The 144,179-nt window shown below is 46.0% G+C and overlaps 4 protein-coding genes, 1 non-coding gene and 1 pseudogene across 21 annotated transcripts; 2 read left to right on the top strand and 4 right to left on the bottom strand.

Moving 5' to 3' along the window:
• Window positions 1–27,608: 27,608 nt before the first annotated feature.
• Window positions 27,609–97,570, bottom strand: LOC135913822 (cleavage and polyadenylation specificity factor subunit 6-like). 17 transcript variants are annotated; one of them, XM_070535837.1, is made up of 21 exons: window positions 97,411–97,570; window positions 96,744–96,827; window positions 94,724–94,804; window positions 82,834–82,937; window positions 79,270–79,335; window positions 72,864–72,952; window positions 68,933–69,019; window positions 68,747–68,776; window positions 68,055–68,255; window positions 65,926–66,125; window positions 63,691–63,799; window positions 62,198–62,305; window positions 59,832–60,000; window positions 54,985–55,008; window positions 52,385–52,420; window positions 47,908–47,925; window positions 46,880–46,939; window positions 44,677–44,804; window positions 44,152–44,299; window positions 36,775–36,987; window positions 27,609–27,790 (listed from the first exon to the last, which is right to left on the bottom strand). In XM_070535837.1, exons 1-20 carry the CDS (start codon window positions 97,468–97,470, stop codon window positions 36,798–36,800), a joined length of 1,992 nt encoding a protein of 663 aa, XP_070391938.1. In that variant the 5' UTR covers window positions 97,471–97,570; the 3' UTR covers window positions 27,609–27,790; window positions 36,775–36,797. The 17 variants fall into 17 exon arrangements, with proteins under 17 accessions (XP_070391938.1, XP_070391937.1, XP_070391939.1 ...); XM_070535836.1 differs by having other exon boundaries at window positions 59,832–60,010; window positions 62,199–62,305; XM_070535838.1 differs by having other exon boundaries at window positions 44,677–44,789; window positions 59,832–60,010; window positions 62,199–62,305.
• On the bottom strand, window positions 32,060–35,213 carry LOC139057493 (uncharacterized). The gene has a single exon (XM_070535835.1). It carries the CDS (start codon window positions 34,655–34,657, stop codon window positions 32,603–32,605), a length of 2,055 nt encoding a protein of 684 aa, XP_070391936.1. The 5' UTR covers window positions 34,658–35,213; the 3' UTR covers window positions 32,060–32,602.
• On the top strand, window positions 37,865–38,446 carry LOC135915057 (uncharacterized). Its single transcript, XM_065448044.1, has one exon. The coding sequence runs from the start codon at window positions 37,865–37,867 to the stop codon at window positions 38,444–38,446; it is 582 nt and encodes a 193-aa protein (XP_065304116.1).
• On the bottom strand, window positions 74,820–74,891 carry TRNAR-ACG (transfer RNA arginine (anticodon ACG)). The gene has a single exon. It is a non-coding gene; the product is annotated as a tRNA-Arg (tRNA).
• Window positions 97,571–98,478: 908 nt separating the features above from the next.
• Window positions 98,479–122,446, top strand: LOC135913922 (zinc finger protein 84-like). Its single transcript, XM_065446617.2, has 3 exons — window positions 98,479–98,646; window positions 105,907–109,573; window positions 122,296–122,446. Exon 2 carries the CDS (start codon window positions 106,208–106,210, stop codon window positions 107,576–107,578), a length of 1,371 nt encoding a protein of 456 aa, XP_065302689.1. The 5' UTR covers window positions 98,479–98,646; window positions 105,907–106,207; the 3' UTR covers window positions 107,579–109,573; window positions 122,296–122,446.
• Window positions 122,447–131,172: 8,726 nt separating this feature from the next.
• On the bottom strand, window positions 131,173–131,354 carry LOC135915066 (U2 spliceosomal RNA; annotated as a pseudogene).
• Between the last annotated feature and the right edge of the window lie 12,825 nt (window positions 131,355–144,179).

Raw genomic sequence — 144,179 nt, 5'->3', positions numbered from 1 at the left:
TGTCAGGTCAACTACCCCTCCTCTCATATGGGAAGTGACTGCAGTTCTATGAGCGTCCCCTCAGGCCTCGCACGCTAGTAGAAAGGGAAGCGCAGCAGTTTCTAGAATGATTCTGAGGGGGGTCACGGATAATGGCAGCTGTCAAGCGGCTAAAGTGGTGATGGCCAGGGAGCTCCAGAAGGCATTGTGCACATTTGGCGAGGTGGAACGAAAACAACTTTCTCCCGTCGCTTTTCCTCTCTTATTACTCGCGCCTATCATCTATATACACACTCTGAACCACCCCCCGGGGCGGTGTACGGACAACAGCAGCCACCACAGAGACAGCAGTGGGAAAATCAAAGAAAGGGGAAGAGAAAGCTTCGCTTTAAAAAGCGTGCAATTTCCTGAGTCCCCTGATTGCAATTATTTCGTACCACCCTGCAGTGTCTCATCCCATCTGAAGAAAATGAGTCGCTAGTGATAAAAAGTATTTTTCGCAAATTTGACGGCCCATAGAAGCGCCTTTCAGCAGCCCACAAATCAATTTGGTTATATACTGGAAATTGTTACGTGCCCTCTAAGGGGTGTTTGACTACAATAATTTTTCACAGTAGTTCATTCACAGCAGACACAGAATTATTTGAAATGTAGCGAACCCATAATCTCAATACGCGAGCATCACAGGCAACAAAGACACTGTCCACTTCAGCCCTCTACCCTCCGCAAGCGAAGTTCTTTCCCTGCGATCTACCATACCGCAGCCAGAGAATAGTGTGATGAATACGTCACGGGTCCCCACTTCCTTTTTTTTCCCCATATCTCGCGTTTTTTTTTTTTGAGTGGCGCACTTCCATTGAAGGTCACACGCGCGAGCCATTTCGTTTGTCTCGTTTCGCTCAGCGGACTATTTTTGCGCGCTCTGCAAGAGAACACGTGGTTAGCGGTATAAGTCGGGTTTGATCAGTCATAAAAATAGGCGGGTACAGTTGTAGCGCAGCAGCTTCGAGATTTATTTTATGCGGTATAAGTCAGTGCCATCGTCACGAGCACTGAGGCAGACGCGAGAGGATGAAAAAGGACGGCGCTGGAACACGGTAGAAAATGACAAGGAAACAAGCTAACAAAACAGAAGTACATCTCTCTTGCTGCGGAACAAAGCAAAACAAAAACACGCACACGTTCAGCTTGTATGTTTTATTATTTATGTAAAGTTTATTCGTCTCTAGAGCAACAGATTAAACAAATAAATGATGTTGCCTTAATTAAATGCCGAAGACACGTGTGACTGTGAGTGACGTCACAGCACTGCATTGTATGTAGGCGCGCGGCCCCCGCGAGAAGAAGGGCAAACGGAGTTTTGCTTGAAATTTAAGCTCTTTACGCGGCGCGAAGGGATCAGACACGGTAATTAGCGCGCATTGTATGTACTGAGCTTGTCAGCTCAAAATGGCCAGACCTGGTGAGAGGCCCTTCAACGAGGCCTTGAATATCACTTTTCTTGCTCTAAACGAGATGTGCGGCAAACAAAACAAATTCCTTGTCACGCTGCAAATCAGCTCCGAACTCTACTTGTCTGTGTGACGAATAGTCCGGTGGGACAAGAATATAGATAAGCCGTCCCAATCGATCTACACCAAAGCCTGCTGCACGTCAAAGGAAGTTGAAATCCTTGAATATTTTCGTAAACGCAAGCAATGAAACAAACATTCACCTTCCTGACAAGGTGCAGAAAAAGAAGAAGCCCGTGCACCCGCAAATTTGATAGCTGGGACGTTCTTGCCTGGAGTTGCAAGCATGAAAGGCATTTTTCAAAACGGCAACGAGTGAGAGCCGCACGGGCCCCGGGCATTGTGCGCTACGAAAGTGGTTTCTACTTTTATGCGTGCGTCACACATGTGCTAATTGTCGTGCATATTCCTTGAGTCTTGTGTATATCATTTCAGTTATCATCACTATCACGGGGAGTATATGGCATGCTGTGGGCCCTCCGTCAGCTATTAACTTCTCCAATTTAATTCAAGAGCGCTCTCTATCTCTCTTCGCTAATCTCGACAGCCAAAGATCACGAGATTCTGGAAAGTGGTGGACATCTGCAACATCTTGGGCGTTATTGTTGGCTGAGACGTTGCCAGAGCTTGGCCTGCGGACGTTTTCGAAAGAAACGTATAAGACCAGCGTGTGTCCCGTGTTCGTCTTTTTCATGCATGTCACCGCTTCGCTTTAGCCAGAACAGTCATATCAGGGAAACTTCCATGCACACAGAGGTGCGTTTTACGCACACCAACCGCTTTCTTTCGTAGCTGCTAAATACTTATTGACTTATAGCAAATCACGCGCATTCGTCGAGCCTGCCTCTGTCGATCTGTGCTGCGCAAAGCATCTGAACTAACATGATAGAGAGAATGAGAAAACTGGGCACTTAAACATTGCGAGCAGTAAATTACTTTTTCGCCGTCGTGGTGGCTTTGCAGCACGAGGTGGAGGGATCGAATCGTGGCAACACCCTCTAGAGAACTTAAGGCCTTCTGGCTGACCCTCTCCCCTTGAGCGACGTCACGCACAAGAGGCCAACATAGAAGTTCCGTGCAGCGTGCTACGAAGCTACGAGCGGCGCACCAGTTTTGAAAATGAAGCGCGGAAGATACACAATGGTTAAACCCGGTTATTCGGAGAAGACCGAGGGGACGAAAGCGGCGACAACAATTCAATTAGTTCCAGGAGCCCTGCCGTTCCTTGAATAGCTTCGGGTTCGGCATGCTCGGCAATGCTCTTGCATGCTTCCGAACGCACATTTTTTCTAGACGTGACCAGTGCATGTAGTCTCAACACTTGTACTGTGCTTGCGATTGTGTGTACCGCGAGTCTTCATTGCCCCGGAATGTGGAGTGCCATGCCAAGATATGCCTATTAAGTGCTGCGTGCCCAATTGCCGGAGCAATTACATGTACAAATAAAGGCAGAAAAATAATGTCTTCAAGTTTCCGCAAGATGAAGAAGCCCAGAGTGCCTGGATTAGGGCGCTACCACGTGCAGACTTCATTGTATTAGCGCACTCCCGGGTAAGATGTTCAGAACTTCTTTAAATAATTACTTTTGAAAAATACGGAAAGTTAATTGCTCAATTACAGCAAGTGCATTTACAGAAAGTGATGATTCCTCAGAGTTCGACGCCTGCGAGGATAGACATAAATCTGAATTTGTGTTATGGCACCTTTTGTGGTGTAGCAGGAATATTTTATTGAAAAACTACGGCTGCAAGATGAATGACAAAATATTGGATGCCAATGCTAAGGCAAGGAAGAGAAAAGCTGAAACTCTGCGCAATAAGGGAAGAAGAAGAAGGCGCCGACTAGTGCGGACGTGGAAAGATCGGCTCCCGCTTTCGTAAATATTTTCGGTCTGCTTTTTGTGTCACCTACCACGGAAATGCACGCCATTCGACACGGTTTCTTCTGAGGACTTCCTTTGGTGAGTGGCCTTTGCGCGGAAGCCGTGGAACTTTTTGTGTAGACCACGCCGCGGCGACGCTAGGCGCGGGTAGGCTTAGGCCTAACGCGACGAAGAGGGGCATTATGCCCGAAGTAGAAATGGTGTTAGGAGAGGCAATCTCCCCCGAAGAAGCCAGGCTGTCGTCCCAGGCTGGACGACAGCGTTGGGCAAGCGCAAGAAAGCCCTGCAAGAAACACCAGTTTCAACGAGCAAGAGAGCTCGCATGGGCTCGAAGGGTGGCTGCCGCACGGCTGCCCCGCAAGGCGTGTTGCAACGTCTCGCAGCCTCGTCGAGGCTCCCCAGACTACCTAGGGAGCACATACGAATTATTGTCCGCCCAAGGGGCGGGCTTGACGTCAAGAAGATAAGCCAAATCAAGCTGGCTCAAGCCTTGGCCATGGCGGCTGCACTAGCCCCCACAGAAACTGAGGGCGACGTAATCTGCCCTAATTTCACTCAAAACGTTCTCGTCGTATCCACCCCGGAGAAGAAGAACGCCGCCGCTTATGCAGGAATCCAGCAAATCCGCATAAGCGAAGGACTCTACAAAGTAGCCGCATACATAGCGGCCCCAGACAACACCTGCAAAGGGGTCATCCTGCAAAGGGGTCATACGAGGGGTCGACGCAGACATCAGCGAGGCCCAACTCCAGCGCATGATTGTCAACCATCGTAACCCGAAGGCTCTGGAAGTCAAACGAATTAAGAACACCACCACAGTGGTTGTCCTCTTCGACGGCATGAAAGTGCCTAACTATGTCATGTGCGGCGTCAGCCTTCTGCGCTGCACGCTCTACAAACGCCAAACCGAGGTGTGCTACGCGTGTGGCGGCTTGGGACATCGCGCGGACGTCTGCCCCAACCCCACCAATGAGGATTGCCGGGGCTGTGGACTAAGCTCACCACCCGATGACCACCTGTGTTCGCCGAAGTGCGCCCTTTGCGGAGGCCCGCATCTTACGGCGGACAAAACGTGTAAGCAGCGCTTTCAAGTCCCATACGTCGTACGCAGACGCCGACGGCGCCGTAAGCGCGCCAACAACAAGCACCAGCAGCAACAGCTGGCCAAGGAGAACAGGCCACGTGGCTCCAGCGCGGCGGGAGCCCCCAGGAGGGAGCGCTCCGTCACGCCCTCTGGTCGACAACGCAGCCTCTCCAGAGGGCGCTCTCGTTCCCGAGGGCGCTCTAACTCCCGGGTTCGGATCCAGGAAACGCCAACCTGGGCCGATCGTGTCAAGTCGAAGCAGACGACGCCGGCTTCAAAGGTAACGCAGGTAGCATTGCCGGAGCATAAGGTTGATCCCAGAGTCGCTCAACTCATGCAAGAGAACGCTCGACTCAAAGCAGAAATGCAGCAGATGAGGGCCGACTTTGAGTCTTTCCGTAAGCCGTACCCCTCGCAAGTCGAGAAGCAACCGGTGCCCCCCTCAGGGGAGCCACAGGCGCGCTCGGGTAAACGTAGGGCCGCGCCCCCAGAGGGGGACGCTGACTCTATGAAGACCGAGTCCAATAACAAGGACTTAGAAAGCATGCAGCGGGCTATTCAGCAGCTCGCTGAAAGCGTGACTGTCCTCCTTAAAAGGATGGCGTCCCTGGAAAGTGCACAGGCCGCGTTAGCTACGGCTAGACAGCCTTCGAGGGAGCCCCGTCGGGCACCTTTACCCGCAAGCGCCGTCCCCGTCAACAAGACGGTGGAATGGCCAATCCAAGGCAATCACCATGGCGGTCAATCCCAATAAGTTGGTTGTGTGGCAGTGGAACTGTGCCAGTTTCTAACGGCGCAAAGCTCCGCTGCAGCAATTCGTTTCGGCACAGGCGGTCAAACCGCACGTAATTCTTTTACAAGAAACTCTCGATGACGCGCCCACCTTCCCGGGATACCGGGTTGTATCGATACGGGAGGAAGGAAAGCGGGGTTTAGCAACCTTGGTCGCACGGAAGTGCTCCTTTCAAGTACACAAATTACAAATTGGCAGAACTAGGGCGGAAATCATTATGGTCGAAATTATCCCTAACAATTGGCTTAAGAGCAGTGTCTTTCTTTTAAACATATACAGCTCGCCGTCGGATCAACGGCAGTCATTCGCCACGATCATGACAAAGGCGGTGGCCCTGAGCAAGGGAGCCCCCATAGTGATAGCGGGTGACTTCAATGCCCCCCACAATGCCTGGGGATACCCCCGCCAATCCACCAAGGGCAATCTCCTTGTCCAGGCAGTTGCTGACTGCTCACTGGAATTGATTACGGATGCTCAATACCCGACGCGAACCGGCACGTCGGTAGTCCGAGACACCACTCCGGACCTGGCGTTCGTCAAGAACGCCCCCGGAGCAGGATGGCAAAATTTGCAAGAGAACCTGGGCAGTGACCACTTCATTGTGGAGATTACCCTAACGATTAGCACAGCCCCTACCAGGGAATTTAAAGTGACGGATTGGGATGCCTTCCGGAAAATACGGAAGGCGGACCAGACCGACTACGATAATCTCGATAGTCTCTTCACAAGACTACAGAAGGACGTACAAGCTGCGACCAAGGTGGTTAAGACCGACTTAAAGGTAGATCGTATGGACGCGCGCCTTGCACACCTCCTAGAAGCCAAAAACTCCATCCTGCACCGCTGGAGAACGCACAGACTCCACCGCCGGCTTCGTAAGAAAATTGCGGAGCTCAATCGTACAATTGAAACTCATTCCATCGAACTGTCCAAACAACAATGGAATGAAGTGTGCTCCTCGGTTGATGGGCAGATAAGAACGGGGGGCAAATGGAACCTGCTCAAACACCTACTCGACGACTCGCAAACCAAAAGCAATCAGAGACTAGCCATCGATCGCATAGTTCATAATCAAAAGGCGGCGGGCGTATTTGAACACGTCCTCTTGCAAGAGTTGGCCGAAAAGTATCTTCCGCTGGGCCACTCCGGTGACGGGGATTATCCTTGTTATCGGGGGGGGAGCGGTGGGGGAGCTCGACGCCCCCTTCACGGAATCCGAAATCTGGGAGGTGCTGCAAACGCTCAACGGTCGCTCTGCGCCGGGCCCGGATGGCATCTCCAATAAGCTCCTCCGAAACTTGGACGAACAATCAGTTGCGCTGCTCACCGGGGAGGTCAATAAAATTTGGGAAACGGGCCTAGTCCCCGACTCCTGGAAGACAGCCTCAGTGGTGCTCATCCCGAAACCAGGCAAACCTCTTGGGCCAGAGAACATGCGGCCCATCTCACTCACGTCCTGCGTGGGTAAGGTGGCCGAACATGTCATTCACAACCGTATATCTAGGCATATAGAAAATAATGAGTTATTCCCTCACAACATGGTCGGCTTTCGGCCGGCACTCTCCACACAGGACGTCATGTTACTTATAAAGAGGCAAATCATTGATGTCGACACTAGAGACACTCGGGGCATCCTTGCTCTAGACTTGTCCAAGGCTTTTGATAACATCTCGCACCGGTTCGTACTAGACGCCATCTCAGATCTGGGCCTGGGGCCACGATTCCATGCGTACGTTAGCTCCTTCCTCAGGGATCGCAAGGCCACTGTCAAAATAGGGCAAATCAAATCGAAGGAATTTACATTGGGAGCGAGAGGCACCCCGCAAGGGGCGGTCATCTCTCCCCTACTGTTTAACATCGCCATGAAGGGCCTCTCGGACAGACTGGCCACAGTAAGAGCAACGGGTCACGCCCTCTACGCGGATGATATTACCGTGTGGTGCTTGGGAGGGTCTGACGCTGCAGTTGAGAGTGCGCTCCAAGAGGCGCTCGACATCACAGAACACTTCCTACTAGACACGGGCCTGAGTCTGTCACCAACCAAGTCCGAACTTCTATTGTATAGGCCCACCCGACGGGGGGTTAAGTGCTCCACACCCTTAGATCAAATTCCCATAGCCCTCTATACGAAGGACGGACAACAAATTCACAGAGTGGATACCATCAGGGTCCTCGGACTCTTGCTGGAATCTCGCGGGGGCAACTCACAGACTATAGCCCGCATTACTTCGAAGACGGAGAATATATGCTTCGGCTTATCCTCAGGGTCTCGAACCGCAGAGGGGGTTTAAGCGAGAGCAATCTACTCAGACTCTACCACGCGTTTCTGATGAGCCACGTTAACTATGTAGCCTCCGCGTTGCGCTGGTCTAAAGGGGATGAGGCCAAAATCGACGCCCTCATGCGCAAAAGCATCAAGCGCGTGCTGGGTTTACCACTCACTACCAGCACCGCGCGTCTCATGCAACTAGGCATGCACAACACCCTATCAGAGGTCATCGAGGCCCAACGAGTGGCTCGAATAATTCGACTATCATCATCGCGAGCGGGGAGACGCATCCTCGAATCCGTTGGATGCGGTCACCAGGAAATCACGGAGCGCAACGTGACCCTATCACCCATGGTCCGAGATACGTTCAAGGTAGATCCCATGCCACGTAACGTCCACCCTCAATACAATGTAGGGCGCCGGGTAGCCAGGGCTCGTTCCCTGTTAAAAGCGGCTGCTGCCACTCTGAATCTGGCATGTTTCGTTGATGCCGCCCAGTACGAGTGCTCTGATCACTATGCCGTAGTTTCGGTTGACTGTAATGGCACTCTCATTAATTCAGCATCCGTGCGGAAGGTTTCTTCAACAGTAGCCGAGCAAGTTGCTATAGCTATAGCACTGAAGGACCCTCTACGTTCCAATATCTTTACAGACTCCAGATCGGCAGCCCGAGCTTTCGCCTCCGGCTCGATCTCAAAGGAGGCGGCGGCCATCCTCGGCAGCGAGGGGGCTGCTGGTTTTCATAGCATCAAATGGTTCCCGGCCCATATGGGAATCAATGTACACTCTGAGCTTGTTAACGCCAATGAGTTGGCCCATGACTGTGCGCGAGGTCTTACACACCGCGGCGGTTCAGGTGGACTCACGGGCGGCGACTTAGGGCTCTATAGGGATTCGCTTCTCACCTTCCACGAAGTCTTGACACATTATCAACTTGCTCGGCGGGCCTTTCCGCTACCACACCCTAAACTTAATAGACCACAATCGTCGGCGTTTCGCATGCTTCAGACGGGGTCATTTCCCTCCAGGGGCAGATTCAGTCACTTCGCGCCTAACGTAGAACCCCACTGTCCAGACTGTGGGGAGGCGTACTGCTCCTTGTCCCATATGCTCTGGCAATGCCCTGCGTTACGCAGCTCATCGCTAACCACTCTAACCGACTGGGAGGCAGCCCTTAAGAGCGGCGACCTCTCAGAGCAACTACGGGCTGTCCAGAGGGCCTGCGACAGGGCGGAGGACCACGATCTTCCGACCCCGACGTGGGTGCGGCCCGCGACGGCTACGGGGACTCCCTGAAAAGGGGGTACCCTAACGCCGGTTCCTCAGGACCATTAATAAAGTTCTCTGTCTGTCTGTCTGTCTGTCTGTCTGTCTGTCTGTCTGTCTGTCTGTCTGTCTGTCTGTCTGTCTGTCTGTCTGTCTGTCTGTCTGTCTGTCTGTCTGTCTGTCTGTCTGTCTGTCTGTCTGTCTGTCTGTCTGTCTGTCTGTCTGTCTGTCTGTCTGTCTGTCTGTCTGTCTGTCTGTCTGTCTGTCTGTCTGTCTGTCTGTCTGTCTGTCTGTCTGTCTGTCTGTCTGTCTGTCTGTCTGTCTGTCTGTCTGTCTGTCTGTCTGTCTGTCTGTCTGTCTGTCTGTCTGTCTGTCTGTCTGTCTGTCTGTCTGTCTGTCTGTCTGTCTGTCTGTCTGTCTGTCTGTCTGTCTGTCTGTCTGTCTGTCTGTCTGTCTGTCTGTCTGTCTGTCTGTCTGTCTGTCTGTCTGTCTGTCTGTCTGTCTGTCTGTCTGTCTGTCTGTCTGTCTGTCTGTCTGTCTGTCTGTCTGTCTGTCTGTCTGTCTGTCTGTCTGTCTGTCTGTCTGTCTGTCTGTCTGTCTGTCTGTCTGTCTGTCTGTCTGTCTGTCTGTCTGTCTGTCTGTCTGTCTGTCTGTCTGTCTGTCTGTCTGTCTGTCTGTCTGTCTGTCTGTCTGTCTGTCTGTCTGTCTGTCTGTCTGTCTGTCTGTCTGTCTGTCTGTCTGTCTGTCTGTCTGTCTGTCTGTCTGTCTGTCTGTCTGTCTGTCTGTCTGTCTGTCTGTCTGTCTGTCTGTCTGTCTGTCTGTCTGTCTGTCTGTCTGTCTGTCTGTCTGTCTGTCTGTCTGTCTGTCTGTCTGTCTGTCTGTCTGTCTGTCTGTCTGTCTGTCTGTCTGTCTGTCTGTCTGTCTGTCTGTCTGTCTGTCTGTCTGTCTGTCTGTCTGTCTGTCTGTCTGTCTGTCTGTCTGTCTGTCTGTCTGTCTGTCTGTCTGTCTGTCTGTCTGTCTGTCTGTCTGTCTGTCTGTCTGTCTGTCTGTCTGTCTGTCTGTCTGTCTGTCTGTCTGTCTGTCTGTCTGTCTGTCTGTCTGTCTGTCTGTCTGTCTGTCTGTCTGTCTGTCTGTCTGTCTGTCTGTCTGTCTGTCTGTCTGTCTGTCTGTCTGTCTGTCTGTCTGTCTGTCTGTCTGTCTGTCTGTCTGTCTGTCTGTCTGTCTGTCTGTCTGTCTGTCTGTCTGTCTGTCTGTCTGTCTGTCTGTCTGTCTGTCTGTCTGTCTGTCTGTCTGTCTGTCTGTCTGTCTGTCTGTCTGTCTGTCTGTCTGTCTGTCTGTCTGTCTGTCTGTCTGTCTGTCTGTCTGTCTGTCTGTCTGTCTGTCTGTCTGTCTGTCTGTCTGTCTGTCTGTCTGTCTGTCTGTCTGTCTGTCTGTCTGTCTGTCTGTCTGTCTGTCTGTCTGTCTGTCTGTCTGTCTGTCTGTCTGTCTGTCTGTCTGTCTGTCTGTCTGTCTGTCTGTCTGTCTGTCTGTCTGTCTGTCTGTCTGTCTGTCTGTCTGTCTGTCTGTCTGTCTGTCTGTCTGTCTGTCTGTCTGTCTGTCTGTCTGTCTGTCTGTCTGTCTGTCTGTCTGTCTGTCTGTCTGTCTGTCTGTCTGTCTGTCTGTCTGTCTGTCTGTCTGTCTGTCTGTCTGTCTGTCTGTCTGTCTGTCTGTCTGTCTGTCTGTCTGTCTGTCTGTCTGTCTGTCTGTCTGTCTGTCTGTCTGTCTGTCTGTCTGTCTGTCTGTCTGTCTGTCTGTCTGTCTGTCTGTCTGTCTGTCTGTCTGTCTGTCTGTCTGTCTGTCTGTCTGTCTGTCTGTCTGTCTGTCTGTCTGTCTGTCTGTCTGTCTGTCTGTCTGTCTGTCTGTCTGTCTGTCTGTCTGTCTGTCTGTCTGTCTGTCTGTCTGTCTGTGCAATAAGGCGGCTATTTTCGTGTAAATAGCTGCACAAATGTTTTATATCCCATTTCTAAACTCATTTGAGTTGTTGTAAATTAGTGGACTGTGGTAATTAGTGCGTCGAAAGTGAAATTATTCGTTTGACCATAATCTAGATTGTAATAAATACATGTGTCCCCAATAAGATTGTTCATACGCAATTGTGAAGCTAATCGAGTGCATTACATTCGTCATTGCCGTGCCGTAAAAATCACAAGTACAAAATACGGAAGGAGTGGTTTTTATGGATTCAATTTACTTGAAGTAATAGGTATGAAATATGGGGTATAATAAATAATAATTCGCAAAAAACGTACATTACAAAGAAGACAAAGCGCGATGCTACAAAAGCTTCTGGCATCAATACATGCACAAGCTTTACAAAGCTGTTTTGTATCTGTGCCTCTAAATAGATGCTTTGCAAGGTGCCTGCTGCTCATTCCGCAGTTTCGACTGAAGAAAACGTGTGGAGTGGTCAATAAAAGCATACGGCTGCTAGGTGAACCAAGCCGCGATCCCTTCACTGAACCCGTATGCCCGAGCGTACCGATGGCCTCTAGCCCGTGACGTCACTCGCCGAGCACTCCGGCCTTCTAGTCTAGGAGGTGTTGATCGTGGCTGCTGCGGCTTCATTTTGATGAGGGCGAAATGGAAGAACTCTCAGGTATACCCGTGCATTGAGTAGACGTAGAAGAACTAGAGATGCTCAAAATTAATACGGAGTAGCCCCCTCCACCCTCTCCCTATTGTGATGCGCCTAAAAAAAGCCCAGAATATCATTTAGATATTGCTTTTGAAGGAGTTGGCGAAATATTCCGACATCATCCCTTGTTGGCTGGCAGTTTATGGATGCCATGGCTGGGGGGCGATATAGTTTCTTTCGCTGTGTGTTTCTTTTCAATATGGCTTCCCGTCGTCCGTATTATACCGCGTTATCTAGATATGCTATCGAATAGTGTATACGAATTAACGAGCGATGCCAAGCAAATGTTAACGTGCCAGTCTGTGTGGAAGTTAATGGCGAAGAACGAGATCAGGAAATTCTTATTTCCTGAAGACAAGGACACTCGGAACCAGTAAATCTCCGCCACAATGCTCGGGAATAAATGTGTGCGGACGTCGTGGACGAAAGTACAATTACTCTAGCAGGCGCGTCACGTCCAGCCCCCCCCCCCTCCTTTTTTTTTTTTTTTACTGGCCGTGTTCTGAAGAAAGCACTTGATGAGGCAAGCGCTGCATGGGTGAAGGAACGTGACTGGCACGTGACCAAGGTTTTTGTATTTAATCGCACCGTTTGTGATACTATGTATTACGGTTGCAAAACTCCGTGCCGTCGTTCATCGAGAAGAAGCAGTGTAAGTGGCCTGTGGGACACATGATGAATAAATCACTTCAATTGAATTTATTTGCCATAAATTTTCCCGGAAGGAGTTCTGGATAAAAACCGGAGTCAAGCGCCCGAAATCGGACCACTGCCCCAATGAACCGGTCTTACATTCTGTGGGTGTGTCTGTCCCTATATCCGCACACCTCTAAGAACTTTTTCTCTCTTAGTCTTTAAGGCCTTGAACGCAGCCACAGCAGGTGGTCAGCATCCGCCACAGACGGCCGCCGAAAGCTCACGTGCACACGTTGGTTGTGCATCCATGTTCGCGTCATCCATTGTCAGACGAAAAAGATGTCGTCGACCGACACGAGGGCAGGGAGCGCTCCGGACATCTTGACAGTGCATGCGTTAAGTCGCCATATCTCGGCCGTTATCGCAGTTTCTTAAGCAATTTGATTATATTCGAATTATATGATAATTCTTATCATAGGAATGATTGTATTCCAATTATATTGCTTATTTCGATCCGCCTGCCTTATCACCGCGATCGGCCAGTCTTCGGTGGTGTAGATGACAAGAAAGTCACAGAATTGAGTAAAAGGAATCCCTGCACATTACCGGCTCATGTCACTTCAAGACACATTAAAACGGAGTTCAGTTATTAAAAGAGTTGATGCCGCGATGTAGTACAATTGATGCTTAACCATCACTTGCACAGTCGAGAGTCGCGCTGGTCTGAAATTTCTTCTGTCTCGATTCGAAGTCACCATGATGAAAGCGCGGACTTTCCCGAACTTGGGAGAACGGCTCCAAAGAGTTTGAGTGAGAGGTCTTTGCATACGCCTAGGAGTTCCGCGCGCGACTTGTAGCTGCCTTTCTATTACAGAGGCTCGCCAATCACTGCTTCCAGTTCGGAGAACTTCAGAAACAGCATTCTCTTTTTTTTTTCCCGGCCGAGCATGAAAAGTCACCCATTGGCTTAAAACATATTGAAAAGGGACAAAATTCGTATCCATAAAGGAATACAAACTATCTCTGTATCCTTCCGAAAAATGAGTTTTGCACATCGGACGTATACCCTTTTTTGATGCTTACGCTCCCAGAAGTAGTGTTGGCAACAGATGGTATACTTTCAAAACGAGACACGTTCACTAAAGCTACTCAACAAGGAACACTATACCATATATACGGGATGATCATATTTAGGTTTCCCGGATTTTTTTAAAGGCCTGTCGCAGTTGACATCATTGTAGTCCTTGAGCTGTAGTATTCAGAGGCAGATATAGTCGCTGCCAGGGTGTCTACCAACTGGGAAAACCGGGAAAACCGGGAATTTTCAGGGATTTTTAGTAGTCTGGAAAAACTCAGGGAAAACTCAGGGAATTTGTGCCTTTATGAGGGAAAATTAGCTGTAATTTTATTGAAAGGGTCGAAAGTCGCGGTAATGCTGGCTCGAGTAACAGACAGGATTCGTAACGAATTGTCTTTGACACCCTGTCGTCGGCTGCAGGAGTTGCCAATGTAGAGTCAACGAACGACTTTCCGGATTCCCGATAATTTGGACGGCTTCGCGGCACCACCACGTACCCCATAGAGTCAATGTATCAGAACGTCTGAAATTTCGGACGCAAGAACTCTTTGCCGTCCGATTTTCCGGACGTTCTGCAGGACTCCAGGTCTGAAACGGCATTAATCAAAGCCACCACCGCTGCCATTTTGATCACCTCGCCGCCTCGAACCGGCGCTATCGCACGCAGATCCGCTGGCAGCCGTAGCCAACACTGCGGCAACGCTAGAGCTAGCTGCTTCGACGTTCGCTATTAAGCTTCTTGCCGTTCGATGCCGTGTTTCTTCATTTCTCCGCTGTCAGCAATAATTTTGCCTTCGAAGCTCGGAAAGCACGACGCGTTCCATAATGCTGGTTCCTGAAAGTTAGTTTCGCGTCAGTACAGTTGTGTGACGCGGTGAAGCCATAAAGAAAGTATTGCAGTGAAGCTTAACGAGCGTAGGAAAGGGCAATTGTCACGGGACACAGTATGTATTGCCTAATGTATTGCACCGCTATGCCTAATAAGTGTACTGACAGGCATTCAGAGCTTTTCCAGACGTGTCTGTGTCGGTTTGAGCCCTTAAGAGCAGTAAAAGACATGCATTTATTTTGTCGGACTGCCTGATTTTTGGAAGTTTTCGCGGCCCCTATGGGGGGTCCGAAAAATTGGACGTTGACAATAAACTGACTATGAGTATGCTTCAAATGGTCCGTAGTGCGAACGCGCGACAAAAGGAGAACGAGAACAGAAAGGACCGACGCATTGAGGAATTAACGGGTAATGAAGTATGCGAGTGCTTCATTGAAGGAGCCTGATCTGAAAAAAAAAAAAACACTCTTGGCTGACGCCGAGATATAGATGTCCCTCATACAAACCAAAATAGACTATTTAAAGCAGTGAAACACAACACTGAGGCATCAAGCGCGGGCTGAGAGTATGTTAGGACAGTTGAGGTTGAATTACGAGCTGTTGAGAGAGACCCTGAATTGTGACAAAATTCGGGCCTCATACCACTTAGCTTGTCTATGCATCTCCTTTTTATTTGTATTTGAGAATGTCTGACTTGATTTGCAATTTCTTTCGAAGTCATTTTATTTGCTGTCCATTTTACTAACCCCTACCTTCTATTCCTTTTTTGAATAACATAAACACTACTTAGTATTCAAATTGGATTAAGTCGGTTCTTTTAAAAAAAAATTTCATATGCTTATTAAAGAATGACAGCAACGGGTGATTTGGTTCCCTTCAGTTTTGACTTAAAACAGTTCTGCATCACTCAGGGAATTTCCCAAAGGCACTCAGGGAAAACCTGGAAAACTCAGGGAATTTGGAAATGTCAACTCGGTAGACACCCTGGGTGCAGAAAGCGAAAGACATATCCAGCTAAATTGAAAAATCAGAAGTTAGCGTCCTAATTAATAACATAACGGCATATAGTTGCAATTTGCGGATTGTAGCAAGGTTTATCCATTTGGAATAAATTTCCGGAATGACAGCACTTTTGAGATATGCGCCATCAAGCTCGCAGTGAGAATTCACTGTTGTCCGACTTTTTAACAAAACACACTTTTACGCTTTGAATAATAGAGCTACTCGGACGCGCATGTATTTTGCCCCTCACTAGGGGAAATTATATATCGTGACTGATGTCATCCTGGAGATTAATTTCAAGTGGATATGCCTTGTAAATTCACCGGCTACAATTCGTAAATCGCACTATATATGTATACGTGCCGTACATATTTATGAAGTTTATTAGGGAATTTGTGTTAATTATTTGAATATGTGTTTTGATGTCTCCTTCCAGTAATGTCCGCCTCTTCGAATAATCCAGCTCAAGGACGAGAATTACGCTATCTGCAACTAGCATAATTTTAAAACATTCCGAAAACTTAGATAGGTTTTATTTTATTTATAGTACACCCTGCAGCGCCGAAGCATTATAGCAGGGGAGTGGGTACAACATGAAGTGACTAGCACGAGAATATAATCACAAAAGGGAGGGATGACAACGGAGCAACGCATCAAGTTCAATATAAGTACAAGAAAAACAGTACAAGAAAAACAGTACAAGAAAAACAGTGCATTCATCCTGCAGTCATTAGTTTGGAAGACGTTTGCAATTACAAATCATTGATTAGTCTTAAAAATACATCCCGAGGAGCACTCACAACTTCAACTGGCAACTTATTCCATTCCGAAATACTGCGCGGAAAAAAAGAAAACTTCATATAGTTAGTTTTGCAGGAAATTTCACGTATTTTGAAACTGTGGTCTCTTCTGTTTGATATGTAGTGGGGTGCTTTAAGGTATTTTAGCTTGTCAATGCCTGTCGCGTCAGTGTATATTGCGTGCAGAAGTTTCAGTCGGTGCTTCTGACGTCTTATCTGTAAGGGCTCTAGTCCGACGTGTTTCTTTATTGCTGTTATGCTTGCGTGTCTGGAGTACTGCTTTGATATAAACCTGGCAGCGCGGTTTTGTACGCCTTCTAACTTATCAATCAGGTACCGCTGGTGGAGATCCCACAAGGCGGTGGCATATTCTAATTGCGGCCTTACCAGCGACTTATATGCTATGGTTTTAAGAATCTGAGGGGCAGTTCTAAGGGTTCGTATAAGTAGGCTGAGCATTTTCCCGGCTTTTCTGACGGTCATATCAATATGGCTGGAAAAGGACAGATCAGCAGTTAGATGAACACCTAAGTATTTAATTTCGTTAACCTTCCTGAGCATGGAATCTCCCAGCTTGTAAGTAGGTTCATTAGTGATTTTAGATTTAGTGAATGTTACCTGGTAACATTTATCAGTATTCAGGCTAAGTTCCCAGTTTTGACACCAGGAGGCTATGCTGTTGAGGTCCTGCTGGAGTACGTCTATATCATATTGATTGCGAATGGATCTGTAAACAACGCAGTCATCTGCGAAAAGTCTAATTTGTGAGGAAATGTATGAAGCGATGTCATTGATGTAAATTAAGAACAGCAGTGGCCCCAGCACCGGGCCTTGCGGCACTCCAGAAGTGACTTGGGCAAAACTAGAATTCTTGCCTCCTATAACTACGCATTGAATTCTTTCGTTCAGGTAATCTTCAATAACCTTCATGACTTTCGCATCCAAATTAAGAGTGCTCATTTTATGTATTAACAGATCATGTGATACGGAGTCAAAGGCTTTGCGGAAATCGAGAAAGACTGCATCTGTACGTATTCTTCTTTCAGCGCTATCTGCAAGCTCATGAAATAGTTCTATCAGCTGAGTGGTACAGCTCACGCCTTTGCGAAAACCGTGCTGATTTGGAAAGAAAAAATTGTTTCCTTCTAAGTGCCTTATTATATTGCTGTAAAGAATGTGCTCAAAGATTTTGCAACATATGGAACAAAGTGAAATTGGCCTGTAGTTAGATACGGATGACTTGGAACCGCTTTTAAACACTGGAACTATATGGGCTTTTTTCCAATCTTTAGGGAGCACGCCACTTTCGAGGGTTATGCAGAATATTATTTTTAAGTATTGGGATATAATGAATGAACAGGCTTTGAGTATCCTCGGAGAGATTCCGTCTGGTCCAATTGCTTTGGCTTCATTAATAGAGTTGAGACAGTTCCTGATACCCTCCAATGTGATAGTAATTGGAGGCATTACGTTTGGCATACTGTATGTAGTGTTGGGAAAAGTATTTCGATGTTTCGTTTTTAGAAATACTGATTTAAAGTAGTTGTTAAAACAGTCTGCTTTAGCGTTGCTTTCAGATATCTGAATTCCATTGTGAAGAATAATTGGAATACCTGTACTCTCCTTCCGCTTCTTTCTTAGATAGCTCCAAAATGCTTTTGGATTTGTCCTGATAGAATCAGCTAGTCCGGAGAAGTACATATCCTTGGCGGTATCGATAGCCTCGATATATTCTATGTGTAACTCTTGTAGACGGCGCTCATGTTCCCTTGATGGGTTCTTCTTATATTTCTGATAAGCACGAGTCCTTTGTTTTATCTTCCTGTTAACCTCATAAGTCATCCAGGGTTTGTCTACTTTTACTTTGTCTGAGACGTACTTGAAAGGTACATGTTTTTCAATCAATGATGACAGCACGCTTTTAAAAGAATTCCACAGAACGTTCACACCTTCGGATGAGTCTTGTGAAAAAGTCTGAAATGCTGCTTCCAAACCAAGACTGATTTCATTGAAGTTTGCCCTACAGTAGTCATACACTTTGCGAGTTTTGTGGGTAGCAGGAATTATTTGTGGCAGAGTAAGCATTGCAGTTACAATTTTGTGATCGCTAATACCAGGTGAAACACACACATCATGAACAACGCTCGGATCATTGCAGAATAGTAGGTCAAGGATGTTATTTCCACGTGTACCGTTCATCACGTATTGATCAAACCCATATTTGCAAACCATATCAAAGAATGCTGAACAGGTTTCGTCTGTACGCATGCTCATATCCCAGTTTAAGTTTGGAAAATTGAAGTCACCTGCTAGCACAATTCGATTATCGGGAAGCGAGGCCAGTGTATCATCCAGTGATGTGATAACTTGTGGTCGTGCGCTGGGTGGACGATAAACTACGCCCAACGCTATCGTTCCTTTATCAGGAGTGCGGAGCCTGCACCAAACTGATTCATGATCGCTGGTTTCCACGTCTATTGCGGTACACTGCAAGAATTCCTTAGCTAAGATAAATACTCCGCCACCCCTAGAGTTCCTGTCTTTTCTAAAGACTTGATATGTTGAAGGAAACACTTCACTGTCTCTTATTGAGTCATCTAGCCATGATTCGGTAGCAAAAACGATATCTGAATTCGTCATCTGGAGTAGGGCATAAAACTCATCAACTTTGTTTTTAATGCTTTGGCAGTTTATTAAGAGAACAGAGCATTCCGAATTTTTGGCCTTCCTATTGCTTAGGACTGGTCATTCCTTATTTAGTTTTTTTACTGATTGGGTGCCTTCATCCCACACGAACGCCTCTCCATTTATAATTAGTTTATCGTATGCCAAGGACACTTTGTCTTTACCATTAAGTTTTCATGGTTTACCAACAGCCCAGAGCTTCTGACGAATTTCTCTGACACGCCTAGAGTAGTCCCGTGAGATTACATAATCAGTCCCTTTTAGTTTGTTGCCGTTGCTTAGGATCAGTTCGATATCCTTGTATGATGCAAAGTTTGCGATAATCGGCCGTTTACGCCCAAGAGTATGTTTGCCTATCCTATGGGCCCTCTGAATCATCCCTACGGTTACTTTTAACGTGTCCTGGCAAAGATTCCTGACGAGGTTTTCCGAAGTTTGCCAGCTTTCACGTGGTTCATTGTCTTCGAAGCCATAGACAATTAGGTTCATCCTTCTGCTGTTGTTTTCTAAGTGATCTATTTTTTTTTTTTTTTTGCTGTCATATCTGCGTTTCCAAATCGCTGTGCCATACCGCTATTCGTACTAACAGTCTCGCGTTCTATGCCCTCGAGGATAGCTATCCTTGACTCTAGGGAATCTAACCTTACTCTGAAGTCACCCATTATATTTTCCAGCTTATTTTGTCTTTCTAGAATGTCACTTAGTCTACTAAGAATTGTTGTTTGACCCTCTTGCAAACTTTGAAGGATAGCAGCCGTACCCGATGCAGGACCGGGGTTTTCTTCAATGTCACCCGACAGCAACAACAATTTGGTGAAAAGCGCCTTCACCGACGTAACTAAATCGCACATCTTTTGTGGGAAAGGCAGCAGCAGCAAAAAGCGATCATCACTTCTATAGCAAGGAAACGGAAGTCTTACCTGAAGTATGCAAAAATGCCTGGTTAGGAGCATGTTCACGCTATTGCCGCTGCCTTTCCCACTGAAGTCGAAATGGTACAGATGGGGCCTTTTATACTGTATGTAATCTTGAAGGTCATGTGATGTTCCCGTTGACGAGTGATATGAGTAATCACGCCATGATTCTTGCACGTTCAAGCGAAGATCAGGCAGGCTGCGAATCCCATGGCCGCTATCTTGAAGGGGGTGCGTCCTTGTCTCCAAGAACATGCTGTTGTCGCAGTCACCGATGGCAGAGAGCAGCAACTGAAGTATGCAAAAATGCCTGGTTAGGAGCATGTTCACGCTATTGCCGCTGCCTTTCCCACTGAAGTCGAAATGGTACAGATGGGGCCTTTTATACTGTATGTAATCTTGAAGGTCATGTGATGTTCCCGTTGACGAGTGATATGAGTAATCACGCCATGATTCTTGCACGTTCAAGCGAAGATCAGGCAGGCTGCGAATCCCATGGCCGCTATCTTGAAGGGGGTGCGTCCTTGTCTCCAAGAACATGCTGTTGTCGCAGTCACCGATGGCAGAGAGCAGCAACTGAAGTATGCAAAAATGCCTGGTTAGGAGCATGTTCACGCTATTGCCGCTGCCCGTATATGCGGCATCCAGGATACACACCATGTCTATACAGATGGCTCTATAATTTAACACACTTTTCAACTTTAGCAACAGTTATACCATACTTCAATAACGAAGAATCATCTCGTGCAACATTGTCAACAATTAACGGCTGAACTATTCGTCATCTTATGCGCGGTAATATTTATAACTGCATTAAGACAGACGCGAAAGAGAATATAGAATAGAATGGACATGCTTTTCGGGGCTCCGTGGCGGCGACGAAATCAAATTATTGTCCATGCTTTTAGCTTGCTTCTGTTTTCGATTTGCTGACTTTTTTCCCTTTAAATAGTAATTGGGTGGTTTTCTTTTTTTTTCGTATCTCGTATTTCGTGTACATTTGGCTTTGCAGGATTGTTAGAGCGTCCTTTCGCGCCGCGTGCTTCAACACGTGCAGCCAGGTGGGACGTTAAGTGTTTGTAGCCTTTCAATGGTAGCTTGGAGGCGGCAAGACTAATAGCTATTAGTGGCTTTACTGCGTGTGTTTTGGTAGGAAAATGAGAGCGTGGCCGCGTGGTTGAGCCGTGCGAGAGTGTCATACCTAGGGTCTCCGCAGCATCGATTGCTTTTGAAACATTGGTGAGAGTTGCTTTGCGACATATTGAGGATTTTGGATTCTCTGCGTATCAGTTTTTGCTAAAAAGCACGTGCTCGACATTGTCATAGTATTATAGTATTTGCATTAGAAATAGCCGAAAGAAGAAGAAAGCCGGTAAAACGGGCAGTGCTCACGGGGTCCCTTAAGGCAGATGAGGGGGACGGATGAGAATGGAGAGGGAATCGTGTCAACCGGCACACACTGTGATGTCGATACTAGGCTGCAGAAAATGGAGGATTTCCAGGAAGACCAGGTCAAACCTGTGGATGAACTCAAAAATGAGCTAAATAGGGAGCATGATGCACGGAAGGTAGTTGAAGAAACACTTGAAACAGCCAAGGATAAGCTGACCAGGGCAGCCATTGCGAACGAGAATGTGAATCACAATGGAACGCAGTCCCCCAGCGTGACAGGAGAGAGAGTGCTAGCAAAGTACGTGGAATGCGTGAAAGTGGCGAAGGGTTAGCTGGAAAGAGCGGCACCTACCTTGAGGCCGCCACGTGGAAAAAGCAGGAGCACAGGAGACAATGCCCCTTGTCGAGTCCGAATCATGCGGAAAAGGACAAAGGGATAGCAGAGAGAGGTGATTGATTTTCGCCGGCGATCCAAACCTAGCTACGTGCGGAGAATTGTGGAGAGGGTAAAAGGCGATAAAAGAGTGGCGGTAGGGACATTTCGAGGGCGGGCACTGGATTCTGTCATGGTGCGAGCAAAAGAAAAGCTCGCGCAATATGCCCACATGCGCAACCTTGTCATAGTAGCAGGTGGGCTAAATGACGTCCTAAAGTGGAAAGGGAAAGGACTAGCCCAGTGTTTGGCGAAGCGGGTGGACGACTTGTGCGAGCTATCACCGCAAGTGCAGATCGTGGTGTGCACTGTGCCGAAGGTGCCTGTACGTGACAGTCACTTACAAAGAGCCGTGTGGCTGCTAAGTCCTTTTAGAAGGGACTGTGTTGGATTACTGGTGCTGCCGGCTCTCCACTGCTTGTTCCAGTGTTGTGTCGACCTATCTCATGTTGTTTTCGTGTTGTTAAAGCTCTGTGGTGACGTTGAAGAGAACCCAGGGCCCGATCCAGACAACCTGGATGCGATTTTAAGCGCTGTTAGCGAAATTAAGACATCACAACATCAGTTAGAGTCAGGTCTACTGAGTGTCAGGCTTACGGAAACGGAACTAGAGAAAAATCTTGCTTCTCTCCAACTTTATAATGAAAAGGTTCTAAAATGCGAGAAAGCTATTAACACTATGAATCGGGAGATGGCTTGGTTAAGCAATAAATTAGAAGACGAGGAAAACAGAAGTCGTCGGAACAATCTAATCATATACGGTCTTAAAGAGGGAGACAAAATCTGACAATTTGTAGAGACGAGCGCAGTAGTTGTGAAATGCTTCTGAATCTTATGTTTAGTTTTTCTTTAGCCCAGCTTGTTAGGGAGCCAGCGCGTATTGGCGGCGAGGAGTTACGGAGTCGCCATCTATCGGACGCGCCTCGCTGGCGTAGTATGAGGGATCACGTGGCGCGCTCCTCATAGGTTTTGCTGTCAGCGCTCACTGAAAACACCACGCGCGAGCTCTCCCGGACATTTCTGTAAGTACTTTCGAAACGAGAGAAGTTTCTCATTGCCTAAATAATAATCTTGGGTCTGTAAACACAATCGTTTACAGACGCTATCTCTTTACCGAATACGTACAGCGAACGCCACTGCGCGCGGTCGCCGCGATGGAGTCTCCCGAACCGGCTTCTTGCGTGAAGGGTAGGTAAACGCTGGGAGCAAACTATGTGAAATATGTTCTTATCGTGTTTGTGTAACTAAATGGAGTGTAATAGAACGAAGCCTCAATCCAGCGATCGCGCAGATTCGCAGCGACCGACTGCGCGCGCGTCTGCATGCTTGTCCGCGCACTGTGTCGCTTTCTCCGCGCGCGCGTTTTCGCACCGTGCCATGAGCTTTAGGCCGCAGAATATGAGTATTTGACAGCATACAAGCAACCATTGTTGCGTGGGCGCTATCAGGGCTGTTCAAAAATAATTTCATTGTAGAGACTTCGACGCCTACGGGGACTGTGATGTGCCGTCGCGACGATTCAATCTTTTTTTTCTTCTGAATTCATCGACCTTTCAATACTATTTCTCGAGTTGCGTCGCACTGTATGTTTATCCGTGTTCTCAGCGTGCAATTTCCCGCTGCTCCTTTTTTGTAATCCAGTGCATTAATTCATAACACAAACATGAACATATGCCATGCTTTCTTTAAATGTGCTTCTTACCGATGCCTTTCCACTCCACTGAACTTGCCAGTATCTATAGCATCGACAAGTTCATAGACCAAACCGTCATGGCATTAGCCGGGCAGCGGACTCGGACGAGCGTCTCAGTGCGCGTTTTCAGAACCTCGCAGACCGGGCGCCGTAGCAGAAACCTTCCTCGCGTCTGTGCTTGCTGCATACCCGAGTTGTAGCCGATGACTGTTTGCCGGTTTTATGTTTCGCGAGCCAAGCTTCACGCAGCTTCTTGTCCTGCGGCTACGTGTGAATAAGCCTGACACCGGCCTCCGTTACGTGCGTCCGGCCCTGCGGCACCGAGCAGTAGCCTACCATGTTGCGCGCCTTCAAAGGCAGCCACTACCTATAGTGCTTTCAAGCGTTGTAAAGGAGACACTCGAAGCAGGAAAATTTCGCCACTAAATGAGGACCGCAGCGTACGAGGGAATTTAAACTTGTTTTCAGCTCGCTTCCGCGCCCCTGAAGCAGCCGACGCGGCCGCTATGTCCACGTGATCCCTCCTAGCACGTCACGCCGACAGTGGCGCCAGCTTTTCCAGTGGTGGAGCTCGAGGCCAATACACGGGCAAGCAAGCTCCCTTCTTCATCTCGCTTTCGTTTCCAAGACACTTAACCCTGATGTCAGTAACGAAAATGGAATTTCAGACCATAAAATGCTTTTACTTACTTTTGATAATTTCAGTTTCCGTCCCAACCAAATCACCAGTAAATCTCGTATGTCTGTCAAAGATTACAGCAGGGAAGATGATTTCAGTGTTATTGATTACATTGAAATAACGCTAGAAAGTCTTTTACAGGCGGGATTTGAAAACATGAATGACCTATGGTTGAAGCTGAAGCGAATATTAGCGTACTGTGAACAAAAATTTATCCCATCAATAAAAAAACGAGTAAACAGGAAGACACCTTGGATTACACGAAGCAATATCCACCTCAAAAGAATACAAAGAATGCGTAAAAAGAACACCAACGTCGATGCTACAAATGAACTTTCGCAAATGCTCAGAGCAGAAATTTCTTCAGCAAGAAGCAATTTCTTCACATATACGCCGAACAATTTTATGACACACGAGCCAAGGAAGTTCTGGCGTTACCTGGCGAAACCTGGGGCTTCGATCGACCAAATGGAAATAGACGGAGCCGTTAAGATGACGCAGCCTGCCTCGATAGTCATATTTCCTTCACTGTCTTTTCTAACATAAATGCACGACGTATAAATTTTTGACATCAGTGACAAAATTCTTATCACAGAAGGATAGTAAGCTGTAAAGACTTGGGAAGACAGATCGCTGTTGATTACGAATTCACGTATTTCCGTGAAGTCCCTACGGAGGCGACCGTAGACTTCCGCGGGACGTTCAAGCAGCATTCAGATAGTGCACGCCGGGAAAGAAACCGGCATTGCTTTTAGTCTTGGCAACCTTCGTCACTAAATTGGAACGCTAATAGCGCTCTCATAATTATTACAAACTGGTATGTCATCAGTAGTTGCCAGCCATCGATTCCTTGTTTTCGTTGTCAACGGTCAGCTTAGCGGAACAGAGCGCGGGGCTCGCCGACGGTTCCGCGACATACTTCGGCTAACCACATACACATTCTTCTTGTATTTTGCAGCGTCGATATATACATTCACGACTGATACTTGCAGGACTTGAACGCCTGTTGACTATATCATTTAAAAGGCGGTCCGACAGAAATATTTAGCGCATTGTGAAATTCTAGAATGTCGAGCCGCTTACATTTTTGTTTTCGTAAATGGAAGCCTCAAAATTACGTAGTATTCCGGTTCTTTTTGTTCACTTTCTATTTGTATCTTGCCCTCTCCCTTATGAGCCACCTATCGGTGGAGTCGGGATATAAGAGCGCAATGGCGCATGGCCTCCGAGATTGGAATATTTCGGAGGCTATGGCAGACAGCCTGTACTGGTTGTACCGTTCGCCGTAGATCACCCGACATGGAAAGCACGATTACAACATCCTCCTGGCTTCCACTTTCCGTACGCACACACAGCTAGATTGACTTTGGTGCACTTTGTATGCAAGATTCAAAGCGGAATGGCATAGCGTCCTACGCGTAAGCTATACGCTATACCAGAACTCGCTTTCTGCAAAGTTCGTTCGCGGAACAGTAACGCCATTTCCTTTAACCCTGCAATTGTGATAAAGTTAAATTAAAGCTGTCTTATTAATGCTTGCGCGTTCGCAACTCAAAATTGCTTCGGTGTCCGCGCATTTTTGTTTTATGGCGAAGCTTTCTTCGCCTTTCCCACTGCTGCTGTCGCGCACACCGCGTCAGGGGACGGTTCGGAGCGTGTACGAGGTGCGAGCAAGAGGAAAGGCGACGGGAGAAACTCGTTTTCACCCCTCCAGGTCAATGCGCACAGTGCCTTCTGGAGCTACCTGGCTGTCGCCACATTAGCCTCTTGACAACTGTAATTACCCACAAGCTCCCTCAGAAGCATACCAGAAACTGCAGCGCTTCCCTTTCTACTAGCGTGCAAGGCCATAGGGGACGAAGATAGAACTGTGAGAAGGCAGTTCCCATGTAAGAGAGGGGCGGGGTGAGCGGTTGCAGAGAAACAGGATAAGCCTAAGTTCAAGGAGCGATACAGTACGTTGCTATTTCTGAAAAATCAACGCCATGCAAATATGTAAAGCGGGCAACTTATGCAGGGCATGCAGAAGCAGAGCCGCTTTAATTAAAGCACACCACATGGTCCAGGAGACGCTACGGAAGTGGTCAACTGCCAAAGCAACACTTCTGCGCCCGCCGCGTTAGCTTGCCGGCTATGAAATTGCTAGAGGTCGTGGATTTGATCCCAATCTAGGCAGCCGCATTTCGACTAAATAGAAAACGCAAGTTCACCAAGATTTTGGGACGCGTTAAAGAGCATCACGGTGTCAAAATTAGCCCGGAGTCTGCCACTACAGCCTGCGTCACTGTCCGAGTGTGGTTTTGGAACGTACAGCCCCATAACCCAATTCAAGTTTAATACTTCTGCCAAAAGGTGATGTGCCATGCCAGGAAACGACAACGGTCAACCCTGTCAGAGGTTATAAAATATGGCACACAATGCCTTAAGCAAACACCTCTCCCTGTGTTCTGTGCACTACGCAGACGAACAGCAATGGTACTTGCACGGTAACATTGAACTCACCACTCTCGTGTTAGCCTAAATATTGAAGAAATTAAGCTTTGGCTATGAATATCACTAATTATTATCAATCAAATCATCCAGCACAGAAAGCTTCGCTTACGATTCCCACAGTGCGTGGCATCTGCATAATTTTTTTTCAGCATTTCAGCCATTGCGGTTCAGCAAAAGTCCTTGAAACTTCCAAAGTTGACTCCTTTAGGATAGAGCGTAGCCATTTTTCATATAAAGGTACATTTAGGTTCGAGAAGATATTGCGAGCTGGTACAGGAGCTTTGCTTCAAGGCAACGTCACCACCAGTCTTTTGTTTGTTCGTCTGTACTGGCTTACTATGCTGGCGTGCTCATGGCAAGCATGGCTTCTTTTAATTTTTGCTATAAGGCAAGGGTAATTTGATAACATACCACAAACAATGTTCCTCTTCATCGTAGCCTAATGTCTTCTATAGAACAGGCGTACATCATGAGGCGTAAATGAAATCTTTCAGCTAAAATACAGACGTACTGCTACCGCATTGGTTACCACTATAGTGCATGAAATACGCTTCGGCTATCTCCCTAGAGGACCAGTCTCGTTGCCCGTAAAGTGTGTTGCTCCATTAAATTTCAACTGAAGTTCCCGCACCAGCTTAACATCAAGGCATGGGATACAACGGTGTCCTGGTCAGGTCTATTTATTTATTTTTATCGGTAAACTGGGCCTACATTGTATTGTACAGCAGTGTGAAGCATGTAGCAAAATGCCATCTCTGTGACATTTTGCTTTGCAACCTGCCACAGAGATGGCAACATGCAATGTGGGGAGCGACGTTACTAGCCTTTCGCATTTAAAAAAACTAGCCCAACAAATGATTTCAATGTTGTTGCAGCACAGCTATGAGGGGCAGCGTGCTGTCACAATTACCGTTGTTCTAAAGCAATAAAGCATTGCATAACCCCCCAGTAGTTGCCGTGGTGGTTTTCAACAGCTTCACTGGACATACACTTTTGCAAGGCTGTGATGGTGAGTCCACTTGTTTGTAAATGTGTGTCATATGTATAACCAAAAATGAGCATGCAACCTGTTCCCTAGACCAAGGCCTTCCCTTCCCCACTCCAAACTGAAAGCTCAACACCAGAAACTGCCCTCTTTTGTCTTGCAGGTCAGTCTGAGGTGTTACCGCACTTACCGTATCCAAGTGAATGTTGGGATTGTGGACGATAACGGACACATCGTCAGCGCGTCGGTCGTTTGGCAATCTGTTGGTGCCGACTTCATTGCCGTCACCAGTAGCATTTACTAGGTGGGTGTTGTGCTTTGCATGCTGGCTGTTTCTTTTGCAAACCTCTGTATTTCACTGTCCTCTTCTTTCTCTCTCTCTTTTCTTTCTACAGCTGATGAAACCACGATCAGAGCTTTATTTTCATAATTATTTTTCTTTTTTGCTTCTAGACTCAAACGTCCAGTGAAGCAGGGGTACAAGACTAAGGCATGCTAAGTTACATTTCGCACTGTTCTCAAGGCTGTATATGTAATAACAGTAATAAAGAAATATTTATTTGTGAGTACAAACAGGCCATTTTCTCTCTTTTCCTTGTTTAATGACATTTTACAGTACAACCAAGACAAACAATGCAATGGTGGTGTGGCTACTGAAGAATAGAAAAATAGACCTGCTGCACAAATGCCGACGCTGCAGGTCAGTTGTCGCCCTGAAAAGAAAGAAAACAAAGTGAAAGCGCTCTCTGTAGATAAATAACAACACCTTAGTACCTTGCATACCTCAGAAAAAGTCCATTATGCACAGAATGCAGGCACGTCCCCGTGGGGGCCTGCACCCCCACTTGAATCTAGGCGGCATATCCCCCACCCCTTTCACCGCCTTGCCAATGCCACTACTCCTCACACGCATTCCCAAAGCTCCGCCAAATCAGACTTGACAGCTATTAGGGGGTCAACATTTTGCTGCCTTTTTCACTTCTTTTGGATGGCGGCATAGTTACCGGCATCTCATGGGGTGCGAAGGCCAGCTTTCTTATCAATTCAGTGCCTGCGCGATTAACTCGAGAAGCGTTCAGTTGTCACCATCTATTGAACGGCCACGCGCATCGCTGTTGCTTTGTTACTTCAACCTTTGTTTTAACTGATCCAGAGACTAGGAAAGGAATTCGGTTCGTGGTCAGTTGGTCTGTATGCTCGTGAAACAAATTGCATCGGGAGAAAACACCAGCTGCGCTTAACTTTTCCTTTCGCTTCATTATTTCCTCGAGCGACTGCTCGCCGCGACGCTTGCAGACCCTCAGAACCATATACCCGCGATATGGGTTAGATTAAGTGGGAAATACTATAATGCGAGGCAGTGTCCATCATAAAACGATGCAATAACCCTTCAACCTATAAGCAATATGAATGTCAGCCGTTACCTAGTCTGGTTTTCCCTAATTGTACAGCACTTTTCGTGCAAAGGCAACTGGAAACATGAGTCGCAAGGAGTTGAGAAATTAAGTGATATACTAAGGCAGAGACAAGGCAACGGCCAAACAGGAAGGAAAAGCGAAAAGTAGCAAATTTAGCAATTGTTTATTAAAATATTTATTGATCAACATCTATTTATTTAAAAAGGAACTAGAGAAAACAGAGCCGGAAGTGAGAATAATTCAGTGTGCATTGAATTGCACTTCTACAGGCATCAGTCGAGCTGCCTGACATAGCCACTTCTGCGCTGTGCTTATGTGGGTGTTTTTTCTAACCTTCCGTGGTAGGTGAAGTGCGTTTAAAACTGCCGCGTCCTGTGCTGTACGGGAATGGCGGCCATGCAACTTTAGGCAACTTCCCAAATAACAATATAAGTGGATTTGGGCGCTTAACTTGGTAGACCAGTAAACAAGGGATACAAAAGAAGTGCGATTGCTCTGCAAATAAATTTTTCTGCATAATTCTTCCGGAGCTGATCCAAAAGACGCGACTATAGTCGGATGAAACTTAAGTCTGCAGTGAAGCCCCGTCGACGTCCTTATAACTGCCAGCCACTGTTCCATCACAAGGCTGCAAATAATTCATACTTGAATGTTTTCCTGTTACCCAAATAAGGCGGTAACTACAAAAATACTTATTAGCACGTAATTTTATGTTTCCCTAGTCTATTACAGTGCAATGACGTAAGCCTAATTCTTCATTGAACTGAAATAAAATGCTTGCTTCGCTGTAACTATTTATTGTCAAGTTTCACTTCAATTGGAAGTGGAGTTTCATGAGTAAAATGGGTTCAGCAGTGAAATGAACGGTACCGCAGACTTTTGAAGAGTGAAATGCTCAGGCTCTATACATTTTGTCTATGTCTGTTGCACACTTCATTGCTTATGCCGATGAAAAGGCTCTACAAAAAAAAAAAAAGCAGACTCTTCGGAGATATCAAGTACGACGTAATTTTGAAAAGGCCACACGACGACGATTTTATTTGCTTCTGTGAGTGGCTGGCAGAGTAACTTGGTGCCTTGGTTGCCAACTGCTGTTTTTTAAATGTGTGTTCTACTATAGCAATAGTTATTCCACGCTCATTTTCTGCGTGAGTTCGTTTGACAAGGTGCCTTGTTCGCCAAGTAAAGGAGAGGTGTATCTTACATGTGTACCTGCAAGATATACCTTATTTCATTCATCTTTTGTGGGGTAAACGGGTCTTTATGGCGAACGGCGGGCGTTATTCACATTTCTATTACTAAAGGTACAACCCCCCCCCCCCCCATTTGCATGGAAAAGTTTTCTTGGGTTGCCCCCCCTGAAAAAATGATCTTGGGTACGTGCCCGACAGAATGTGCCAAGAAAATGTAGTTGCCACAAGAACGAAGTTAAACATTCCCAACATGCACATCACGATGGCCATTCAACAAGTACACACTAAGACCCCTGAATAGAATAAAGGTAGCACCATCCTTTGAAGATTGCCGCCCTTCTCCTCCCCTGCGGCTTCCTTCCACGCTCGGCGCTCCCATTGGCCGAATGCTGTCACGCGCTTTTTTTCTTGCTCATATTTTTTTGTCCATCGGCATAGCGGTGCAAAACATTGCGAGCGGTGTACGTAGACGCAATAAGGGGTTTTATGCAGGCACCACGTTTCACATCTCCTCTGCACTTTAGTAGCGTAGTTCCGTGTTTGTGATGCAGTGTTGCTCGGCTGTCGGATGCACAACATGTAGAACTGACGGCAAGCGACTCTTCCAGATTTCATCTGTAAAGCGAAACGCGGCACATCAAAAGGCCTTTAAAGAATCAACCAAGTTGATTTCAACCCAATGCAATGGTCCCCACTGTGTGAGCGATTCTCCGCTCATCACTAATCTCATATGCTGCCATTTGTATGCGGATTCGTTAGTTTTTCGCTAACTTAAGTGCCGCATGTTCGAACTGCCTTTGTTTGCAACTTTTGTGCCAGACTTAAATCAGGTCGCTTTGAAACACACATGCTTTTTGTCGATTTAGTCATCGCGTTGTTTGGCTTCAGTGTATGTGAACAGCACCTTTTCAGTTAATCGCCGTACTTAACGAAATAGTGACAGCGCGGCGACCATAAGTTGAAAGCGATCAGCGATGCCCAAAAAGAATGCCGACCGCTGATAGCGGTTCGAGCTTTCTGTTCTCATTAGCTTTATGCTTAAACGCACGGGCGCGTGTCTTGAAAACCGATCTATGAAAGCGGCTGAGTGCTTCGTTGCTGGGACGCAGCTGAAACGCTGTGTTCGCGCTGCTTTGTTTGCTCTGAAACGAGAGAGGCAGGACGAATAAGTAAAAGAAACCAAGAGCAGCGATATTAAGACGGACTTTCTTGATGTTTCAGCAGCCATTCACGATATACCGCAAAATAGTTCCCATCAAAATACCACCTCAAAAGCACAAACGACACGTAGTGACAGCGTTTGATTTGGAGAGCATCTCCTAGTTAGGCTCCCCGTATGTGGAGCCAACGTCGGCGCAGGAGGAGCAGAGAAGAGTGGTGCTACCTGTATTTTATTTAGGGGCATTAGTACACACTAGTACACACACAGTGACAGCACCCTCTAGAAATGCATAGTGAGCACGTGATGGAATTATTAGAGGGAATTGTGGCATTGTAGTGTCTGCAATAAGGAATCTGCAAGCAGTTCAGTTCAGCCAGCACGGGAACGATGGGGAAATACATGAATTTGCCTAAACTTCGTCTTTGTGACTATGTACAGTGATCATTTTAAGAAGGTACTGCATTATAAATTATTAAATAGACATGAAAATTGCCTGACAGCAGGATTCAAAACCAGGACTTCTAACACAGATGCCCAATATTAATATCATTGTCATCGAAGCATAGACAAGCAGAACCCCTGCATCTAGGAGCGATTATGCATGCTTGCAGAGTCTTACTAATTACCCCCTGCATTAAGAAAGTATGAATTGCACTGAAATTTTGGCACAGATAAAGCCTAACAAATGAAGACACAAGCACAAACATCAGACAAATACTTGTACTGTAAATATGTGGCTTGTATGTGTAAACAAGTTATGGCAGCGGAGTGGATGAAGTGTCGCAGGCTTTGGTCCCTACTACCGAAGTGAAGATATTAACGCAGCATGAAGCCATATCTTCGGTCTCCAAGTCTCAAATTCCACAAAATGAAATTATTTTGTTGTTGAAATTCTAGTTTCTTTAATTGCCCAGTAAACGGGAAAACTGAATGGCTCTTTCTGCTTAAGAAAATCCGTTGGCTTTATTGTTGGTTTTATTTGTATAAAAGGTTGAATTTCAATATAACGAAATGTTGATATAACGAAGCGCTAATTTTAGCTACTTGATTATATCGACGGTTAACTGCGTTTAAACTCGTTTCACTTAATTCGGCACTCATTAGTATGTAAAATCTGATAATTCAGGCTCGTCCTGGCAGGCATTATTTGACTACGTTATCTAATGCAATCAAACTTATTACTTGAGGCCACATGTCGGTTAAGGGGGGATATGGGGATGAAAACTAACTTTTTTATTTATAAGCCAATTCTGATGAAATTTTGCACAGGTGTTAGTATTATCACATAAACAAAACTGTGAAAATATGGCTGCATTATCTCAAGTACTTTTTTGTTTACAAAAATTTCTGTTTACAAAAGCTGTTCATTTTTGCAAAATGCCTGCACACCTGTATATTGATGCTAGGAGTTCAAGCAAACATTGATAGCACTCCTACATGTATTCTCCACACAGTGACATTCCTGTAATTTTTTTAACCTAACAGAATGTTTTTATATTCTTATTCTTTGGCAGCTACTCCAGCTGCATGAAAATCTCGACTGTGAAAACAAAAGATAACAAATTATTGAAGCAACTATTTTGAAAACAAGACATGTCACTGTGTGCAGTGATGCACAATGAGCGTAACAAAACAAACGGTGTAAAAATATTCATAATGGTGGCTGAGATATTGGCTTTGCAAGTTGACCTTGGTGGTAAAAAAAAAGTTTTGAGAAAAAGGTGTTTGAAGTTTTAGGCCATGTTTATTCGACTAGAAACCACCGGCCTTGTAGTTGCAGGTGTCAGGTTCATCTCTCGGCTTCTTGAATCTTGTATGCTTTCCTTCATGGGCTTTCTGTGCCCTCTTCCTGTGCAAGGCATCTTTCTCGGCCGCTCGACGGAGTCCATGTCCAGCAGGTTTCACGCCAAGTGAGGTGCAAAACTCCGTATAAGCTCGAAGGGTGCCACTGTTGAAGCGACACACTGCCTCACTTACGGCCGTCTCTACAGCAATCAGGGAAGCATTTTTATCCTTTGGCATGATTGACCAAATCACGGAGTGCAGGCTTTCTGCTGCATTTTGAGTTTTTTTTCCTTTGCAACGTTCCAGCAACTGAGGCTCAGAGAGACGCTGGAAAACTGGCAACATGGCCTCAGCTACATGCGGTTTCAACCTGTACTTGTGAGCAGGCTGCGGTTCCTCTTTTGCTTCTGCTGCTCGATGCCTACACCAACTTGTCGGGCCCGCAGGACAGAGCTCGTGGTGCGGTTCTTCATCTGTAGAGGTGACGTGATGAAACATTGCCATGACTGCTCTCTCCATGTCCTTCACATCCTCGCTCCCTCTCAAGGCCATTCCGTAATAGCTTGTCAGCCTCTTTATGAGGTCTTGTGTCAGGCCCCCTCGGCCACCAAGTGGTTGGTCTCTACTGCTCTTAGTGACCAAAGTGCGCAAACTTGTCCCCATCCTTTTTTCAACGTGATTTACACAGTCCTCTTTAGAGAACTGGATAAACCCGTAGGTTTGGTCCTCACAAAGCGCCAAGTACGTCCGGCTGTCCCCATCGCACACAATATTGGTGTAACGCAGATCATTCTTTGTCAAGGAGCGACGAAAGAGCTCAAGTGCCGCCTCCACCTCCATCCTGCCGGATTTCACGTCCGTGTTCTTCTGGCATTGATGCGCCTGCCTCCACACATCATAGTCACTGTCACCTGGCTTTGGCCCCAACATGCACCCATGGCAGTAGTTCGAGAGGACTACAAAGTCCAGCACTAAGCCACTGTAAAATTCAATCACAGCCCCTACACCAATGTGGCTACTATGACCCCGGGTCATCCACGTGCCATCATAAATGACTGTAATGTTCTTATGGAATGTTGGGTCCATTTCGTTGTAGACTCTCTTGACAGCTGTTACAGCATCAGCGCACACGTTTGTTGCAGTTTTGCTTGCAGCAGACCTGAATTTAGCTTTCAGGTGCCCCTGAAATGTCTTTTGATGAAGCCCCCTGTACGAAACGTTCATCACAGACCAAAAGTCTGTAACGGCAGTGGCACCTTTCCCTATGCTCTTGATTGCTTGCATGGACCTCAGGTTCACCTCAAAGGCCCGGCTTCCTTCTTCTCTTGGTGACGACCACTGTGTTTCCGAAGCACCGCAAGCTGAGCAACGTAAAACCATCTTCACGGCAAGGCCAAGCCTGGTTTCCGGCACTACCGCTATCCCCGGCTCGAAGCACTGATGGCACAGTGTTTTGCTGAGAAGCGCATTCACAGCGGCAACTTGCACAAGTAAAAACTCGCTCGAGTCCGTCGCCACCGAGCATGCTCCTCCAGCCGTCAACCCCATCTTCCGTTCGGTTGCCGGCACAGAACCAAGTGACGCGCGGACAGTGGCAGCGGTCATATTCAACTCCTCCGACAAGATGAATTGTGGCTCAAGATGTGACTGTATGGTGCGGCCGTTGCTGATGCACGGTTCGTCTTCACGGCCGGCAGACGCACGCGCTTGGGCCGCACTTTCGTCGTCCATCTCGGTGACAGCGGCGGCACAATCGGGGTACGTCGCGGAGCATTCACAGGACGTCGAAGGCACGAAAGCATCGGGAAAGGTCGTTATCAGTTCGGTATTGCCACCACTGGAACACAAGGCTGTAACAGCCCGCGAACTGCGCGGCAATGCGTCGACAGTCTCTGTTGCAAGCTCATGCGCGGACACATCACCGCTAGGCCTTCTTATCGTTCGGCTGTTCGGTGGCTTGCGCTTGCGGCTGCCGAAGCGGTGCCTGGTAGCGAATTTCGTCGTCCACGTCCGCCCAGTCATGGTCAAAGCCAGAAAATGAAATAAAAACTCAAATCCGAATAAAGCGATGAAGCGGCGGCGTGCCCCGAGTATCCAACGCGTATACAAAGAGGCAGCGGCCAGCGCGCGAAGAAACGGGAGAAGCAGACGCCGCAGCAGCTCCCTTCCAGATTCGGCCAATGGGGCGCCTCATAGAACGCACGTGACGAAGCAAGCCAATCGGTGGCCGTGACAGGCTGCTACGCGACCTTCAGACTTTTTGTTTTTTTATGCTTGCTCTTCTCTCTATCAGGAAATGAAAGGGAGGAGTCAAAAGGCGAAGCAGCACGCTCTTCAACGGTACCAGCATGGCCGCGCCGCGTACTGCCGTTCCGGAGCTAGGGACGCTCGAAAACCGCGACTTTTCCACCGATTTTCACGAAATTTTCGCTGTATTGCCTTACGTATATATTTATTTATGGTACTTAGCAGTCGTTTTCAGCGGAAATACTTGAAAATATTATAGAAAAGGGGTCAAAGATTCGAAATCTGCAACTTTCTAAAAAGTGGTTTTTTGGTCGTTTTTCCCGAGTTGATCCCCGCGTCCCCCCTTAAATCGGACAACCCTCAGAGACCGGCGAGCCCAGTGAATCTGCAACGCAACAGAGCTAAAACGGTGCTGGCGTCCAACCGAAAGGAAGTGTGCAGTTAACATCCACATAGTCATCTGCAGAAATTGTATGCAAATTACAGCAAAGCCAGAACATATTGTGCCTTAAAGACTTTATTCTTGCATTTACTGCCGCACATGCCACCCCGTTGGCCGCGTGCACGCCTTGATATCAATGTAGTCGCGATCCACGATCGTGTGAGTAGCTACTACTGTTTTTTCCACGTCGATTATGGGGAGCAATACCGTTTTGACCATGTGCGCATGTCAACTGTGTGCCTTTTAAGCTGAATAGTAGCCATCCCCAATCATTCCGATCCAATTGCGCCATTCTGCCCGCAGTTGCAGCAAACGAATGTTTCGTTGTTACTTGGTGCCTGCGGAACCGCAAGGTCACTGTCCAGGATTGCGTTGATAGTGGTTGCAGTCGTTGCAGCAGCAGTTGTGGCAAACAGTTGTTTTCATTTTGACTTGATTCAAGGCTGTCGAGGATGAAGACTATATCGCAATGGATAGATGGTCTGTTGGCGACCGGCTCACTAGCGAAAACATAATCGGGATGTGGGCGCAGCAGTGAAAAAACGTATTTCAAATGAAGGCGTAGCCGTGATCGCGCTGCGAGAGCCAATCAGTCAAGAGGAGACGTGATTGACAGTGACCCTTCCACGCCGATATTGTGCAAAATAGAAACAGGATTTGCTCAGTCTGAATAAATGCGTATTGACGTAGCAAGCTTTTCGTCTATTGTTTTCATGATACCCTCGATAATTCAGCAATCAGCTAATTCGGACATTTTTTTTCTGTACCGTGAAATCTGAATTAGAGATTTTACGGCATAGGCATCCCAAGTTTTTTCTCAACTTAGTTTGAATGTGTTATCAAGCAAATTTAAAGAAAAAAATCTTGTCATTTACTTTTTCTTTTAAGAATAAACGGTGGACTGGTCCTTTATGCTTGGCAGCAAAGCCTCCTTCTGACGCTGTCAGCTCAGTGCCTGGTATTTTACCCAAGCTCTAGCTAACACAAGATGCTTCTTTTGCTGAAAACTAAGGTTTGCTTTAGAAAAGTGGTTTTCAAACTAAACGTACTTATTCAAATTTAACTTGCAGAAATTTGGTATGACCATAACCAGAAATTGCAATGTCCTGGACAGTTCCCTTACCAGGTTATCATGGTACATTTAAGAAAGAAATGATTTGTTTTCACATGAAAAAAATCAAATTTATTGCATCCGATTGACATTGCACCAAGCCTCATTTTGTCATGACACGCATCTGGTGCTTGCAGGAGCACCTGCAGTGTGGCGAGGCACAGCTTCCGAAGTTGGAAAGAAGGTTTCAAGATATGGGGGAGGGATTTGGTCACAACCTGTGGGCCGTTTTGGTTTTTATTCTAATGCCCATGTCGTGCTTTAGCGAGTTAGACCCATGTAAATAGTCACGTAATGAACTGAATTTCAAGTATGAAAAGAAACACGGCAAACGCTTACCATGCGGTGGTGAAGAGGCCCACTTAGTGACGACTGCGGTGCTCCCTCTCCTTGTCTCGGTAGCGGTCCTCATGGTAGCGGTCCCTTTCGCGGCTCCGGTCTCTGTAGTCCCGCTCACGGCTGCGCGACCGGTCACGCCTACTCGACTTCTCTCGGCGTGACGATCGCTCTCGTGACCGGTCCCTCTCCCTGGAGCGCGGACGGTCCTTACTCCTGCACAATTGCAAAACACGCAACCGGTGCACATGAGAAATTCGTTTGCAAAATCACATGAAATAATTTTCATTTAGTTAAGAATAAATAAAAGTGGTGCAACTACACATGATGCTGATTAGGTGGTATGTGCCATGCACTCTCGGCAGCAAAAGCTTACCGAAAGAAGTTTACTACAGTCAAACCTCGATATATTGAACACGGATATATCGAATTATTGCGTATATCGAACACTTTCTATATCACAAGAAAAATCAAATGCATTTTTAATTTTTTATTTTGAACGGGGCCAGATGTAAAATGGATATATCGAACTTCGCCGCCCCAGACCAAGTGCGCTCTGTTGACAGGAGGCGAGCTTTCCCGCAACACTCTCGAAGATAGCGGCGGCGTGATGGGCGTTTCAGACTGCTGCGTACGACAGCTGCCCACATCTGTTGCGCCGAGGGCGCCATTTGAACGCAGCGGCGTACGCGCGCAGCGGCTTGGCGTGGCCGTGGCTTGGCCATAGAGTTTCCTGGCTTGGCCAGGTTGGCTAGTTTGACAACATCAACAACACGTGCGTCTCGGTGCTGCTGTTTGTGCTACGCCGGTCGTTGTGTGTGTGGCGTAGGCCTGTCGTGGTTGGTGTGATGGCTGCAAACGCGAAGAAGCGTACGACCCTGACATTTGCTGCGAAATTGGAAGTGATACAGCGCGTTGAAAATCAAGAAAAGAAATAGAGCGTCGCCGAAGCTTTCAACATCCCAAGGAGTACTTTGAGCACTCTGCTGAAAAATAAGAGTGACATAAAGGCCAAGGAGGAACAGAAACAGCACTCAGGCACACGGCGGGTGCGCAAAGCTGCCTTTGAAGACGTCGAGAAGGCGCTGTACAAATGGTTTATCGACGTAAGGGGCCGGAACGTTCCTTTATCGGGACCAATGCTACAGCAGAAGGCCAAGAGCTTTGCGTTAATTCTCGACGCCGAGAAGTTCACTGCTTTCGGCATGCGGGTTTCGTGATCCGCATTGAAGAAGCTTCCGAGGAAGCAACCGAAGATTTGACGTTGGATGGCACAGAGGAAGAATGCCAGCTTGAAGAAACCTGGAGCCAGTTCGAGAGCTTTGTCGGCGCTGAGCCACACAGCATGTGCATTGAGGACTTCGTTGGCGAAGACGACAGCACTGGAACAGTGGCGGAGTTAACAGACGTGGAGATCGCTGCAGAAGTGATTGCTGAGCGGCCAAACGAAGACGCTGCCGAGGCTGATCCAGCAAGCGCTGATGTTGCCCCACTCCCGACTGCAACTGAGGCTGTAGCTGCTTTGGCCATTGTACGCCGCTACTGCGGCGCAATAGAAGGCACTGGACTGTCTCTTGTGGACCGTTTGGACTATGTTGAGGATGCCGTGGTCAAACACGCGGTTGCCAATATGAAGCAGGCTACGCTGCTTCAGTACTTTCAGCAAACTAAATAAATACTTTGTTTGAAGCTTCATGTGAGTATCTATTGCACCACGATTGGTTCATTGATTGATTTGTGCTAATTTTTGACGCGTTTTCTACGAGATTTTATATATCGAATTCTGGCTATATCGAACTATTTTGCGATCGCCGCGCTGTTCGATATATCGAGGTTCGACTGTAGTAAAATCGTGCAACATGTCCACATATACAGTTAACTTCTGTTGATGCGACCTTTACGGAAGTGAAGAAATCAGGTTATCCAGCAAGTTTAATTTAACAAGATGTAGAAAAAAAAAGAAAAGACCGAAAACTGCTGATTTACCTATCAGTAATTGGCCAATTCTAACTCGCACCCACTTTCTGTGTTCAAAGTAGAAATCTAATGTTCACCCAATTTTATTTAGCGAGAAAAGCGTAGCATGCCTCCTATTTTGACAATATAAAAAGACGAAATCACCAAAGTTTACCTTTAGAGAATAGAAATTTACACTTAATGTCCTTCATTAACTGTTACTCAATCTTAATCGATCCATTACGTTTTTCTCAAAGTTTTTACTCAATCTTAATCGATCCATTACGTTTTTCTCAAAGTTTCTCTTGTAGAGGACATTTCCTCGCAGACCGAACGAGCATAGCCCTCTAAAGAAAATACGCAGGAGTTCAAACGTCAAGTCCCTCCAGGCGCTGTATAAGTGGAAGCAATTCTGGGTCACCTCGTTGTTGAGTGATTTGGGACGCATCAACAATGCGAAGGAATGGGAAATCCTTTTCTTCTGACACAGTTGTCTTGACTGGTGGGCGTGACGAGCAGTCGGCATCGCTGTGTTTCCTCCTGGATCGGCATGTGACAGTAATATCATACTCTTGAAGGCTAAGGCTCCATCTTACTAGTCGTCCGGATGGATCCTTGAGATTCGCCAGCCAAAAAAGCGAATGGTGATCACTGACTGCTCTGAATGGTCTACCATAAAGGTAGGGCCGAAATTTACATATTGCCCAAATGACTGCAAGATGCTCGTTCTCGGTTGCCGAGTAGTTTGCCTCCGCTTTCGAGAGCTTACGGCTGGCATAAGCTATTACTTTTTCCTGGCCGTTCTTCCAATGTACTAGTATTGCACCGAGGCCGACGTTACTCGCATCGGTAAAAACTTCAGTGTCGGCTGTCTCACCAAAATGGGCAAGGACTTGAGAAGCTTACAGGCGTTTCCTTAACTCGTCAAAGGCGTCTTGTAGTTGGTCTTCCCACATGAAATGTTGATCTCCTCTTGTTAGTATTGTAAGGGGCTCAGCAATCTTTGAAAAGTTTTCCACAAATTTTCAGTAGTATGCGCATAAACCCAAAAAAAGTCGCACTCACTTTTTGTCTGTGGGTGTCGGGAACCTCGCAACAGCTGCTGTCTTTCCGGGATCTGGCTGAACGCCATCAGCACTGATGACGTGTCCGAAAAACCGAAGTTCATTGAAGCCGAATTGACAATATGCACTCACTTCATATGTAATTACGGTTTAAACGTAGTCGCAAAGATTCCCCCACCCAGACCCATTGAACCCCATGTATTGTCTGACCGCTTAAGCAGTAGTTGATCAGTGCCCACCAAATGGTTAGTGCATACTATTTTCTTTCCTTTTCTACACACACAGACACAAAATCGGCAAAATCTAATGTGCGCAGACGTTCGATTCTCGAGTTGCTACACCCGGACAACAGCCGCCAGCGATAGTGACGTTAAAACATGGGCACTATGATGCATTTCCTGCTTATACAGCTGTTTCCCATTGCAGCACACAAATGCACGGCCTTCGAGATTGGCTTCCTGTAGCACGAACAAGCTGCCGAACCCAATATAATTAAATTAGTAACTATGCAGAAGCACATTTTTGTTTTAAATGCGTAGGCATTCTATGCTTGCCCAATGAGAAAAATGTCCCTCCATCCGTCCTTGACGACCGCTTTCAAGATAAAGCCCACAGTGGCGAGCGATTGTACCTTCAAGTTGCCTGTCGCTTCAACGCTAAGAAGGTGGCGAGCACACAGCGCTCGCGAAGCTCTCGGCACAAGCCACAACCTGCCCCTTTCGCAAACGCTTTCAAGATGTGGGCCCGCACGTCTGTTTTTAGCGCGCAGCGGCGGAAATGCAGTGCGGACCAGTATTAGTAGTCAGCACTCTCTGTCCACATCGCAGATCATTTTCAACATACGGTCTGCACGGTCATGTCATAAACGCAGGCACCACCGGCGTGCGTTTGATCACGGTTCATACTGGTTCGATGCGGATGGATAAGGCGCTAGAGCGGTAACAGCTTATAATGATCAGAACATCATCAGCACACCGGGCGCCGCCACATGCAGTACTTTGCTTGTGTCATCAATGCACCTTGCACTGCCGTCCGCACCAGTTCGTGTCGCTGAAGCGCTGTTGTTTGTACTGGCCTGATCAAGTTTCATAACATTGATAATGACACTGGGCTGTGTGAAGATGAGCAAGTGGCACAATGATTACGCATACGTAGAGAACTCCCTGAGAACTTCCTGCATGAATTCTTTTTGTCATTCCGCCAGTATGTTTGCGGTTGTAGCGTTGTCGTGGTGTCAAACCGTCTCTGCTACAGCGTGTCAATGTTACCGTATTTACTCGAATCTCGGCCGACGCCGATTCTAAGCCAACCCCCTAAAGTCTGAAGCCAACAATAAAAGCGAGGACAGCGTTCACAAAATGCAAACAGCATTCATTGAATCTGAACGTGAAGAGCTCATTTAACGTCATCGTTGCTGCTAGACTCGTCGCTGTGTTCCTTGTCACTGTTACCTTCAAACAGTGCACTATCTTCGGTACCGTCAAGCGCATTAGATGTGCTGCACTTTTTAAAGGCATGCATGATCAAAGCACCTGGGATGTCGTCCCACGCTGCAGCTACCCAAGCGATGCACGTTTGATGCAGCCCGCTGCCGTTAGCATGTGGTCTTCGTCAGCCAACCAGTCCGTGTAATATTTCCGCAGACGATCCTTGAAAGGTTTGTTGATGCCGACATCAGAGAGTTCTAGTGTAGGGGACGCCAGCGGCTTGCGTACGCAAGAACTAGGGGCGACGGTACTGCGCAAGTGCAGACCGCTACGTCCACTTGTGTCCTTGGGTTGTTGGGGCACCCGAAAACATTGCTGCCCCTCGGATAAACGCAGTTGGGGCGGGGAGTAAACGGGAGTGGTCTGCATGGTGCATCCACCTGGTGGCGCAAAACTCAAACGGACGAAAGCAGCTAATATTGCTGTAACCAAGTATATTCTACTTAGCTGCTGGTGTAAATTTTCGGCACTGGCGTAATCGTGTTGCTGCCAAACATTTACTCCCACAGCAGAGTAAAATACACATGGTTACTGCAATATTAGCTGTTTTCGTCTGTTTGGGCTTTGTGCCACCAGGTGGCTGCACCATGCAGGCCGCTCCCGTTTATGGCTCCGCCCCAATGCCCCTACCTGCTCCGCCTGTGTTAACCCGAATACCGGACACGCTAAACCTCCCCATTAACTGCTTTTAATAAGAATAATTTTATGTGCTTCACTTCATATGCTTGATTTCATGTCTTAAAAAATGATAATGCAGCAAAGATCAGACACTGATGGCGCTGCGAGCGCATGCGACCTCAGTGCGGCTTGAGTTTGGGGCCGCTAACCTATAGCGTGTTTCTGCTTGCGTACGCAAATGCACCCAAGCGCTAGGGGCCCCAACGCCTTGCGTCCCTAAACTAAATCTATCAAGTGGCCGCAACTGGCCCGTCATGCCACCCAGTTTGACAGCGAGGTCCATGTTTGCTTGGGCGAGCGCAGCCTTCACGTTGTCGGTCAAGTGCCCACGGTGAGAGTCAACGACAAGGAGCGAGTTCTTTGTCAAAAGGGCTCCTGGACGCTGTCGCCACACAATCTTAACCCACTCTTCCACCATTGCACCCGGCATCCACCCTTTCTTATTTGCCCACACAATGACATTTCTTGGAAAAGTTTCTCGAGAAGTCAGTGTCTTCCCTATAAATATCATATAAGGAGGGAGCTTATGTCCATCACCTGTGCAGCACAGCATCACAGTTGCGCGCTGCTTCTCGTAGCCCCCAGAGCGCACCTTCACCTCCTTGGAACCCTTTTCATTCCCGGTGTACGCCACTGGCTTATCAGAATACACAGCCATCTGGTTGGCATTGCCGATTTGCCCAAAGTTATAATCTGCCATTTCTCTCTTTCGCAGCACGTAGCGATGCACAGCTATCACCTTTCTTTCGAAATCGCTTGGCAAATTTCTGGGTGATTGAAGTGCAAGATTGGAGGCTGAAGCTGAAGCGCTTCATGAATTTCTGAAGCCAGTTCCGGATGGCTTTGAAATCTTTTGGCATTAGGCCTCGCTCCCTCGAAAGTTTCCTAGCTTTCGCTTGGAGCTCTTCTGTTGTTACTGGAAGGGCAGCTGCTTTCTGCGTCCAAACAAAGTCGGCCAAAACTGTCTCCACTTCGTGGTGACAGCCTTTCTTTGGTCTGCTAAATGTCATCCTTGTTGCGGCACAAGCAAAAAACTGCTGTTGTTGTCCCCTCCAACGACTGACGTTTTTCTCGTCGATGCTGAAGACCTGCCCGGCTTGAAGGTTCGACGATGCCTCTGCGGCTATCAACTTTTCGCTTGAAAGAGGCACTGCAGTGGCATCTCCTGCTTGGTGCCATCGCGATAACACCACGCAGCACACCGATACAGCCGACACGACACAAGTCAAAATGACGACCTCGCTTGTGTATGGTTGGCTACTGGCACGGCTAGTAGCGGCTGCAATACTGACTTTTCTAGATGGCGCTAGCTATGCACCATATTTAGCAGTTTCAATGAAAAACTGGCGCGTTTTTTTTTTTTAATCCTCGAACCTAAGCCGACCCTAGAGTTTCGAATATAATTATTTGAAAAAGACTATCGGCCTAGATTAGAATAACTACAGTATCAAGACGTCCACATTGTTATACTTACGGAATTCTTGGATAGCAGCACTGTTGCCACCATTGCACCTTGCCAATCTTCAGCAAAAGTGATGACAACAATGAGGATGTGAAAGTGGATGATGGCCCTTCATTATCTGATGCGGCGCACACTTTGAGCGTCATGTGACCTTTCGCAGAGAAGGGGTCCTCGTGGACAAACTCGCTTGTGGTCTTACCGAATTCGAAGGTATCGTGGCAAGGTCCCCACAGCAGCAAGTGAAGATTGTAGATTTTTCACTGCCTAACCACGAATAAAGCCTGCCGGAGTGTGTGCGTTTGAGAGCATCGTGACATAGTTCTTTTCCGGCCGGTAAGTTGCTTCTAAACTCGTATTGGCGATTAATCTGTACATCGTTTAGTGCATACCTAAACGTCTATCCCAGCCGATTACGTATTAATGAGGTTTGACTGTATCTTGATTTGCTAGTTATCTAAGTTACTGATAGCTTCTGAAATTATTGTTATGCAATGCTAGGAGCCTCCTGGGAATTTCTTGCCCAGAATTTGTAAGCATTAAATTTTATGAGAAGTTTTCTGATATTCAATTCACTATTAGTCTTTTCTTTAATGGATTTGAAATTCTATTCTATTCGGTATTCGCACATGCCTAGTAAAAAAGATAATTTTTGCTACAAGTAGCAAAAACCTGGAAAAATGCACACTGACACTGACAGCCCTAGCCTGCTAAGTTGAGTGCAGCCCTTCCTCACCTGGTGCTGTAGGATTTTGATTCGATCCCATGCAAGGTGTCCTGCAGAGAGCTTATCAGAATCTTGCAGCGGTCATCATTGGCCACCTTTGACTGCTTGATGAGCGAAATGGCGGTCACCAGAGTCTCAATGGCACTGGCAAATTCACCTGCAACAAGGCATGACCAGCATTGTAAACTATTTGGTTTCTGATGAGTATTGCACAAATGATTATAACCTGTATGTTAATTTGACAACTTGTGGCCAATGCATTTTGCTGCAACATAACAGGGAACAAAATCTGTGCAACCTAATGGATATCAAAGGCTTGGAGCAGCAATGATTTCGGCAACCAAGGTACATATACAGCTGTCCAAGCATCAGAAAAGTTTCAAATAATGGGACCTCTCAGATATGAGGAAAGAGAGGCTTTAACAAAGAGCCATCGCAACAATACTTGACAATTTGCTAGTGTGTTCCCGACTTCCCCACTCAAAACAGACATTCGGCACTTCAAGGATGGCCAAAAGGCGGAAAAGCACTTGCCTGTGCTGGCGTCTGCCACAGCACGGGCAATGGCACTGCTTGACACTGTCCTGTTCCTGGACATGATCTCTTCAAACTCGGACTCATTGATGGGAGGATTCAGCGGGTCTTGCCTACACATGTTGGACCAAAAAAAAAAGAAAGCACAGCAAATGACAGGCTGCCCCGTGAGTGCACAGTTAGTATGCGGCTTGGCCTGACAGGTAAACACATAAAGAACTGATGGCTTCAATGCAGCTGCTACTGACGATGCAGCACTTCGATTGAGCCATGCTTTCCTAACATTTGACACACAATACAGCCTCAGAAGCCAGCAGCAACGAAATTTTGGACGCTACAAAATGCTTAGTTTCAGGTAGAAATTTTATATCTGAAACATGAGTGGATGGATCACAATATGCTCACAAAAATAGACATTTCTGATACTGAAACAGCAAAAGACTCTACCATTAACACTTGCCGGATGTTACACATGCAATGACGTCTCAGCATGAGCTCCGATATTAAGCAGCACCTGCAGCTGCCCATGGCATGCTGGAAAAGCTCGGAGGCTATGTGCTGGGACTTGGGTGACAGCAGCTAACCATCAGTTGCATGTGCTAAAAAAGACTGCATTGCAGACAACTGAATTTGCTGGACTGCAGTGATGTTGACAAAAAAATTACACAATTACCAGACCTGCAGCTTTGCGAAGACTGAAGCTGCTTCAGTAGTATAGAGGCTACTGATCTGTTACCAATTTAGCTAAAGAGAAATTTCGTTGCAGTTCACCTTTGATGTGACCCCACACACATCAGGCAAGCATGCAGGTACACACAAAGAAAACATCCCTTAAAGGACCTAACTTTGGCGTAAGACTCCACTTTAGCAGTGCTTGCAGAATGCAAACAGCAATTTAACACAGCTTTGCCATGAAGACATATGAGGACCAATTTCTCAGAACTGCATTGTTCCTAGGCATGGCAAAGGCCACGTTTTCTAATGATCCACTTTATATGTATAGAATGCATACTTGCCCTTGAGATTGGCCTGGACGCTGTCCTGCTATTACAGTTGAGATCACTCTCTTGGCATTATAGATAAGAGCAATGATAAACAAAATATATCTTTAGAACAGTCCCTTAACACTTTACTTTGCTTAGTTCATTCAGATTCAAGCCACAAACTACACTTTACTCTTCTTGTGTTACCTCATCTATAGGGTCAAGTAGAAACCACTCAATGCGAAGCACATTATTACGACATATGAATCTGATTAATTGAAACTTGCATTTCATTTTCTGTTAAAGACTAAACCGAAAACGCTCATCAAGAACCAAGATTAAAATTAATGAATTTAAAGCCACAGCCTTTCTTAAATGATATGCAACAGTGTTGGCCATATGCATGCCACACAAATTAATCTGCTGAACTCCACCTGTCAATTTAATTTAACACAATTACCAGGTTCATTAAATGATATATAAGCTGCTGCTGCATGTTCTGTCTTTCTTTGCCATGCAGCTGCATAACTGCCAACCTGTGAACATTAAAATTTGCTAACATCCTGAAAACACAGCACTGGAAGGGTGAGTAGCATGGATTTTTAAGAATACTGCCCAGAGCACACACCTTTGGCTGGATAATCAACTTCATCAACGATTTACCTTTAAACACAGCACACAAAAAGTAGCAAACTTCAAAAAGTGCCAACTAACAACACTGTTTTAATATCATAGTGACTTTTACAGCGGCTCTGTTGCAGCCACCTTAGCCTGCTTCTGGAATTTGAGAAGACTTGTTTGAAGCAAGCAATCTGAACAGAATTTAATTTCTGTAAAACTTAATGCAACGTTCGTACAAACATAGAATGAACTTCAATTCATAAACTTTACAAGAAATTTGGGACACTTGGCAGCTATGCAGCCGAGACAAGACACTAAAAACGTCTTTTATTCTGATGCATGGGACTTCCTGCTGTGAGACACCAGTAGTAAGTCAGTGCTTCTGTTCGCAGACTCAGCAGCCAAAAGTTCACCCTGTGCTTCAATGCATGCATCAAACCATGACCAGTATAGAACAATTAATTCCTTCATCTTCTGGCTAGTTAGCGAGGGTGCAAGCCCGTACATATGCTGCAAGCATGCTGTTAGTAGTGACAAGGCCAGCCAACCAAAAGCCAGGTTAGTAAGCACACAGGAAAAAGCAGTTGTAGCATATATACTTGTTGGCCGAAAAGACTTGCTTCTTCATGTCACGCCTGTCATGCTGCTCTCTAGTGTGCCTGAAAGAGCGTGACCCAGGGACGTCACAACCCCCCCAACCCCACTTTTGTGAACACAATGGGAAACAAACTTCAGAAACTTCCCGGGATATCAGAAAACGTTAAATATCGCACTTTTTATTTGATTTTCTAAAAGCTTCAATGCCAAATGAGCGTTATCTTGCCTTCCCTTCCAGAAATATTAAAGCCTGAGATGGGGCCAATAAATTTTCTAACTGAATCGACCAAAGTATTTTTCTTTCACCTTTTGGGTACATCTAGCTATGGATGCGGAGTGCAATATTTAAGCCTAGTAAAAAGTATTTTTTCTTTGCTGCAGCATATCTGTCACGTAGGCCTGCATTGTTGCCTGTGAGGCGTAGCATTTACGTTGCGATTTCCAAATTCTCACAGCTGTCTTGGAGACAGTTTCAAGTATTCTGTTGTTGATATTACATAATCTTAAGAAAAGTAGACTGGAATGGGGTAGGCGAATACTTCAATAAACCTATAATAAGCTAAGACAAAAAAAGCGACACCCTCATGAGCACTTAGTGGCACTATTTATCTTGCTAACACTGTTGATATCACCCAACAAAGTTAGCAGGCCACTTACCGTATTACAATTTATTTCCTTAAATTTTTAGAGCTTAAATGGGTACAGTCGATCTCCTTATTTGACCAAGGCTTCATTCAGTGCAATATGCCTATGTTAGGAACATTGCTTTCTTGCTCATAACATGCAAGTTGTTGCACATAGACACTTCGAACCGCATAGTTCGTACTACCAAGAAACTGTCCAGTCATTGGAGCATGTTTAAAAAACAGCTTGCAACTTGAACTGGTATAAAGGAAAATGCATCAACATACTATCATAATTTTTATTGCCATTCCTTGTTTAACGCACCCTGCCTCGACCGACTTTCCTGCTGCTCATATTAAGGCCTACAATCTCGGAGCCTGTATTGTATATCAGGCTCCGGACTTACCCATTCCAGCTGTAGCTTCTAAAGAAAAACAAAAACAGAAAGCTTAACTTTACTTTCGGGCACCATGTGCGATTGTACTGAAATTCACGCCCTGCTCTTGAAGCTCCGCAACCGCGAGCACCGCAATGCCAGATATGACAAAGATGCGTTTGGCAAAAAAGCAATGGCTGTTTTACATGCAAGTGTATCACATGCAAGTGGCAAGCAGCATTGTATGCACCTCTCTTTCAGCAACGTGGGCACACCTTGGATGAAGCTGGTACCAGCTTATTGGCACAACCAATTTAACTGGCACTAACTTGAAAGGCACTAGTAAAGCATACTGGGGCAAGCTTGATAGGTACTGCAGTCGACCCTATTTATAAGCATCTATCGGTTACGACGACCACATTTGACTGCATGTGCAAGGGCACTCCCCATAAGGAGGTCTCCAATTTTTTGGGGACGTAGATAAACTGTTGATATGGTGGTTGGCCACACTGTTGTGGGTGGCGTTTCTTCCACTCCCCAAAAAACATGCGCGTGCTTCGCTCGGATGCTCAGTCTTGGCTTGGCAGCCATTGAAAATGGAGCTCTCGTTGAATGCAAGCACCAAGTGCAAACAAAGTTCGTGCAGTTATTTGATTTTTGAATGCAAAAGGCATTCAACTGTGGTAGAAAGTTATCACCAATTGACACAAGTGCATGGACAGTCATGAATGGATGCCAAGAATGTCAAGAAAGAGGTGTAGGGTGTCCAGCTGGTCATACTGAAATTCACAACAAAGAAAAGAGCGGTAGGCTGTCAATTCCCGATGAGACAGTCACGAAGGTTGAGAAAATCATGTGAACATCGGAGGATCACTCTGGATGCTCTCTGCATTTTGGTTTCTGAGGTCTCCTGAAGCACCATCTACAGGACTTAAGCAGAAAAGCTGCAACATCGGAAGATGTGTGCACAATGAGTACCGTGTATGCTCACAGAAGACTACAAAGGACAATGAGTTCATTCTTCCAGTGAATTTCACCACCGATATTCAGGCGAAAAGGACAACTTCTTGGACTCGATTGTCACGGGGGACGAAACCTGGACATTACACTTTACACCTGAGACAAAGCAACAGTCGTGTGAGTGACAGAATCCTTCTTCGCCCAAGCTGCGAAAATTCAAACACAGTTTGCCGGTAAAGTCATGGCAACTGTGTTTTGAAACTGGAAGGGGTTACTGTGGGTTGGCTTTCTGCCAGCTGGGGCAACAATAAAGGCCGACAGGTACTGTGAAACACCGAAAAAACTCAGCAGGGCAATTCAGAATTGGAGAAGAGGATGTAATGCTGAGCAAGGGTGTAAGCATTCTCCATGACAATGCCCGCCCACATACCGTCCGTCAAACTGTCGATCTCCTGCAAAACTTTGGTTGAAACGTTATCACCCACCCTTGGCACGGAGCAACTACCACCTGTCCAAGTTGAAGGAACATTTGTCTGGACGGCGCTTGTGGTCTGACGACAAAGTGAAAGATGAAGTTCAACACTTCTTGAAGGACATGGCAGCGAGCTGGTATGACATGGGCATTGTAAAACTGCCGCAGCATCTACAAAAATATCTAGACTGAAATGGCGATCATGTAGAAAAATAAAGCACTCTTCAACCTTTAAAATAATGTAACTATTTTCTAAATAAAAAGTTGCTTGTGTATCTAAAAATATTAGAGACCTTACTTTTGGGATTGCCCTTGTATATATGATTTTCAGATCCTGCTTACTGAAACTGTGCGCACATATAATGAACCTTTTTAACAGTGCCATACTGTTACAACGGATACTTCAAAATTGGGTGCAGTAAAAGGAAGGCACATGCAAAGTTCTGAAGCACAAAAATGCGACTGAAATGGGCGCACGACAGTGTGCTCCCTCCTCCAGCGAAACAGCAACGAAGGTACGACCGCCGAGATGAGTGAGCGCTACGTGTGAATTTCAGAAGCCGTGAGGAACGTTACTTGTTTTCAACTCATTCAACCATACTTTCAAAGCACCGCGGCCTCCGGGATAGCATGCAGCAGTGTTATCACAGAGGCCACGAAGACAGCACTTTAGTTCCCGCCAAGTTCTCTGTGCGGCACCGCGTGCAATCTTGTGAAGTCACAATAGCGGCACTACTATTTATAGCCGGTGGACCTTACTACTCGGTCATCAAGAGTTCACAGTTCCGACGTTTTGTTTATGTTGTTACCCATAAATGTAGCGATAGAGTTCTACCTTTTGAACTCCGCACTTTTTCGACCGAAATTATACAACACGTAACTTTGTGCCTCTCGGTGCAAAAGTGGCTGATGCTGCAGCCGTAACGACAAGACCTTTGCAAAATGTCGGCATGCCACAGCAGTTTCCACTTCCAGCCAAATGGAACGCTTCCATATCGTATTAAGAATCCCCTCCTGTCCCGCTGACAGTGAAATATATAACAAGCTCTACAAGAAAAAAATGGTGGTGGCTGCCCTTGTAGTTTTGAAATGGCAGGTGGTCAGAAGTGGCCAGGCGCCATTTTGAAACTGCTACGCTGCTGCATTTCATTCTATATATGACGTTTTTAATGGAAATTTTCAGCTAGATGCGTTAGTGTTGGCAACAAAAGACGAGATACTAAAAATAAAATTTTTGGACCCAAGTGGCATCGAATCGTAACTGCTGCTACCAACTTCAGCATCGTTAATTTTTATGTGTTTTGAAGGACAAGTCCACATATAACAAACTACCGATACAACAATCACTTTTCAGGGAACTACAGAGTGCATTATAAATGGGTTCGCCTCTATATCACGCTTTTAGAGTGCTGATTATGCCAGCCTTGTTGACATAGGAACCTTAAGGCACTAAATTTTTTTTTTTTTACAGTGCCTGCTAAGGCCTACTTATGTGTTTGTAGATTAAGGAGGGTCATTCTGCATGCGATACCAAGAAATTAGTTCACCTCAAGACTTTCGGGAACTACAGAACAAATGTGCCAATGTTAAAATACTGTAAACTCCGTGGTCACATTATTGCAATTGACAGGGCGGCTCAACCAATAAATTTAAAAATGCACCAGAGAAAGCAGTGCTGGTCGATACAAAGGCAACAAAGAACATTCAATTAAAGCTCTCACAGTGCCGTGACAGCAGAGAGAGCTACAAGGTTTCATTTGTGCAGCAAGGCCACAGCACTCTGCTGAACATCAGAACTGAAAGATTACTGCAGCAGCCCGGAGGCATGACACAAATGAACAAATCACAACCAACACGGCTGCTCTTTAAAGGGTAATATGAAAAGCACACTTGCAGCAGCATGCTTCGAGGAGAAACACTTTTCAAATAAATTTGAACGTCGAGAAATAAACGTAATTTTACCAGTGATACCACCTGCCTGCGTAGCACTGCCAGAACACAGTGAATACAATTAAACCTCGATATAACAAAGCATTCAACTTTTCACAGCCTTTTGTCCATAGAATGAGAACAGAAGCGTATTTGTATGCAATTCCAATATAACGAAATTTCCCTTCCACAGCAAAGGAATGCCGGGACAATAAATGGAAACTGCCGCAGACGCAGACGGTCAAATGATCAAATTACAGGCGGCTCCTTACGAGTGCCCCTCTCAAATTGCCCACGGCGTGACAAGAGAGCCGCATCTTGGCTGTGGCTGCATGTGGCTGTAAGCGCTGCTGAGCGCATATGCAGCTGCGCACCCTGCTGTAGAGGTAATCTACCGCACGTGCAAAGAGTGGGCGTGCCGAGACCGCATGGCATCATGTAAGCTGTCTTCCCGTGTGTTTAGTATCGAAGGTTGCGCAATCTCACCCAGTGGAGCGAGAGGCAGACGAAGCATTCGCTTCCCGCTGCTGGCGAAGCTATCAGCTACGGGGGAGGATTGCACGCGAAAGTGTGTCCATACCGCCTATGTGAAGATATCGTTGACGTGGCATGGAACCATATCCCTCATAGTTGACTCCCAGATCCATCAAAATGAATTGTTTTCTCACTGAAACTTGCTTTCTTCGATTGCCCGATTCCGAAAATTCTGCGGCCCCTTTCCATGCAAGAAAAATCGATTGGCAACAGCACTTATTTGCATAAAATGTCGAATTTCAATCCAACGAAATTTCGATATAACGAAGCAAATTGCCGATTTTACCTACTTTGTTATATTGAGGTTTAACTGTGCTAAGATAGAGGCCTAAAACAACACAGCTATAGTAGATTACTTCAGCACCACAGCATGGCTTGTGGGCTGGTGGTTAACAATAAGCAGGCCCTCTACAGCATTTCTTCTGGAGTTGGCACATTACCTAAAGTACCAGACTGCAGGGCCTGGAGCCACTTCATGCATCACAGAAACACAGGCATCCAGATTTTTTTTTGGGGGGGGGCACTACAGTAACACCCAAGATGTGCAGAACAAGTCAATTTAATTGCCGCAACCCCACTCCAGAATGTTTATGAGTCCATAAATTTGAGTACCTTGAGGGCATAGATGATGATGCAGGCAACATACTCCTGTTATGGAAGAATCGAAATAAAAAGAATTGAGGACGTAAACAATCACAGAAAGAAAGGGTTCACATATAATACACCGAAATAGTACTACAGAGCCAGACATGCACTCAACAGCGTCATACCATGCAAGACAAATGTGTTGAAACAAAACCACAACAGCAAACTACCTGCCCTAGTCTTTCTTTTTTTGCAGTAATCAGAATTTATTCTGCAACACAATGCACTTGTACATAACATTAGGAGTATGGGCTGAACTAAGCTAGGCGATGATTTCAAAGTACAAAAAAGCTTTTCCCCTGTTTCTATATGCACTAGTGCATAACTTGCAAATGCCCTTTTCATTCACAAATGTCACTATCAACACCATCAGTACTGTAACCATTTTATACAGAGGTACCTTGTTATAAATTAGCAGACCTAACTGAAGCAGTAGAAATGGTCTTGCAATCAACGAAAGACTAGTACAGTCATACCTCGATATATCAAACACGGATATATTGAATTATTGCGCACATAGAACCTTTTCTATATCACTGGAAAAATCGCATGCATTTTTTATTTTTTATTTCAAATGCGGTTGGACGTAAAATGGATATATCGAACTCTGCCACCCCGGACCATGCGCACTCTATTGACCGGCAGTGAGCTTTCCCACAACATCCTTGAAGATAGCGGTGGCGCAATGGGCGTTCCCAACTGCTGCACACTATAGCTGCACACATCGATCACACCGAGGGCGCCACTTGAACGTAGCGGCGTACATACGCGGTGACTTAGCTAGTTCAACAATGTTCGACAACATCAATGACGCAATATATTTGCCGCACTGACACCTCCTCGGTACTGCGCTCTGCACCTGCCGCGTCTTGCGAGGACTGGCGGTTTGCATCTACAAAGACGCGCGACAATGCACGCTCACTGGGCTCATCCATAGACACCACTTAATACTTTGCTATTAACAATGTTTCAATATGCTTCGACTGACGGACGTGGAGATCACAGCAGAAGCTGCGGCCAAACGAAGACACTGCCGAGGTTGATCCTGCATGACTTTTTTTAGGCTTGTAGCACAGCTCAGAACGAGCAAAAAAGGAAAGTGGAAGGGGCAATGAATAGGAAAGAACAAAGTACCCCTTCCACCTTCCTTCCTTTGCTCATTCTCAGCTGCGCTACAAGCCTAAAAAAAGTCACGACACACCAACTTGCCTAAACTGCCACGCTGTTGGTCCTGCAAGTGCTGATGTTGCCCCGCTCACAACGTCAACCAGGGCTTTAGCTGCTTTGGCCCATCTACACCACTACTGTGACGCTATAGGGGCACTGGCCTATCACTTGTGGATTGTTTAGACTGTGTTGAGGAATCCATGTTTAAGCACACGGCTGCCAATAAGAAGCGGGCTATACTGGTGCAGTACTTTCAGCCAAATAACTAATTTGTGTGAAGCGTCAAGTGAGTATTTACTGCGCCACAATTGGGGTGCGACTGGAGATCGTTGTCCGGAGCGTGTTTTTGGTTGTGCCGCGCGCAGACTTCGCACAGCGGATGAAGTCGGCGCGACATAGGCCAATTGCATGCGAGGCAACCAAACACGTGCTCCGAACAACGATCCCCGATCGCACCTTTGGTTAATTGATTGATTTGCAGTACTTTTTCACTCGTTTTTTACGTGATTTCATATATCGAATTCTGGCTGTATCGAACTATTTAGTGATCACTGCGCTGTTCGATATATCAAGGTTCGACTGTAGCATGCATCAAATGCACTTCCACCACCTTACAGAAATTAAACGCAGCAATATGCTTGATTTACAGAAACCTATCAGCACACAAAGATCAAAAGCTACATAACAGTGCTCTAATGTGCTTGCCTACAGCACAAAGGGGCAAGTACTAAGATACTGCACAGTGCCTGCCAAACTTGGGACGCAACTGCAGGCCCCAAAGAGACACCGAAGCCAAATATTGCCAAAAGACAACCTGAAGTGGCAGATAAGTGCTCCAAATCTCCAAAATATCCCCATTACCAAAAGCGAACTTTTTGTTAAAGTAAGAACTCAATTTTTGGCTTCTAGTTGCCAGTGTAGCACATGAGACGACCCCCATTTGTTGTAACCGACAGGAACTGTGCTCCTTCAGTCGCTACGTTCTTTGCGACTAAGCAATCTCTTGACATGAAAGCACTTGCAAGGTTCGAGAAAGGCTCATCTAACAGTCAAGTTTACTTTGATGTTTGCTTTTGATGCCTCTTTTATCCGGCAGCACCCCATCAAGATTGCAGCTCTGATGGAACAACAATGGCTTCACACATTTGGTGAATACACGTGCCCATTGCTCCGGGCCAAGCAAGCGTACCCTCTGTTCCAAAATAGTGCAGCTCACTGCAGCTACTCGAAAGCAGTACTGCAGCTCCGCTAAGCAGTAAGCATCGCGAGAAGTGCATAGTGACAAGGTCAATTCTCGAGCTAGGGTAACTAGTCTGCAGTTTCTTGCACAGCATGTTCAAAAAACAAGAAGCAAAGAAAAAAAAAAGAAGTATGAACCCCAAGCAGAATTTGTTACTTGCCTCGGATCTACTGAATAAGGGTGGCTAGAGGACAGAGGAAACGGAAGGAAAAAAAGAAGAAAAAAATAGCAATAAGAAGTACAACAAATCAAAGCTGATGCAAAATGAAACAAAACAAAACAAAGACAGGCAACAAGCAAGCAAAACAGAAAATGAATGGCCAAAGCCCAAGACATGGCAGTTATCGTATCAAAGCAATGATTAAAATAATACTATCCCGACCACAAGGCACACTTTCGATTGTGATCAAGCCCTATCAAGATCAAATTGCTCGATTGCGATTGGCTCCATTCAGCAGCTTGAGCAACAGAGCCATTTGCAATAGAGAAATACAATTCTGATGGGGCTTCGAAATTGTCCAATGTGAGTTGAGTATAATGAATGTGTCTGATTTTACAATATCATGGTGGTCTACAAAAGCTTCAGGTTTGTGTTCAGAAGGTTTTAGAGTACAACAGCACACAAACTATTATGCTTCATACAAAAGTGCTTTTGTGAATACAACAGTGCAAGGTGTGTTAAAACATTAGCTTTACTGTAAGAAACTGATAGCATTAACTTGGCGCCTTCAGATAAAGAATCACATCATCAAGTTCAATGTGTTCTACTAGCTTTCAGCTTTCCCATCTATAGCAAAAGCTTTGAACTCAGCTACGATAAACTTGGACCTTGTTTTGGTAAAAACAATAGCAAGCAATGAGTTAGACGAGACAAGCGTACAGGGCCCTGACAAAGAAACTGCTCTCTTGCAACGGTTCAGAGCTGCTCCTGGGCTGTAAAAACAGACTAGCAGAGGGGCCCGTGAACGACAATTTAATGCCAGCTTCTCTTCTGTATGCCCTAGCCAAATGTTAGGTTGGGAACAAGTGCTGGTTCGAACCAGTTAATGAATTCCCTGTCTTTTTTTTAGGATATCAACTAACCAAGCGCTATTTCTGTGACTGAAGATCAGGTCACCTCCAAGGGTCACTTATCCCATATTAGAACGAAGCCATGAAAAACTAGCCAGCCATCTTTTTACACACACTATTTGCTGTTCTGTGTGCACACTCAAAACGTGCGAAGGCATTTTTTGGGGGGAGAGGGGGGGAGAAGAGCTTTGAGAAGATGCCAACATACATAACCTTGTAAACTGTGCATGTCATTGATGTGATTACCGTATTCACTCGCATAATGAATGCACTTGTGCAATGAATGCAGCCCCCACTTTTTCAATCAAGAAGTGTGTTTTTTCTTTTTCTCGTATAATGATCGCACCCTGAATTTGCTGCCGTGAAGCAGGACAGACAGTACAATTTGGCATTTGATATGGCGTCTGGCGGACACGATTGTATCTGACTGGGTCCAATGCCAAATCATACCGTGTCTGCTACTTTTATTGCGATAGCAGCTACAGTCGCCGACAGATTTTTCAGACTCCAAAAATTTGGTCATGCTCGATTATTCAATCTACTTCGAGGCACTGCCATTATCCCCATAGACCATAATGTATAACAACTGCCGAAAGTTCAGACACCTTGCAACCTCTCGTCTGATTTTTCGGACACTTCTTGAGCCAACTCGATCGAGAGCACCATGCACAGACTGACCGGTGCATGGTTCGACTTGCTGAACGCCATTTTTGTTTTCAACGGAGCCTCCTTGCTGCCCCACAAAGTGGCGCTACTGCAAATCCCCACTCATCATCGTTTCTGCCTGGTTTGTGGCCACAGCAGTTCCAGTCTCAGCTTAGTAAACCAAGTCAAGACAATCAGCTGATTCAGCAGCTGATTTGTTTCTTTCTTCGTGCACGATGCTGCGAGTAGCCACATTTTTCGTTTGTAAGACTGGTATCAACGTGACGGCGTGGTGGTGTTTGCTTTGTGTGATGTGTCGAGGTTGTGGTGATCCAACGCGGCATACGGAAACATCGCGTCAAGTCTCTAATGGCGGCGACAGCACCCGCGCAGACTACGCTGGGAAATGCCGGCAAGCGGGTGCCGGGAGGCCTAAGATTTGTCGCATTCCGATGTGCTCCCTACTGACGACGAAAATGTTCTGCCGAGACCTGCGCAGTGACTGCTTTGCAATTCCAGACACCGTTTCATTTCACAGTTTCACAGGTGCCGATACTGCTGTACTGAGATGCGGAGAACTCGACGACAGCGAGATCATTCGTCAGGTTTCTGCTGTGCCGCAGGACAACGACTTCGAGTAGGAAGATGATGCACCATGTGCTACGCTGCCGTCGCATGCGGAGCGTGTACAAGCAGTGACTGTGCTTTCAGCTGCTTGTAGTGACCGTACGACCCTCTCCGAGTTTCAGGCTTATTTGATTGCGCGTAAACGGAACAGCATGCAACGGTGCATTCATGATTTCTTCAAGCCTACTCCCGAGCCCGAATAAGCGAGTGGAAATAAAGAATTTCTTTTTCTTAATCTGCTTTTTCGGACACCTGTTTATTCTGACATTTCCACAGTCCCCGTGAGGTTCGAATAAACGGTCGGCAACTGTACATGGATGCTCCAGGTGCATTTTTTCCACCATCAACATTTTCACCACATGCGAAGTGCTGTAGGTGCAAGTGAAAGCACGCAAGGGAAGCCGACGATCGTGGCTTAATCTCCTGTGCACAAGGGCGCCAAGCGGAAAGGAAACACACAGTTTCCTGTCGCCCATATGGCGCCAGGGCTAGGGGATGGGGCACGGCATGCCCCATCTTGAAAGCGATCTGCGTCAGGGGCCGAGTCTATGGCGGCTCATACCCTTGTGCGTGCTGTGTTCTCGCCACTCAGTTTGCGTTGAAGTGAATGTTTGCAAGTTCATACGGCCAACAAAACTACCGTCCTTACTTCGTGTAGCTGTCTACACACCTGTTGGTGCAATCGAGGTGGCCATGAAAAAGAAAATTGCTCAAAATTTTACCCCGCAACCCAACTTCACGCATATCTTTAGGGAAAAGAAGTGTGTTCATTATGCAAGTAAATAAAGTAACTTGATTGGCAGTTGCCCGAACAGCTCCAGGATTTCAGTTTTCCAAGCTGCTGGACTAGAGACCCTGAAAGTGCGTCTGGCTCTGCCACTGAGCCCATCGGAGAAGCGAGCCATACATAGACCCTTCATAACATTGAGTGAGCTTCTCGATGTGGCTTGAGAGCAAAGTGGTGCAAGCACAGTACAATGGTAGCAACAAGGCATAGTTGGCAAGAGCTACATGCAAACAATGTAAAGAATGACTGTGCAGCTAAGACCTTTAACAAGTACATTTGCCGACTAGCTTTTTTTCGACACGCACTTTCCTAGACCTGATCAATTACACAGTAGACTTCCACTAATTCAGTTAATTCAATCCCGAATGAAGGTCCCGGTTAGCATCCATGCATTTCTATGGGCTTAAACGTTCATTATTTCGATGCTAATAAAATTGGCCTTCACTGCATAGTTCCAACTTGAACAGTCAGCAAGCATGCTCATGACCCCAATAGCAACCACTTTAGTAGCAGCATATTTTGGCAGAGCTTAAGGGATACTGAAAATGTTGAACAGAAGTAAAAAAAGATAAAATCCTGTCGAAAATGCCTATTTTCGGCCTGCTCTGGGCAGACTTTAACAAGCAACAACAGCTGACAATGCCAGACAATGGTATTTACCCGATTTTAATGCTTGCTTTTCTTCCTCCAAGATAACTGGGCCAAAAGTTGCCTGCCTGGCACTGATCAAATATGAAACCAAACTGTGTTCGCGTGCTTTATTGAATAAGAGTGCTGTACACGGCGAAGCTGACTCAATGAATTGTGCTACACATATTAGAACTTTGACCCTTCTTGCAAAAAGACTGTGTGTGCGTTACATTTCTAGTTAGTTAAGGAGCTTTAATGTCATTTCTACATTAGAATCTGACAGATACTGCTAAATGGATCAGCAGCGTATTTTGGCATTTTTCTGCATCTTGTTTAATTCAACTTGTCAGACAGTGAATCAATTTTATCGGTTCCGTCAAGGCTGAATTAATGAAAGTCAGCTGTACAAACTTTCCTGTGGCACTGTAAGATACCATCATAAAACCTCAGCAAGGTTCTGCACCCTGTGTAGTTCACAGACACTGTGACATCACGTTTACTGGCAAGCTGGCAGGAGTTTTGTTACAAGCAAGCATATCAGCAGTCACTGTGTTATACACCTGATGGTAGCATGGTAGCAATCCATAGCAATCCATGATGCCATGGTAGCAATCAGTAACAATCAAGCTGGAGAGAATTATGCGAGAAGGCAAGGAAGTTTCAACTTATGGTCACCAAAAGTGGTACGAGAGTCTAAAGACGATCAGCTGGCAAACATGCACAGCTTGCCCTACATAAACGGAAACTTTGCAAGCTTGCAGGGAAACCTTAACTTATGGCAATGCAGGGTCAAAGCTAAGCGTGATGTCTGCACAAGATAGCGTAGTGCCTAAGTCACATGATCAGGCACCGTTACAGACAAATGTGAAACTTGTGGAGTGAAGCACAAGGAAAGGTCTCCTAACAAGCTTCCCATGACTGAAAAGTTACTTAGACATCTTTACAGTTTCCTCAGAGCCTGAAGAACCTGGCTGGTGAAAGTACATCTACAGTACCGACCACTACTCAAGGGGACACCCAGATTAAGCTTGGTGGTTTACTGCAGCCAAAATTTTACATGGAGGCATCTGGGCTATACCCGCATGCATAGATGCCCTCCTGGCCCTTCACCTTCACCTGAGACCCTCTCTTCCAGTAATGTTTGCCAATTATTAGTGTTTAGGCACTTAATTTAATGACACCCTACTGTACCCATAATCCCTATATACCAAAAAGACAATGTATGGTTGAATCCCACCCCAACCCACCTGTCATTGGTGGGTCCACGGTAGTCATGTGTGTACTGCGTAGGGGGTGGCCTGCCGTACGGGTCTGAGGGCTGAGACGAGGTTGGCGGTGGCGGCAGTCCCGCATGTTGAGGGAAAAATGCTGGGTTCACATGGGGCGCTGGCGGCGGCACGTTTGGAGCCGGCACCACTGGGGGCACCGCAGGGCGAGAAAGAAAAAAGAAACAGGAAAGAGAAACCAAGCTCGCTGCTTTGTCCAGTGGCCAGTCACTTGGTGACTCAACAGGGAAGTAATGCTGCACATTTCAGCATGCCAACAGGGTGCATTGTGGATCTAGTGGTGTGTTTACAATAAGAAAATATTTTTGAAGGCAAATGAAGCTGCTTGCTTAGTTTGGAGAGCTTTAGTGAATTGTTTTCTATTTCACGCCTCATTTGCTAAGTCGCTGCTGCCTGTCTTTTGTTCTACTTATGAGCTCTGCTGCGTTACAATGCATACTCTCACTATGGCTACCATTACTACGTGCAGGCACATGCAGTGTTGGTGTGGTATCAAGCTGGCGTTCCTCGCAACACTGTCATTCTTTCAAATTATATTATCTGCAGCCCAATGCTGTAGGCTTTGAAATACAAAAAGCTTAAGCAGTAACTGCAGCTTTTCATAGGAATGCGCTCGAACCATCAACAGCAGTCGAAAGAGGCACGGCTTGTCCCTGATCTATCTTGATCTGCTGACAACTTCTCTAACAAAAGACTCACCAGAACATCATAACTTCCTATCATGAGCTGCGGGATGTAAAAAGGTTCTTGATCGTTCGAAGCAAGAGAGCTCTTAAATGGGCATGGCATTTATTACGACAGCAATCTCAACACCCAATGCAATCCATGCGGTGTCTTCTAAGCCCTAGCTGGCTCATCAAATGCATATCATGGCATAAAGGGGATGCATTACAGTCAACGACTGAATTTTCGGACATGCCTGATATTTCGGACGTCTTCATGGCACCGCCACAAGCCCCATAGAATCAATGTATAAGGACATCTGAAGTTTCGGACGCTCGAACCCCCTGCCGTCCAATTTTCCGGACTTTTTGACGCGACGGGAGGTCTTTTGGCTCCTCGCGCAGCGCCCTTGCAAAGGAAATCGACTTGTAGCAACACCACCTAGATTAGCAGCCGAAGCATATCACCGCTTTGAACCACAATTAGCCAAATCTAGCCATCACACACCGATTTGGTCTGGCCACGCTGGCTATGTTCATCGCCGCAAATGGCCGCACTTCCGCTTCCGGCGGAGTTTCCGGAGAGGTGCTATTTCGTTTCTCTGCGCAAGCCACGTTTTGGCTAGTGTGGTGTGTGGTTGTGCTGTTGCGTCAAGTGTGCTCTGTAACGCTAGGCCTAGGTGCTTCGACGCTCGTCAGCGAACTCCACTGTTCGCAACTTGAGGATTTCGCTTGCCTTCGATGGCCCCCACTCCGTCTTTGTCGTCCTCGCCGATGGCATCGAAGCGCGGAAAGCAGTACCGTACCCACGGAAATAACTTTTGAACAGTTTGTTGACGCTGACAACGAGCTCAACTTCTGCGCAGAACTGACTGACGAGGGAATAGTCCGTCAGGTTGTGGGGGATTCAGAAGACTCCGATGTTGAAAATGAGGAGCCAATGCCTGCGCCGCCTACAAGCGACGAGTTGACGCAAGCACTTTGACTTTTTCATCGGTGTACAGTGCTGACATGACCCTTGCTCAGATCGAGGTGAATATGATCGCATGCAACCGGAACGCCGTCCAAACAACAATCAACAAGTTCTTCAAGCCACTGCAGCAATAACACTGGCTACCCAACGATGCACATGTACATAATAATCCGGCAGTCGGCTGCACACAGAGTTTTTGAACGCCTCTTTTTATAGCACCTTCATTGATGCTTTGGCAGTGTTTCGGAAGATTGGTATTTCGCCCTTTACCTCTAGATCCGAGAAAAAAAAAAGAAAAAAAAAGGTGCGGTTTTTGCATGCATTCATTTTTTCGGACGTTTTTACGTTCCCTAGAGGGTCCGAAAAATCGGTCGTTGACTGTATTGGGGTCCGGCTATTAGAGCAGAGTACCATTATAATGATGACAATCAGCGCCCTCATCAAAATTTACACACATCATAAAGCTCTCATTAATATTACAACCATATGCATTGAGGTGCCAGGTAGCTTTGGACACCTACTACTTCTGCTAAGTTTTTCCGGCCCACATTGACGGGATCAAGTCAACACGAAAGTGATGCATAATTTCTCCACCTGGTAAGATGCTTTCCTTTGGCCTGAGCCAGCTGTGGCCTATCATATCCCCCAGTAATCAGAGTGCCAACAAGCAAGACCTATGGTCAGCAGCTCACCAGGCGGTGGCAGCCGATTGGGAGGCATACCCGGTGGGGCAGGGCCAGGGGGCACTCCACCAGGGTGGGGTGGAGGCTGCGACACTGGGGGCAGGGAATGCATTCCACCTGAGAGAGGAGGAAAAGGCAGGGAGGCTCAGGCTAGTGGCTTAACACCAGCAGACGGTGGCCCACAAAAGTTGCAGGTTTCACCCAGAGGGGAAAACTCTTAGCTTTAAGGGCCGTACAAGTTAAAGTAAACATCTGCTTACAAGCGCGACATCAGGTGCATAAAAGGCAAGCATGAATAGACTTCACCCATTGATTGTGAGCAGCTGGGTGTGCACGTCTTACAGCGAATGTTCATACTGCCACTCTCTGTACCATGTCAAGGAGCTCATGTGATCATGGAAGCACATTATCTGCTGCAGATCACAGGTGTATAGGCCGTGCATTTGCTCAGCGACGGCCCGAGTGCACCTCAGCATATTTTATGTGCATCGCAAAAGTAAGGCTTCTCCCACCAGTCTCAAATTACCCGTCTTATGCCTGATAATTTCCCAATTTCATCGCGTGTCAAGCACCCATACAACTGCCATTGCAATAAAAAGTAAAAAGTGGCACAGCATGTGGCAATAATGGGTTAAGGCAAAAATAGCACATTATTTCACTTGAGCCAGTGTGCATGGCCTTGACCACAGCATCAAGGCCCGATGGGGCTAGGGAAATGCAAGTACGCAGTTAGCACCTACAGGAGAGCTTCCTGCAACAGAAGTAGAAATTTGTTGCGTTAAATAGAGAAGCACCTACTGGTTCTCCTGTTGGGAAAACAGAACTGGGATGACGAGACACAAAATGAAATATGCCGGAGCGGTCGAGCTTGTCCTGGACTAGCGGGCACGCAACTACTAACTAGTTTAACAATCCTGCCTTACAACCTTCACCCTGCTTTATGGTACAGCTGTCACCTACCACCCGCCTTCTACAAACAGTTTTGACAAGCCACTCCCCCCCCCCCCCCTTCAGGTTCAATGGAACTCAAAAACAGTCCCGTCATAGAGCTCTGCTGTATTTGTTGAACGTAACTCTTTTGGGGAAAAGCAGCACATTGGCAGCCATAGCTGGCCACCCACTCCAGAGGTTCCTCAACTTTCTGGCCTTGGGGACCTCGCCAGCTATCCTTTTCAACACAAATGGCTGGCACTACTGGATCACGTGCAGGCAGAAGCAAAAGGTGAGGCAAGCACATTCACAGCCACAGTCTGGAAGTGGCATTTTATCTGTTTTAAAGTCAGAAAAAGAAAAGGAAAGGGTGCATAAAATGCTAGGAAATCCTCTCTCTACTGAATCCATGCATTTTTACATTACTTTTATAACCATTACTTTGTTGTAACCTCTTCCATCAAAATGAGGTTCAGCTCCTATCACAAGGGCATTTCAAACAAAATGCCTGTCGCTATGGGTCCCAACTCTGTGCTGAAAACACACCAGTGATGTGAAGAATTCAATCTCACTTTGTTGCCTCTCCCAGTCGTTGGTCACAGGTGGTGGGCCCCTGTGATCTGGTATCAACGGTGGACCCCTGGGTGCTCCTAGCGGCGGCGGAGGCCCTCTTGGAGGAGGCTGTATGGGCAGCACAAGAGTAGCAAGGCTACATTGGATTCTGCCATACCAGAATTCCTATAGGAACTTCTGGCGCTGCAATCATTCAGCTACCATGGGTATGATGGGTGGCGTTTGTTTGAATATGTTGAACATTGTTATTACTATGATTTTTGCATGGATTTTGCATGTAATCCTTTTGCTTGTAGCTGCCCTTGCTCTCGTGGCGTTACATATTACAACCCACATTTCTAAATTTATGAGCAATAGTATTTTCTCTCTTTACGCACAAGGGCAATAAGTTTGTGGCCATATGCATAATCATTGCTAATTGTACTTCTAACGAAACATTTTGTTAAAAAATCAATTTGTGCAGCCACCAAAACCATCCCTTCAAACAACTATCACTTCCAGCTGGCTGAACTGCCACAGTTGCAGTGCCCATAGGCACTAGCAACACAGTTCCTCCCTAATCATTTCTTGTAGGAATTGTTGGCACTATGTTGTACGTCCGTGAGAAAAATGAGCAAATGACAAACTGGACAACTCCGATGAGCCCATAAATTTCTCACTATAGAGTGAGAAACTTTATAGACTGACCACCGCTTCTTTCTATGACGGTGATTATAGTGTGCTGTTGGTTTCGATTTCAGTTTTGCAAGCCGTGAAGCATCGACGGAAGGAGGGTTTAATGTGGCGAAGTGGGGGGTGTTGGTACATGTTTGAAAAGGCGGCAGCACAAAAAGAGACGGATGGAAACGAGACAAGGATGAGCACAAGGACAAGGATAAGCGCTCGCCCTTGTCGTCTTGTCTCCATGCATGTCTTTTTGGGCTGCTGCCTTTTCAAGGAGGGTTTTGCTTTTACGCATGCTTTGCTGCAGTCTTGGTGCAATTTTCTGCTAAAATGACGTTTTGGCGCAAAATGGCCACAACTGGCGCGGCTGTTGTGGCCATTGTGGCCATGCGATACAGTGACACAGATTTAGGGTCTTATTCAATACTAATGTGCACACGATTTTTGCACCAGTTTCATTGGAAAAAAAAAAGAGGAAAAATGCGCGTTAGATTGTAAGTACAGTAAGTGGCCACACCATGTTCTGTAAGCAAAGGGCAGCCTGAGCTCTATAAAGGCTCAGCTATTTTCTAGCACAGCACTTCTGCCCAGATATAGCTTTCTTTCCAAGATGTGGTTCCTATCCAGAGCAACACATAAGGAATGTGTTTTACAATGCAACGAACAAGGATAGTTTGAAGCTGCCAAGTGCCTTTTTTTTTCTTGCTTGCGGTTTGCCAGTTCTTGCGAATTATGCAACACATTGTGCACTTAGAATAAAACAGTCAGCCCTTCGAGTAAATATGTTTTGTTTGTGCAGCGTCCAAGTAGTGTTATGTGGCCAAAGGAAATGAAGGTACAAGCCTTTGCTTTACTTGCAAGGTTACTCAAGGAAACCTGCATAGACTGTCACTGAAGTTTCCTACATTAGTAATTGACACAGCATGCTGTACCATTACTCAGACCAAAATTCAAAATTTTTTCATGCGCTGCAGTGGTAGAAAAGGCACTACGGGCGCACAGAATACGCAGACTGTTGCAGAGAAAAGCAACAGTGTTTGGCACATGCAGGACTTGAAAACATCTACCACGAAGACCCATCAGAGAGTAGCATGACTCAGTTTAGCACTTACAGTTTTCTCGGCTCAGGCCAGTGTATCCTTACAATTTGTCCACAGCCATGCAGCAAGAACGCTAGTGCACGCGTGTACAAGGCTCGCACCAGTAGTTGAAGAAGGAACGACTGCTACAAAGCCAATTGAGTGGAGTGCGACAGTGCACTCACTAGTCATTTTGCAGCCACACTGACTGTGCATTGCTTCCATCTCTATCATGCAAAATCAAAGCAGTTGTCCGCAGTACCTGAGTGCAGAAGTGTGAGCGGGGCCAACCATAAGCGACACTTAGCTTAAAATGTCTGGTCAAACCGGACAAAAGATTACGGGAACGGTTGACATCGGGCACTTCCTTGATCTTTTGGAGCTCCCATTATTTTACTTGTGCGGTTTTTGCACTATCTTTCATGTTAGGTCGTCATACCAACAAGCTTGCCTAACAACGATTTTGTCGTCTAGCAACTGACAGCCCCTCACCATGCGTAGGAGGCTTGGTGGCGGCGGTCCTGTTCGTGGGGGCACTGCCCCAGTGGGTGGCGGGGGGCCCTGCAGGTTGGCTGGCAATGGTGGTGGGGGACCACTCTGCGGGGGCGGTGGCCGCAGGGGAGGTGGTGGCCCCGGGGGGTGCACTTGCGGTGGCGGAGGTCCTCCCAGCCTCATTGGTGGAGGTGGGTAGTCTGAGAATAGAGGCACACGCACAAGGCTCGGTGCTACAACTGCTAGATTCACTGCACTTCCTACAACAAGCAAAATGGCAGCATAATAGTAAAACCACATCGCTTCCTTTGTCTCACACACACACAAGGGAGAGGCTCCAGAGCTAGGCTTAAATGACAGTTAAGTTTGCTCTGGAAAAAAAGAAAGAAGAAAGAAAGAAAAAGAAGAAAAAGAAAGTAACAACTGAGCGATGAACAAAAGACCACAGATTTTGATCAGGTAGATGGGGCACGAACGTCTTCTTACTCCAGCAATGCCAATAGAGACGACTTCCATTAATTATTATCAAATTATCTGGAGGGTTGAATAGTACAAGACAGAGAAAAAGCGTTATGACACACTACTAATTTATTGCCAGTATTTGCCTGATTCTAACATGCCCCAAATCAAATGCAAGCCTGCTTTCTGTGTGTCCAAAGCAGAGAATTAACTTAGAAATGACAAAATAATTTGTACACAAAAGTAAAAATCTAAGGAACACTGCATTTTTTTAGCAAGAAAAATATGTTCTGCAAAATGTCAGCCGGTTTTCGAAAGTCAGCTTCTCTGCACGTTTTTATGCCAGCTTTGTCCGTATACAGCCGTGTTACGCAGTAAAGCATACAAACACCTCAAAGGCAGTTTTGGTTTCATATACTATTGCACAGCGCAGGCTATTCTTTGGAGAGAGAGAGAGAGAGAAGAAAAAAATAAATAATTGCACGTTAAAATAGCGTCAATATTGTAAGCAGACATTTGAACCACGGTTATTGCTTGAAAACATTCCTAGGGCAGGTCGAAAACAGGCGTTTTCGACAGTTTTTTTTATGTGTTCAATGCATCCACTGTTCCCCGAGCTCCATCGAAACAGACATTGCCTCTAAAGGGTTCACTACTGGGGTCCTCATAGGGGCCAGGCACATGTGCGCTGACTGATCAAGTTCAAATTATCCGACAAAAGCCAATTTTAGGACTGAAATAACGAAAGCTTTTGCCCATAGAAATGCCAGGACCTTCAGTTGTGGCAGAATTAACGGAAGTCTACTGTATACATATGCAAGCCAAATGAGTCTGCAAGTTTTACGATTTGGTTGCCTGCAACATGACAGTAGTTAGAAAGCTCCCATGTTATGACAGTGACGACGGTGACATTCGAGGTCCTTTGTTAGGGTTACCTTATGTGAACTGTGGGGATGCGCGACCCTCGCGCCTCCCCTGATGTTTTTCCCGCATAGCGCGTCCCCTGTAGTGCGGCTTCGCCGCGCATGCGGCGTCGGAGTGGTACAAGCGTGGTGCGAGAGATGGCGCGAGCGTCGCGCCGCTGCGCGGTTACTTGGGTTCGGGAAAGACAAGGCGCTGTCTCTTTGGGTTCGGGAAGCCAGCGGGTCAGACGTGCCGCACGTGCAGCAACTCTCTTCCCCGGCGGGTCGCCGAACAGCGCGGATATTCCGCGCGCGCGGCGACCGATGCATCTGCGAGACCGCCTCGTGTGGCCGCCTTCGAATGCGCCACGATTCGCGTGACTATACACGCGAACGACCAGGCGTTGGGATCCAGCATGGAGCGAACATACTCGCTCGCGAGGACGCGATGAGTCGGACTTCTAGATTTGTCGCGCGCCCATCGGCATGTTTTGTGGATAGCAACTCGGCTAGCAGGCATCGATGTATGAAAGGTGCAATAAATGCCCTTGTGATTGTTTGCACTACTGTGTTGTCGTTCCTTTGTCCCAAGACTACGGTGTGATAATCCCCACTTCAGACCCCACAGAACTTAAATACTAACCTTACAAGAGTTCTCCTTGACAAAAAGTGTGCGCTCTCCAACCCACCAGCATATTCACACACACACGCACACACACACACACACACAAACAAAAGAGTATCACACTTGGGAGGTGCAGAACGTACTGTGTGAGGGCCCACCTGGAGTGTACTGAGGAGGCGGTGGGGCCTGCCCAATCAATGGTGGTCCCACAGGGGGCATGCGTCCCTGGTTTGGAAAGGGGCGGCTCCTCTCTGAGCGGCCCTGGGGTGAAGGACCCCGGGGCCCCAGCCGAGCCGAAGGGGGACCCCTGTCGTTACCGCCACCACCCAAGTGGTATGGATCACCTGGCAAAGGAGAAAACTCCCAACTGTCACTTCAGTGCAGCCAACAAAGGCCAATGGATCAAACAGGCAGCCAGTGAGATGTTCAGACAGACAGTCATGGGTGCCTGCATACTTTTACAAGCACCTACAAGGCTAATATTGTTGTGACCATTGGATGAAAAGACAGAAAATGTCCAGATTTGAAGTAGGCAAGCTCAGCTGTGGAACATTTGCCGTATAAATTGCCATTCTGCTGGCCGCCAATTTACCAATATGCCAATGCAAAAAACAAACATTGTTCAAACAGAGCTGCCAGCCGAGTTCAGGCCAACTGCAGCAAACCTAACACAAGTCACTAGACAGCCCCGTCTGATTTCAATTGCGATGCTGCTTGTCATAGCCGTGTCCTTACAATGCTAGCTTAGGAAAATGCAACTACAGATCTGGCTTATCTGTAAAAAGGCAAATTCTTGCTACCCACGTCGTTACGTTAAAGTATTAAGACAACTTACGTTCACCTCGTCCTTTGCCATCAAAGCCAACTGGACACAAGAGGAGAGGGAACGGGAGAGAGAGAGAAAAAAAAAAAGGTTTTATGAGATGGGGTTTGTCAAGTGAATTGCATTAGACCAGCGATCGAATCATAAAAGAAGCGGAAAGTAGAGAGACGAAGAAAACAGATAAAATGGTAAGCGCACCTGAATTCCGATCGTACTTCCCCACGAAGCGATCCATGCGGCGCTCGCCACGGTAAAACTCATCATACTCCCGTGACTGTGACGAAGCTAAGGAAAAAGCCAAGATTATGATCAATAAGGGTTATGAAGTTTTTTTTTTATATCACACAGAATGAAATGAAAGACATCAAGCAACTCTGCTATTGTTGAAAATAAAGTTTTGTAGGCAGAGTCATACCTATGTGACATCCGTTACACTTCTATGAAGATTTATGCAACTATCGTGATGCAATGACACCATAGCAGAATGCCTTGCATGAAAGTAAACCTGCTCACTAAACATCTAGCTGGACACTGCCCACCAACATAGGTCAGTTTTGCAGCATACATAAACCTTGACATAATTACATTGCAGCAACCTAAAGAGACACTAAAAAGAAAATATCGGTGTAGACAGATAGATAAGGCATCATTTATAACGCTAATTTTGTTAAGTTTCCCAGCAAGAGGTTGATTATGAAAAGAGAACATGAACTTAAAAGTTCAATTGCTAAAATTTCATGCTGAAACGCTAACGCCGGCACATCAGTGTGATGTCACGAATTTAGAACCATTTTCTCATATTTTGAGTCATTGTGGCTCAGTAAAATGTTCTTGAAACTTGCTGAAGTCATTTCATTGCGAACAAGCAACGAATAGGCAAGTTTAGTGAAGTAACATTTATTACCTTACTTATTCAATAAGGTGCCAATGCAAGGGTTGTGCAATATGTAGAAGAATGACCAATAACAGCGTATATAGCAACCTAGGTCTTGTGTGGTCCTTTTTCTACAAGAACAAGCAAAAAAAAAGGGGGGGGGGAGGGGGAAGTACCTGCGAGATTTCCAAAAATTCACGTGGCAATGCGTCGCTGCACTAGTAATAAAAGCGGTCTCAGAGATAAACGTCATCATCTAGTACATCGTGCATATTATGAACATGCAAGTCTGGGCCGCAGTCTTAGAATGGTTCTGAAAGCAAGACTTTACAAGATCGCACTACCTCGCGTTTGATAAGGACTTAATAAGGACCAACGATAGGCGCCAAAAATTGCTGACGCATCAAGCAAAAAGGGCGGACGCTCGTACCCAGTCTATCTGTCGCCTGTAAACCAAAAAATCCTCCAGCACAACCCCAGGCGCATGCACGAAAAATAGGTGCGCGATTGGCTGCGCTAGCAGTGACATCATTGCTCTCCGTCGCAGCCGAGCGTGCGCAGCAGTTTCTCTCCGGCTCCCAAATGGGTAAGCCATGTCATAAGTACTCCTGAGTAGCAGGCAGCTTTTGATCAGCAACGTTGCGAGCAGAACCGGGAACGAGCTTGTCTATGCCGTGCTGATGCTGCTGCCCAGGCACAAGAACAGGCTCGTGCAGCTGAGCGCAAGCAGCAACTGCGTACCAACCGACCGTCCGGCAGCCAACCAAACCGTTGGGATTAACCCAGTGATAAACACCGGGGCCGTACGTTTCAGCTTCGATGGTTAACCATCTGTACAAAATGCTTGGGTGGTGTTTTTTACTTCACAGGCTTTCTTTTTCTTTCAAACAAAGCGGTCTTCATGAACCCTAGTTTCTTTAAATTATACTATCAGTCATTTTCAACATCATCCACAACTTTTTCATTGACATCTCATTGACTAGGTTAATGTATAAACTTAGCTAATTAACACATTTGTGCACAATAAATGAGAAATATTCACAGTGGCCATGATGAATAACACCCACCACGGTAAATTGAACACCGTTCGCATAGTACCCTCTGTACCCTCTGGTAATTTTTCGTTCTTGGAGATGTTCAGTTAAGATAGCAAAATACTGCAGTATAAATGTGAAGTGACATACTGGTCATTGCATGTTAGCCAGTATTTCACATAACTTGCCAAGAGAAATAGAATACTCCAGGATAATTTGGAAAACAATAAAGGGATAAAAGTATTCACTGGCTTTCCAAGCTGCTTCATCGACCAATATTTTGTAAGCTCAATTATCGGGCTCATTTGCAGTTCCACCAGAGGCACCATAAAGGTGATGTAAAACAGCAGCCAATATTTTGTGTGCCCAACGATGCTTTATCAAAGTTTTCTGACTCAGTCTGTGCAAGTCGGTGAACCTTCCACACTGTGTTTGCGTTGCCACAGACACAATATCAGAGGTTCACGTTTCCACCGAACTTTTAACTATGACCCCCATTTGGCCGATAATGTTCACTAATTACAAAACTTTACATCCTTGGCTAGGTTTCTGCAGTGGCAAAAGCCCGACTTTGTGTGGTGTGGCCATGCAGACAGTGGTGTAGCCCGAGTGCAAATTCGAATGATGATTGCAGTTGCCACTGGATATTTGTGACCAAGACGTTTCATGAAAGACGTTTACAGACGTTTCATGAAAGCAAGCAGGTCGTTTGCCGTCATGCCACACTATTGTCCCATTGACCGGAGACGTGGCGCACGTGCAAAATACACATAGAATGTCACACGCACGGCGTCCGCCCATTAATTGCCGCAGATGTACTTACCGATAGAGCACGTAAAGTGGGTGCTAAAATATAAAATGAAACTGATGAGCTACACACTGAGTAGACTATATGACCTTATTCATTCGACGCGGTTTTCCTTCCCGACCGCTCCATGAAATTAGTGCCAGCTCAATCGTCTTTAGATGGTCCGTGTATGCACAAACACATAACACTTATATAATACATTGTGTAATGCACTGTATGGCACAAGCTGTTTTCATTTTCTTGCGGCCTGGGTACAATTATGCCAACACACCCACACTCCAAGGACACTGACACTGAAATGTATTATTTAGGCTTGGATTGCAGGGCTAAGCACTAACCTACAGATTAGTGGTTGCCACTGAACATGCATAACCTGCTAAATCTGGCATCTTCATTCTAAATTATAGTGTTTTGGCACAAATGGAACAGCACTTCCACTCTTTCAGTAGACACAGTCCCGATGAAATCTGAAGAGCAAGCACGGAGGCAGCGACATGACGTCTGAAATGATGCACGCACTAGGCACACCTCATTTTATACTCATGATTTGGCATTGCAAATGCATCAGGGCAGACATAGCACTGATGAAATCCAAAGAGCAAGTAACCAGTGGCAGGCAGTGATGTGACGTGTGCAATGACGTATGCACTAGGCACAACTTTAGTCAACCATAACTTTGGAGCCACCGTGGTGTCGGGGAAGCGTGCTCGCATCGCACCCTTGAAACCCGGGTTTGATTCGCACCCAGATCGAAATTTACCAAATTTTCTTTTCAGTTTCATTAATTGGCTTTGTTTACACAAACCTGTCCGGCAAATTTGACAACAATCCGAGCATTTTTGATGTGTTTTTACTTGTCACGCTGTCAGCCATTTTTGGTACCATCTTTCAGTCACGCTGCCGACGACAATGCCCGATTTTCGCATAGTGGGGCTTATAATGCTTTTGCATTAAAAATACCCCTGGAAACTATTGTCTAGATGTTGGAAGGCACTTGCACACATCAGCACTGCCTACAGCGGGATGTGTGCACGGACAGCAGCCGCTGCAAGCATGTATTTTCATCACACTGTCTCATGACCTGATCCTTAACGACTTTTTAAATCACTTACCAAATGAGCAGGTGCATTTTATACACTGGTGCTACTTTTATACGTCCTTTTTTTTTAAGGACTACCGTTTGGAAGTGCGACTTACACAAAGGTGTGACTTGCAGATTGGAAAATACAGTACTTTTGCAACAAAAAGTAGTCCAATGCGCCCAGTAGATGTGGAGTTAGTGGCATGCAAAGATTGCCCTTCATCACCTCTGCATTGCTCCCGCCCCTTCAACGGCCTGCACTGCACCCCCAAACCCCTAGCCTTGTGCAGGAAGCTGTTCACTACAAGTCTTGCAATCAAAAGTAAACATACCCTGGCTGGGCTTGCGACTTTGCATCTCAAAGTGGTTCAGATGCTGACGACTGCATGTCGTTACCACCGGGTTCTGACCATGAAGTTCCCTGTCACAGTCACATAATGAACAAACCAGTCAAGCACAGTGTCTCATCTAATGTAAGCACAACCACACTTGCTATAGACAAACCACCACTTATATCTGTCCTATGCCTTGCATGACTTCGGCCTCCTTCGTTTAATCAATCTCAGCTAGAACAGTGGCCACCTGCATTTGCTTTCTGATCAAGTGGCAACCATGCATGCACAAAAGTGACTATTATATCTGGACGAAAAGTTTCTGGGACTGTTTCCAGTTGGGATCCTCCCTCTCACTCCATTCAATATGGCTCATGGGGACAATGACCCATCCTACCTGCTAGCGGGCATGCACTCACCTGCCCTACACTGGCTAAGCTGCATTAACATTTGCTTGTGTAAATACTGTAAATATACCTAATAGTCCCTCTTTGTTTCACCTCTGCTCCCTGCAGACTTTTCCCTAAAAGGTCTTTTTCTATATAGTTACCCCTCCCTTGCAGTTCTGGTGGGGCCAGCAGAATTCTTTTAACAATCACAAATAATAGTCACTTTCTCTACAATCAGACAGCTACCCTGCATAATTTCATCAGTAATTTGACAATTCATCACTTCTTGCATTGCATAATCCATTATTTTAATGTCCCTTGTCTTCCAAGTTCTGGCCCCACATTTTGGCACCAACAGAGTGCCATAGCAGGGCTCTACTACAGCGACCACGCTTACTAGAGTAGCTGAACTGTCGAAAGAATGTGGGCTGCCTAGCCATGTGCGCTTGTGCTCCTGCCAGTGTTCTGCTCACCCTAGCATCTTGGCCACGCCGGCATGGAAAGACTACTTCTTAGACCTTGCACTACCTTTTTTATCCCGCTTCAATCACTGATTATTTCTTAAACTTAAACTGTTACTTAAACTGTTTTTCTAACTGCTATTTTGACAGACTATACAAACCTCGCACATCTGGTGATAAAACCTCGGTTGAAAGTAGCGCCTGTCTTTGTCTACATCTTTGTCCACCCTTAGTACTGTTACCTCAATAATTCAATTTTTATTCTTCTAATGTTTCCCTGTTTGACTATTCCCAATGCTGTGCTTACAAACACTAACTAATTGTGAGGTTACCCCTAAGATGTATGCCCAGTTGTAGTTTTTGGCTACATGAAGCGGTGCTGGAAGCATTGCAAGCACTAGCACAGCTGGCATTGCTTGGGGCAGCCAGTCAGATGCCTGGGCACTGGCCTGGCTTTGAAGCATGCCGGCACACAGAGAGCAAGGTTTGCTTTCTTCAATTTATACGATGAAGATAGGGTACACTAGTTCCCTCTACGCACCTGCCTAGAGTTTCCCCTGGCTCTGTTTGGGCTCCTTAATGATTTTCACTGCGGGAGCTGTATTCATAGGTCAATTACCTTTGGACATGCACATGCTTTTGCCTGCCTTAACCAGAAGAAGAGGTTGCATTAAAGCAATAGGCACCTTTCATGTTTGCTTACCTTTCCCACCAAAACCTAGCTTTAGTCCAGCTTTTCTTTTTCTTTATTATGCACACTATGAATAAACCCCCACACCCCAAACTACTTAAACAGCACAAAAACACATTTCATGCTGACATGACAGTCATGCAGTATCCCTCACTCACCAAGGGTAACACTGCTTTTAAAACATTCCCCTAAATCTAACCCTGTCTTAGGAAAAACCTGTCCTGCCAGATGCTACATTTGGCTCAATAAACGAGAAGAGAAGGGGTTAACCGAGGGTCCCGATTTTTATTAGTCATATCATGAGAAGCCAACAAACACCGACACCAAGGACAACATAGGGGAAATTACTTGTGCTTAATAAATGAGATAGAGAAACAATAGATTAATGGAAATTAAAGTGGATGAAAAAACTACTTGCCGCAGGTGGGAAGCGAACCCACAACCTTCGCATTCGTGTGCGATGCTCTACCAATTGAGCTACCGCGGCGCTGTTTCCCCATCTACTTTCTTGGGTATTTATGTGACCTTGTAGAACCCTGGGAGTGTTAAGCAGTGCCACCACTCGCTTCACGAAATGCGAAGGTTGTGCATTCGGTTCCCACCTGCGGCAAGTTGTTTTTTCGTCTACTTTAATTTCCATTAATTTATCGTTTCTTTATCTCATTTATTAAGCACAAGTAATTGCACAAGTAAATTGCACAAACAGGCCTGGAGTGCGGCCTGATCCCGGCGACCAGAACCGGTAACGCACTCTCTCACCAGAGCAGGATTGGCCACCCTGGTGCAGTACTTGGCCACAACCTCCCATATGAATACAACAATCAAACCCCGGCCCTCAGTCCCCAGCAGCTGCGAAGCAACTGACCACGGCGGCGGTCAGATCTGTGACGCTGCAGAGGGTGCTAAGAATACCTGGCTCCGGACAGGTCGCCATTGGAATCTGAACCTGGCAACGTTTAACGTTAGAACGTTATCTAGTGAGGCGAGTCTAGCAGTGTTATTGGAGGAATTAGAGGTTAGTAAATGGGATATAATAGGGCTCAGTGAGGTTAGGAGGACAAAAGAAGCATATACAGTGCTAAAAAGCGGGCACGTACTGCGCTACCGGGGCTTAGCGGAGAGATGAGAACTAGGAGTCGGATTCCTGATTAATAAGGAAATAGCTGGTAACATACAGGAATTCTATAGCATTAACGAGAGGGTGGCAGGTCTTGTTGTGAAACTTAATAAGAGGTACAAATTGAAGGTGGTACAAGTCTATGCCCCTACATGCAGTCATGATGACCAGGAAGTCGAAAGCTTTTATGAAGACGTGGAATCGGCGATGGGTAAAGTCAAAACAAAATACACTATACTGATGGGCGACTTCAATGCCAGGGTAGGCAAGAAGCAGGCTGGAGACAAGTCAGTGGAGGAATATGGCATAGGCTCTAGGAATAGCAGAGGAGAGTTATTAGCAGAGTTTGCAGAACAGAATAATATGCGGATAATGAATACGTTTTTCCGCAAGCGGGTTAGTCGAAAGTGGATGTGGAGGAGCCCGAATGGTGAGACTAGAAATGAAATCGACTTCATACTCTGCGCGAACCCTGGCATCATACAAGATGTAGACGTGCTCGGCAAGGTACGCTGCAGTGACCATAGGATGGTAAGAACTCGAATTAGCCTAGACTTGAGGAGGGAACGGAAGAAACTGGCACACAAGAAGCCAATCAATGAGTTAGCGGTAAGAGGGAAACTAGAGGAATTCCGGATCAAGCTACAGAACAGGTATTCGGCTTTAACTCAGGAAGAGGACCTTAGTGTTGAAGCAATGAACAACAATCTCATGGGCATCATTAAGGAGTGCGCAATAGAAGTCGGTGGTAACGCCGTTATACAGGAAACCAGTAAGCTATCGCAGGAGACAAAAGATCTGATCAAGAAACGCCAATATATGAAAGCCTCTAACCCTACATCTAGAATAGAACTGGCAGAACTTTCTAAGTTAATCAACAAGCGTAAGACAGCGGACATCAGGAACTATAATATGGATAGAATTGAACAGGCTCTCAGGAACGGAGGAAGCCTAAAAACAGTGAAGAAGAAACTAGGAATAGGCAAGAATCAGATGTGTGCGTTGAGAGACAAAGCCGGCAATATCGTTACTAATATGGATGAGAGAGTTCAAGTGGCTGAGGAGTTCTACAGAGATTTGTATAGTGCCAGTGGCACCCACGACGAACGTGGAAGAGAGAATAGCCTAGAGGAATTCGAAATCCCGCAGGTAACGCCAGAAGTAAAAAAAGCCTTAGGAGCTATGCAAAGGGGCAAGGCAGCTGGGGAGGATCAGGTAACAGCAGATTTGTTGAAGGATGGTGGTCAGATTGTTCTAGAGAAACTGGCCACCCTGTATACGCAATGCCTCATAACCTCGAGCGTACCGGAATCTTGGAAGAACGCTAACATAATCCTAATCCATAAGAAAGGGGACGCCAAAGACTTGAAAAATTATAGACCGATCAGCTTACTGTCCGTTGCCCACAAAGTATTTACTAAGGTAATCGCAAATAGAATCAGGAACACCTTAGACTTCTGTCAACCAAAGGACCAGGCAGGATTCCGTAAAGGCTACTCAACAATAGACCATATTCACACTATCAATCAGGTGATAGAAAAATGTGCAGAATATAACCAACCCTTATATATAGCTTTCATTGATTACGAGAAAGCGTTTGATTCAGTCGAAACCTCAGCAGTCATGGAGGCATTACGGAATCAGGGTGTAGATGAGCCATATGTAAAAATACTGGAAGATATATAAAGCGGCTCTACAGCCACCGTAGTCCTCCACAAAGAAAGCAACAAAATCCCAATAAAGAAAGGCGTCAGACAGGGAGATACGATCTCTCCAATGCTATTCACCGCATGTTTACAGGAGGTATTCAGAGACCTGGAGTGGGAAGAATGGGGGATAAAAGTTGATGGAGAATACCTTAGCAACTTGCGATTCGCTGATATTGCCTTGCTTAGTAACTCAGGAGACCAATTGCAATGCATGCTCACTGACCTGGAGAGGCAAAGCAGAAGGGTGGGTCTGAAAATTAATCTGCAGAAAACTAAAGTAATGTTTAACAGTCTCGGAAGAGAACAGCAGTTTACGATAGGTAGCGAGGCACTGGAAGTGGTAAGGGAATACATCTACTTAGGGCAGGCAGTGACCACGGATCCAGATCATGAGACTGAAATAACCAGAAGGATAAGAATGGGCTGGGGTGCGTTTGGCAGGCATTCTCAAATCATGAACAGCAGGTTGCCACTATCCCTCAAAAGGAAAGTGTATAACAGCTGTGTGTTACCAGTACTCACATATGGGGCAGAAACCTGGAGGCTTGCGAAAAGGGTTCTGCTGAAATTGAGGACGGCGCAACAAGCTATGGAAAGAAGAATGATCGGTGTAACATTAAGGGATAAGAAAAGAGCAGATTGGGTGAGGCAACAAACGCGGGTAAATGACATCTTAGTTGAAATCAAGAAAAAGAAATGGGCATGGGCCGGACATGTAATGAGGAGGGAAGATAACCGATGGTCATTAAGGGTTACGGACTGGATTCCAAGGGAAGGGAAGCGTAGCAGGGGGCGGCAGAAAGTTAGGTGGGCGGATGACATTAAGACGTTTGCAGGGACAACATGGCCACAATTAGTACATGACCGGGGTAGTTGGAGAAGTATGGGAGAGGCCTTTGCCCTGCAGTGGGCGTAACTAGGCTGATGATGATGATGAATTTCCCCTATGTTGTCCTTGGTGTCAGTGTTTGTTGGCTTCTCATATGTCTAATGAAAATCGGGACCCTGGGTTAACCCCTTCTCTTCACTTTTATTACATAACGAGGGTCTCGAATCCGGCAACATTGATGCCTTCAGGTAGCATGTGTGGGTTTATTGACCAGTTGTCTTCACCCAAAAAGGTCACGTTCTCGTGATGCCTGCGGCAAAAAGGGCGTTCCACGTTCACCGCCAAGGTATGTGAGTGGTGACGCTGGTTAACACTCCCAGGGTTCTACTAGGTCACATAAATACCCAAGAAAGTGGATGGGGAGACAGCGCCGCGGTAGCTCAATTGGTCGAGCATCGCACGCGAAATGCGAAGATTGTGGGTTCGGTTCCCACCTGGGGGAAGTTTTTTTCATCCACTTTAATTTCCATTAATTTATCGTTTCTTTATCTCATTTATTAAGCACAAGTAATTTCCCCTATGTTGTCCTTGGTGCCAGTGTTTGTTGGCTTCCCATGATTTGGCTCAATAAGGAACATAGGAGCAAGCATTTTGCTGTGCAAGAATAGTAAGTTTACTGATCACAGCCCAACAAACATTCTAGTCAAATAGCGTAACTGCTGAGCTCATTCATGAGCTTTAGCAAACCATCATCTACAACTGCAATGCATACACATCATGCATTGCCCTGAGCCAAAGCATGCGATATTTTACTCATCACATGCAAATAGTATCAAGGCAATGTGCACAAAGAACTCATCAGGTAACAGGACCATGTTTCAATGGGCGAGAACAACTGCCCAATTGAAGTATTGCATGCACAAGAGGTTATGTTAAAAAAATGCAAGGCAAAAAGCTTTTCTAATTCATACAAACTAATTGAGAGATCTTTCTAGATCGAAGCAAAACAAGGCCATGAAAGACGACCTGAACCTGAGTGTAGCAACAAACACAATTGTTGGCACATAACATCGGATTTTCGCTGCCTAATTACCATGACATTTTCACAATTTCATTGAGCTAAATGTATGTAGCATTATGCCAGCCACAAATCTCACAGAAAAGCTCTATACATGTACACCCAACCACAGGATGAATATTGTGCACTTACTTCTTGGGCAACTTTTCCATGACTGCACGGACTGCACTATCCGATCCCAAAGTCACAATGCAGAATCTGGTCAAACCAAGTGTATTCTTTTACTAGACACGCACAACAATGTAGCAACGAGGCCATGACCACAACTTCCAAACATGTTGTAAATGATGGTGTATTGTCTTTCCAACATATAACCAATAGACAGAGCAAGAAAAAACAGCGAACACGCAATATATATTGCTCAGCTGGTGCGTAACACAACTACAGCCTGTTTCGCAGCACCATCGATTCCCAAGCAAATGTAGTTACAATGGTTCAAGTTATAACATTTCCGTGTTCTGATCTTGTGAGTTGCCCTCTGTGAACATGCTACAATAACCAGAACAGGCTTGTGGTACAGTTGTCTGAGAGTTATAACAAATGGCACGTGCGTTATAAATATAGCGGTATGTCAACATGTTTCTCCGATACGAGCAAGAGTTCTGAACACAGAAAAACACAAAAAGAGGGGAAAAAAAAGAAACACACATTGGCTTACACGCAGTTTAGTGTTAGCTACAAGAAAGTACGTGATTTCAGTTTAATACAAACAAAAAATGGCATTAAATTCACGTTAGTCGTCATAAGTAACACAATTCATTTATATGTCATCTTTAATTTACGCAATCTACACACATACACACATAGATCAGATGATCTGGACTCCACAGCTTAAGAGTGACATGAAGAAACAGAAGGTCAACATGCAACCTCAGCTTTACAATAATGTACAGTAGAGCACTGACGAAAGAGACGCTGCTGCTAAAAGTGGCAACCATGTTTAGCATGGCGGTACCGCTCGGGAAGATACCAAATGAGTGAGTTCCTACCCCACAAATGTAGGTGGCACTCAATAGAACCGGCAATTGTAACGACACAGTGATAACACCGTGTTAAGCACATCCCGCCACATCATTACAACTGGTTCTTCCGCAGAACATCACGATTCACTCATAACTTTCGCCAATATAAATATATCAAGCCTGGCAAAATGACAGCTACGCACTAGATTGATGCACCATAAAGTGCAATGAAAACAACTAGCCAATCGCCTTGGCACACTGATGAAGATTAAAGGTGGCTCTAACATGAATTTGCTTAGTTGAAAGAAAGAAGACTTGCACAGCACAACGTGTAGTTAGTGAAAAAAAGAAACCAATACTGTGCCATAAGGGTATCTGCACAAACTGCAGCATGCCTTACACAAACACAGACACACACATAGACAAGATGTGAAAATGTGCCACGGTTGTCTAAGCCTGCTTGCTCCCTCGAACGTTAGGAAACGCTTCAACACTCTCACGCTTTTCTTATGCACAAATGAATCTATCTACGATCCCAGACGTTGCAAGGATGCCTGACTCACGAACCTTGATGTTCATCTTTCCCACACAACTCTCGAGACTTCTAACATCATCTTCAGCGCATAATGCGCATGAGAAATATGATGGCGGGAGCTCGATTTATAGAGCATTACAAGAGGTGGCACTAGTGTTCCGACGTGAGTGCCACCTGACGGCACATGTGGACTGATTGAGCAATGAAACTGTTCTTTGTGGGGAACATTTTGGCAAAGGAATATGGGGCATGAAGTACTGTGCAAGAGGACAACACTGCCGTGAATAAAGCGAAATTTTCCATTACAATTGTGAGCCTGTTTAAAGCCTTGTCTACTTGTATCTACGCATTAGCATATTTTTTTTTTAAATTATTAAAAATTTTCCACAAGTTGACCACTTCTAGCCTGCAGAAATTCTGTTCAGCATTTCGAGATGTCAGCTACTTTTTTTGAGGGGGCGCCATGTTACGTGTGGAGATTTCACAGATACCAAGCATTAAAACGAAGATGGACACTGTAAATGAAGTGAGAATGAACTGACGTATCTGGCGAAACCACATTTCCCCTGCATGCAAAGGGAAAGGAGACTTGGGGACTGTGGACAACTGCAATGTCCAATGACTCAACAGCAAGGCCAGTCAACCATATTTCAGCTTTTCTGGGTGCCATTCGATCCAACATTACAGCACTACTTTGTAAGTGCCAGCGGTGCGAACACAGTGAAGTAGACATTGCAGCCAATGTTTATGTGGGCTAGACAAACAGGCTCAAATAGTGCTGTTGAGCGATGCCCCCTGCAGCCACTGAATTTCAGTCAGTATTCGGTTTTATTCATTGTCATTGTGTTAATTGAAGGCACCAATGAACTGCTTTCGGATTACCTGGAGAAGGCTCAGAGCAACCCATTGAACATTACAACACAGAAGAAAATGCAACTGCACAATGCGATACTAGTACAGAGCAGTGGCTAAATCGACCTTTGATGTTACAAGTGGCACTTTCAGCAAACCGTGAAAGTGTGAGAACAAAAGTGCAAAATTGGAAAGACTGTGCATAAGGAAGGTAGGGGGAGGGTCACACGTGTGTTTAGTTATAGGTGCTGTGATATGAAGCCCATTTTTCAGCCTTCTAATAGGGAAGTCAAATGTGCAACCTGGCAGGCTTCTTTCTCTATGTTACAATCACTGAAAATACGCTGAGACGAGCAGACGTTTCTGCTATGCCTTACTCTAACACATTTTTTTTTTACATAAAATATGACATCCTTAAATATTTTAATTTCCTTATAATTTGGTATATCTGGGTTCGACTGCAACATATGATAAAAAGCAATGCCTTTCTATGTATGGGTTGAACAGGAGTAGCGAGTCATGTCGAAATCACAAAAAAGTGCAAGCGTTACAACACGTCAAATTCACAGAAAAACGCAGCAGACATTCCACACTATAAAAGCTGTTCTATGGAACAACGATGAACCTGATGCACACAGCAAAAGTGCAAAATATAAAAAGTGCAATATCAGGGGAAAAAAAGAAAATGAACTTGCCGTGTTAAAGGCTCAACACTTTTTTGCAAAAGAAAAGCAGCCAAAGCGCTACGTTACACTGTGCCATATTACAACGGTGGCAGCGCAAAAAATCACACAGTCCAATTTGTCAGTCCTTCACTACCATGTCTTGAAGAAAAGTCCTTTGGCACCAAAAGAAGCATGCACAAAGTAAAACAAAAATGTATGCAAGAGCTGGAGTAACTCAACAAAAAGGTATCTTCCATAGCGTTTTATAAAACACGGCATGCTACATGTAGGTAAACTGCTGACAAAGAGCCCCTGTGCCACATCAGGGGTCAAGGAACGACGTTACAGGTAGTTCGCATGTGACACGATGAGCAATCAATCTTACATCTGCTGTTACGCAACGCTCGGAGCAACTCTACGGAGATTTGCCCGTTGCTTTACGAAGTGGCACTCGCGAGACAGAGAGAGTGTGAACAGCAATCCACACAGGAGGCTATCGAAGCAGGCGCTGCCAAAACAGAACACGGGCTAAAATTCTGCACAAGAAGAATGTAGAGTCGGCAGGATGCACAGTCCACGAGAAAGAAGAAATCGCAGCACAATGCACACTACTGCAAAGAGTTCCAGAAAAGACGCAAAACTTTTTTTTTTTTTTTTCTGGGCACATTGTAAAGGATCTTACCCCTTCGACTGGCCATTGGCTCTGTTCTCAAAAAACTTGATGTCTAACACATCGTTGACCCCAACAGCACTTATGGCATCGGTGACGTCTTGGTCCGTAGTCCACTAGAAATGGTGGTCAAGCAGTAAGGGAGTGTGGTCAGAGGCACTGCAGGAAGAAGGGGAGGGGCTGCGCCGGTCGGTGCACGCACCAGTGGCCACCCAAGCGCCGTGACAAGACCTTCTCAAAAGCAGAGAGAGGGCGTGAAAGCTTCACCGAGGCATCACGCATGACAAAATGCACACAGTTCTGGCCCCACAAAGCAGCACTGGGCATTCCCCAAACAAGTGCAGGACACAGCAAAACATCGAAACATACTCGAGGGCCGTGCCAGAGCTTGGCACCAGGGAGAGTATCTGAACACCACCTTGAGGGCATGCCTGATCACAAAACCATCTATGTACCACACAGCATTTCATTACACTCACAACTGTATGCATTTATTTGCAAGCACCCAAGATGTGCCCACATGCTGCTGCAGGAATGTGGGCAGTAGAAATGCTACAACAATATAAAAACTTGAGGTTTATTCCATGTGGTTTTGTGGAAACTTGCCAACCAGTGTGTCAAGGCTCTTCCATTTGTTATGTTGAGATAAAACTGCAACTGGCAAAGCTCTGAAGCATTCGGCAAAGCAAAAAAGGCGTGCCACACACAGTGTAGTAAGCACATAAGAAAAACTAAAAGCTGTGCAAGTGATAAGCCGCCACATGGCACCCAAAAATCCTTCTAAGTGTTCACCTGCCAGCATAATGTAGCAAAACACTTCCCTCATTGCTGAAAAAGGCTTATGCTGCTATGACAAACGCTACTTGCAGCAAACACACAACAAACTCTAGAAAGCAAACGGCATAGAAATAGAAGTTTCATGCGAAAACTGCAGATTCAGTTGGCCTGTTGTGCCAGGAAGACATAAAAAAAAACCATTTACTCATTAAATCATTACGTAAAAATTAAAAGTACTGCCTCTTTCATGAATGGCTGCAGTATGCGATAAAGACACAGCAGATCAACACTGGACTCAATTGCAGCTAACTATACTGATTGAAGAAAGCTTTAAACCTTGACTGAGTGCAGTTGTATAACAGACACTTCCAAAAGAAACTTTCACCTTCACTAGAGGATGCCTTCTGGGAAGATCACTTTCGGCAATACTACTGCCTTGGCCATCATCGCACACTGATTGGCTGTTTTAGCAAGGTCAGAAAATGAACAGCCCCTTCTAGTAGTTCCAGTCTACGTCAATTTTATGTCGCAGTGCTGTTGGGTGCTCCCGACATATACTGAATAAACAAACACTGTCTTTTCACGGTTGGGTGGTCTGCACAAAGTATTGCGCAGCAATATTCGTGGACTGCTGATCGGCTAGTGCTCTGTGTTGCCTTGTGTAAGTGACAATTTTCAGTGACATTGTCTTGACACAGCTGACAGCGGCACGGTGAACGATGTTTCTCGCGTGGTTCCTCGCATGCCAGCGGGCAGAGGAGAGCAGACAATTTAACGACGTCCAGCGTGTCTTGTTTGAGGGCTCTGCTGTAGTTTTGCCATTGTAGGGTTTTATTTTGAGAAGAAAACACAGACAGTAAACTCGCACAAGCACTGTGGCACTTGCTTTCGTCTGTGCTTAGGCTCAACCCATTTCAAATTCAAAAGGGAGAAGCCATGTTTACATGCTGCCCCTCTGGTGGCGCATGACGGCTGACACACAGATGCAGAAAGAAAGCGTATCAGTTTATATCATCTGAATTGTACTTCACAACCACATGAGTTGTAGCATAATTTATTAATTAAAATAACCCATTTCACACTCCTCTTTTCAATTTATTTTACTTAAAATGGCCTCAGCCAACCGTAGTCAGCGAGCAGAACTCGTACTACAGAGATTACATTCAAAAACAACACACCCAAGCCGCTCTGCAATCCGCATGGTGCGCTCTCTCGTGTGTTGCGAAGCATTCGAGAGCATATGTTACTAGTGCATGCTGATGTCACGAGTAGGCAGCCAGCCGGTTGATACAAAGAATGTGACTATGGTCGAAAGTGATCGTCGCAGAATACATCCCTAGGTCACACTGAACCTAAGGAAGCAAGTGCATGTAACAGAAACTCTTTTTTGCCCATAGCAATCCAACAAAGCTTACTTTACTATTTATTCTCAGCTAATAGGAATGATGTTAAAACCAGGTCTTCTTGTCGCTAAAGGCTTATTACTACGAAGGTAAAAGAGGGCAGCTTCAAACAAGAATGAAAAAGTGAACAAGTGAAACCAACGCACTTTTTATACAGCATACGCCAGCTTGGAAATGAGAAATGCCTTAAGACTTGGCAGAGAATATTTTTTTAATACCTTAAAGGGCCCCTGAAACGGTTCGGACAAATTTTGTAGGCGCGTAGGGTACAGCTTAAGTAGAACATTCGCACCACAATTTAAGTGAAGCGTTACGTATTATTGGAGCTGCAAGCGATTAGAAGTTACCCTCCTCCCTAGCTATGCTTTTCCTCCTCAACTCGCTCGCTGAGCGAGCGGCGCTAAGCTCCGCCTTCACTGGTTCAGCGTCACGATGCGACGTCACATCGCTCACTTCCGGTTGTTTAGGAGCACGCCCCCTCCCGCGCGAGACCTCTCCGCTAGCCGCTTGGCCGTCGACCGAGAGCTATCGAAGCAGCGTGCGTTGCGAGCATTCTGTCGTAGCGCCGAACGTGTCCGGTACTCCGGCAAAAACAGGCAAGCTGGTCATTTCGGCAAATGACTGGAGGCATAAACTCAAGCTGATGAAGGAACTTTAGCGTAGACGTACGTGAGCAGCCTGATCGGTCTGCACGGTCCAGACACTTGCTGGCGCAGCGCTTAACCAGTCAAACAAAGCGCTAATATTGCTCTAACCAAGTGTAAAGCATTTTAAACATTTATAAATCAACGTGTTGATGATTACACTCCTGCGAAAAATACACACCAGCAGCAAAGAATACACTTCGTTGCTGCTACTGTGTATGGTTGAGCTCTGTGCCACCAGGTGGCTGCACCGTGCAGACCGTTTACATTTGCCCTTCTGCTCATCTCGTGGCTCACCCCGGCACAGTCAAGCGGCCAGACCCTGTCCCCTTGCGCTTGCGTTTGCCCTAATACTGGACTTGCGGTTTGCAGTTCGCTAGGTTTGCAGTCCACAAGGCAACAAAGTCGAATCATAGTGCTCGCGAAAAGACTGAGACCGACTCTGACCGCGGCGCTCTCGTCAAAATGGAGTACGTTGTAACACAAGCAGACGACACTTGCTGTGTGCCGGAAGTGCTGAAGTGTACTAAAAAACTATTCTTGTTTTTTCTCTTTAAGTTATTTTCTTTTTACAAAAACAAAGTAACTAACATTCCAACTATTACGAGCATCATTTGTTCACCATAAAGTTGGAAAAATTATCGACCACGCGCCCTGGTCAGCCAATCAGATAGCTCGCCCATGTGACGTAATATGGGTTATTTGCATCATATGGGTAGGGGCGGCTTAAAATTCCGCCGAGCAGTGCGCTACGATCGGCAGCGATGGGTATTTTTAAAACCTTATAATAAATTACACGCTTTACGCAGAGCACTTAGATGCATCAATTAATGATCAGAAGAACCTACTCTAACGACTCAGTACGTTTGTAGAAAATCGCCAAAATCGTTTCAGGGTCCCTTTAAAACCTTAGTAGCATAAGAGCAATGAATCTACCATAATGTAGGATACACAGGTGTTCAAAGTACGCTCGTGAAATTTACATATGATCAAAAAATATGGAAGTCAAGTTAACATCTGTTAACAAGAGATGTTAAGTGCGCATTTATACCATGATGGCAACTAAGTCCAGGGAGCATCTTCGAAGTCAAAAGAAAACAAAGGCTTATCACGACATGGGAATGAAAATCTTCCTAGCACAACTGTTCAAGTGCAAGTCATGCGAACATGTGCGCATAATGAGCCTTTAATGAAGGCTGCAGAACTGCACAAATGAACAGTGCCTGAGACTGATCAGAAGTTTTTTGAACAGCTATTTCGGCATAAGTTAGAGTGCTAGTCTCCAAGCTATTTTCACACAAGTTGCAGCTCGTCTCTAAAACAGTTATATGTAAGCACAAATTACAGAAAGTCTCTGAAACGCATATCTTCACATAAGCTATAGCTAGTCTTTAAAAGCTATTTAGAGTGCAGCTCTTAATGACAAGCTCCTGCGGTGAGCGCCAATCAGTGGTGGCGTAACGAAGCGAACGAGCTCAAAGGCAAAAGGTGAAAGAGCGAACGCAGAGAGGCAGATGAAAGAGACGAGCTGTGAACGGTGAAGACCAATGAGAGGAGCCCCTGCAGTGACATACGTGCGAGGAACTGGTTTCATGCGGACCCGCCCGACCTCTTGTTTTGTAGTGTGATCTACTCGCATCAGCTCTTGTTTGCACTTGTTTCGATTGTCATGATTTGAGATTGCTTGTGCAGTACTTTCTAGAAGCCAAGCAGCACCAGCGATCACACTGGACCTTCGACGAGTCATGTATAAAAGCCGGCACGTTTGACCAGCAGATCAAATTTTCGACGATTGACAACTCAGTTACATGTCTCTCTCAAATTCTCTGCCTCAATACATCGCGAAATGAAAACACATATAGAGCTGCGTTCAAATTTCTCATTAGGAAGTATTGTAATGACCAGTGAATTTTTTTCATGCAATTCACAGCCAGTGTCTAAAATAGCTATTTTAGCACATACATTACAACCGACTTCTGAAATGGTTGTTTTAGCCTATGATACAACCCACCTCTGAACCAGCTATCTGAGCACACTTTGCAGCTATTCTAAAGCACCTTTTTTTTTAGCAAGCTGCAGTTTACGCCTGAAGTGTCTGTTTAGCACAAATTACAGCTCATCTCTAAACCAGCTATCTGGGCACAAGTTGCAGCTAATTTCAAACAACTATTTTAGCATGTTACAGCTGGCCTCTGATAACGCCTGCTTTAGCACAAGTTACAGCTGATCCCAAACACCTACCTCAGCAAGTTACAGTTCATCTCTGAACCAGCTATTTTAGCAGATGCTAAAGCTAGCTTCTGTAACACTTATTTTAGCACAAGTCTCATCTCTGGACCAGCTATCTGGGCTCAATTTACAGCTAGTCTATGAAAACATCTAATTTTTAACTGCTAAAGCAGCCTTTTAAGAAGTTGAATTTGGCGAGCTAATTCACCTTGAAGGTCCATTGAAGTAGCGCAATGGGATGAAGAGAAACACACAGCAAGATTAGTGCAGAGTGCCAACCAAACTTTACTGGAAAAAGCACCAGCCATTTGTAGTCATGTTTATTGTGGTTTTTGACATGACCATAAGTGGATGGTGCTGCTTTCAATAAAGTTTGGTTGGCAGTCGGCGCTAGTCATGTCTTTTTGGTTCTAGTTTCACCATCGTGCTGCTTCAATAGACCATCTATTCAAGCACAAGTTATAAGTCTCTGAAACGGCCATTTTTTACCATATATGCAGCTGGCCTCTGAAACAACTATTTGAGCATATATTGACCTATTTCAGCACAATTTACAGTGCAACTCCAAAACAGCTAGTTAGAGCAAGTCAGAGCTAGCCTGAATGCCCTATTTTCCCGCAAGTTACACTAGCCCTCGAAATGGTCATTTTAGCACAATATACAGTAAGTCCTTACAGCAGCTATTTTAGTGTAACAGCTTGTCTTTCAAATAGTTATTTTTGCTCAAAGGGTACAGACAGCATGTGACTGCACACAGGAGAGGCAACAACAGCCTTGTAACAATCACACTGACAGATCCTACAATATGTGCAACTATGGTTGACTTGAAATACAGAAGGCCATTTAACCGTCACGATCTTACTGCAGAAATTATTTGAAACTTTATTAGTTCCATGAGGTTCACTTCAGCTGACAGTTAAAGTACCAGACAAATACCAGCTACACCAAGATGGCCAAAAAGAGTTCCACAACTACCTGCAAAGTTGGTGCCATTAGTACGCCCAATGGATCCAAATATGCAGCATGCTGCATGCCCTCAATGCCCGATTTATGTTACACGATTCGTCAGTATAGACAAAGCTAAGGTTGACCTCAAGGCAGGCTAGTTTATAGGGCACCAGGAGGACTAGCCTGTTTGCCATGTGAAACAGAACAAGCAAGTCAGACCAGGTCATGTGACACAATCTAGGAGACATGGCTACTTTACCACGCCCAATTAATCTACAAATATGTAGTAAGCTGCTTAATGTGTCACAAGCCCTACGGATATATGAATAAGCCCCCACAGCTGTACAGCTGTTTCCACACAGCACCATCAGGTATGTCCCACAAAATGTGTCTTATTCTTGTGGAAATACAGGAAGCCATTTCAATATGCTGCTAAACGAAATGTCACAAAGTGTTTCACATGTTGCCAAGCAACATTTCAGTACACAAACAAATTTAATGGAACAGGCTAAATACAATTGCTGGGAGAAACTCGATATGTCCACAAGATTTCGCAGTCTCTTACAAAGCATAGTTAATGCAACTTGACCAATTACCACAATGTACTAGATCTGTGCTTAGCTTCCATAAACAAATTCGCATTTAAAACTACAATTTAAATCTAGAATAAAAGTGATATAAAATATTACAATTCGAGCTATGCTGTGCATTAATTGTAAACGCAGCATCTGAGAAACCGTAACAAACATGCCCCAACAAGACCTAAACACGACAAAGTGACACTAAAAATTATGTTTTGCGCTTTGCCTTTAGAAGGATATAGTGCCCCACTTGTTGCTTTGGACATGCCTTCACCTAGGCAGACACAGGCCAAGCAAAAGAAATATGGGGCATGACTGTACACCTTTAAACTTTACAATATGACATTGCATGCGGTCATATACTCCTGAACTTCTACTGAACATGGTACATTTCTCTAACTGCCCATAGTACTGTATTAATCTGAATGAGTTGTGCTTTATAAAATAGGGTATCAGTGCAGATGCTTCTGCACATTCCCAAACTAAATATTCCACTACAGAACATTTCACTGCCAGTTGCTGTAACGTGTCCATAAGTATCCCACGCTCAGAAAGCTATGGTTCAACATAAGCATGTTTTAGATATTTTTAGATACACCAGGTGTTCAGGTAAGAGTTTGAAGCTACCTCTCAAAGTTGAAAAAGAACACAATGTTTTGGCCCAACTTGTACTTAACCAAGGTCACAAGGTGACGGAAATTCTCCAGCTGTCACAATGGAAAATAGGGGAAAAATAAAGAACACGACGACTTGACGGCTGCAAAGCCTGGTTTGAGCTTGCAGACTAGGTCATAACACTGTTGCAAAGTGAATGATGCGCACATATTTTTTTTTTATTTTGAAAAAAATAAGTTAACAGTGTCTGCTTTGAACTTGCACAGCATTCATACTTGACCTAAAGCTAAAAAAAGAAAAGCACTTTTGCACAGCTTGTTAGAGAGTGAGTGTATGCAATAGTCACTTCAAAAATTCAGCCTGAGCTCGTTACAATGAAAGTATTTTTTGTATCCTATGCCCATTACAAAAAGTATGTATAGAGCTAAATGAATAAAAAGAAGACATAGAAAAATGTCCACAATAAAAAGGTGTGCTGAAGGTGCTCCAATACAAGCACAGATCATTCAAGGAATTCAGGAATCAAGGCAGGTGAACACACATGCTGTGTGCACCCGCTGTAGTGCTTTGAGGGATTGAATCTGGCTTCCATGGACACATTTCGATGGGGGTAGAATATGATGCACTTCTGAATCATTTTACACCTACCACCTACAGAACTCTAGCAGTTTGGCTCTGTACTTCTTCGCTAAATAGCAGCACCTTAAAAGATGGGATAAGGATCACCCTATGTTGCAATGATGTTTTTGAAGGTTAAACAAGTGGGACATTTTCCGCCCCTTACCCCACAAAGGGCCGACTCTTGAAATCCCCAAGTTTCCCCACTAATTCAAGGTAGGTCGATCTTTACCCCAGTTTTCAAGGTGCTGCCATATCTTGTGAAAGAGTACACAGTTGAGCCACCAGACGTCTACTTCAGAGGTGCAAAATGATTCAAAAAGAAAACATGCTTTCATTTGCGCCATGCCGTCCTCCTCGCATGACAAGTGTCTTTGACATTGCCTAAGTAAGCTCGTTAAGTGTCTTGGTTTTCAGTTTTGCAAGAATAGCGTAAAAAAAAAAACATTGTCAGGGTATATTCAATAGCATTTCTAAATATACATTACTTGTTTATGAGCGCCAATTGCTCTATCAGTTTTCTGAGCTCTAACAAAAACATCAAGGGAACTTGTAGCCTTGCTCTTGTTCCTCACTGTGCATCCATCATCTGAACACTGTATCAGCTCTCCTTCTTAGTTTAAAGAAACCTCACCCAGAAAGAAGTTAACTCTAATCGGCCTTCCTGACAACCAAGGTACATGCGACAATTCCTGTAGCAGCAACGAAGACACTGCCTTTGTGCTGCTTGATGAAGGTAACGAATTTGAAAAACCATCTGCTAGCTATTTCAAGGAAAGAAAGGGATCTAAGAAATAAAGGTCTCGAAAGAAGCAATGCATGCCTTCAAACAGTGAAGTGAACAGAGGACAGAAATTCTGCAAGGACTATGTATTTTGAAGCTCTCTAAATTTCCAATAGAACCAAATGCATGAAGTTCAGGCAACTCCAGCTACTCATTATAAGTGAACACACATTATATACAAGGTGCACATTACAGGACAGCTAATACTTGCTGCAAATATGTTTAATTCTAGAAAGCATTATTTGTACTGTTATGAACATGTTTTATGTCAAGCAAAGTTCAAGACAAGCTGAACCTTTGTATCCTGGAACTCTTGTCACAGTGCCCTTCAAGTTTCTTGAATAGATTACAATGCCAGATTTCCTTCTCGATAGTGCAGTACATATTCTATGATTTCATAAGAGCACCTCCAATAAATTAAACAAAACTTCCTGGTTACTTATTAGGCGCATTAAAAAAAAAAAGCTCCATCATTGTTCATTATAACAAGGATGAACTGTAATCAAGTTACCACCATGGCACCTTTAGGAATGTATAGACTGTGCACATATTTCCCTGGTGCCATAATGACACTGAATAAAGTAGCAGTTTTATAAACAAGGATGTGGAAGGAGGTTTACATGAGCTAACCACCTCCAACATCACAACCAGTTTAGATGCAACACCTATGCCCTTTATGTTAAATGCTTTCAAAGGTAATGAACGTTTTTATAATCTGACTGCTTGAAATATCAAAACTAGTCTCAAACCTATAGCAATTAGAAAACAGATTCTGATATTTAGCCTTCTTATAAAAACTTATTTAACTTAAATTTCTGTGCATTTATATTGTTCACAGAAACTACAAAGGACCATGTCTGTCCATGATAACCTCCAGAACTATGGAAATGTTTAGCAGATAAAACACATGTGTCAAAACGTGCAGCTGCAAAAGGCCACAGAACTGCAAAATGATGGAAGATGCACCTTACACCGGAGCACCATCACAACTGCATTAGGCCAAGAGACAAGGGCATTTTAAGTAACTTTTATTTTGTCAGAATGCTGTGTGTTTTGCGTTATATAACTGAAGGCAATGTATTGTGAGCTAGCTCTATATTGTGATTGCACACTGAAAATGGAAAAACTTTCAAAAAGACAGTCTGGACAATTCCCTCTGTCACTGTTACGATCACGTGTACTTTAACCTCAGGACAGTATAGGCAACATTTCATGTGTCAGATACAAGCAGCCTATTACTACTCCATGCACATTTTTTTTCGGGAGGTGCGCTGATATGAATGCTATTCATACCACACAGTGACCACTTTAACTGACATTTAGGCAGCGAGCACATTTTCAACAAACACTTCTTTCCCGACAAAATTGTACGAATCTGTGCACCACACTGCACTTGTCGCTTGTTCGCCGCGGAAGGAGCCACAAAAAGGATATGCATGTTTACTGCTTGCAACTTAAAAACACTGTGTGGTTGCATCCTTAACCATTTAATTGGCAAAACAAGAACAAATCCGCAGAAAGCCTAGACCCCAACTTTCTTTCCGACAGCTTCATTCTCGTCAAATAAATATCAAATAGAGTTCGGAAACGTGAAAAAAGCATTATACATCTGCCAGTTTATTGAGCGAATAAGTTGAAAAGTGCACATGTTCGGTACGTTAGGCAACAGGCACAGACAGATATGTTGAACTGATAATCCAAACATGCGCTGAGAAAGCACACCCTGGAATTTTGGATAAAAATATATCTCCATCCCGGATGTGGCAAAAGGCAAAGGCAGCACAATCACTGCATACCCCACAGATGCAAGCACCAAAAATTGCAAAAATGTAGAACACCTCAAAATGTTAAGGGATTCACATTTAGCAGACGTACATAGTCTCAGATGTCGTTCAGGTACCGATTAAAGGGTTAAGGATTGGAGCAGAGACCAACACCTCATGATTTCAACCAACCTAAACGAGCAAATCACAGCTAACTCTCAATATTTAGTGGTACATCTAAACAGAGCAATATTTACTTTCACTTCTGCGCCAGCTCTATCAAGGTGCCTGCATCATCACACAATGTGCAGTCTGTGCTGAGCTTTGTATTTTCTTTTCTTTCTTTTTTTTTTGAACGTGGAAGCACACATTCGTCAGCATAAGCTCACAACCAGCTTAGTTCAATGGGTACATATACAATGTTCCAGTAAATTCGATGACAACACTCGTTCACATACCCACTTGGGAGCAACATGGAGGAAGAAAAGGAACTAAGAGCGAATGTCACACAGTAAAAGATTGAAGCCAAGGAAAGTGGGCACAGTATGTGGTCATGTTGTGGATTCTTAGTGCTTCCAGCTGCGACACCAGGTGCAGCATCAAAATACAGCTGTCCCACTCGCACACTTATTCTTAGTCTATTCAACACCGTTCGACTCGCTTTGCTAGAACTATTCCCGCTATGCTAGCATCTCGCAAATAAAGAAAAAAAATCTGCGAATCTTGCTACATGGCAGCGCATATTCCAGTTATGTACTTTCCACGAGATATACCAACGACAATCCAAGGAAGCTATTGTTTGCTATTCAAACATACGCCACAATGCAGAATTGACAAGTACAGCAACTCGCGTTCCGAAGACTGCATTGGATCGGAACCACTTACCCGCCCGTCGTCTCCATCACGGATTCAATAAAATTCAGAATAGGAGCCTCCGATCACATTTAAAATTTTGCACGTAATATAACTTTGTTCTGCATATTTTTCAAGTTCCCTCTCTCTTTAATGCCTGACAGGCGTTGAGAGTAATGACATGAACAAAAGTGTATACTTTACAAGGAACTGCTGTAGTTGCACAAGTATACCGGAAAAAGTGCACAGAGCAGTTAGAAAAGCACACGAAATAGTGTACATCAATGAAAACCTACCATGAACCAAACGTGCAGGGCTAAGCCTACCAATTGCAGCTGAGACTCTGAAGTCATGTGTTAGGCACGGCAGAGATCTTAAGTGACAGGGATAGCTTCACATAGCGTGAGCCAGCGAATGGCAGCTGTACAACATTATGCTCCCTCCTAGTTTCTTTTCTTCTTCCATGAAGAGCAGTTATAATCATTAAAAAAAAACAAGCAATAAAATCCGCCACATACAATTTCAGCAAACCACCACCAATTCATCTGCCACAGAAACAAGAGCTATACAACACCAGTGCAACCCGGGTACAAATCCCAAATTCTGTGAACCCACGACAACAAAGTAGGAATGCGCACAAAGAGCATTGTCGACGCCCTCACGAGAGTTCTTTGTCTTCACGGCTTACCCAAGTCAAGTTTCCAATGTACAGAGCCACACGCTTTGAAGGATGGCTGTTTCCCTGGGACTGGTTACCAATCCCAGACACCTGAAATGGTTGCATCTGCTGTATTTTGACTGCAACATCTTGCAATGCTTTCACCAACAGCAAAACTAAAGGTCGGCTTTGGGTATACCACATTCTGAGCATGTATCTGCTCTGCACCCTAACTGCTATGCAGCGACACGGGCACTCAAAGAGCATGGGACCACACTTTGTGGGGATTCCTTTGCTCCGATCCTACCCCTTTTCTATCATTCAAGCATGCTGAGCACAACGTTGCACGGGCCAATGAAAAAGGGCAAGAAGAAGGAAACAACAAAACAATTGTTACAAAATATCTCTGGGACCGTTTCTTTCAATTCAAGATTAAGGTGCCCGCAAACTATTGAGCTCTGAATGTCATTGTTTGCAGCATCTTTGGCTGCGATAAGGTGCAGTTATATGCCTGCTAAGTCAGTTTTGGCAGCTCTTCCCATCTTCCAGGCATGTCAATGAGCCGATTCATATAGCACCTGCAACACGGTGTCTCTACAGGACCAAAGTAAAACTAGAATGGTAGGGACAACAAAACAAAACGATGAAGCACTATAGTTTCTCATGAACCACATTATTTTGCATTCCTTTCGCCTTTCCTAATTGGTTCCAACAGTGACATGCCACCTTTCTTGCTGGGATCGCCATTCGGCACGACAGCATTGAAGCCAATAAGCAAGGGTGAAATGAAGAAAAAAGCAAAAAGAAAGAATAAAAAAAATTGATCATTTGAGACTATTGCCCCTACATGCGTTGGTTGGTAGTACGATGTCCTAAAATTGCCACTAGGCCAGCCACTAAATGAGCTAATACACTTAACAAGAATGAACTGATCAATTTCAAGCTTGCTCACACTTCAGTTCATTTTTTGACATGCACCAATTTCTGGCTTTTGCAGTAAAGCCCACAGTATTGCTATGCCAGAATGAAGCACATTTGGGAAGAAACAAAATAGCACACATCAGACTATTCATTACTTTGAAGCTGCTGCGAGATCACGGCATAACTGGCTGATAAACACACCAAGTGCCAGAGGTAATCCTAATGCGGCAATCAACATCTGCCCGCTTAGTACTGTTCTTCTGTGTCGTTTTAAAATAAATACTTTGCAGCAGTAGCAAGAACATTTATATGGCAATTTTGACTCCCACGAAAGGTATCTTGCGGCAGAATTTTTGACGATGGCCTGCAGGAAGAACGCATCTAATCACAAATTAAAACTTCAAACTGCTAGCTATAGCTGGAAATGAGGGAACACACAGGGGCAAATAAAGATGTTAAGTCTACTTTTGACGTGCACGCAGATAAGCTCCTCGGTGGCATACTGAGGTTGTTACATAACCACGAATATTACAACATATTACAACATGTATAATTTAGAGCTTTAAGTTCAATATGTGCAGAATGGCTTCTTCTTTTGAGTGATGTACCATTCTTAATTTCTAAAGTTTCAAAGGCATTACTGTATATTAAAAACGAGCTGAACAAGAATCAGTCAAGCAAACTTTCCCTCTACCTTACACTCGTACAAACAAATGCATAATAAATAACTTTGCGCACTCAAAGAAATTTCGAATCCAGCAACCACTGACGGACGCAGTCGTATTGTGTAAGGCTCAAAGCAAAACTAAACAAAAAATGGCGTGCAGTTAAGCCCACTTCTGCTATACTTGCAGCCTGGACATGGTGCCTCTACATTAGTTTCAACCTGCTTCACTGCACGCTAGCTGCAGGCACTACTGACAATTTACAAACACATTTGCAATGGCTGAATTAGGCGCAACAAGGCGCGCGTTAGGCTCGAAAATGTCTCACCGTACACGTCTACCGGCTGATAGAAATAGGCCGGGAAATAAAGCATTTCATTGTTTTTGTTTGCCGGCGACACGCGGGATGCGTTGCCCTCGGCACAGGTGCGCGGCAAGGAGCTCGGCACCGCTAGCGGATATACCTCGTCTGCATTTCCATCGCTGGACGGTGCAGCAATAACGTCGTCGTAAAGATCCACGTTGGCATCGTGCTCATTGTATCCCTCCTAAAAAAAATCAGAAGAGAAATAAAAAAAAAAAGATGTAGTACGCCACCGTTACCAAACTTCCCAGCATATCGCCGACGCTGGCAAACGCCGTCTCACGGGTGAAACAGAAACGCCGCGCAGCTTTTGCTCCATAATGTAACTCGAAGGCGACACCAATTAATCAACAAGGTCATGGCATATCTCGCGGCTGCTTGTATTCCTCACTTACTAAGACCGGTAAATATTAGATCGTGACGGCCCGTCGAAACCGGTCACCATGTTTGGAAGCCACGCAACGGACCAAGGCGAGCATTTCTGCTACAAACATAACTTTAGTAGTTTGAGCGCAATATGACTGAACATTCACCGCTAAGTTGCAAACAGTAAAACGCAAAGAACGCATACAAGCTTAGAACTGTGACATGTATTTTTCCTAACTCAAAGCATCCAGCAAAAACAATGGAGCCACTTAAACGAGAGCAGAATGGCTGCTTCGTAGAAGTAAATAGTACCGCGAAAGCTTCAGTTAATATAAGAACACAACGTTTGACAGGACTGAAAGTTTTTGCCACTGACTGCGCGGTACACAGAAGCGGCTTGCCTGGTTAAAGTCTTGCTCGAGATCGTCGGCGTAGAGATCAATATCCACGCCGTCCGCCATTTTGCCTGTCTTCCCGACGAACTGCTGCGAATCGCTGAAGATCGCAGCACCACGCCCGCTTATGCGATTAAAGGGTGAACTACTGGAACGCTCAAAGCGTGTTGATCCCGTTGAAAGTGTTGACCGAAAGATTGCAAGAGACAAACGCACAGCTTCATCCGTTGTTTTAATCAATAATGAAGCGGTTGAAAAGTAAGGCTCATTTCTGAGAAGGAACGGCTTTCTGTTCGGTTAGCATTGAACGAAAGTATGTAATACTATTGTCCCTTATACCTTAAATTTGCAGCCATACTACCCAAACGCTTTACTTTGATATCGTGTAGAGGAAAGAAGCCATCAGCGTAGCCAGGTATGGCGACTTCACGCCAAATTGCTGGGAGGAAAGAAAAAAAAATCGCGGTGTCCTTCCACTCTGTGAAAAAGGATGTGGGAACCTCTGCCGCGGCTTGGCCCGGCATTTCACTATCTTCGGTATCGACACACGTATGGGGAGTGCTTAAACCGCGGGTCGGCTCGGCAATTGACTATCTTCGGGATCGGCCCACATATGGGACGTGCTTAAGGGGACTCTGAAACTATTTTGACGATTTTGTACAAACGTACTGAGTCGCTAGAGTAGCTCCTTCTGATCATTAATTGACGCATCTAAGTGCTCCGCATAAACCGTGTAATTTATCATAAGGTTTTAAAAGTGTACATCGCTGCAAATTGCAGCGCACTGCTCGGCCAGTGTTGCCAGGTTGTACAAAGCGGCGCAGCCTAAAGCTAGAGAAATTGTAGTCCAAATGTAGCCAAACTCAAAAAAGAGGGCCCGCTAAAGTTGGAGAATCGAGAGTGAGATTTGCGCTCGTTTTGAAATAATTTGTCGTCTGTTCTTGCTTTTCTTCGCTTGGTCATGCATTGTAGGTCAGTAAAGATGTAATATGCATGAATGGAAACATTTTATGAAGATTTTATTTTATGAACGATTTCTGTAGCCATATCCACGTTTTAGACGAAGCCTCTCACAACACCAGCCAACACAAGCCTCGCAGACACGGCGCCCCATACAGATTTCTCTCTAGGTGTTATGGTGTGTAATTCGATGTTTTTGGATACCGGATTTGGTTTGTGCTGCTGGTTGTTTCTGCCATTTCCAAGACCAGTGTTCCCTACCTCGTGTGCAACATGACAAGCGTGAGTACCGGTAGAGGCGGTAGTACTAAACGCCTTGACTAAATTAAACACCCTCTCGCCTGTGAGCCAGGCCAGTTAGCACCGTGCAAGCTATCTCGATCGGCGTGGTATAAAGGACTTCGCCGCTCATTTCGGGATAACACACAGAGGTCGCTCTCCATGACTGAAGTTAATGGTGAGGATAGAGAGGGCGCTAGAAGGAAGTAATATCGGGTTTAATCTTTCATATAAACAGGCGGGTACAGTAGTAGAGCAGCAGCTCCCGGGTTTATTTTATGCGTACGACATTGTGTTGCTAGCTAACAATCAAAGGGATTTGCAACGTCTGGCTAATATCGGGACAGGAAGGCAGCAATTTAGGTTTGAAATTTAGTGGTAGAAAATCAGGAGTAATGATATTCAAAACTGAAAGACAAAAACTGGCGAAAACTGAACAGACAGTGGAGATACAGGGCCTGGAAATACCTCGGTTAACAGAATATAAATACCTTGGTATATGGATGAACGAAGGCAATAGATATATGGAAACACAGGAAAAATCAATAACCACGAAGGGGAAGAGAAACGCAGCCATAATGAAGCACAGAGTGCTATATGGGGATACAATAGGTACGAGGTCCTCCGAGGTATGTCGAAAGGTGTAATGGCTCCAGGACTTACTTTTGGAATGCGGTTGTTAGCTTTAAATCGGGGGTACAATCAGGACTCGATGGGAACCAAAGGTCAGTGGGTCGCCTCGCATTGGGCGCTCACGGGAAGACTACAGATGATGCTGTGCAGGGTGATATGGGCTGGACTAGTTTTGAAGTGAGGGAAGCTCACACTAAAATTGATTATGAAGAACGACTGAGGAATGTGGAAGAAAGTAAATGGGCTGGGAGAGTGTTCAGGTATCTGTACAGGAAAAACACTGATTCACACTGGTGGAAAAGAACTAGGAAGCTTACCAGCAAGTATGCGGCCTCTAGGGTGGGCAACACAGCAACAAAGAACGTCAAGCGGAAAGTCAGATAGGCTGAAATATTCTCATGGGTGGCGGCACACTGGAAAAGAAACCTGCCATAAGTAACTTCTTAAGAGGAGAAAAACGAAATCAGGAAAGAAACAATTTATGGTAACTCAAAGGGAAGCTCATTACTTTTCGAAGCGAGATCATGATGCCTTAGAACATGCACCTATAAAGCGAGATATAAGAAGGAAGAAGAAGCATGTGCTTGCTGCGGTAAAGCTAGGGAAACTATAGAGCATGTTAGAATGTGAAGACGTCACATTATTAGAATGTAAAGATGTCTACCCAGCGGTCGATTTAGGAACCACTGGCCTCCTTGAAGCCCTTGGGTTCAGAGGGAGCAGTGTAAAAGTAAACATGTCCACAATTGGCATTAGTAAGAGGCGATAGGATGATTGGTGGAAGAAAAGTAGGGAAACGAAAAAAATGGAGGCGTACAAAAGCACAGTTGGCAATAGGGGATCAGAAAATTTGAGTGTGGGAGTTCATAATGTTTTTTATTATTATTTAACCTAGGTAAGACATTAGGCAGTATAATAGCAAGAGCTTGGTGGCGCAACCCACCGCCCCGTTCCAAAGGGGACGCTCATAACATCCATCCATCTGTTCAGAGAAGCTGCCCTCAACATGCTGAAGAAAACGACAAATTCCCAGAGAAATAATGTGTAACTTATCAGACGATTTTACTGCAAATATAATGTAACGGGAAAAAACAGCTGTATTAGGCAAGTTGATGGCACGCTGGTGTAGGCTAGGGACAACGGGAAACGGAGTCAAGTTGAATCATTACGCCCCTTCCTAGTAAAAAAGAATCGGTTGGCGACAGTACTTTGCGAAAAGGTTGAATTTCAATTTAGCAAAATTTTGTATGTAACGAACTAAAGTGCCGATCTTACCGACCTCTCTTTATCGAAGTTTAGCTGTATTGTCATCCAATAGCACCTGTTGCGACACTTATTCATGAGCTATTTAAGTTTTGAAGGAAGTACTAAAAATTATTATCTGATTTCATGCTTTCATTGCTGCAACTACGGTGCCAGCTGTTCTGCAGCTTGTAGTGGAGTTTATTTCTCTAGTGAAGTATGTGAAAATTCATCTTAAGCAGGCTGCCCTGTACAAAATGTTAACATGCAAGGAGATATAACTCCCCTGCTTGTTTTGATCGCTAGTGATGCCTCTGCCTGCCCATCACTATTATCCCTAAATCCTTTGCAAGGAAGCTACAAAGAACGAAATGTTCTCATTCTGCTGGAAGGACATTAACTCACAGTCAACAGATTGGCAGTCCAGGATTTTTCCTCTCAGCCACTCTGGTCATCCATCAGTGGAGAATGCTTATCTTGGAGAGCAGGATGGTGCCAGCAGCTGCCATGGCAGTCCAACGCCCGCTCAACATCTGTCTATTGGATAGAGCTGGCGTCTGTACCTTCACACACAAGCATGTAGCTTTTCCAGTTGTGGAAGTGCTACTAAATGAAGTTCTTTTCATCGGCATGTAATGACAATGATTGTAGATCTCTGCTTGTCCTCATAGTGACTGTATGGTGTTGATATCCTTTTGATTCAATGTTAGCTTAATGCCTATAATGGGGCAGCCAAAATATAAGTTTTGGAAAAGCTGGACGAAGAAGCTAAAGCCTTGTTTTAGTAGAAAGCAGTGGCTCATTCCATCTGCATGTTCTCTACACTGATTTCAGGTACACTTTTAGGCAGGCTTTTTGTAGCTTGAGTAGCATCCATGACACCTTTTGTGCAATTAGTTCATCAGACTTGCTGTTTTTAAGTATGGTAATTCTTTAATTCAATAAGATATTCTGTCATTCCTGAAGGGGAGAGAGTACAAAATATGATCATGGCCGTTGCGAGAACAAATTTTCAAGTAAATCAACCGTAGTACTATGAGAGAGTTCATGGCGGACACTGTCTCTGTTCTTAGTTTTCTTAGAGTTCAGTATCTTTTTTCTTCTTTCTTGATATTCATCTGTAGCAAGGCTTTTAAAGTGATAGCTTTCTTTGCCTCTTCCTCCCACTTTGTGGTTTCTCAGTTTCTGGCCATTTATGGTCAGCTTAGCTCACAGGCCCAAATAAACGAAAACGTTCGTCGGTTAGTTTAAAACTGTGGCGCCCAGCAACAGAAGCTCGATGCTCTACCCATTAAACCATGGACGCATGCTTGAAAAGGGGGAAATAAACTCGTGCAATCAGCATTTTCGTGTCGCACAGCAATACTTTATAAAACATCAGTGTGCATATCTTCCTGATGGCGATGGAGGAAGGAGTTAAGGGATGCAGTCGTGCATGAAATTACGCTCTGATGTGCTTTTTTTTTTACAGTCCTAATACGAACACTTGTAAAGCTGCGTACTTGCTGACCAATATTCCGTAGTAGTTATGAGCCATTCTTGGGGCAACTATACACTGCACGTCTCTCAGTATACTGTTGTACTTTGGCAGGTTTCTGCAAAGTCATGGTTAAGCACTTTGTGTCTTATAATTGAGGAAGTCTTTATGCTGTATAAGTGTACCGCTTTCTGTGTAAGGTCTATTATGGTGGTTGAGGAGCACCTTCATCATTGAAATTTGCAGTGGTCTCTTGTAATGCTCAAGATCTTTTTGTTTAAATATCAGCAGTCAAAGCAGTTTGATTAATCCTAAAACGTATGCGAGTAGTAACAAAGTCAGTCGGAAGATTAGGTCCTTTTTCTAAGCATTTGTTTAGTCACACAAATGAGGTCCATATGCTGACTCTTCGAAGATCTATATTTTTGTAGTTGATGACTGACTACGTACGACAGCGTGATGTGGAATATAATGAGTACTAGACATGGTGCACCACTTCTTTCCGGTCTACATTCAGCAAGGCATGTTCTCGTATAAATTTTAATGGTTGAGTCATATTCCGCAGCAAAACTGGCAATGTTCTTTCCATGAGAAGGCTACCTCATAGCGACCACCGTCAAATCCAACTTTGCTTTAAAACATTTCAAGGACTGATAAAAGCATTGAGCTTTTCTAAACTGTCCTCTTCTGTCAAAATTACCATGCTCTCAAATTCCCAGAACTTTTGTCGTGCTTGGCGTCAGCACCCAGCGCACCTGGGCCACCAGCATCCGCGACACCATAACCATCACTTGTCTTGACCCATCCGCGCGACCCCATGCACCTTCTCTGGTAACGGAACCGACAAAGTCAACATCGAAGAATGGCTTGGCATATACAAATGCGTCGCTGCACACAACCGATGGGACCCGACAGTGATGCGACAGGCCTGGTTGTCTGTTAGCATGGTAGGGCGGCCGAGGACAAGCCTACTGCGGAGTTCCGTCTTTTGCAATACCCAGCACCTCCACCAAAAATGAAATGGGCAGAGATATAAGGTTAAATGGGACTGTGGTTCTGCAGAAGATATGGCTGGTAAAAACCAGTATGGCCGAACATTAGGTTAGCCCCACTGCGTCATCTCTTTCGTCTTATTGGTGATCGTCGTCTTTGTCCCTCCTGTGGCACCGTGACATAATGTTCCATCATTCTACAGCATATACACGTCAACAATATCGGTTGGTAGTTTTCAGCCATGTTTTTGTTGACGTCTTTGAAGATTGGTATGACTGGCGGTTTCCAATCTTATGGAATCTGACCAGTCATTAAAGATTGATGGAAAATATGGAATAAAAACCTTCTCAGAGACAGTATTCTTTAGTAATTTACATTTGATATTGTCAGTACCTACTGATGATGAAACTTTCCAATTATTAAAAAGCGATGAGCAATACCATCAATAAACAGCCTTATACCATGATGTATGCAAAGGGCTGACCATTATTTTAAAAGCTGGGTTCTTTTTATCCCGAGTGTCTTATTTATGCACATAACTGGCATCAGCTATCTTAATTGCCTATTTCAGTTAAAATTACACTATGGTTTTGTGCCGAATTTGCCTTGAATAATCTAAATGAAAGAAAGAGATTCTGAGGTAGGTTCAACACTGTGCCAGAAGTGCTAGCTGCTGTGCAAAATCAGCTTCTTGCTGGTGCTTGGATCTGTGCCAGAAGGTCAAATGGCTGTTCCATCACTGTACAAGGTACTTTATGTTTTCTAGTCAACGCAGCATAAACTGTGCTCCACTGCCTCGAGTATACTCTAGCACTCCAACTGGTGCCCTAAAGGACTGCTTCATGGTTTCAATTCAAAGTTGTAGGGAACGGCTGGGTTTTGCAAGCAATAAGTTACTCATCGTAAGAACAATCGGTGCCATTGGGAGAGATGTGGGCCGTATCATCGAATGAATGCTGCTGCAGGTCACTGTGGAACATTTATTGGCTTGACTTTTGGTCTTGAACAAGAACATATCCTCCGAGAAACGGCCGGTCAAGTATTCGCAAAGTATATACTATTGTTGGGGCCATACGGCATATTGTGTGTCCACTCATTTTACCCACACACATGCTTCCAACACTGCGGGTGAATCCCCTAAACGTGCAAAATCATCGTCCTGTCTCCCTGACCCAACTTTGCAGCAATAGGTTAGAGCATGTGATCTGTTGGCACCCTAAACAATACCTAGATCAAGACAGCATGCTCTTTGGAGTCCAACAGGGTTTTATGGAAGGCTTTTACTGTCACTCAGCTTATTGCCTCTTATCACGACTTAGCAGTTTATAACGGAGCAAATGGAGGCAGTATATTTTTAGATTTTGCCAACACCTTTAATTCTCCTGAACGTAAAGCTACGTGTAAGCTTTACACAGTCAAATAGACACCAAATCTGTGCATTTTAGCAGAGTATATTGAGAACCCTGCTCAGTACGTCAAAGTAGGCAATCGTAATTGAGGCATTTCCTTTCACGTCAGGTGTAGCATAGGATAGGGGTCATTGTTTGGACCTTTTCTGTTCCTAATAGTCACTGACATAGCAAATATGGTTGGATGTAGTGTACACAGTAGTTAAATTGCAAGCTGATGAAACTAAGCTCAGCAATAAATAACCTTGATAAGATTTGCCACTGGTATGAAGGGTAGAAAATGAGCTTAAACATTAATTAGTGCTTTGTTATGAAGATAAGCAGCAAGGAGACACCTTTACACTTTCCCTATTTTATTGGCAACAACACCTAACAATGTTTCTACCTATTAGTACCTCGAGGTAATTCTGACAACACATGAGGTGGGACGAGCATATTGAAAACTTTTGCATGAGTGCTCTCGGAAGTTCATGGACCTTTGTCGCAATTTCAAAGGAGCTCTATACAGGTAAATATATAGGGGCGTTCGCTATGCTGTCAGACCTAGCTATGAATATGCATAAGCTTTGCGGGAACCATATGCCAATAAGCTATTGTTAAATTAAAATTATTACAGCAAATAGCAGTTAGGTCAATCTGCGATTTCTGCAGAAAAACTGATAGTGTGTCGCGGATGCTGAATACTCTCCATCTTGAATAGCTACAGGGAAGACATGCTAGACAGACTACAACTCTTGCATTTAGTGTACAACAGAGTCCAGCATGATGAAATAATTTTACCTGTGTCCTCGTGCCAGCATTCGTCAGTACCACAGTATAATGATACAGGACCTATGCACTGTGAATAATGCTTATAGATGGTAATTTTTTTCTAAGACAACGAATGGATGAATAGCCTAAGAGCATTGAAAGTAGATATGTTGTCATATTTGTGGTTTGTATAGTTTGGCTATAATATTGTTTTCCAATGTTTGTGTTTTTTGTGCCTTGATTACATTTTCTGTATGTTCATTCCTCCTTGGACTCAATTGAGGCCGCAGCATCTATAAATAAAATTTCAGAAATGTAACTATCTACCACAACAGACAATACCATGAAACCTAGGTCGAGATGAACTGCTGCTGTTCTTTATTTGGTCTTCAGGCCCATGATGGTATTACTGAATGTTTGGACTGTTGCACTTGACTATAAAATGGCAGCTTGCACTAATACCAAGCTGCTAGTCTTCTCACTATATCTTACAGTTAAAAAATGTTTTAAGTGAAAATTTGTGTAAATTTCATAAACTTGGCCTTGAGCAATCATAAAAATATATATTTTCCAAATCAAAATGGTTGACCTGCTGTGCTCTGATTTGTTCTGAAGTCATCTCCAAGACATTGAATGAAGAAAAGGCTGGTCTTTACCATTACCATCTATGTAATTTCATTTCTTCGGCGTTATATAATTACATCTTATTTTTAAGTGAAAAGCATTACTTGGGTAACCTGTCTTGTTTTCTTTGTGCAGCATTGAAGCATTCCAGCTGTCCAGCAAATGCAGATGGTGCAGTTACATGAAGGATACCGCCACCGCTGTAAATCCTGTGTCTGAGATGGATAAATTGTGATCTGAAGTGCTCACCACGATCCGTGCAGGCCAGAGTGCATTTGAATTCCATTTTTGCCCTCGAAGCTTCTCACGAACGTTCAAGCTGAAGCAACAGTTGTACACTTACATAGCCAAAAGGGCATTTCAGTGTCCTTCATGCCCTCAGAGCTTTTCACAAAATGTTAACCTAAAGCAACACTTGTGTATCCACAAAAGCGAAATGCCATACCATTGCCATTTATGCCCTCAGTACTTCTCACGAACGAGTGCTCTCAAAGATCACCTGCGCATCCACACAGGAGAGAAGCCTTTCCAGTGCCCTTCGTGCCCTCACAGATTCTCACAAAAAAGTACTCTGAACCAACACCTGCGCACCCACACAGGCGAGAGACCATTTCAGTGTCCTTCATGTCCTCAAAGTTTCTCGCGAAAGAGTGCTTTGAACCAGCACCTGCACACCCACACAGGCGAGAGGCCATTTCAGTGCCCTTCGTGCCTTCAAAGCTTCTCACAAAAGATTCATCTGAACCAGCACCTGCGCACCCACACAGGCGAGAGGCCATTTCAGTGTCCTTTGTGTCCTATAAGCTTCTCACGAAAGGATACTCTGAACCAGCACCTGCATACCCACACAGGCGAGAGGCCATTTCAATGTCCTGTGTGCCCTCAAAGCTTCTCAATACAGAGTAATCTGAACTCGCACCTGCGCACCCATTCAGGCGAGAGGCCATTTCAATGCCCTGTGTGCCCTCAAAGTTTCTCACTAAAGTGTAATCTGAACTCGCATCTGCGCACCCACACAGGCGAGAAGCCATTTCAGTGCCCTTCATGCCCTCAGAGCTTCTCACAAAAGAGTACTCTGAACCACCACCTGTGCACCCACACAGGCGAGAAGCCATTTCAATGCCCTTCATGCCCTCGGAGCTTCTCACAGAAGAGTGATCTGAACCGACACCTGCGTACCCACACAGGCGAAAAGCCATTTCAGTGCCCTTTGTGCTCTCGGAGACTATCACAGAAGAGTGAGCTGAACCAGCACATGTGCACCCACACAGGCGAGAAGCCCTTTCAATGCACTTCGTGCCCTCAGAGCTTCTCACATAAGAGTACTCTGAACCAACACCTACGGACCCACACAGGCGAGAAGCCATTTCAATGCCCTTCATGCCCTCAGAGGTTCTCGTATAAGAATGTTCTGAACCGACATCTGCGCACCCACACAGGAGAGAAGCCATTTAAGTGCCCTTTATGCCCTCAGAGATTTTCACAGAAGAGTCATCTGAACCGGCACCTGAGCACCCACACAGGCGAGAAGCCATTTCAATGCCCTTCGTGCCCTCAGAGATTCTCACAAAAAAGTACTCTGAAACAACACCTATGCACCCACACAGGCGAGAAGCTATTTAAATGCCCTTCATGCCCTGAGAGGTTCTCGTATAAGAATGTTCTGAACCGACACCTGCACACCCACACAGGAGAAGCCATTTCAGTGCCCTTTATGCCTGCAAAGTTCCTCACAAAAGTCGATATGGAAGATTCACCTGCACTTCCACTAATGTCAGTGGCTGTATCAGAGCCGTCCATGTCCTGAGAACTTCTTTTGGAAGTCTGCATTAAACCAACAGCCACGCATCCATACAGGCGGGCGGCCATTTCAGTGCCCTGCATGCCCTCAGCAATCCTGAAAAGTCCTTAGTCAAGGATCACGAGTGCATCCACTCAGCAAGAGGCCATGTCAGTGCTCTTCATTTACTTGGAGGTACTCATGGAAGTTCGCACTGAACTTCACTTCCACTAATGTGAGAAGCTGATTCAGGGCCCTTCATGTCCTGAAAACTTGTCGTGGAAGTCTGCACTGGACCGACACCTGCTCGTCCACACAAAGTCTGTGGTGAAGGGTCACTTGTGTATCCACTCAGGGCGACGCCATGTCAGGGCTCTTCATGTCCTCAGGGTTACTTGGAGAAGTTCGCACTGAACCGACACTTGTACAACCTACATAAACGAGAGGTCGTTTCAGTGCCACTTATACTGTCAAACTGCCGGACACAATAACCACCTCAATAGGCACCTTGCCACCACATGTGCACCTGATATGTGCGGTGCAGCAGTGCTGAGCTGTGTGCACTCCTCATTGTTCCTTCTTGGTTTTCATGTTTGCATTAGTTTTTTCATGAAATCTCAGCGTATGTGTACGCCTGTAGTTCTATACTAGCATGAATCATTGTGTCTTCTTTTCATTATTATGATGTTTAAGCTTTGTCTTGCAGACAAACACTTCTTTCTACATTCAAGCATTTAAATGCTCTTTACTAAATGATTTATGTGAGTTCGTTTCAGTGTACTAAATAAAACTTGGGATTGGGTTTTGCTAATTATTGATATTTCAATACTTGCAATAATATCATGTAATGTTTCAATTCATTCGCATTTATTGTGCTGAACAGTTCAAGAGAATTTGAGTGGCTATTTGCTATTGCTATGTAATGCAGTTAAAACAATCTTATCTCAGGAATTGAAATTATGCAATTATTATGTACTTTTTGATTCCTACTATAGATCAAGTGGTTTCAGTGATGCTAAATGCACTGGTATGAATTTTTTTTGCTCGTAAAGATCCATGCAGACCTCTGAGAACCTTGAAAGTTGCTTTATAATAAAACATTGTTCTCATGGATTGAAGGCCCTTTAATTTTTGTGCATCCTTAACCTTTTCAGTGTCGTTTCTTCCCCCAGATAACATAGAAAATCAATGACTTATTTTCTGTTATTTGGAAGGGAAGATATGACATGGATAATGGCACGTGCATTCTTAGTATGGTCCTCACACTCTTGTTTTCGTTTTCTATAACTTACCCAAAAGAGTTTTGTTAGATGAGAAAGACAGTCATTCTAGATGCACTGCTTGACCAAGTGGTCGCTGCGGTTGTGTGCATAACAATAAAAAAAGGCAAGCAACGGAGATAAGCACAATGATCTAGTCCTCACCTTAACCGAATGTGTTTGCATGAGAGAGTCAGCTTAGCTTTCCTCAGCTGTCCAGTCAGGTCATTCATTCTGAACTCAAGTAGATGTTTCAAAAGCAAGCGATTTGGGCATAGCTCACATTCCTGTCATGGGAAACTCAATGTGCAAAGTGCTGATAACATCAATATAAATTGGACAACTGTGCAAATGCATTCACAAAGTGCCATAACTGCAGCAGTCTGCATGCAGCCTACTCTGGATCATGTGTAATATTAAAAAAGGGACAAGGTAATCTAGGTAGATCTTTAAAAAAGTGTCTTGCAGTGCATAGAGGACATGCATAAATTTCAGGTGTAAACTAGGGCGGTGCAATTCCCTGGTGCTGGTATGCATTATCTCTGGTTGATGGGAGAGATGCTAGTATGGCCTTGCTGACCCGACCCTGTCCACCTCCTGGAGCCCTGCTGCTTGGTACAAGGAATATTTCACAAAAGCTTCTGGAAAGACAGCCACCTTCTGCTCCGGCTCCTGACTTCCAGTGCTCCACCTGAGCCCATGGGGGTAGGCTTTCATGACACTGGGGAGCAGTGCCCGCTGAATCCCAAGGCCTTTCTGACCGGTATGGTCAAGATCAGCTAGCATAAGTTGAAATTGTCTTGATGCAATCGTCATTTTTTGAACCAATCTGCCAGCCCCTACAGCTCTGCTTGGCCTTATGGAGGTGGCGGCTAGCCTATCAGCCTTAGTGCCGAGAGCGCAGCATGCCGCTGAGCATGCCAAAAAAGTCTCTCTATGTGTAACTGCTCCCACACAATTCTGCAGCGTACTTTGAGTACCACCCAGACTTAACAGTTGCTCTTAGTTTTCTTCCATTTCTCCAGGGCAACCTAAACAGCAAAATGTGCTGCTTGAGGTCACTTGCAAAATACTGGAGACATTTTATTCAATTTTAAGCAAATAGCACTCTATTCAAACGGCTAACCTCACTCCGAAACACAAATTTCTTGAAGAAATATGTAAATTTTTTGCAATGATTGCATCAGTTCTGCCTATCCCTCAAGTGGAATGGCAACTGTAGAAAGGTCCATCGTAAGTTCACATGTGAACCTTCATATGCCACTTCAAGCTGGCTCTATTAGTCAACAAGATAACAGTACTTTATGCATACAAACATATTAGTAACTCGAAGGGTTTTAATTCGAAAAGATAGTCGATCAGCTCTTTTTCAGGTAAATTTTATCGGTGACCTAACCTCAATATGCGGGGGATGGTTTGAAATGTAATACTGGAGACAAACTTGTTGAGGATCTCCTGATGTCTTATGGAGTGTCTGCCCAATAGAAAGGAGTGTACTTATTACAGCTACACACACTACAGCTATTCCTATATACATAGACCTTGCCACAAGCTCTACATCCTTACTTCTGCACCTGCAATGTCATGTGACTAAGGAGTGAAATTGAAGCAGTCATTTCTTACATACAGCTAAACGGTATATGTGCCCCATGTTCGATGTGAGGGTGATTACATGTTGGAAAGTGAAATAAATTGAAGGGGCATTACACCGTGACACCTGCATCAATACATTTCTACATAGAGGAATTGACATATATACGAAACTGTTACATATATTTTATTGGGATGAAAAGCTTTATTTAGGAAGAGGTACAGAAATCATGATCGGCCAGGTGCCGGATTCCATGGTTGTAATGCGTCTTGTGTGGCACGCGGATACCCGAGCAGCGCAGACATTTGAGCTGAGCAGGAGCGCAATTGTGCTGGTGGTGTGGTGCCATGTTATAGGGACGCCATCTTATAGGGGCACTGATAAACTTGCACAACACTGCTGCTTTCTTAATGTATGCAGCTTCTGTATATTTCAGACGTTTGCGGATAGTTAGAGTGGGACGTTTTGCAATTTGCACTGTTCCTCCAGTCTCCTCCGTGGGCATGCCACTGGGTGCATGGTCATAGCTTGCTGCGACTGCAGGGCATTCTTCCACTTGGTTTGGAGCCTGTGTCTATCGTTTCTTAATTTGGTCATAGAGGCAGTGTATGTGTCCTTGTTACCATAGCCGACCCACTGGTGTCGTCAAGGTCATCAGGCCAGCATTTCGGTCTTTTCTCAGAGACGCGTACTATGACCGTACCACTCTTCTTGAAGTCTGCGTTCCTTGGAATAGGGTCACTGCTCGGAGTTTGTAACAGCCTCCTTTTTATCCTTCTTGGGAATAACAAGGTTGAGCCTTGGCAGCATGTGGTCTTCTGTGGTTGGTCCATTCGGGTATGGCGCCCTGTTGTACATCAGCAGCCTTTGAGCGAGCTGGAGATTGAGGTTTTCTCCTTTCCTGAAGGCCGCCCTTCAGTGTTGTTAAGAATGGCGAGCTGCGAAACAAGATTGCCACACAGTTACGACAGGGTGACACGACGCGCACCTCTCCCTCTCCGTCGCTGCAGCTGGGAGGCGTTCAAAGAAGCGGCCTTTGCCCTGGAATCCGCCGCCTTCCTCCAGCCCCTTCGACATTGTGACGGAACTAGTTCGGTGCGTGAACAATGATTCCGGAGTTCCCCAACGCGGAGCTGATTTGACACGCATGGACAAGCTGCCGCGGGAACGACGTATTTTTGTGCTTCTCACGCTTCGGCGTGGCACGGAACAACGAGCGACCCTCGATCGGCACAGATAATTCCCGGAACGCACCCCGCCAACGCCGTCGTTTGGGCTTCGGAATGTGTGTGCCTTTGTGTCTGTAAACTGATCTGCAGAGCAGCGGCGAGTTGGTGATGAGTAAACGAACAGTCGCCGCGTCGTATGACCGGCGGATCGAGTGTATAAAAACTGTGGTTGTGCGAATGCTGAGGACACTTCTCCTGAGCAGTCAGGTTAGACTGAGTCACTTCTCTCATGCAGTCATGTTGGACTGATACTCTTTTTCTCAAGCAGTCATGTTAGACTGAGTTAATTTCTGTAAATAAACCCCTTTTCCTCGTTCTCGATGAGAAACAGTTCTTCACTTCATCAACGATCTCAGCGTAAATAAGTTGGACGACGGCATGGGCCAGCTACCTTCGAATTCATGCCGTACTCCAATCTTGGCAAAGGACCACGGACGATGGGATTAAGCCCCCAATCCTGACAACTGGCTGACAGCGGTGAGATGGACTTTGCGACATGGTGCTGTATCTGCGGTGAGTGCTTGGTTTTTGCTTTGACTCTCTAGGCTTCATTTTGTGGTTGTTCTGTTTAGAACAGTAGGGAAGCTAGATTGTTGTGTGTTAGCTAGGTTGTGTTTTCCTAGCTAGATTTAGAGAGCAGAATCAAGGCAGTAAAGCAGCAGTCATGGAGTTAAGGACACTGCTGAGAGACGAGTTGTTGATTGTTGGTGAGGAACTGGGCCTAGATGTACGCAAGGAAATGCTCAAATCGGAATTATTGGAGCTAATTTCCAATCAGGCCAGTGAGCAAGATATTGAAATGGGATTGGAACTTCTCAAAAAGAGAGAGAAACGGGAAAGAGAAAGAGAAGAACGGGACAGAGAAAAACGAGAGAGAGAGAGGAACGGGATAGAGAGAGAGAGGAACGCGATAAAGATCGCGAGTTAAGAAAAATGCAACTTGAACTTGAAAACAGACGTTTGGAGTTGTCTCAAGGAAGTGAAGGCGCTCTGGGTCGATCAAGTGAGGCAGAATCGTACCGCATGGACAGGCTATTAAAGCCATTTGAGGTCGGGACCGACATAGGCTTGTTCCTAAGCAATTTTGAAAGGACTTGCGAGAAGATGAACTTCGGTCCGAGTACATGGCCACAGCGGTTGCTGTCTATGTTGCCGTGTGAGGCGGCGGAAGTAATCGCCAGACTGAGTGTGCAGGATGCATATGATTATGCAAAAGTTAAGGCTAGTCTCCTGAAGAAATACCGCCTTTCAGCCGAAGCTTTTCGGCAAAGGTTTAGGAGCACAGGCAAGAAATATAGCGAGGGCTATCCGGAGTTTGCATATAGCTTAAAGGCCAACCTAGTCGAGTGGCTTAAAAGCGCGGAAGCGTACGACAGCAGAGACATGATCATTGAATGCATGTGTCTAGAGCAGTTTTACAAAACCATCCCCCAAGCTGTGAAACTGTGGGTGCAAGACCGAGGTAATGTAAACACTGTGGAAAGGGCGGCTGAATTAGCCGAAGGGTACGCAACCCGTAGAAAGTTGAACGCCGAGGAGGGAAACTGGGACGGTCGAAATGGACCGCGGAAACCATTTCCGTTCAAAAGGGTGCGCAAACTGGACGATCCGAGCCTGTAGACATGGCGGAAAAGCCCGCAGAAAAGAGCGAGGAGAAACTTAACAGAGAAACCGCACAAAAAGAACAGAAAAGAAAATTCGTATCTTTTAGACCAATTCGCTGTTACAAATGTCACAAACTGGGACATATAGCTGTAAACTGCGAGAAGTCTAGCGTAGTTTTTTCCTACGTGGAGGAAAAAGATGAGAATATGGAACTTTTAAGTCCATATCTCCACGACCTGCAAGTTAATGGAAAACCATGCCGAGTGCTGAGAGACAGTGCCGCCACGCTGGACATTGTCCATCCGTCTTACGTGATGGTAGATGACTTCACCGGAGAAGTAGCGCGGATAAAACAGGTTGTAGAAGAACACAGCGTGTGTCTGCCCATGGCCAAAGTCAAAATCAGTGGACCATTCGGGGAGCTAGAGACTGAGGCTGCAGTTTCCAAATTTTTGTCACTGCAGTATCCCTACATCTTTTCGAATCGTTCGAGTCAGTTACTGCGTGACAGAGGGCTCAAACTGGGAGAGGGCATAGTACAGGCATTGACCCGAGGCCAAGCTCGTAAGATCGCGGCGCTTTCGGCTGAAAATGCTCAAGCTCCTCCAGCGGAAGCAGAAAAGGGGATAACTTCAATACCCGAATCCGAGCTAGGCCCGAGGGACAAAAGAACAGTTGAGGAGAGCCTGCCAGCTGACCAGCTCAATGAGAGCGTAGCACTAGAGTGTCAGAGTTCTAGCCTGCAGGAAGAGCAAGCAGACGCGCTCTCAAGCGAGACAGGGTCGTTATTATCACTGGCCTCAAAGAACTTTGATCAACTCTTACGCGTGGATAGAGAGTCACTGGCAGCTGAGCAAAAGAGTGATGAGAGCTTAGCTAAATTACGTGACACAGCTAAAGAAGGCATTGCTAGGCGCAACGTAACGATACATGAGAGAGGAGGATTGTTGTATCGGCATTACAGAGATCGAAAGGGTAGGATTTTAGATCAGTTAGTCATACCTACTAAGTATCGGGAGGACCTTTTGAGTCTTTGTCATGGAAATGGGTGGTCCGGCCACCTAGGCATAAACAAATCAAAGGAAAGATTGCTTATGGAATACTACTGGCCTGGCTGTTTCAAAGATGTAGAAAACTTTGTAAGATCATGCGACGCCTGCCAGCGTTCTGGTAAACCAGGAGAGACTTGGAAAGCTCCACTGAAGGTAGTGCCCTTAATAACAGAGCCTTTCAGACGGCTTGTAATAGACACGGTAGGGCCTCTTCCAAAAACAAAATCAGGCTACAGGTACTTGTTTACCATGCTGTGTCCGGCTACCAAGTTTCCAGAAGCAATCCCTTTGAAAGAGCTCAGCTCCACCGAAGTAGTAGACGCGCTTTTGACAGTGTTTGCACGAGTTGGGTTTCCAGCCGAAATTCAGGCAGATCAAGGGTCAGTATTCACGAGCGCACTGACTTCCACATTCTTGCAAAAGTGCGGGGTAAAGTTAATACACAGTTCTGTCTATCACCCTCAGTCAAACAGTGTAGAGAGGTGGCATTCGGTGCTTAAGCGAGTTTTGCGTGCGCTCTGTTACGAGCACAAGGAGGACTGGGAGAACTGTCTGCCGGCAACTTTGTTTGCTTTGCGAACAGTTCCACATGAGGCGACAGGGTTCTCACCAGCAGAACTAGTGTATGGGAGGACACTCCGGTCTCCACTGAGAATGTTAAGAGAGATGTGTGAGGAAAGAGGGGAGAGTCCAACAGTGGTTGAATACGTGCTAAATTTACTGGAACGGCTAAGCGCAACCCGAGAACTAGTCGGAAAGAACATGGAAATAGCTCAAAGGAACGCCAAATTCTATTACGACAAGAATGCGAGGCTTCGTACGTTTAAAGTCGACTTAACGATGAAAGCGGAAAAGTGTAGGTTTGGTTGTTCGCAGGTTACTTATCTGGGCCATGTTGTCGGTCAGGACATGAGACGGCCGGCTGAGCTGAAAATAGCTACGATTGGAGAATTTTCTCAGCCGCGCCCGAAAACGGACCTTCGTTCATTTTTGGGACTTGTGGGGTACTATCAACGGTACATTCCGAATTACTCGCAATTGGCAAGTCCATTAACAGACGCCCTCCGAAAGGGAGCACCGAGTAACGTACACTGGGATAAGGACAAAGAGAACGCTTTCCAAAGTTTGAAAACGCTATTGGTTTCTCGCCCTGTGCTTCGCGCGCCAGACTACACAAAGGAATTCATAGTTCAATGCGACGCAAGCGACAGAGGTATGGGCGTGGTACTTAGTCAGGTCGGCGACAATAACGAGGAGCATCCTATCCTCTACGCCAGCCGTAAACTAAATGTAAGAGAGGAAGCCTACAGCGCTTCAGAGAAGGAATGCGCTTGTTTGGTTTGGGCCGCCCAGAAGTTGTCGTGTTACTTGTACGGAGCGAAGTTCATCTTCGAGACCGACCACAGTCCTCTGACGTGGCTCAATCAAATGTCACACAAAAACGGCCGCTTGCTCCGATGGAGCCTCACTCTCCAAGAGTACAACTTCTCCGTTAGATATAAGAAGGGAAAGTTGCATAGCAATGCGGATGGTTTGAGCGGGCTAATTTGAATTCTGCGTTTGAGGGTCCCGCCTAAATTTTAGGGTTACTAGTGTTAGCTTTTCTTTAGGCGAAGAAAATCCCCTCTCATTCAGCAGAATTCCCTCCAATAATTGCTGAATTTGTCAGCAGGAATTTGCTTCAGAAATTGGCATAGTGAAATGTAGCATTTTTTTTGTTTCTGCACTTATGTTGTTGTTTTCTTTGAAGCCTAGCGAGTCTAAAGTGAGAGCCAATGCACGTCATCTCGGCGCAGAGCCGTGTTGTGGGGTTCATTTTGCAGTTGCCTGTCCTTGTTGGATGTTTTGGGGCGGTGACATCAATGCACAAGTGGTCGCTGCGAGCCAAGACATCAATCCCCCCCCCCCCCTGACCAGCAGCCGTTCTCTTCCTGCCTAGCGGTTGTCAGCGCTAGACAGTCGAGACTTTCCGGGCCATGGAGGCGCTGCGAATGGCGAGCTGTGAAACAAGATTGCCACACAGTTACTACAGGGCGACACGACGCGCACCTCTCCCTCTCCGTCACTGCAGCTGGGAGGCGTTCAAAGAAGCGGCCTTTGCGCTGGAATCCGCCGCCTTCCTCCACCCCCTTCGACATTGTGACGGAACTAGTTCGGTGCGTGAACAATGATTCCGGAGTTCCCCAACGCGGAGCTGATTTGACACGCATGGACAAGCTGCCGCGGGAACGACGTATTTTTGTGCTTCTCACGCTTCGGCGTGGCACGGAACAACGAGCGACCCTCGATCGGCGCAGATAATTCCCGGAACGGCACCCCGCCAACGCCGTCGTTTGGGCTTCGGAATGTGTGTGCCTTTGTGTCTGTAAACTGATCTGCAGAGCAGCGGCGAGTTGGTGATGAGTAAACGAACAGTCGCCGCGTCGTATGACCGGCGGATCGAGTGTATAAAAACTGTGGTTGTGCGAATGCTGAGGACACTTCTCTTGAGCAGTCATGTTAGACTGAGTCACTTCTCTCATGCAGTCATGTTGGACTGATACTCTTTTTCTCAAGCAGTCATGTTAGACTGAGTTAATTTCTGTAAATAAACCCCTTTTCCTCGTTCTCGATGAGAAACAGTTCTTCACTTCATCAACGATCTCAGCGTAAATAAGTTGGACGACGGCATGGGCCAGCTGCCTTCGAATTCATGCCGTACTCCAATCTTGGCAAAGGACCACGGACGATGGGATTGAGCCCCCAATCCTGACAGTGTGTGGACTGCTCATTCTACGAAGCCACCTGATGCTGAATGGAAAGGAGCAGTTTGGATTCCATTTCCTGTCAGAATACGCTTTTGTGATTTCTATTTCTTGTTGTGTATATTGTTGCTTCAGGACATATATAAATATATAATGTGTGTGTGTGGGTGCGTGTGTGTTACGGGGATGTTGGGAGTATAGAAGATTGTATTTGTAATATATATACAAAATGAGTCAGATTCGGATTAGAAAATATGGCTGACAAATAACAACACGCAGCAGCCAGCGTCCCGCGATCTTCTTCCTCTCTCTTCTTTCATCCTTCCGTAACAGGACCCCCGGGTGGTGAAGCGCCATCTCGGCGCATGGTATGCGATGAACTGCGAGTGAAGTATGGCTTCGGCCGCGAAATGTGCACGATGTCAACAGGCGGCGGACTCGAGAATGGATGAAACTGTAACGGCAGGATCTCATAATTGACGTCGTTACCTTGACGTAGGACTTCATAAGGCCCTGTGTAGCGAGAGAGAATAAGCTTCTGGGAGAGGCCGACCCGACGACATGGTGACCAAAGCAGCACCTAATCACCTTGGGCGAACTGAACATCGCGATGGCGCCGGTCGTAACGCTCTTTTTGCAGATGCTGCGAGGCTAATAAGCGAGATCGGGTGACTTGAGAGCGGCAACGCGTGAACCTGCTCAGGGCCCCCGAGAATGGCGTGTTCTTCTTTAGAAGATCTGTCAAAGGCCGAGCAACATCGGCGAAGTTTTTGACGAAATGGCGAAAGTAAGAACACAGGCCAACGAAGCAGCGCACGTCAGAAGCAGAACGTGGCACAGGGAAACTGCGTACGGCGCGAACTTTTTCCGGACCTGGTTGGACACCGGATGCGTCAACGAGGTGTCCCAACACGGTAATCTGAGGGTGCCCGAATTGACACTTCGTGGAGTTCAGTTGGAGGCCGGCTTTTCGGAAAACCGCAAGAATGGTAAGGTGGCTGCCGAATGTGGGAGAAAAAAACGATAACGTCGTCAAGGTAGCAGAGACAGGTGGTACATTTGAAGCCTCGCAGAAGAGACTCCATCATACGTTCAAATTTCGCAGGAGCATTGCATAGGTCAAAGGGCATGACTTTGAACTGATATAAGCCATCCGGCGTGATGAAGGCCGTCTTCTCGCGGTCCATTTCATTAACTGAAATCTTCCATTAGCCGGATCGAATATCGATGGACGAGAAGTACTTAGCTCCGTGCAAGCAGTCCAAGGCATCATCGATGCGTGGTAGTGGGTAGACGTCCTTTCGCGTGATCTCGTTTAAGTCCATCGCGATAATCGACGCAAGAACGTCAGGTGGCATCTTTCTTTTTCACAAGGACGACGGGCGAAGCCGAAGGCCTTCTTCTTCTTCGCTGGCTTCTTTGATCCTTCCGTAACCATATATATATATATATATATATATATATATATATATATATATATATATATATATATATATATATATATAGGATTCTTTAGTCCGTGTTGCATCGTGCTGCCAAGGCATCGCTATGAATCTGCACGAACTTGGCCACCTTTCTGTTATTCTCCACTATGTGTAATTAACTTGAAATACATTAAAAATTATAGACCTATCAGCTTACTGTCCGTTGCCTACAAAGTATTTACTAAGGTAATCGCAAATAGAATCAGGAACACCTTAGACTTCTGTCAACCAAAGGACCAGGCAGGATTTCGTAAAGGCTGCTCAACAATAGACCATATTCACACTATCAATCAGGTGCTAGAGAAATGTGCAGAATATAACTAACCATTATATATAGCGTTCATTGATTACGAGAAAGTGTTTGATTCAGTTGAAACCTCAGCAGTCATGGAGCATTACGCAATGAGGGTGTAGACGAGCCGTATGTAAAAATACTGAAATATATCTATAGCGCCTCCACAGCCACCGTAGTCCTAAAGAAAGCAATGAAATCCCAATCAAGAAAGGCGTCAGGCAGGCAGGTAAGATCTCTCTAATGCTATTCACAGCGTGTTTACAGGAGGTATTCAGAGACCTGGATAGGGAAGAATTGGGGATAAGAGTTAATGGAGAATACCTTAGTAACTTGCGATTCGCTGATGATATTGCCGTGCTTAGTAACTCAGGGGACCAATTGCAATGCATGTTCACTGACCTGGAGAGGTAAAGCAGAAGGGTGGGTTTAAAAATTAATCTGCAGAAAACTAAAGTAATGTTTAACAGTCTCGGAAGAGAACAGCAGTTTACGATAGGTAGCGAGGCACTGCAAGTGGTAAGGGAATACATCTACTTAGGACAAGTAGTGACCGCGGATCCGGATCATGAGACAGAAATAATCAGAAGATTAAGAATAGGCTGGGGTGCGTTTGGCGGGCATTGTCCGATCATGAACAGCAAGTTGCCACTATCCCTCAAGAGAAAATTGTATAACAGCTGTGTCTTACTAGTACTCACTTACGGGGCAGAAACCTGGAGGCTTACGAAAAGGGTTCTACTTAAATTGAGGACGACGCAACGAGCTATGGAAAGAAGAATGATTGGTGTAACGTTAAGGGATAAGAAAAGAGTAGATTGGGTGAGGGAACAAACTCGAGTTAATGACATCTTAGTTGAAATCAAGAAAAAGAAATGGGCATGGGCAGGACATGTAATGAGGAGGGAAGATAACTGGTGGTAATTAAGGGTTACGGACTGGATTCCAAGGTAAGGGAAGTGTAGCAGTGGGCGGCAGAAAGTTAGGTGGGCGGATGAGATTAAGAAGTTTGCAGGCACGGCATGGCCACAATTAGTACATGACCGAGGTAGTTGGAGAAATATGCGAGAGGCCTTTGCCCTGCAGTGGGCGTAACCAGGCTGATGATGATGATGTGTAATTCATTATTGACCTTTATATATTCCATATACCTTGCCAATAACTTCTGAACATTTTATGCAAGAAAAGCTTTAGGTCCATGAATGAAACATGAGCTCCACTTTCAGGGCCTCTATAATGCTATCTTCGGCTGGTCGTCTCTGAGCACTCTGGAAAGCTCTCGCGAGCGGCGTTGTGTTCGGCTGGTTGAAAGAGGGTGCGCGCCCTGCGTTCGGCTGGTTCTTCTCGATTGCTCTCCTCTATCTTGGAGCCCTCCGAGGCGCTCCGAGCCCTGTCGTCGGAGCAGTCATCGAGACTGAAACGTCATCGCAGCGCCGGGTCGCTGCCGTTGGCGACGGCCCACCGTGACCTTGGCAACCTAGGTCACTGCATGCTGGCGTCTCGACGAACGTTCGTCCCGCCGGCACGTCCGCCGGTCTTTCCGGCAGCGCCGGGAGCTTTGGATAGGCGAAACATCGGACGTTGGCAGTAGTCACGTGGTTTAGTATCAGCAATTTCCTCCTCCGAGAGCGAGTCGCACGTTCGGCTTGCGCGCTCGTCCCCTACCTTTGAGCTCGGGAAACGACCGATCTACCCGACTCTGCTTCGGGGCATACAGGCGACCAGTCGAAGATACCATAAGTGATGGATGCTGCTTCCTAATCCGCAAGCCAGAGATGGATCCTGGGCCACCTCTACAGGGAGGGCCTCATCAAAATATGCAGAAGAGAAGGGGGAGGGGAGCTCATTGCATACTAGGAGTGCTAAGATGCCAGCATTTTCAGGGGAAGCTTGGGCCTTTAGGACTCGGAATCTACCGGTGCTTCTAGCTCATTTCATTCTAAGCCACGGCGAGCAGGCACCATAAATGCAATTAGGCCATGCAGAGATACTTTGTAACTAGCTTAGTACCATGTTTTTGTGGTTTTTATGTTTTCATTACTTTCACTGCTGAGGCAGTCTGCGTGTAATAATGTAGCTTTATGAATGCTTGTGCCTATAATATATTTTATGGCGAAAATAATTGTTAGTGCTTTGCTTGCAGAGACGCTTGTTTGTAGATTACCAGCCTGACATGCGTTAAAAGAAGGTTCCAGTGCTGAAAACAATACTCTTGCTTGTGATGTTGTGGCGTCAGTGAAGATGTCTGAACATGTATACTTATATTTCAGTTCTAGGTATACTAGTTGTATATATGCACACCTAGCACATGCTTGGAAGTTTAAGGAATGAGGTGTCGTACTCTTTGCATTGCCACGGTTGAGGTGGCAAATGCTTAGCATTGGTCATTAAACGATATTCAAGGATCGATTTGTCCACGATGTGGCAACAACGCTTTTAACATACATTGTAAATGGCAGTCTGCGTGTTGGCCGTGTAAATAAATCGGAGTATTGACATGTCATCTACTACAGTGTGGCAGCAGTGTTCAGGATCGGAGTGAATGTTAGCATAAGGCTACTAAGTGACACACTTGACTGGGGATACAGAGGTTGAGGGAGTAGGGGGGGGGGGCTTCGCCAGCCACATAGAGACATTTCGGGGAAGGTGGGACATGTCCTTTGTGCCTCCCCCCCCCCCCCCGGAATATACCACTGACGTTGCAACAGGAGTTGAGCACTTGGGGCACATTTCTTAGTCAACTTTAGGCGATCCCTAAGCACAAGTGATTCGTCGTCTGGGTAAGGTCGCAGGGAAGGATCAGACTTATTGGGGAAGTAAGGCACATAAATGTGTGTGCCACCAGAGGTAAGATTCCAGTGCGTGGTGAAGAGCATGAGGATGGAAGGAATACAGCTCTGTGTCACAGATGAGGCAGGTGATTGAGCCAGTTGGTCTGCCCAAGTGGTTGAACGAATTCCATCTATGCCCTTGTACTCAGTGCGCCTAAATACTGAGATGTGGGGGCGTGTAGAGTCTGTGGATTTATTGACAGATTTGTAACATTCTTGATTGTAACTTGTTTGAGCTACTTCTCTGCAGTAAATGATTCATTCTTTTATTGTAAGTGATAAAGAGTGAATTGCACTATTGTGATTTTGGGTGCTGTGCAGAGGGACTTCATGGCATCGTGTGAGGCTTGCAATTCAAGTAGTAGTGAGTTGGGTGTTTCTGCCTTGCACATGAAGAAAAAAACCAATAGCGGGGTGAGATGGGCTCACATAGTTTTGTTATGCTCAGCATGTCACAGATGCTCACTTCTGTTAAGTCTCGCAAGATATCATAGCACCATATTATGTCACAAGCTTCTTTTATGTCTGGAAATATATAGATACAAGGAATCTGATGGGCTGAGTGTATACCATTTGTCATTGATCGTCAACTTGTTAAAACAGACGTTTGGGCGAGTTGATAAGCCATTTTAAACAGAACAGCGCGTATTTTTACAGGGACAAGGAGGGAGACATGACATAGACGAGCGCTTGCTTCCAATTGAAGTCAACTTGTCCTCCCTAAAGCCACATTGATACGGAATATTTAGCTTTCTAGAGAGTGTAGGACAGGACGATGTATCATTTTCTCGAAGACATCGCATAGACAGCTACAGTAAGTACCACATACCTGTTGCTAGTTGCCAACGATAGATCCTAAGCTTGCTTCCTTGAGAAGAGGAATTACAATGGCTTTCTTTTTTATGCAGAATTAAAATACCCGAAATGAGATTTTTTTTAGAATTTAAAGGATTGTTTGTGTTTCAGGACGCAAGTGTTTTAATATCTAGTGTATGTATAATTCATTCAAGTGCAAGGGGCAGACTTAATACAGAAATTTAAGGAAGCTTTAAGCTCATAATGATAATGGCTATAATATGGTGCGTACTTGAAGTTTAGTTGTTTTCGTTCAGCCATTTCATAAAAAGAAATCCTAATAATGTGTATCACTACACGAAACAGGTTCGAAATGTAAAGCTCCCACCCTCCCCAGGTGCATTCTTTGATTGACCTCATAATGTGTTCCCTTAATTGATAATTGGCCAGTGACAAAGCATGGGTTTGCTTTTGTTCTAGCCTTCCAAGCCCAACAAAGAAGGCCCATGACTGGGTCGCCTTTCATTATGCTTATACATAGACTTGAGTACATTTTTGAGATCTTAGGGACCGACCCAGTTTACTATTACTTTTTCAAGGATCCGTTCATTTTACTCGAGGATACGCACGAGGACGCGGCTGATTCTGGGAACGCAGGAAAAGAAATCTTCTGTTTATAATTGAGCACAATGGTGGCGCCCGCATCGGTCTCTCCGTGATGCGAGTCAGTAATATTTGCGCAGCTATGGTGATTAAGACGCACGGCGCTGCAGCAAGTGGGGTGTCAAAACTGTTTCACTGGTTGCTTCGATCTCGAAATCGAATCATGGTATGGTGTACAGCTAGCAAAGACCTCGAATGGAAACCCTTTGAGGAACCATGTGAGTGACAGTGCGAAGACTGCAGTTTCACGCATCAATCACACTGTATATAAATCCATATTGCGGCGTTTGGACACTGCTGTAAACACAGCGTCCAAACGCCGCAATATGGATTTATATACAGTGTGGGCATGTGCTGTACGCTTGCAGTGCTTGTCGTCTGCTGCACACACGCTCGCCAAGCATAGAGTTTCCTACGAAAATTACTAGAGGTACAGTGTTCTAGAGGGAACTCTGGCGCCGCAGTCGTTGTCCTACCAAGGGAATGATGGGAAGTACATGGATTTGTCTGATCTTCGTGCTTGTGGATTCAGACGTTCTTGTGGCTTTGTATATGGCGCTATATAAATCTTATTGTCGTTTACTTCAGCGTAATCTATATTCCTCGAAGTGCAGAAGACGCCGGGAACGCGTACAATTGCTATTAATTGCAACGATTGAGCTTGTCCAGGTGGCCAAATCGAAACGCGCCAAGCGTCTCAAGGCACTGGCATGCCCGCGATACATTCATAAAGGCGTTTCATTCGCTTGTCGATACATGCGTCCGTTGCTAATGATTTCAATATTAGGCTTCTGCGCTAGAGTCCCTGTGTTCGAATCCTGCCGTAGGGCAATTTTAATGATCTTTATTTAATTATTTATGACGCAATACACTGTTGAAAACTGTTGAAAATGATGAGTTTACAAAGTCACAAAGCCGTTTGAAGCCAAAAAAAAAAGAAGTTTAGGCAAATCCATGTACTTCCCATAATTCCCATGCTGGGACAACCGCTCCCATTGCAGCTCCCGTAGACACTAGCGCCAGAGTTCCCTCTAGTAATTTTTGTAGGAAGCTCTATGTCGCCAAGTAATGGCGCCCAGAGAGGAAACGGGGTAGAAGCGTGCGTGTGTGTGTGCCCCCCTCCCCCCCCCCCCCCCCCCATTGCCCCAACACATTCCCTCGGGCTCTCGGGTGACGCTCGGGTGATGCTGCGCACGAGACACTCAATAAAATTGCTTTCCATCTCTGCAGGTACCTTACAGATAATATAATATTTTTCTGCCCTGTAATATTGAACGTTGAGTATTACTATAGAGAGGCACATTTTGCCATAACGTCTATAATCAAAATGTGTAGACTAATTAACGCATAAGACAACTTTATTTCATAGCGTTGTAAGTTCAACGCATTGTTTAGTAAGATATTATATATTTCAATTAATTTAATAATGAAATAATTAAGATTAATTTATTAAAGTGACGTCACTTCCGCGCGTCACAGGGGTCGATTCTAAGGTCGATCTGTGGTGGCTAGAAGTCGAGTGGCGAGCGCCGCTCTTTTGCGTAGGTGGCGCTGCTCTTCGTAGCGCGATTCGCCCGCCGCGCTAGGCCGGGCTGGCCGTGGGCCGCGTTTAGTAATCTTTCTGTGATTTATGTTGAGACGTGTATCGTGTATAAGACGTCTATAAGTATTGAGACGTGTTTCCTTGCGGATTAGTTAAAAGCGCAAGTGAGGACTTCAAGGCCTATAGTGAATAAATATCTACATGCAGTTTCAGTTCTTGAGAGCGATTGATTATCGCACCGCGTTCGATAGGGAGGAAACTCGTGATTCTCACGAGGTATGCCCCTGGATGAGAACTGCACAGCGAACACTTAGTTCCAATGCGTTACGAGGACCAGCAAACAAATCCTGCACGCTTTACGCAGAATCTCTAACCGCACCCGTGGAGTAAACGAACGTGAAATGCGGCATTTCGCTCAAGCTTTTCTTGTCTGCCGTATCATGTACGGGCTGCCGTATCATCCAGTCAACCGCACACAGATGAACGTGCTCGACCGGTTACTTAACGAAGCCAAACGCATTGTAACTGGATTCCCAAGGTACACAAGCCTCGAAGCGCTTAAAAGTTGTAGCAAACTCAATAACATGTCCGAGCTTGTCAACATGCACATCTCTACACAAGAGACGAGACTTCGCGCCACAAATGCCGGACGACACACACTCATGCTCCTCGGTTATGACGTCCACACAATGCCCATTTTGCCCAACAAAACGCCGCCGTGGGAAATCACGACTCTCACCGGTGGCAAGCCACTTCCTCTCAATATGGATCCTACTCAGCGAATGTGGCGCCTTGCATATGTTAACAGACATGCTAAAGCTACCATTTCACTCCCCTTGACTGAACGCATCGTATACACGGACGCTGCACTGCCTGCAGATGGCGCTAGTAACACCAGCGCTGCGTGGTACCACCAGACAAATGAAAATCAGAACCACCGTCATCATATATAAGCAGAAGCAATGTCCAGCACCCGCGCTGAGCTAATGGCCATCCTAGATTATTTGAAGTGGGCCCTCGCAACTTCGTCTCAAACTGACCCTGTTCACCATCATATGTACAGTCGGCCAAAAAAGTTTACGGACCATCACATCTGACAAAAAGCTGAATATCTCCTCAGCCTCAAAACGCAGCCCGGTGTTCCCATTTCCTGCCTTTAGTGGTACGTACGAACAACATTCGGATGCCCAGTTTTACTGGCTGCTTTTAAAGGCTCCTCGTATATTTAGAATTTTCTGAGATCTCGTGGTCCGTAAACTTTTTTGGTCGACTGTACATAGACTTCCACGCTGCCCATCGGGCATGTGCTAATGTTCTTTACGCAGATCCCGTGCTGCAGAAGATCCTGCACCAGGCACGCCTGCTCCGCGAAGGCGGTCACGATGTTACCATCCACTGGGTCCCTGCGCACTGCGGTATCCCCGGAAACGAGAAGGCTCATACACTGGCGCGCGCTCATCTCTCTATCGCGCTAGCCAGAGCCTCCGATACTCCTTATCCTCTTCTAGCTACAACACCTGAGCTAGCAGACCCGATGGCAGACAAGCATGCGACCAAACAACGACGTGCCGCCTACCTCACAGCAGTGGGCAATCCACTCTCTATACCGTCGTTTCCCCCGAAGGTATTCACACGGCGAGAATCAGTCTTGCTTCGGAGAATTCAGACAGGCACCCTTCTTACTCCTCACGTGCTGAAGCGTTTCCACAGGGGTGGCACACCACCACCACCTCTAAGTGGGTTCTGTTCCACGTGCAAATGTCGTGCTGATCTCAACCAGCTGTGTTGGGAGTGCCCCTTCTACATCCCACCGAGGCTTTGTGCCCTGGCCACCATACAGCGGGGACCCTGGCCTTCTTCTCTCCGGACTTGGGCTTGCCCGGATACCACGTCTCCGGACCATGCCGTCGAGCTCTGGCGAGCACTGCTGTTGTTCCTCCAGGACCCGGCGGCACCACCCGTCGGCGATCGGCTCCACGACAGCCACAAGCGTCATGCGGCCCCCACTTAGCTGCCTCCAGGACGTTGGTTAATAAAACGGATGCAGCCTCACCCTTCCCCTTTTGCAACAGTATCCCTCCCTTTCCACCGCGGCCAGCGTCTTCGGCGCATTTTAATGTGGAATAAACGTGGTTTCATTCATTCATTCATACGATGTCCGAGCTCATGACTGCCAGATCCAACTAATAATGGAGCACAGCAGAAAGTCACGAACTTCAGCAATCAAGTACAGGTTGCCAAAACGGCTTTTATTGCACACTGTGTTCTTGAAATAGGACTTCTTGTCAGCACAAATCACAGAGAAGTTCACATAACTGAAACTAAAAGTCACTGATGAAAAAAGAAGCTTTGTAGCAAAGTTCTCAATGCAAGGCACAGTTGAGAGCACTCGACGCAGTTTTAGCATCTTCATTGGCTCCCGCGTTTCGTCCCGTTTCGCGTTCTGAGACTTGACGTAGATATGGAGCCTTGTGAGCACATAGAATTCTACGATTCTATTCGTAAGTGCTGTATTGTGTTCAGGGCAGAAATCGAGGCTCAACTTGGTAAGCTGGAGAAAAGATACCAGAATCATAAAGCTGCAGTGTCGCTTCTTGCTTCACACTGAAGCTGTGGGTGAAACTATTTCCCAGTGATGTCGCCAGTGCATTCAGCTGATCTGACGAATATAAAAGTCCTCCCCTATCAACAGCAATGGTTAGGCCTGCGTTCTCGGAGAGGTGCGATGGAGCATTTGGGTGAATTGATGGCACTGCGTCGCTTGTAAGCACTGGTCGATCACTGGGAATCTTGAGGTGGTGATAAACTTTATTGAAAGGGGGAAGGGTAAAGAGGGACGTGGCTGAGCGTTAGGGCTCAAGTAAGGCCCTGGGCCTGCTTGGCCTTTTCCGCCCAGTCCACCAGTTCCTGAGTGTTTCGCCTTTGACCACGTGCGTGGATGCCGCTCAATGTATTTAATACTCGTGGAAGTAAAGCTCATAGAGGGCTGATTTCCCGTCGAGGAATTCGTCAGCCCGGGGGACAGCCCACCGCCACGTTTCAAAACGTTCGGGGTCCTTTGGCACGGAAAACAAAGTGACACGCTTCCCATCTTCCTTGAAGATGCAGGCAGGCAGGCAGGCAGCCGGCAGGCCGGCAGGAAATTTACACCAGCAGCCAAGCAGAATATACTAATTAGCTTTGTGTTTGTGTGGTTGAGCTTTGCGCGACCACCTGGCGCCACCAATCTGGCCGCTCCCGTTTACGCCCCCACTAAACCGGCAAACCGCCCGTGCTTGCTGGAATACCGGACATGCTAAAAGTCTCTATGGACGTCAGGCTCTGGAGTTTTGCAAGACGCGTAGCGCCACCTGCCGGTGCGAAGAGGCAGTAATTGTACAGAGGCTAGAACCTTCTAGCCTCTATAGTAATTGAGTATTACTCGGGTCAGCCATGATGGAACCTTGATGGAATTTTCCCCTAAATAATCTTCGACAACGTGGCCGACAACTCAATGTGAGCAATTATTTGCGCCACATTCCCGACAGAAGCTATCTCCGGGACATACCCACCCGAACTTCAGAGTGTAGTGCAGTCTACAGACAAGGACCCTCAACTAGTGGCCGTCCAGCAGGCCCGGGGTGCGCTCGAAAAGCAGAAGCCTCACAACCCACCACAAACGGGCCGAACTGGGGTAGGTAGTAGAAATAGGGCATAACGCCTGGTCGACGCTTGCCCAACGTCGCGACGCGTTAAACCGTGTGTTGGCTGCATTATAATGAAGTTATTCCACTGCTATCCCATCCTATGTCTACAGTGGACCCTGACTAAAATTTCGTAAATAAAAGGAAAGCACAGACACAGAGACGTACTTCTGAACATACAAAACCACGAAGTAACTTTGCTGAAACAACCCTTATTGTACACGAGAGCCCAAGAATGCGGACATCTAAACGAGATTAGCTCTTGTACGATAGTAAATAGGGGAAGGCGGACGGGTTTGATTCCCGCTGCCGGTATGCGCTGTATAGTCCATGTTGGCCCGCGGGTAGAGTAAGTACCATGCGGCCCAGGTTAGTTGCGCTCCTGCCCGCGATTGACGCCGCACGAGAAGCAGCCTGGGAAAGTCAGGACCAGTGTCCTTAAGGAGGGTAATAATAGATCTTCCCCGATATAGCCAACTCTGTTTCATGGATGCGGCTGCGAGTTCGTGGATGTGGATAGCGGACTCATGGATTGCCAGGGAAAGCCACTCTCCAATTTCGCAGTGGATGCTAAAAGCGCTGCCTATAATGAACGTACGTTACTGCAACTGAAAATAATCGTAGTTGACAAGGTTCTCTTGATCCTTTATTGACGATACCCGCAAGAAACGTGCCGAACACATCAATAAAAAAGCGTAATAAACAAAAAGAAAAAAATACTTTGCGGACATTTTTTTGTGGGGCAGCCCTAGGAAACTGGAAGCGAGCTTCACCCCAAGCCACTTTGTTCTTAATTTTTATATTTACAGCTCCCATCACGTGTGAGCCCTAGATTTCCTTTGCTTTGACATCACATGTGTGGCACCACTGCAGCATCTTGAATCGGTATCTCTCTTCTTCCATATAACCAGCACGAGAGTTGACACGGGACATAAAAACAAGCGACAAGGACAAGTGCTTGTTCATCCTGAAGGTTAACCCTTGAGCTGGTTATATCAATATGCTAGCCCGGCCTCACACCTTACTTGATCGTTCCTCTGACCTTGCTTTCAAGATAGAGTGAATGGCGTGCCAAGCTTCTTCTTCCCCGTCCAATGTTCCTGCCCTAAACCAAAAAATGGCGCTTGCTGCCTGTCATTCAATGTTGGCCGAAGACATTTTAGCCAGGAACTTCGTACAACTCGGCAAAAAAAAAACATTTAGCAAGATATAATAGCCGAGATAAGTCTCGGCTATTATTGCCGGTATTTTGTGGAACGTATGGCGTCCCACATGATAATTGATAAAACTGCTGGAAGGTGCATTACAATAAAGAAAAAGTGTGTGGCAGAGCATAAACTTCATCGACCTGGGTATAGGCATAGCAAAAGAGTTGTCAGCTGATTACCCTTCTGCGCCTGTCAGGACAAAAAACAATACCGCTTGATTGGAGATGCTTCACGGTACCTACCATTCGTTCGCAAAATCCTCCCCTAACACCGACGGGGTGCACGCCCGCCTACATTTAGAATTTGCGTGTAAGGGAAAGGTATCGAGAAGTTATTTTGCTGCCGAGCGTTGGAGAATCTATATTTACTCATGAAAGTTTGGCTGTTGCAGTCAAAAAATATTTCTTAATATCTCCTTCCTAACAGAAAATTTTCATAAACAAATAAAGGTCCCCTTGAAGTAGTTCTACCTACTAGCTCGCGATGGACCACCATGGTCAGCAACCAAGGCTAACCATGTTGGTCAATCTTGATTACAAGTCCAGCTTAGTCTGGCTGTCTAGCTGTGTTGCGGCGTTTAGCCAGTCGTTCAGCGCGCTGTTCGTCTGTTTCCTGGGCGATTCGTTTCCTCTTCATCTCGTCCCGATGTCGATTCCAGGCCTCCTCCTGCTTATCAGAATTGCCGCCGTTCATACTGCCGCCTCAACTGTGGTTGCGGTGCACACGAGGTCTCCTTTTCAATCCTCCGACATGCTATGCGGCATGCGACGCAGCTGGCGAACCAAGCGGAGGCGAGCGCAATGACGACGAACGCGGTGTGACGTCATACCAAACGGCGGCGGTTGAAAGGCGCGGCGCTGCGCAGCGGCGGAATACCTGTGGCTCGGTGCTACTAGTGGCGCATGCGCCGTAGTGACTAGGAAGCGAGAAAGAGAGAGATAAATATCCGCGGCGAGGCGCGCGTTGTGACGTCATGTGCCTGCTCGAAGCACCGCCACGGCGAACTCGCAAGTTCGCGGCCAGTATATAGAGCTTTCGCTTTAAAATATTTCGAATACCAACTGTGTGTGCAGACCGCGCAAAGACAGTGCCGTGTTCGAGTAGCAAAGCACCTACCATTTGTGTGTTGGTTCGTCATTATAATAAAGGGTAGTACGACTCGGAGCGCTGCGAGTTTCGGTGCCATCGATATTTTCAACTCGATAGTTCAATAAATCACACTTTATGCACGCCCGTTACCCTAGATCCAGCCTTCGACTTCCTCGAAGACTTTCCCAAAGAGACGCGGCACTTTTCTGTAGTGTCGGGCGCCGCGTTCACCAAATACTACGCGTTCCGCATAGGTAGGGCTGACACAGCAGCATGTGAGGATTGCAGCGGAGGCGGAAACAACTCGGCGCGTTCTTTGCCGGTGCCCGCACTACAGTGAGCACAGACAATCGCTTTTCGTAGTGCTGAACTTTGCAACATCGACGCGACTTACCATCGCATCAGAAGGCCATGCAATGTGCTACTGAACTTTCTGAGATCGACCAGCCTGAGTGAATGACTGCGATTGGAACGACCTGTTTGTTGTTTTTTGTTTTTTACAGCGAAGCTGTTTATGGCTGGGGTTCCGTGCAGTTGCGTTCTACCTGTGCAATAACAGTGGGCCGATCGCGGAGATAGCGCAATACCGGGCCGACCCGCGGCGGAGATGAAGCATGCTTCAAGCATTGCGCCAACTTGCAAAAATAAGTTTGGTACCTTGGGTCCAAATAGAACCCGCATCAGATATTAAGATGATAAGAGCAGATACTACGCTTTGACCTGCGTCGGCCATATCTGCGTTCGCACCACCGTCTCTTTGTCGGCGTTCCAAGCGCTTGCGTATCTACCTACTTTCCTTTATTTGCGCTCCCCCGTGGTGGCGGTCCCCTCAAAACGTCACGCGTGTCTAGTTTCCTCCGGGTTCTCGGGGCGACGGTGCCATCGTCCACGCGAATGTATATAAAACATCACGGTAGATGAACTCGTGCCTTTGTTCAAAATTCTGTCACCTACGTGTCGTGTGCTAAACAGTAACCGGCTTCGCTGGTCATCCACTTTAAAAGAGTGAAACGGCTCATGATTTTAAGGCGAAAGCCTCAAGTGGCTCGTAAACCCCCAATAGTCTGGAAAATGCGGCGTGCGGTACAGAAAGTCATGCGAGGTCGCATCGCGCAGACACGCGCTCATGCCACTACTCGCGTTTGCTGTCATCTTCGTCCACAGCTGGCTCCGATGTCGCTCACTATGCCGAAAGAAAGACAAAGTTAATTAAAACAGAGTTAATTAAGGCACTCCAACCCAGGACCTTCGGTGGAAGCCGAACCTACGAACTTTGGTGTTAAGAGGAAGTAAATTAATTAAGGCGCAGCTAAATAATGTAAACCGAATTAAGGATCTCGAACCGACGACTTTTGGTAGGAGTCGCACCCTCGAATTTTGGTGGGAGTCGGAACCCCGACTTTTATTACTAATTAGGGCGAAGCTAATGGTAAGGCAAGCTGTAAGGTGCCTCGATATCTTCTTCCTCGCCCGCCGCGACGGAGGACATCGAGGCACCCTAGCATGCCAATGAACACAGCGACATCAGCATCATTACTTGGTTCAACCATGAGACATACAGAATACACCTTGATGGAATTCTCCCAGAAATAACATTTGACAACGTGGCTGATCACTCAGTGCGAGAAATTATGTCTACTATGGACCCTGACTAAAATTTCTTAGAGAAATAAAAAAAAACACGGACGCAGAGACGTAATTCCGAACATACAAAACAACGAAGTAACCTTGCTTAAACTACCCTTATTGTACACGAGAACCCAAGAATTCGACCATCTAAACGAGACTCGTTCTTGCAGGTTAGTAAATAGGGGAAGGTGGACGGGTTCAATTCCCGCTGCCGGTATGCGCTGTAGTCCATGTTGGCCCGCTGGTAGAGTGAGTCCCATGCGGCCCAGGTTAGTTGCGCTCATGCTTGCGATGGACGCCGCACGAAAAAGCATCCTGGGGAGGTCAGGACCAGTGTCCTTAAGGAGGGTGAATAGATCTTCCCCGATATAGCCAACTCAGTTTCGTGGATGTGGTTGCGGGTGTGTGGATGTGGACGTGGATAGCGGACTCATGGGTTGCCAGGGAAAGCCACTCTCCAATTTCGCTGTGGATGCAATCGGTGCTATTTATAGTGGACGTACGTTATTGCTGCTCAGAAGAACCAAAGTTATTTTTAGAGCACAGCTCACCCGTTCCTGCGTTGGGCGACGGCCTCGGATTCTGCGTAATCAGAGAAACGCACGAGCGGACCGCCGTGGGGGACAAAACACTGGGATAGTGAAGAGAAATAGCGAATTTCGCAACATCGACGTGACTTACCATCGCATCAGAAAGTCGTGCAGGCAGCCGCGCTATTATTTTCTCTTTCCTCCTTTCCTTTACATTCTCTCTTTGCCCACCTTCCAAGCCCTATCCCAGCCCATCGCAGGGTAGCAAACCGGAAACTCGATAGCCTCTTGTTAACCTTTCTGCCTTTCCTCTTTCGCTCTCTCTCACTCTTTGTCGCTAACTCTGACGACTTTTTTGTCTGTTTAGCGACGATTTTTATTGCGAGAGCAATTACATGGACACTCCAGGCACATTTCGGGCGTCGGCGTTGCTGTGGCGTTCCGTATAAAGTCCAAGTGGGATAACACCGCTGCCACGCGCCGTATGCTACAGGTGCGAGAAAGCGTGCGAGGTTGAAGCGTGCGAGGATGGTGGCTCGATCCCACTGGCACAAGGGTAGAAGGTGGGGAGTGAGCACGCCGTTTTCCACCGCGCGCAACGCACCACGCTGTGCGCGTGTACGGGGGTCTCTCCTACGCCCGAGCGCTCCCTCACAGCACGTGACCCTTCAGACTTCCAAAAGCTCTCGCGCGACAGCAAGTGCCGCTAGGCTCTGTTATTATTCGAAGGCGAACAGGAAACTTATTTCGTTATGCAGGTAAATCAGCCAGGTTACAGTCGACAGGTTTCATCTACTGATCACCCATTCACATTCTATAGCGGCATCTGTAAAGCAATAAACGCACCTCATGTCCATATAGAAACCGAAATCCACCCAGTGTTGTTGCCCATTGCCTATTATCGTAACCTCCGCAATAGCCCTACGTGGTTACTGATACTTGACGAAATAGTCAGTCTTCTTTTGCAAATGTGGTGCCAATACTTACAAGTTTGTTAAGGCTATGGTCGCATCAGAGATTTTTGTTAATTGGTGGTGCTTGGCAATGAACCCGCTCCATGACTTGGCTGCGTGACAGCACGATTCCTTTGCATCAATGTTCTCGCGTACGAAACTGCCCAAAAGGCACAGCAGATATAACACGGATGTTTTCCGACCCACATGTGTCCATCAAGGACTTATATGGCAAGGAAGGCTACGCGCAGACATAAAACGAGGAGTAAAAAAAGAACAGTTGCCCGCGTTCGTTTCACTGTTGCCTCCGAGATCACACTGACCTTATGTTGGTGCGCAAGGTGCGCTGGTGCGATCTCGGAGGCCACGGTTTCAGGCTAACAGCACCCACGGGTGTGACAATGCAGCTCAAGCTAACATTATTTCGGAAGACGCTTGGGTTAAGCCTAGCGACAGCAAGGTGAGCCCAGTGAACACGCACCTGTTGGCGACGTAGCCGACACTGACCAGGGAGGCTGGCAGCAACGACAGCAGGAGACCCACCAGGTGAAAGTAGAAGAAAGGCTCCTTCTGCTGGTACGGGAAGTAGTCCTTCCACTGCAACATGCGCACAAAACTCCATCAATAACGATGCCCAATCTGCCACCCAGGAAAGGTCAATTTTATGTCGTCGTCGCAACGTACACCCACGATGGCATTTAATTTCACAAGAAGTCGTGCACTTTACTTTTTTGTTCACTTAGGCTATTCCCATAAAGCTGAAACTGAAAGGACTTGCGATACCAAGTTCAGGCGTCTCTTGCTCAACGTACCACGGAGATACGTGCTCTTGCTTTTAAAGTGGTGCATATTGTCCCGCACGTCGACGAACTTGCGCTTACAAAGCGCACGTGCTACCCGCCTTGGTTAAGCTCTGTGTTTTCTTAGGCACTTATTGTGGCGCCATCTAGCATGCACAAGACAAATACCGGCTCTTGCTAGGAAGATCTTGTAGTGCTTCGATAAGCATTAGGCCGAATTTTTTGCTACCTGATTAGACATATGACACACAAGCCGCGTAAGAAAAGGTGACGCGAATCCGTGCGAATAAGTGCGCACAAAAAATACATTATGAGAAATAAAACGTCAGCGCAGCGTACTTTCTCGGAGGCGTATGGGACAGACAAGTGGCGTTAAGAAATAGTGCAGACACTAAGTATAATTTGATATCACAACTAGAAACACGGCTGGTAACTGGGTCAGTTACTGATCTGGAGATTGAAAAGTTGGTGATTACTATTTTCTACCTAGAAGACTTGACTACCGCTCTACTTCAGCTCAAACGAGCATCGGTGATTTCATTGACAGTGGTTCTCAGTGGCCATTTATTCAAGCATGCGGAACACCGGTAATTTTCATCATTTGGTGGAGCAGCACTCACAAGATAAAACACATAAAGGAGGCAGGCAACACGCACTAGTATGGATCCTCAGCAACTAAACAGGATGCTAATGCCTTTTGTATGCGAAAGCGTCAAACGGCTCATTGAGCCGGCATCCAGCGTCTGCAGCAGGAAAACGGCACCTAAATTCACATTGGCTGGGACTCCACGGCACGAGCGCGCCTTGAGGGAGTAGAGCGGGTGAAAGGGAGCGCATGATGTCGCAGTAGCGCGCTAGGTGCTGCGTGAGGGGAGAAGGCATCGCTTTCTCAGAAGCCTATGTTATCCGCGCACTCCATGTCCGCCGCAAGTTCTCGCCTGCGTTGTAACTGCGCAAAACGCCTTAACGCGCTCGCTTGCCCGAGAGGAGCTTATAACTCGAAGGCTCAGCGGCGTTCAATTGGACATGAATGCTTTCGCATTCCCAACTCATACGTGCCTAGGGGACCTCGGAATTTTTTTACGCGCATACCATTCTTTGCCTATTTCAGCAAGTTTGAGGTTATCTATCTATTATCTATCTAGGTTATCTATCTATTAAATGGGACGAAGATTCAAATTTCTGTGGAGTGAGTGGCGAGCCGTTGGCGACCTATTGGTGTGTGTTGTGCTGACGTGTTTTTGGGTGGCCATGTTATTAGGAAAGAGTTTGTAATTAATGCTCGGTCGACCCATGATGCTATTTTCGGCATCGACTTCTTGCGGGAGTGGGGTGCTACAGTCGACTGCCGCACAGGGAAGGTATTCATAGGTGGTAGGATTCCGTCAGGTCTCCTGGAGAACCCTGTAGATCGCGAAACTACACTGTGTTTCTGGTGATACGGTCATACCTGCATCATCTACCGTTTCTTTTCCCGTTGTCTATTGCGGCGCCGATTCCGACAGCGTCGATGCTACCGTAGAACCGATGCACATTAGCTGCGTGAAGAAGTATGTGTTGGTGCCATATTGTTACGTAGGAAGACACAGATGAAAAGCTATGTACAAATATATTTACAAGGAAAATACGCTGCGCTTGGCCAAGAGGCGACAGCCCGCGCAAGCTTCTAACCGTCGTCGTCGTCTTCACACTGCTGGCCTTTCGTGATCGCACATATTGTGCCGTAGCACTACCCCCGGCTGCAAAAGCGCCGTCCCGGAGCGACTAAAGATCGGACTCGGAAGCAGTGTAGTAGGCCTTGAGCCTACTGACGTGTACGACATCACTAGATGCCACAGGAGAGGACGAGGTTGAGCCCACAGGAGCAATTTCGTAAGTCACAGGTGTCACCTGGCGCAGCACGCGGTAGGGCCCTGTGTATCGCGAAAGAAGCTTCTCTGAAAGTCCGACGTGACGAGAGGGCGACCACAGGAGCACGAGCGCACCAGCTGAAAACTGTACGTCACGATGGCGGGCGTTGTAGTGACACTGCTGAGTGGTCTGTGAGGCCGTAAGTCGAGCACGGGCAAGCTGGCGTGCATGGCCGGCGAGGGCGATGGCGTCGCGCGCATACTCGCTTGTTGAGACCGCAGCAGGAGGAAGTGCCGTGTCTAAGGGCAAGGTAGGTTCGCGACCGTACAGTAGATAAAAGGGAGAAAATCCGGCGGTGTCGTGCCGGGAAGAATTGTACGCAAATGTTACGTAAGGAAGGGCAATGTCCCAGTCGTGGTGGTCCTTGGAAACGTACTTGGCCAGCATATCGGTAAGAGTACGGTTTAACCGCTCTGTCAGGCCATTGGTTTGAGGATGGTACGAAGTAGTCAGTTTGTGTTGAATGGAACAGGAACGCACAATGTCAGCGATAACTTTCGAGAGGAAGTTTCGACCACGGTCAGTAAGCAGCTGGCGCGGGGCGCCATGAAGCAAAATAATGTCACGCAAGAGAAAGTCCGCGACGTCAGTGGCGCAGCTGGTAGGGAGAGCCCGAGTGATAGCGTATCGGTGGCGTAATCAGTCGCGACGGCTACCCATTTGTTCCCAGAGGATGACGTGGGAAAGGGACCGAGCAGGTCTAATCCAACACGAAAGAACGGTTCCACAGGGACGCTGATCGGCTGGAGATGACCGGCAGGTAGCACCTGAGGTGTCTTCCGACGCTGGCAGGGATCACAGGCAGCAACATAGCGTCGAACGGAGCGAGCGAGACCAGGCCAATAGAAGCGGCGGCGGACGCGGTCGTACGTGCGGGTTACCCCAAGATGTCCTGCAGTGGGTGCGTCATGCATCTCAAAGAGCACAGTCTGTCGTAGATGTTGTGGCACGACAAGAAGATCAGGGCCATCAGGGAGGAAGCTCCTTCGGTACAGAATGCCGCCCTGGAGGACATATCGGCGAACGGATGCGTCGGTAGGTGTAGAGCGCAGACGCTCGATGAGTACTCGCAGCGATAGGTCTCGGTACACCTCATCGGCGATGTTAGCGAAGGCAGACACAGAGAAAATGCCGTCGGCGGTACTACTGTCGGCGTCGTCAGGCTCGTCTACCGGGTAGCGAGACAGGCAGTCAGCGTCCTTGTGTAGTCGGCCAGATTTGTAGGTGACAGAGAACGAATATTCTTGGAGGCGTAAGGCCCAGCGACCAAGTCTTCCTGAAGGGTCTTTCAATGAGCATAACCAACAAAGCGCGTGATGGTCTGTGACAACGGAAAAGGATCGGCCATATAAGTATGGGCGGAATTTCGCAACCGCCCAAACTAGGGCCAGACACTCACGCTCAGTGATGGAATAGTTGCGCTCCGCGGGTGAGAGGAGCCTGCTGGCGTAAGCGATAACACGGTCGTGGCCACGCTGGCGTTGTGCCAGTACTGCTCCAATTCCGTGACCGCTGGCATCAGTACGGACTTCGGTAGGCGCAGAAGGATCGAAATGGGCCAGAACGGGAGGCGTTGTGAGAATGTCGATTAGATGAGAGAATGCAGAGGCCTCGTTATCGCCCCACTGGAAAGGAGCGTCTTTTTTCAAAAGGTCGGTTAGTGGTCGTGCTATGGCGGCGAAATTCCTCACGAAACGGCGGAAGTACGAACAAAGGCCGATGAAGCTGCGCACATCCTTGACACACTTCGGAACAGGGAAGTGCGCAACAGCATGGATCTTGCCTGGGTCCGGTTGCACTCCGTTCGCGTCAACGAGATGTCCAAGGACGGTAATCTGGCGACGGCCGAATTGGCACTTCGATGCGTTGAGTTGCAGACCGGCTCGCCGAAAAACGTCCAGGACTGCTGAGAGGCGCTCGAGGTGCGTAGCGAACGTTGGGGAGAATACGATAACGTCGTCCAAGTAGCACAAGCACGTGGACCATTTGAAACCGTGAAGAAGGGAGTCCATCATGCGTTCAAAAGTGGCAGGAGCGTTACATAGGCCGAACGGCATCACCTTGAATTGATAAAGACCGTCGGGTGTTACAAAGGCAGTCTTCTCGCGGTCGAGATCGTCCACGGCAATCTGCCAATAGCCGGAGCGAAGGTCAATAGAGGAGAAATAGCGAGCACCGTGGAGGCAGTCAAGGGCGTCATCAATCCGAGGTAGGGGATACACGTCCTTTTTGGTAACCCTGTTAAGGTGCCGATAATCCACGCAAAAGCGCCATGAGCCATCCTTCTTTTTTACCAGCACAACCGGTGACGCCCAAGGACTACATGACGGTTCAATAATGTTCTTGGCAAGCATTTTGCGAACTTCTGCGTGAATAACTTGACGCTCAGCTGGGGACACTCGATACGGGCGGCGATGAATAGGAGGGGCATCGCCGGTATTAATGCGATGTTTGACAGCTGTAGTTTGGGCCAAAGGACGATCGTTAAAGTCAAAAATAGGTCGGCGAAGTGGCAGCAGGTGTCGGAGCCGGCGGAGTCGGGTTGTCGTCACCGGGAGACATGAAGGAAGGCTCGACGTACCGTCCACTGCGAAGCTCCGTGACGAGGTACAGGGAACGTCCACCTCCACCAGACATGTTACGTAGGAAGACGCAGATGAAAAGCTATGTACAAATATATTTACAAGGAAAATACGCTGCGCTTGGCCAAGAGGCGACAGCCCGCGCAAGCTTCTAACCGTCGTCGTCGTCTTCACACTGCTGGCCTTTCGTGATCGCACATATTGTGCCGTAGCAATATTATGTGGTGTCGATAAAATGCGGACGCACTGGCTTATGGATCGTAAACTGTTCTAAGGACTGTTCTAAGGACGTAAACGGTTCTAAGTGGCTAAACTTAGATATGCCGGAAGAGCCTGATGGCCACAATTCGGAAACGGCCCTTTTGTCTGGGGTAAATCGCTCAGCAATACTGAACGGCGAACGTTAGTGGGTGTGCTTTCGAAGCCCGTTTAGGTATTCGACTTTGCGCAGGACAGAATGCCTGCAATCCCTGCGTCTGAAACACGCCATACCATGAACAGGCATTCGGCAAATCCGGTTAGACAAAAGCCATATCGAGTTTCACGATCAGAGCGCCAGATTATCAACGAACAAGTGCAGGAAATGATGAAAAAGGGAGTCGTACAAGAGTCAGCGAGTCCGTAGGCAATTCCAGTGATTCTTGTTAAAAAGAAAGATGGATCTTGGAGATGTTGCGTCGACTATCGCCATTTGAATGCTGTAACAAGAAAGGACGTGTGCCCACCCCCACATATTGATGATGCAATAGACTGTCTTCATTCCGCCTCTTATTTTTCCTCTGTAGATTTGCGACCTGGCTATTGGCAAATTCCGATGCATCCTGAGGACAAGCAAAAGACTGCCTTTGTAACCTCTGACGGGTTCTTCGAATTTGATGTGATGCTATTTGGATTGTGCAACGCTCCGGCAACTTTCGAGAGATTTATGGACACTGTTCTGCAAGGCTTGAAGTGGAACATCTGCATGTGCTACCTCGACGGCGTCGTCATCTTTGGCGGCACCTTCAGCGAACACAACTCGCGTCTGGATATTCTCCTGAACTGCGTCAGAAACGCTGGCCTAGTTTTAAACTCCAAGAAATGCCACTTCGGAGACAGCCAAATCCTTGTGCTCGGGCACCTCGTCAATAAGGATGGCATGCGCCCTGATCCCCAGAAAACAGCAGCCGTTGAAGGGTTCAGTGCGCCGCGCTCCGTCAAGGTAATCCGTTGTTTTATGGGGCTTTGTTCCTATTTCCGCTGCTTTATTCCTAAATTCGCCGACGTCGCGTATCCGTTGACATGCCTGCTACGAAAGGATATGCCCTTTGAATGGACCCCGGAGTGCGACTATTTTTTTCGAGAGTTGAAATTTCTGTTGACGTCACGATCGGTTTTTCAACGATTCAGTCATTCAGCTCCGACGGAACTCCATACGGATGCAAGTTGCACAGGTATTGGTGCCGTCCTAGTTCAGCGCTACGGTGACTGCGAACAGGTTATCGCATATGCAAGTCGCTCATTAAGTAGGCCCGAGAAGAATTACAATGTCACGACAAATTCGACTTCGCCCTGCCATCTGCTAGCCGCCTGGTTAGCTCAGATGGTAGAGCGGCTGCCCCGGAAAGGCGGTGGTCCCGGGTTCGAGTCCCGGACCAGGAGGAACTTTTCTTCAACTATGAGGCCTTTCTTTCGAGGAATCCGTTGGGTTTCCTTTGTAGCAATTGCTACGAACGGGTGGATATCTGATTTTCCCTTTATTCATTACTTCTCTCCACCTTGCGGGTTTCCGCAGAACTACTACGTCAGACACTGTTTTTCCTTTCTGTAGTCACAACAATACCACTGTCGCCGAGACTCTCTGCCTTGCCGAAGAAGCTTGTCGTATTGCTCGTTTGCATACCTTGGCATCGCAGGACAGATCAAAAGCACACTACGACATTCGCCACCATCCGGTAACCTATCGCCCTGGTGATTTAGCCTGGCTGTGGACTCCAGTACGGAAACGCGGGTTATGCCAAAAGCTTTTGGTCACCTACGATGGACTGTTTGTTATTATTAACAGACTCACAGAAGTCACCTATAACATAGCTCGCCTCACGGAGAGTGGTAGAAGAGCTGCCAAGACCCAAGTGGTCCATGTCGCCCGCTTGAAATTGTTCTCTTCAAGACAAATGGATTGACTCGCCCGGAGTGCTTTGTCTGCGACGAGAGGCAAGGCATGTTACGCGTAAGGAAAACGAAGATCGGTGGACGTGCTTGCGTTCCCGAGCGGGAAAAGAGAAAGAGGACGACGCTGAGTTCATCAACCAGCTGGCCGCTATTGCGCTCACCTTCGCGACCTAAAGTAAACGGCCCCCTTCATCCGTAAGGGTGATAAACGGTTTCCTTCGCGCGTAACAATACATATGGGTGTTGCGCACTACGCAAAGACAAACTCCCAGCACTCCCTGGACAAGAATGCTTTAACAACGAGGATGCCCGTTTTGCAGCCACTTCGCATCAAATTATGTTATCATCCTTATGCTATTTTTAAAAATGATAATGTTAAAAAGCTAAAATTTCGCTTACAAATTTATGCATCTGTGTAATGTATGTCGATGTCCCAGCTGGTATATACAAGACCTGGTAAAACGAACAGCGCTAAAAACGTGGCCAAACAAAAACAAGACAACGCACTGTCATGTTTCGTCTCGTTTGCAAGTCAGACTTGTTGCAGCCCAGGTATCAGCGGAGATCACCGTTGTTTTTCAGCCAGACCTTCCAGTGAGTGGTACGGCCACGGATACGTACGGGAGAGGGTGGGAACTGTTCTGCAAGTTTATCACTCAATCACGCTTTCGGCGTTGTGGGCATGCTATATTATTCTAAATTTAAAAATAAAGGAATTAAGGTTTGCGCTGGAACTTCGGCATTATCATATAACGCAGGTTTCACTCTCTTTTGGTGACCTGCTGTCCGACTGTTTCGAAGAGATGTTCGGAAGTAACTTGCGATCATGATATTATAGTCATCACGCGACGCATATTGCTGTTTGGTCACACTCGGGAACCGATGAGGCAGACAGTCCGAAGCGGGGCTGCTTCCTGTTTAGAAGCTTTGTGAAAATGACGGCCTCCGTTGTTTCCAGTAAAACAGTGGCTAGTAGCTCCGAGAGATTTGAAAACGTCGTGTCTCATGACACCCGTCTATTCCGAAAATTGCAGAGACATTCAGTTGGGATGGGCTCTCCGCAGCAAGCAGCACCTGTTACAATGGGGTAGGTGAGCCTCAGCTAGACGACTGGCCACGACCGTCTGGTGTTGAGCGATCGGGCAGTGACGGGACGCTTTTCCAATGTCCATAATTAGCCGCCAACTTCGTTCTTGATGCCATATATGCATGTCCCCCCTCCTCGTATCCATATCTTATAATCTAAGAGTATTACAATTTGTTAACATAATTATAAGAATGTATAAGAATATATAAGGATATAAGAACTCATCAACAAAACGTCATTTCATGCACTGAAGCACAGAAGTAACTGGAACGCCAACGAATTTCTCCTCAAAGTTCGGGAATTTATATCTCGAAACTGGTGTCGTTCGGATAATTCGTTCTAAGCGGATCCGCCTTGCAAAGTCCACTGCTAGAATTTGTAAATTGCAATATGGTTCATATGATGATTAGCTGAAAAGTTAATTAGTAAACTCTTGGTAATTAGTATATTTTGCATGTCAGTTTTTGTTTTTTTGCAAGAAGCGTCTGCCGCTTCGAGTAGACCGGCTCATAAACTAGAATTGAGCTATCTGCCACAGGCAACTTTTAAAGAATTTTGAACGTGTTCGCTGAAACACGCTGTATATGGGATGTGTGCGGTGGTCAAACGTGGTTGACAACCTCTTTCCGGAGCCACGCAAGGACTAAAAGAAAGTGAGTCAAAGCTCTGGCCCTTGAAACCGCTTGTCTTGGTTTTTAAACTATAAAAATAAAGAAATAGCTAGTTACAATTTGCGGAATAGTCTCTCTGGGTCATTTCATTACCAATCTGTCCTTACTGGACGAAAGACTCGACGTACTGATGCTCACTTCGCAATCGACGTGTTAAAATGTCTAAAAAATAATACACTTTTCTTAATTCTCACATGCATAGCAAAGGTAGGGCTATCTAATGATGCATCACAAAAATTTTTAGGCCGGCCAGGAATGCAGCATTTTTTACCCTGAATACCGAATTTCTTGCAAGAATTTAGAATTAATTTTTTTTTCAGGCAATCTGCTGGACCTATCAAGCTTAAAATATTTTTCCGCGGTACTATATGTTGACAGGGCTACCATTATGCATTTTATTTTGGCCTTCTGGATTTTCCTGTTCCGGAAAATACATTCACATTTGACATTTTTACTTCTTTTTTTGCCGGTGCCAGAAGCACCCGACATTAAAATACCAGAAAATTTGATTATTTTGGCAGTAGCATCTCTTCTTTGGCTTGCCATAGGCCCTATCTGAGTAAGTGTAGGTTGCAACATGCTTTCTGAAAAATATCCCCATTAGCGCCCTCTAGTTCAGCTTGATAAGAACAATAAAGTCTTGCCAAAACGCAAGAAAAATTTGGCAGCAAATAGCGCTGGAAGGAGTTTTCGACTTCAACAAACACGTGGAAAACTTTAAACTATACCTGTGATGGTCTAAAAAAAAAAAAAAACGCTGGTTGATTTGACATGGAAAGAGACTACGGTACAAAGGTGAGCTAAGATTGGTCCATGGATGTGAACACTGGAATCAAGGAAAGAAGAAAAAGGGGTGAAATGCAGAGAGGTTAACCAGATTAAGTGTCCGGTTGGCTACTGTGCACAAGGAGATGGGGTAAGGAGCAGAAAAGATAAGAGAACAAGAGAACGTTAAAAAGAAAACAGAAGAGCATCAGTTTGCACATTCTACAGTTCTTTGAATGAGTCCTGTTTCCTCTAAAAAGCACACTAGCACTTTTAAAGCAGTTCGTGCCGACGTCGGCTGGGAACAAGAGTCCAAGAATTCTTCCTTCCGTAAGGAGACGGTTGTCGATCCGGTCGAGCGTGGCGCTGAGGTCTTGTCTTATCCTCGCTGTGCACAGCGGACCTTTTTCGTTTCTTTCCTTTTTTCCAGACTGTCTCGCAGACCTCTCGTAAACTTCTCGCAATGTCTGATAAACTACTC

Source organism: Dermacentor albipictus, chromosome 3, assembly GCF_038994185.2.
Source record: "Dermacentor albipictus isolate Rhodes 1998 colony chromosome 3, USDA_Dalb.pri_finalv2, whole genome shotgun sequence".
In the NCBI taxonomy this organism is placed as follows: domain Eukaryota; kingdom Metazoa; phylum Arthropoda; class Arachnida; order Ixodida; family Ixodidae; genus Dermacentor; species Dermacentor albipictus.
This window is presented reverse-complemented; position numbering and strand designations above follow the sequence as displayed.

Coding starts and splice junctions, on each gene's coding strand:
- LOC135915057 (XM_065448044.1), top strand. CDS start 37,865: ATGGTTTATCGACGTAAGGGGCCGGAACGTTCCTTTATCGGGACCAAT.
- LOC135913822 (XM_070535836.1), bottom strand. CDS start 97,470: ATGGCGGACGGCGTGGATATTGATCTCTACGCCGACGATCTCGAGCAA. Junction 94,805..96,743: donor GCGATGGAAATGCAGACGAG/GTATATCCGCTA, acceptor CAACCATTTCAG/GTGTCTGGGATTGGTAACCA. Junction 55,009..59,831: donor CGTGGACCCACCAATGACAG/GTGGGTTGGGGT, acceptor TCTGTCCTCTAG/CCACCCTTATTCAGTAGATC.
- LOC135913922 (XM_065446617.2), top strand. CDS start 106,208: ATGCCATACCATTGCCATTTATGCCCTCAGTACTTCTCACGAACGAGT.
- LOC139057493 (XM_070535835.1), bottom strand. CDS start 34,657: ATGACTGGGCGGACGTGGACGACGAAATTCGCTACCAGGCACCGCTTC.